At 42.8% G+C, this 111710-nt stretch overlaps 7 protein-coding genes and 1 non-coding gene across 18 annotated transcripts; 5 read left to right on the top strand and 3 right to left on the bottom strand.

The window, feature by feature from the left end:
• The first annotated feature begins 245 nt into the window (after positions 1–245).
• LOC146704832 (cyclin-dependent kinase 17-like) lies at positions 246–36222 on the top strand. Of its 2 annotated transcripts, none has more exons than XM_085462246.1 (17): positions 246–301; positions 13513–13661; positions 20186–20350; positions 21046–21179; positions 25066–25191; positions 28687–28743; positions 28909–29023; positions 30899–30993; positions 31180–31242; positions 31989–32112; positions 32241–32361; positions 32783–32880; positions 33045–33150; positions 33612–33654; positions 33850–33940; positions 34098–34175; positions 34919–36222. In XM_085462246.1, exons 2-17 carry the CDS (start codon positions 13544–13546, stop codon positions 34954–34956), a joined length of 1572 nt encoding a protein of 523 aa, XP_085318372.1. In that variant the 5' UTR covers positions 246–301; positions 13513–13543; the 3' UTR covers positions 34957–36222. The 2 variants fall into 2 exon arrangements, with proteins under 2 accessions (XP_085318372.1, XP_085318371.1); XM_085462245.1 differs by having other exon boundaries at positions 20183–20350.
• A 40-nt stretch (positions 36223–36262) lies between these two features.
• LOC146704829 (ETS domain-containing protein Elk-3-like) lies at positions 36263–62439 on the bottom strand. 3 transcript variants are annotated; one of them, XM_085462248.1, is made up of 7 exons: positions 62374–62439; positions 59511–59636; positions 59094–59140; positions 40502–40710; positions 39404–40186; positions 37829–37951; positions 36263–37058 (listed from the first exon to the last, which is right to left on the bottom strand). In XM_085462248.1, the coding sequence occupies exons 4-7, from the start codon at positions 40706–40708 to the stop codon at positions 36960–36962; spliced, it is 1212 nt and encodes a 403-aa protein (XP_085318374.1). In that variant the 5' UTR covers positions 40709–40710; positions 59094–59140; positions 59511–59636; positions 62374–62439; the 3' UTR covers positions 36263–36959. The 3 variants fall into 3 exon arrangements, with proteins under 3 accessions (XP_085318374.1, XP_085318375.1, XP_085318373.1); XM_085462249.1 differs by lacking the exon at positions 62374–62439 and adding an exon at positions 60248–60277; XM_085462247.1 differs by lacking the exons at positions 59094–59140; positions 59511–59636; positions 62374–62439 and adding an exon at positions 43674–44000.
• Positions 50507–57338, top strand: hal (histidine ammonia-lyase). Of its 2 annotated transcripts, XM_085462243.1 has the most exons (20): positions 50507–50834; positions 51032–51092; positions 51305–51332; positions 51414–51488; positions 51581–51653; positions 51768–51834; positions 51951–51988; positions 52086–52211; positions 52340–52479; positions 52653–52700; positions 53056–53203; positions 53322–53417; positions 53689–53747; positions 53957–54037; positions 54192–54257; positions 54339–54504; positions 54740–54874; positions 56554–56662; positions 56781–56850; positions 56926–57338. In XM_085462243.1, the coding sequence occupies exons 1-20, from the start codon at positions 50588–50590 to the stop codon at positions 57055–57057; spliced, it is 1965 nt and encodes a 654-aa protein (XP_085318369.1). In that variant the 5' UTR covers positions 50507–50587; the 3' UTR covers positions 57058–57338. The 2 variants fall into 2 exon arrangements, with proteins under 2 accessions (XP_085318369.1, XP_085318370.1); XM_085462244.1 differs by lacking the exons at positions 56781–56850; positions 56926–57338 and having other exon boundaries at positions 54945–56621.
• trnay-gua (transfer RNA tyrosine (anticodon GUA)) lies at positions 59741–59827 on the bottom strand. Its single transcript is given in 2 exon segments — positions 59741–59776; positions 59791–59827. It is a non-coding gene; the product is annotated as a tRNA-Tyr (tRNA).
• Positions 62440–68919: 6480 nt separating the features above from the next.
• LOC146704828 (netrin-4-like) lies at positions 68920–77538 on the top strand. 2 transcript variants are annotated; one of them, XM_085462239.1, is made up of 10 exons: positions 68920–69282; positions 69410–69957; positions 71586–71858; positions 72630–72756; positions 72972–73160; positions 73787–73994; positions 74115–74227; positions 74375–74443; positions 75107–75389; positions 75665–75710. In XM_085462239.1, the coding sequence occupies exons 1-9, from the start codon at positions 69171–69173 to the stop codon at positions 75340–75342; spliced, it is 1875 nt and encodes a 624-aa protein (XP_085318365.1). In that variant the 5' UTR covers positions 68920–69170; the 3' UTR covers positions 75343–75389; positions 75665–75710. The 2 variants fall into 2 exon arrangements, with proteins under 2 accessions (XP_085318365.1, XP_085318364.1); XM_085462238.1 differs by having other exon boundaries at positions 68922–69282; positions 75107–75280; positions 75665–77538.
• A 67-nt stretch (positions 77539–77605) lies between these two features.
• Positions 77606–84093, bottom strand: LOC146704827 (methionine aminopeptidase 2-like). 2 transcript variants are annotated; one of them, XM_085462241.1, is made up of 12 exons: positions 83815–84093; positions 83425–83721; positions 82596–82709; positions 82319–82381; positions 81676–81778; positions 81205–81366; positions 80847–81028; positions 80505–80599; positions 79789–79885; positions 79584–79687; positions 78463–78578; positions 77606–78346 (listed from the first exon to the last, which is right to left on the bottom strand). In XM_085462241.1, exons 2-12 carry the CDS (start codon positions 83567–83569, stop codon positions 78094–78096), a joined length of 1434 nt encoding a protein of 477 aa, XP_085318367.1. In that variant the 5' UTR covers positions 83570–83721; positions 83815–84093; the 3' UTR covers positions 77606–78093. The 2 variants fall into 2 exon arrangements, with proteins under 2 accessions (XP_085318367.1, XP_085318368.1); XM_085462242.1 differs by having other exon boundaries at positions 82596–82706.
• Positions 84094–84136: 43 nt separating this feature from the next.
• LOC146704826 (uncharacterized protein C3orf20-like) lies at positions 84137–91558 on the top strand. Of its 4 annotated transcripts, XM_085462235.1 has the most exons (17): positions 84138–84336; positions 84417–84511; positions 84627–85063; positions 85388–85426; positions 85519–85618; positions 86356–86562; positions 86698–86847; positions 86996–87110; positions 87860–87985; positions 88063–88134; positions 88346–88517; positions 88799–89018; positions 89732–89812; positions 89901–90258; positions 90385–90501; positions 91073–91215; positions 91374–91558. In XM_085462235.1, exons 1-17 carry the CDS (start codon positions 84280–84282, stop codon positions 91417–91419), a joined length of 2535 nt encoding a protein of 844 aa, XP_085318361.1. In that variant the 5' UTR covers positions 84138–84279; the 3' UTR covers positions 91420–91558. The 4 variants fall into 4 exon arrangements, with proteins under 4 accessions (XP_085318360.1, XP_085318361.1, XP_085318362.1 ...); XM_085462234.1 differs by having other exon boundaries at positions 84137–84336; positions 91073–91558; XM_085462236.1 differs by lacking the exon at positions 85388–85426.
• A 557-nt stretch (positions 91559–92115) lies between these two features.
• On the top strand, positions 92116–108038 carry LOC146704825 (FYVE, RhoGEF and PH domain-containing protein 6-like). Of its 2 annotated transcripts, XM_085462233.1 has the most exons (20): positions 92116–92571; positions 93202–95056; positions 98054–98192; positions 98456–98523; positions 99802–99832; positions 101372–101523; positions 101982–102138; positions 102247–102334; positions 102866–102916; positions 103046–103104; positions 103196–103267; positions 103988–104056; positions 104349–104432; positions 104534–104613; positions 104789–104891; positions 105015–105161; positions 105255–105443; positions 106733–106861; positions 106954–107093; positions 107192–107293. In XM_085462233.1, the coding sequence occupies exons 1-20, from the start codon at positions 92559–92561 to the stop codon at positions 107226–107228; spliced, it is 3663 nt and encodes a 1220-aa protein (XP_085318359.1). In that variant the 5' UTR covers positions 92116–92558; the 3' UTR covers positions 107229–107293. The 2 variants fall into 2 exon arrangements, with proteins under 2 accessions (XP_085318359.1, XP_085318358.1); XM_085462232.1 differs by having other exon boundaries at positions 106954–108038.
• The last annotated feature ends 3672 nt before the right edge of the window (positions 108039–111710 follow it).

Here is a 111710-nt window from a genome sequence, read left to right as displayed (position 1 = left end):
TCGCCGTCGTCCCCCGCACTGCTTACGCTCTCCTCGACTGAAAACCCAACGACAGCACTTCCTATTTTCTACCGGGAGAGAAACTTTGAAGCCCGTAAACAAGCCATGCCGCTGGACGCGACAGCCCCGCGGATATAAGCGACACTGCGGAGCAGAAAGTATCTACGACCTCACCGAAACCACAAAGAAGAAGAAGCAGTCGGTGCTTTCTTTTTTCACACTCGGAGGGAAAGACGGCATCCGGCCTGAGAAGAAGCTCCGAGGTCGGGGACTCCGGTCGGACCAACGCGAATCGTTTCTGGTGAGAGTCCGCACATTTTCGCTGTGGGACTAGTTTCTGTGAACTAAACCACGCAGTTAGAGCAAGTTAGAGGCGCACACAGCCTGAACAACGTAGCAATGTTTACTTCACAGCCGCAGTTTGAATGCAGCGTTTGTTGTGTGTGAGCACTTCAGCCTGCCCCATTCACCGGCGAATGGCCACCTCTAACTAAGACAAACAGCGAGAGGAGCTCCGAGCTGGACGAATAACGACTAAACTACCTCTAGAGAGGGTTATAATTTATCCTCGCTGCCACAGAGAGCTGCTGGTTAAATATCAAGTGTCAGCTTTGTTGTCAAATACCACCAAGAGCAGTTGCTCGTCAGCGAACTGTGTGAGGCTGGGGTTGTAAAAAACAGGAGGATTGACTGGCTGCTGTGCTTGTATCGTCTTGCACAGTCACTGCCCCACATTTCAGAGATGCCCAGTCTTTCTGCTCCACGCCCCCCACCCTCTCAAACTACCTGAAGCAGGGCACAGACCGTACTAGTCTCTGAGCTCACTGACAGCCATTACTGACAGCTTTAAGCCGTTTCAGCTGTTGTTGTGTGAAGGCCAAGACAGCAGCAGACAGAGAGCCTGCACGGAAAATGGTTGGAGAAACACCACTGCAGTTTGTTTTTTAGGGATCTCACCCTGAAATTGAGCTTCCAGTGGGTTTCTATGGGGAGTTTACCCGATTGTCATTGTGTAGCAGAGAATAATTGTTTTACAGGGAGACAGCATTGTTACAGCAAAACACCCCCTAAGGCACGTTGATTTCTGTGTGAAAGCACCCAAGTTTCACCAACCTTACGGAGAGTGTGCTGACTGAGAGTACATGCTAACTCTGTATAGTCAAAGTTAATGCATCAGTCCTGCAAAACCAACCTCACTGCGGGCTTATTTCTGCTGGAAGTAAGAGAAATCCGGGGGATTGACTCTAATTAAGCTTTTTGCAAATGCAATGGAGTTTAAAGCATTTCAGACGGAACTTAGATAATAATAGTCACTTTACTAACAGACCTATCACGGGTGCTTATGGGAATATACCAACTTTTATGTAAAAAGTCAATCAAACTGATGTCTAACACTCAAGTTTATGTCAGATTGACTCTGGAAAACAAATAATAACTCAATAAAAGGCAGTTATTTTTTAAATCCATGGGTATGCTCAGCACCTAAAATTAGTTTAATTTGTAGAAGTGTATATAGAAATATCTGAAAAATATTCTCGTTATTGTTTTTTAGCACCTTTGCCAGTAAATGTTGTGCATTTCGTGTTTCAGTAGCTGAAACAGCTCACTGTTTCAGTTTTAGATTAACACGAGGAGCCGCTGCTTTCAAAATGGAACTTTATTCAGCACAGTTTTAGAAAAGCAATGCCTGTTTTACTTTCAGGCTTGGCACGCTTCAATATTGAGCAGCCAAAAACATGTGGCCACAAACTTCCGGGACAAAAAAATGATGATTGAGGTCACTTCTGACTGATTTTAGTAATACCCTGCAAAAAACAAACAACACAAAAACAGTGATATTCCACACCGTTTACAGTGTTTACTGATGGCTGCCACTTTCTCAGTTTCCTGTAAGCAGGTTTCACTTTGACAGACTCAAGCTGCTGAGCTTCCTCGAGCCACGGGTGTCCCTGAGGACCTTTCGAAAGTGTGTCTGCTTCGGGTTCGGTGCCCGCAGGAGGTCAGGGAGCTGCTGGAGGACAGTGTGCCCGAGGGTTGGCTTGAAGTGGGGTCGTTCCCTTGGTGAGGGCCGCGGGGATGGTGGCGGCAGGGTAACGTGATCCGCTGTGAAACAGCTGTAGCCACTCGGTGCTGATCCCTTGAGTCCCAGTGCAGATCAGATGATGCTCCAGTATGTGAATGGGTGGGTGTGTGAGAGAGAGCGAGGACTTGAATGCATGGGTTTTCATGCCTTCAGGGCATCAAGTCAATGCTTAAAGTCAATTTAAACCGAAATTCACTGACTTTTTGAGAGAAATTATTTTCGTATCTATTCAGTGTTTTGACTGATGGAAGAAGTCGTTCTTACCGATCTTCTCTGTGTGTGTGTGAGCTCAGGTTGAAGCAGCAGGTCAAGGCAGCTGGCTGAAGGTTAATGTGTCACTGCTCTCTGGGTAGCAGCTGAGGGCACCGCTCCTGTCTATAGATAGCCACGAATACAAACTTTACTTCTTTTCTCCGATGCGTTAACATAAGAGCTGCGGCGCAGGCATGCAGCCCCAGAAGACAAATGCTGATCCTTTCGAGTTTGACCACTTCCACACCCTCATTCTCTGTCTGTGTCTGAATCTGGAAGTGCCTGTCAATGCTAAAGACCCCTCTCCCCTCCTCCTCCTTGTCCAGCTTGGAGCCAGTTGGCTGAGAACCTGTGTGAGCTATATCAGTAATACCTTACAGCACATATCTGGGTCATCATCTGTAGCATTCATGTCTGAAACAGGTGAGGGACAAATATTGCCCCCCCCCCTTTTTTTTTTCTCCCTATCATTCTTGGCAGAACTTCCAGGAGCTGTTTAAACACTTGTTTTCTCTTTATTTGGAAGCACACATGTTCATTCAAAGTACTGCTGCAGAAGCGTTGCATATTTGAGATGCTTGTGTTCACGGAAAGTTGTGACGGCTTTTTAACAGAAATCCAAGTGAAAATGCTGCTGTTGGTTTTTTTCCTTGGGGGGGTTATTAGCCAAATCTACCCCCTGCCTCTCGGGCCAATCCAATCTCAGCTTGGTTGTTCCTTCTAATCAGGGGCAGACTGCCGCTCAACACCTAATAAATAAATAAATGTTCTTCTCCCTTGTAATTACATTATCACTATTCATTATAGATTAAAGCAGTTTTCAATAATGACAACAAAGAATAAGCAAAGAAAAACAGACAGTAGGTAAAATTAACAGTAGGTAAAATTAATATTTTTTCCCCCTACAGACAGTTTTTTAGGCTGATGTGCAAGATGACTTAATTCAGAGGCTGAAGGTTCCGATGGGAGACGGAGAAATATTGTTTTGTTATCCTGCAAAACTACTTAAAATTACTTATAATATAGTTATTTCTTTGTTTCCTGCAAAAGCCTGTCTTGTTATCACCTTATTGCAGTGTGCCTGACTTTAAGTATTTTATGTAAATATACTTATTGTAAGTTGAAACAAAATACATTGAAATTCCATGTAATTACATGGGTATTAGGCTACGTTCACACTGCAGGTCTTAATGCTCAATTCCGATTTTTTGATCAAATCCGATTTTTTTGTCTGCTCGTTCACACTACAAATAAAATGCGACAGCAAACGCGCTCTAGTGTGAACGCTCAAAGCGGCCCGCATGCGCAAACGAAGACGTCACACACAACGCGCTCTGTTTAGACCCAGAACAAACTATATTGTTTGACTGATGGCCTTAATATAAAGACTTCGGACTTCATGTTTCCCGATTTTTGCTTTAAGTTATTTTGTTATTTACATAATAATGTAGATAACCTAATAATGATCCTTATTGCTGTTTTAGAGGAGCGGTGCTTCAAAGGATAGTTGCAGATTTCTGTCAGAACCTGCAGGTTATGCAGTACAAATAAAATGTTAACGTTTCTCCAACGTTGTCTTCCCAGCAGTTTCACCGGATGGCCAGGAAGCGTTCACGATGTCTTATCAGGCGCTTCTCTGGCGCTGATAATTGGCGTCTGTCTTGTGTCAGTGACGTAAAAGACGGATTTAATGCGACTTGACCGTTCACACAGCAGTCGCTTTCTGAGACATCGGATATGTATCGGATTCAGTACCACATACGAAAGTGACCCAGATCGGATTTGAAAATATCGGATTTGTGCCGTTCACACTGTCATACCATGATCGGATATGGGTCGCATAGGGTCAAAAAAATTGGATTTGATGCACTTTCGCCTGCAGTGTGAACGTAGCCTTAGATGTGGGCCGTATTTTAAAGTGTTACCAAAAGTTTACATAATGTCTGGCACTACGGATGACATGCTACTAGATTGGTTATCCTCTGATTCATTTGAGGCAAATTTGTTTCCCTTTAACCTCCTAGGACCAGGCGTCCACTTATGTGGACATCACATTTTGGGTTATTTAGACCAAAATACAGAATTTTGCTCTACAAGGGCCTGATATCCACTTACGAGGACATTATGCTGCTACTGTTCTATCAAAATTTTAAATGAATATGCTCATATGTGGCTCTCATTTTTCTTAAAAACAAAAATAAGGCAAAAAAAAAGAATCTGGTAATTCTTTGTTTTTACATTCATCGGGCCCCAATATGTCCAAATATCAAAGAGAAATTAAAAATGCATGCAGTGGAATAGTTCGGGTCTTAGGAGGTTAATGAGAATTTATCAGTGCTTCGTAATGGTTTGCAAATTATGAAACTACAATACAGCTTCAACACTAGCAGAAAATAATTAGTTGAAAAAGGTATACTGCCTCAAACTACTGCCAAGTTTTGCTCGGCTGCTCTAATACACAACAATTTCTGGTATGTGGGCTGCATGAAATTACTAGAAAGACTTCTAGCTGAGAGTTTGTGTTCGCATTTTGATATGGGTCCTTCCATGAAAAGTCAGTGAGTCTCACAAAATTTTACCTCCATACTGTAAATATTTTTTGTTTGAGGTTTTGGAAGTACATCAGGGTTTCAGGACTGAAAAACACAATTGAACTCTGCTGCATCCAGATCAACTCCAAATGTCACAAGCTAAAGGCAAAAAACACAGTTTTGCACCGTGATCACCCCTGAGAATCGGTACCATGGGATATATCATAGCTTCACTGCACCATTTAATGCCAGGGACAGAAAAATTACATTTTTGCTAAGCTTTCAAAGGTCATATCAGCATGTGGGTTAGGGGTTAGGGGTCTGGTAAAACCAGGTTTAGCATATGGACGCTCTCACCTTCTAGCTGTGATCGTTTCCTTTTCTTTCGTACCTGAGCAGCTTTCTAATGTTGTCACTTTGTCTCACTCTCAAACACCAAGTGTAAAAACGTAATCAAATCACGTTGAGCTTTTTTATCTTCCCAGATAAGACTGATTATATATAAAAACTAATATTGTGATAACCCCATCCTGCTGTCTGGGCTTAATTAGATAGTAGCCAGCTCTCTTTTAATAGCCATGAAAGGCTTTCAGGAGGTGGATGAGTACAGATGGGCAGTGAGGGGGAGGCTGACTGTCACTCTCTCTGATGCTAATGCCTGCCAACAAAAAGACAACAGGTGACTTGAGTCAGCCTCAGATCAGATGAGCCCACTCCATTATGAACAGAAGTGGGTAATAACCACGTACGAACAAAAGGTATTGATGTGTCTAAAGCGTTCAGTAAATTTTTAGTTTCATAATTTGACTCAAGTACAACATGTACTGCGATTACCTGTGCAGTTTTACTGTTTGTGTAAGTAGAAGAAGCTTCTTTCTGCTGCTCCCTTTAGATTAAATTATACTCCGATGCGGACACAGACAGCTGGAGACCCGATGGCCGAGTAGGCGTTCTTAAGTTCGCCGCCTGGGGCGCATTTATAGTTGGTGCATTGTAAAGCGTTGATTATACTTTCCACACAAAATTTATGGGATCCAAGCAGACTTGTGGACAGTGTTAACCGGGACATCATTCACAAGGGGTTGCCACGTGTTTTGATTGTGTACGTACAACCTCAGAAGGGATCTGTGTCTCCTCCAGGGATTTTCCACTTGTTAGGGGAAAAAATATTCTCTTTTTTGTTTTTATTTGGTCATCTTTTATTACAATGGAAATGATGCTAGTCTGCTGCCTGCCAGATAAAATCATAATCTTGTGATCTCAGTGCCCTGCTTTGAACCAAGCTGGGTCCCCAAGGCTTATCTGTCACATTACATGCTGTCTTTTCATCCCATTCACAAACTGTTATCATGTCCGCTGTGAAAGCTGCTTAGTAAGCACCGGTTTTATTCAAATCGCATGCTTAATTTCAGAGTTATTCCCATGATGTACGCGTAATAAGGCCAGTTTTTGTTGTGATTTTATTTAAAATATTTTGTCGTTTTCTTCTTCTTCTTTTTTTTTTACAGCAGCAGGATTGGTGCATGGTTTTTATTCCAAGCGTCTCTGTTCAGCCTTTTAGTCGCTCGTGTGTCTGGATCTGGATGTTGGCTCTTTAGCAAAAGACAAAAAGGTTTTTTGTCTTTTTTTTATTATGGTTTTTTTTGTTGTTGCGTAACTTATGTTGCATTTGCGGGGTAGTTAATACTTTCCTCTGTTTCATCATGGCCCGAATCCAATCTGTCCTCTACACCTGCCCCGTAAACACTTTACTCACTGTTTGTGTATTTGCGTGGAGGGCCCGCCACATTAAGCTGCTCTTCACCAACTAGCATTAAGTGTAGGTGGGTTTTAATCCCTCTAACACAGAATCTGCATTACATCAGGCTCATTAACTGCTTTCTGCGAAGGTGAAGCACCGGTTTTATGTCAAGTATGGGGGCGTTAAAGGATTCCCGGTACTGTGATTGTTTCAGGACTGTCTCAGTAAAGAACAAAGTGGAAAGTGTAGTTAAAAATTGAACAAAATTTAAATGAAATAGATGCTTTTTTCCAATAAGTGATGATCTCCTTCACAGCAATATAAATCCCAGAAGACGGCAGTTACATGTTCTTGTTTCTGTAGGAGAGAGGCAAAGGTGAAAGTATTTCTACACTAACCGCTTAGTTAAGAGACTCTTCAGCAGCTGCAAGTGTGACTCCATATGGAGTAACACTCATCGTGGAGTGGGAGGGTTGTGGTGGAACGGAATTGGGGCCGTGCGTGTCACTCCATTAACCCAGGGAATATCCGAGCAGAGGTGAAACGGAGAGCAGAGCGACAAACAGCAGTTGAACACAATGTTGGGCTCAATTTCATCGGCTTAATGCAGTCATGGCAATTTAATATTTATAGTAATTCTAAAGCGGTTTACACTGGTGGTGTTTGTGGTTGTTTGTTTTATTTTTGCTCATGTACAAAAAAATTTCTTGTTAAATTAAACACAAACGGAGAGGGGTAGCTGCGGTTCACACTCATGTTTATTTTAGTATGCCACGTAAATGACGTTTAAAATCTAAAAGATAATTTTACATGGTTGTTTCTTTTTCCAAAGTAGCTCATCTTGGCTAAATATGCATACTTGCAAGAAGAAGATTGATGGCAAGAATAAAGTGTCATTTCGGCCTCACCTTTATTTGGTTGTCATCTTTGTCTTTTTCAAAACTTTTATAGCACCTACAGTAATTTCATTGAGTTATTATCAGCTTGACTAACAACCGTGACGTCACTTTATTGGACAAGCTTAAACAGAGTCTGAACAGGTGTCTTTAAGAGCAACCTGAAACACACCTGTCTGCACATCTGTTAAAGTGGCGTCGCCCACATCTTTGAGCCGTGACTGTATCGGAAAAGATGAGTAATGAAATAATTCCCGCGCTAGTATCGAAACGTGATGCACCGACATGCAGGATTGAAGTTAGTTATCCAATGCCTGATTTCTGGCAGTGTTGGCTCACAGAAGGAGCTTAAAGAGGAGCACGCCTGTCACTCAGGCTGCTTTAACCACAGCAGCAGCGTTGAATCTTATAAGATCTGTGGCCTGGTCTCTTGTTCCAACCTGACCTGTCCGTCTGTCAGCCCATCTCAGCTCTTTGGACACGTAGGTGACAATGTGGGACAAGTGTGAAAGCAAGGTGAGGGGAGGAGATGATGTGTGTGTGCCTGATGTATGATGTAAAAAAGGCAAATTCGATGACACATTTTGCCAATTTCAAACACATTTTAGCTTTAAAGCTTCACCTGCTGTGTGTGTGTGTGTGTGTGTGTGTGTGGGGGGGGGGGGGGGTAGCACGCCTGCCTGGTTGCCATGCTCAGTGCTCCTCAGCTCGACACCACGCACCACCCCACTACATCCCGCATCACTAGAAAAAGCCCACTTTTTACTGTGTACAATGCAACCTTTATGTAAGACCCACATAATGGAGCCAACTCCTTCACTCATGTCCTCATTGTCTTGGCCAGGTTGAGAAAAGGCTGCTCTTTAGAAAACCAGGGCTGAGCTCACCCGTGAATCATGCCAGCAGTCACGCTTGTTCTCTGTCGTCTTTTGTGAGGAAGGCTGCCAGGGAAGAGAGGTGGGTGTTTTCTCGGGGGCGGCCCCCGAGCTCCTCAAGGCATTGACCTTAGCTGGTTTACTGAACCCCGTAGGGGTCAGGTAGGGTTTGTGACCTGGAGTTTCCTGTTTGTGTCTGTGGCCCAGACAGCCGTCATCGTATGGCAGGGTTGGTGGCTGCATGGTGTGTGTAATGGTTTCGTGTGAAGTGCTTGCCTTGCGTTGCTGATGTAGGGGTTGGTGGGTTATCACAGCAGGAACTCTGGCTCCTACCTTTGTAAGTGGCTCATGATGATCAGCACAGCTACGACCGCAAAGGACTGAATCCATATGCGGCGAATGGTATTGTCGCACCACTGCAGCATCTAATGTCCCACTCTCTCTTCTCCCCCTCTACAAAAACACAGCCTCGCACACATGTGAAGATGTCAAGAGTCTGTAACATCTCAGGCACACTATGGTAGGATATTTGGATGGGGTGGGGGAGTGTGGGGAGAGGGATCGGAAAATCAGCATGCAGCAGTCTCCTGCGGTGCTCTGCATTTTCAACATGGAAAAAGCAGCGGGGGTTGCCGTGGCAACAAATCCCAAATCAGCACAGAGCGCACACCCCTCTGTTTCACACCCCCCTACCACCCTTGCAGCCGCCTCCTCCCCCCCCCCCCCCCCCCCCGTCCCCCTCCTCCTCCCTGGCCACCTCTCAGCAGATCGAGAGCTGCGACCTCAGACCGGCCTACTTAGGGGAGCAGGGATCAGGCTCAGACCAGGGATCATGTCCAAAGCTCCACTCTCGATCCCAAAGCAGGAGCATGTGCCAGCGGATACTGGTGCGCAGCAGACAGTCTTCCCTCTTCTCCTCCCTCTTCGTCTTTATTCTATTGCTGCCATTTACTTTGTACTCAAACCCCTCAGAAGGTGATTTGTATCCATAGTCTGCTAAGTAGCAGGTTTTGTCGTTTAAGAGATGTGCTTCTTCCAATCCCTCTCATATTCAGCACATTCATAAATTAAGAGCGGATTGTGGATATTACCGTGGAACTGAGGACAGATCAACTACAAAAGCCAAAAGTGAGAGGCCTGTCAGTTTATCCCAACTTGGTGCCACATAATCCTGATTTGAGCTTATCGCAGTGATTGTAATCACAACAAAGGATTTTGGCTGTCTAGAGTAATATCAGAATTAGGTCTGAAAAGATTGTGGTTATTGTTGTTATTGAATAATCTGTGAATTATGTTTTTTTCTGCTTGGTGATTGAGAAGTTCAGAGAACCCAAAGTAGTTTTTTTGTTTTTTCTTGTTTTTCAGACAAAGACGGTATTTAAAGGCGAACATATTTTCAGCTCCATAATTTTGTTCTTGGACTCTACCAGAGTAGCTTTTCACATGGCAGAATCATCTTTATTCATCTTATACTGTCTCATCAGTTCATCCATTAACTGAAACAAGCTGATTTAGCGCCTGTTCTTTAAGGCGGACCTCCCTTTAAGACAAACTTGTTCTGATTGGCTGCCCATACCACTCTCCCTGACATCATTGAACCAAGACTACAAAAAAAGCCTTTAGAGCAGTCTGAAGCCTGAGCTGACTTCATTTGTTTATTATCTTCCACTGTAAGACTTGTGTAAGCCCTTTCAACTCCCCTTTTTAATTTGCAGTGATAAAGAAGCTTGAGCAAGAAAATATTTCACATTTCTGCTTGATTAAACAGCTGAATCGTTTCATTACTCGCTAAAGAATCTTGATTGTGTTGATATTATTGTTTGTTGATTAAGTAATTGATTAAAACATGCTGTAAATTTTCTTTGGACTTTCGCCGATGAGTAATTCACTTCTTATCTCATGCTTCAGCTGTGACGGATAAATAGGCCTTTTTATTAGAGTTACGAGTGCAATTTTTTTTGCTTCCCGTCTAGCACGAAGGGTGTGTGTAACTCAGGGTAACGCAGTGAGCTGTTCCGGAGATGACAGACTGCTGGCTGACCGCGTTGGAGCTGATGTGCTATGAGGCTGAACTGAGTGACGTGCAGCTCTTATGACAGCAGATCTGACGTGCTTTCTCTCATCTTGATTCCTGGATTAATTACAATGCTTCTTGCTTAGCATTTTAATTGGGAGTAATCATATATGTACGAGAAAAGCTGCGCAAAATAATTTCATAAAAACATCCACAGTGCGTGTCATATTTGGGTAAAACAGCCAGCTTTCTTTATCCAAGTCTGCACTGATGAGCTCTAAAATATTCAGCTTTTTTGTGGACACTGACATCGAGTTGTTAATTAAATATTGTTGTGAATATGAATATCACACATTAGTGCGATGTAGTCCATTGTGAGTCAAAAGCTCAGGGTTCACACTGTTCTCAATGCTTGGTTTAAGACTGGTACATTTATGTGCCAGCCTTAATTTCATATGATATGCGTTTTTTCACATGCCTCTAATCATTGAACGGACACATCGCCTGCTGTGGGTTTCAAAGGGTTTACACGTCAAATTGTCTGACAGAATGCACCGTGACATGCAACAATTTGTGTTAACCATCGAGTGATCATAATAGACTGTTAAAACAGTTGGGCGGGGCTTTGTGGTTACATTCAGTGACATTAAAGAGAAGCTGTGTCTTTGCAACTTTGCTATTTGCTAAGCTTTTCAGTTTAAATAAAATTGCTCCTGGTAGGATGTTGTTTGCAGTCACGCTGCTTCTGTGCTGGTCTTTAACTTTGAGGTAGGAGAGGTTATGTAATAATGACGTGCATTTCCTCACCTGTTGTGACAGTTTGTTTCAAACGCTCTGTCAGACTCTCCAGAGCTTCACTCTGACATTACGTTTAACCTTGGAGCAAATCAGGCAATTGACTGTATAACCCCGTACCAAATGTAATGTTTATGTTTTGTTTTTCGTTATTTTTAACAACATCCTGACACAAGAGCCAACCACTGTGAACCTATATAAAGGTGCACTTACCAAGAATACTGTTGATATTAATAATAGTAATAGAACCGTGATCTAACATGGAGATACTTTAATCTTAAATTATACTGTAACATGTCAGTGAAAGTGGATATATGCTGGTCATGTCTTCTGCCAATTAGAGGAATGTTGGATAAAAATAAAGCTGCTTATCACTTTAAAACTGATGGCTAGCAGATCTTATGACCTCCGTTTCTAGTTGCTCACCTCAAATTTGAAAAAACTTTAGTTGCTTGAAATTGCTCAGCGTCATTTACTTTCTATGATCTATGGTTTCCTGGACGCTGTGAAATCTTTCCTGTCTAGAGGAAGCTTAAGAAGGCTGATTTAAGGAACTGCAAATCATGTAAACTAAAGCTACTATCTTGCAGAACAAGACCAACAATGTGACGCTAAAAAAAGATAAATGGATCCCCTTTAAGAGCCTGTAACCCTCTGTGTGTAATCACTTTTTAAAACCAGCTGCTGTTTCACTCGACTTGGAGATGTTGAGCTGTTCAGTTTCAGTTTTGTTTATCTAGCTCCAGTTTGCAGAAACTATCTCGAGCTGCTTTTTGAAAGTAAAGACATTGGAGAGAAAACCCCAAACATCTGAAATGAGCACTTGGCAATGTTGAAAAGGAGCAACTCTTTTATAAGAGGAAGACACCTGTAGCAGAACCAAGATAACAGAGGGGCAGCTATTAGCAGATCAGAGGAAAGAACAGAGCAGCAAAAGATGTGCACAGACAGATTTTTGCTCTTTTTATGTGGATAACACACAAACACTGCTGTTGTCACCTGTTGTTGTCTTGTTGATTATTGATTTGCAACCTGATCTGCCAGTTTTTCCAGTTTCTTTCCTCCCCGCATCTCAAATGAAAGGATTTCCTCTTTTCTTCATTTCACATTGTTACAGTTTTTTTTCTTTTCCATTTTCTTTTTTTGCACAAAATGAGCAATTCTTAGGCATCGTCTAGGGCTTTCACATTATAATGTTAGTCATTTTTCACAGTTTTTTCCCGTCTCTGTAGGTGGATTTCCTATTACACTTAGTTTTCAGCTGCATGCCTTCTTTGCAACAACTGTATCCTCTTTTGTTTTGTGCACAAAAACAAAGCAAAAGTCTTCATACGAGTCCGAATCATGGTCCCTCACTGATGAGTCATCATCATTTAAAGGTCAATTATGGTTTTTAGCCATGTTAGTCCACTTTGTCCTCCAAAGACTACTTTCTACTGTTTGGCTCTGGGTAAGTGAGTAAGTTGCGTCCCTGGACAGAATATGGGTTATTAGTTGTATTTCAAGACAAAGGATGTCAATAGGGAGTAGTTGCCAGTCAGGCGAGCCCTCAGGGTTTGCGCTCATGTGTTTTCTTGTCTGGCTCTACTCATCAGCATCACAGACACACACATGTCCTGATCTGCAGACGTAGTGGAGTCATGATATCTGCATTGAAGTCACAGGGAGAGGCTTGTTTGGTATCTCCTCCAGCCAATCGGTCTCAAATATTGCCTGTCTTGATTTGAAATCTTTTTTTCATTTCCTCCCATAAATTGTCTCGCTGCATTTCTCCCTCTCGCTCACACGTACAGGCTCTCACAATCAGTCGCTCTCGCGCACACAATAAATGTGTCTGGAATGTGTGATGTGGACTCGATGCGGCCCAGGCTAGCCCTGTGCCATTCAGCCGCTAATCCCCCCGGTTTAGGATTTGCTTTTACAGTCCTGTGTGCCAGGGCCTGTATTCTAAACTCGGCCGTAAGAATCTCTCACCGACTTGTCATGCTTTCCCAGGAGGAGGAATGCAGTGTGAGCTGAGTCATAATTAACGTCTGTTGATTAGTGCGTTTCATTGTTCGCCCAGTCAGATTCCTGGTGAACTAGTGACGTTTTCTTTCTGAATGTGGGATTGTGAAGCATGATGGCAGCCAGACGTTTTTTTGTTTTGTTTTAATTGTAATTACAGGCAGTTTACATTGCATTTCCACGAAGCTTAGATAAACAGCTCAGCGATATTGATCTTGTTCCTCTGTGGTTGAAACGAGCTGTAGCTCTCCTTATTCTTGCAGTAAGTGGGTAACACCTGTAATGTGTATACATTTTTGTTTGGTTTGTCTTCTTCAGGCCTCCCCTTCCTGAGAGCTCTGTGGAGAAGATGAAAAGGTTCCGGCGACGTCTCTCTCAGACTCTTCGAGGCAGTCACACCATCGACGAGTCCCTGTCAGAGCTGGCCGAGCAGATAACGATCGAGGAGAACGGCCTGAAGGACAGCGGTGAGGCCTAAAACTCTTAAATCGCGTCTATCAAGTATACTGCCACTACCAGCACAGCTTGTCACAACTTTATAAATAAAGCGATTCAAGTGGAGGAACCCAGCTTAAGATTTATGTACAAAATGTCAAAATGTCTGTAAAGTCTGTTTGATGTGATTTATTTCAAACACCAGATTGCCATGCAGAATTTCCAGCACATTTATATAATGAATTCCGTGTCTGAAATGGGATTTAGTGGCTGAATTTTAATGGACTTAATTTGTTTGGCACTTTCATCTAAATCCAAATCCACATTTTTATCTATTGCTGACCCAGAATCTGAAAGTTTAAACTGCTCAAAGTGTAATCTTTAGCTTCAGCTTGGCGTTAGCAAAAAGATGTTACACTGATGATTGAGGTCCTTTTCTTCCTTTTCTTTCTGAATTTGCTCGCTACAACGAACCTGTCGAATAAGTTTTATGTCCATTCAAGACTCTGAATGCCAGTTTTTAAAGGGGCTGGTACTGGTTGGTGGAAGTTGCTCAGATTTGAAATGAATTGTAGGGATGTCTACTCATATAATCATATAAGACCTGTAATTTAATAACTGAATTAAAAACATAAGATAAGAGTCACATGAACAAGAGGAGCCTATATAGAATTTAAATAACTCATCTTGGAAAAGCCAAATGTGTTTGGCACAACACTGCGTTCAGATCATATTTTTGATTACAAAAGCTGTTTAAAAAAAAAAAAAAGGTAGGCATATCTGCCTTCTTGTAAATATAAACTACCTAAACTGCCAAAAAGAGCCCATTTACTCAAAAAAGTCCACAAATCCACAATTCTTGCATATTACAACCACCCCTTATGCAAATTTGATTTTAGGGGGAACTGCTCCTTTAATACTGACTGTTCAGACAATAAATGTGAATTTCACAGGAATGACTTCTTCCACTTCCCAGCTCTGTATTGATTGTTGTGCTCAATCTGTCAGTTTATTTTTTACTGTAAAGACACTCCGTTCTTGCTGGCAGACACTGTATTTATTTATTTACCATTCATCTCCATCCTGCTGAAGGTTGTGGCCTTCTAGACGTCAAATAAAAGCCGTGGCACAGCCGCCTATCTCTTCTGATATTTACAAAATCTGCACGGAGCAAGCAAGCCAGGGAGCACGTCTCGGTGTGCTAGCAAGTTGTTGCCATGGTGCTCATGGTCTGGAAACATTTTAGAGTTTCCATGACATTGCCACGGCGACTTGGATGACTTGGTGAAACCAGCGAAGCATCTTGATCCATTTGCTGCCCCCCACTTTTTTTTTCTTTTTATCTTTTTGCTCCTCTTCTTCTCTTTTCAGCACCCCTCCACCCTTTCTCCCCCCTTTTTCCCTTTTCAATCAATCAGATCGTCTAAGCTCCCACGAAGCCCCTCCCCTCCCCCCATCGCCTTCTGAGAACTAACTAGACTTTGTAAAGAGCTTTTTGTGCAGCGACTAACACCAAGTTTGGCCAGAGTGTTCTGTGCTTGTTGAGTGGGGACAGAGAACTATGATGTGTGTGTGTGTGTGTGTGTGTGTGTGTGTGCGTTCCTGTGTGTGCCTGCTTGCGTGTGGGGGATTTTAGCAGCCTGTGTAACAGCAAGTAGGGTAGAGAGGAGACAGAATGGAGTAGCCAGATGAGATTTGATCTGAACTCTCTGATTGGGGAAAGCGTTGTGGTCCTGATCTGATTATGTAACGCTCATAACTGAGGCCAGCAGCAGCAGCAGCTGCCCAGCGATAAGGGAGAGGTGGTATAAGGGCCGGGATAATACATGCCTGCTAAATCACATATATGATGTCAGTCTGTCATGATGTGCCAAAAAAACCCCAACAACAACAAAAAAGAAAGATAATCATGGTTGTAATACATATGTAACATGCCATTTTCCGAATTTTCAGCGACTGTGTTGGCGTAGTAAAATCTGTTTTTATAGCCCAACGAGACCTGAACACCCACAGCAGTCTGAATCGGTCTCGAAAAGGCAGCTTGAATCTTGTAAGCTTAATTTTGGCAATGGGGATTTACGTCAGAAAAATTCACTGAGAATCTGTTGGATCTGGAAACTGGAAACCAGACAACTGGTGAGCTAATATTGTTGAGGCTGGTGGTGATGATATGCAGGCTGGTAATGACTACGCTGTTATTCCTGGCCAGAGTGGGACTTTAAGAGGGGGTACTTTTAAAAAAGTAGACATGTATAACTCAGAAAGTATGTGGAGGTTGTGACCAGTTAAAAAGTAATTCAGAAACTGTTGAATAGAATCATTAGCAATCTCACTCAGCTGTAATCAGCAAAATCTGTCAAAATGTAAAATACCCCCCACACACACAAATTACAAATTTGTTAGTTTTGACTTCTCCTTATCAGCGCTTATGATGCAATATTATCCTGGTGGCGACACCTTTAGGAGAATACTGCAGCGAGTTCTTGCGCTGTAATGCCGGGTATAAATGGCTGCATATGTGTGATGACGGCGTGGCAGTGAGCGATGTGACCATTGCAGAGGGTATATTGGCAGGTTAAGGAAGAGGCCGATCATCATTTGGGGAGAGCTGATTCCAACACTTGTTTCTGCAGTCGTATTCTTTCCGTCACTTCCCAGAGTTTGTGACCATAGGTGAGACTAGTAACGTAGACTGACGGGTAAATCGACAGCTTTGCTGTTACGTGCACATTTCTCTTTAGTGTTGCGGTTGCTGTACAGACCAGTACAGCATCAACAACACTGAAGAAGATGCTGCACCAGTCCGGCGATCTCCATTTGCCATTCCCTCCTTCCCTCACTCATGAACAAGACCCCAAGTGTTCAGTCCGCCATTTATGACTGAAAACTGTCCTCAGACTTGGAGGTGCTCATGCCAGCTGCTTCAGACTCAGTTATAAACCGACCCAGTGCGAGATGGCAGTCGTCTTTTGGTGAAGCTAACAGAACCACATCAAAAAGCAAGATGAGATCCTCTGACCACAGAACCCTCCACCTATGATTGTGTCTAAAAATTAAATCCATAAAAATTATGAGCACATTTGGTGACAAAGGGATGCTCTGGCAGTCTGACTGGAAACAGGTCTGATTTATGTGAAACGAGCTGCCACTGTGGTTGAACAGTGAGTTCAATACTCCGTCCTCCTCAAGCCCCTTTTGTGGGTCAATAAAACACTTTAACATTGGGGAAACTCCCCCACACCTCAAGAAGGTAAAGATCTGGTTCAATGTCCTGTTGCCAGGATGAAATTCCTCAACTCCTTATTCTCTGCAGTATTCCTAGACCTTCCCAGGTGCTGGAGAGGAGAATCCCTCCTTTGGTCTAACCATGTTTTCAGATGCGTTCTTGTCTATAAACGCTCAACAATTTGTTGTAGGAGAGAGTGCAGCACGGATAGAGCGTGCAGGAGTACATACCCGTAATACAACCATTTGTTTGGTGTGACTTTACTGGACCATTACCCACCTCAAATTAGCAATGAGCGTTTGACTCTAGCTAAAAGCACTTTGGTTAGTTCCCTAAATTTTCTCTATACACGAAAACTTTGCCTACTATTAACTTGCTTTTGTGTGGGTTTTGTTTCTGTTTTTTTTGTTTGTTTGTTTTTTTAAACAAAATTGATCTACTCTTGATAAACCAGGTAATCCACTCTGTGTTCAAAGGCTGATGATGTTAATGGCTTTACCAAACAAGGTCATGACAAACAGCGGTGGACTGTAAAACCCAAGCCCTTGCATTACAGGTCCTAAACACATACAAACACTTTTCTGCCTGACAGTTGTTTTTTGTTTGTTTGTTTGTTTGTTTTTGCAGGGACATAAACCAATCTATCTAATCAATAATCATTATTCTTGGGAAGTAATTATCTCCTCTGTAACTGTTGACTTATGTCTTGTCCTTGTCCTGTCTGCTCTTTTTGCATACATGGGCCTCTGTCTGAGTTTTGACTTCTGCTCATCTTCTCGTGGGTGTTCTTTTCGCCTCATTGTCATATTTGGTGTTTTGCTGGGTGCTAGATCTTCCAGATATTAAATCATTCAACTCTGTCAGCTCTAGTCGTGCTTTTGGACAAAAGCTGTTCATTGTCAGTGGTAGATCCTTTCCACAAGCCAAACTCACACACCTTAGACCAGGGTTAGGGAATCCAGGCCTCAAGGGCCAGTGTCCTGCAGGTTTTAGATCTCACCCTGGGTCAACACACCTGAATAAAATGATCAGTTCATTACCAGGCCTCTGGAGAACTTCAGGACATATTGAGGAGGTTATTTAGCCATTTAAATCAGCTGTGTTGGATCAAGGACACATCTAAAACCTGCAGGACACCGGCCCCCGAATTCCCCACCCCTGCCTTAGACTGTCAGGCATTTGTTTACAGACTTTCATACACTTTTGATTATTTACAGTACAGGGGTTACACTGATTAAGAAAACATTGCTGTTCTCCTGGCTATGTGTACAATTAGGTAACCCGAAGTTCATTGGGAAGATGTGATACTCCATCCATCCATCCATTCGCTTCCGCTTATCCTTTTCAGGGTCGCGGGGGGGCGCTGGAGCCTATCCCAGCTGTCATAGGGCGAGAGGCGGGGTACACCCTGGACAGGTCGCCAGTCTGTCGCAGGGCCAACACACAGGGACAGACAACCATTCGCACTCACATTCATTCGCACATTCACACCTAGTGACAATTTGGATTGTCCAATTAACCTATCCCCACAAGCTGCATGTCTTTGGACGGTGGGAGGAAGCCGGAGTACCCGGAGAGAACCCACGCAAACACGGGGAGAACATGCAAACTCCACACAGAAAGACCCCGGCCTGATGTTGGAATTGAACTCAGGACCTTCTTGCTGTGCGGCAACAGTGCTAACCACCGTGCCACCGTGCTGCCTAGATGTGATACTCAAATATCAAAACAGATTAAGGTTCAATTTAATTCACTGTTTTTTGTTTTGTTTTGTTTTTTTTGTGGGGGGGGGGGGGGGTTGTTTTGTTCTTTTTAGTGAGAAATTTGTTAATTTACAGTGTAGAACCTAATGTATATCAACCCAGCAGTTTCATTTTTATTGGTCACCTTGATACAAAGCCTAACAATACAGTGTGTATATAAAAGATGGAAGGTGACACCAAGTGGTTTGGTAATTATAAGGAAAGTATCAAAGAGGCACATTTTGAGGCCTTAATATAAAAGTTTTGGCTGCAGTCATGTAGAATTTCTTTCTGATTTAGAAGTTACTTTGATGAATCAAAGGGTGGACTACTAATTTATCAACTATTGGTAGCAAGGCTGGTTAACAAGCTGTATGCTTGAATTGTACTGCTGCAGCACAGAGACACAAAATAAGTGCTAAGAACGCACTAATAAAGTAACAGAAGTCACAATAAGCACAAATACCTGGGATGGTCTGCACCACTCAGCAAGCCGTAATATCAGTCAGTCTATTAAAATGCTACAGAAGGCAGGAAACACGCGCACACACACACACACACACACACACACACACACACACACACACACACACACACACACACACTGAAGAGGCCCAGTTTAATAACTGACAGAAGAGGATGCTTACCAGACTCTGAGTGGCTCCAGCTGCCTCAGTCAGTGCAGCCATGCTCAGTTATCCAGGTGGATGAGTTATAAAACCTGGAGTTGTTATGAAAGTTGAAACTATCATTTTTTTTTCTGTAAATGTAATCAAATTGACCAAAACTATGTCCTTTTGGAGGGAGCCTCAAGTGGCACTTAGAGGAACTGCAGTTTTTGTCATTTTGGGGGGTTTCATTTTTAATCTCTGGAGGTTGCCCCTTGGTTAATTCCAAATTTGAAGCCTTGACCTTCCCTCAATAATGCCACTGTCTTCTTTTTGTTAGAACCAGGAGTATGAGAGCGGTAAAGTGCTAAGTTAGTTGGTAATACTAGTGTTATAGCTTAGCGAGGCACATCACCAAAACTAAAGTAGACTTCTTGGATGGTCTGTAGCATCCAGCGTGTTCTGATATTTGTTAGATAATACCACTCAAAAAGACTTAAATGCCACAAAACGCTTTTGGTGGGTAAGATTCAGGGACTTGAATAAGCAGAGGTGCCGTCTAGCAGATGGGTAGTGCCTCCTCTGTGTCAGTATCTAGCTGTTAGTAAGTAGTCGTGATCCCCATAATGCAAATTTTGAGCTTAATAACATTTAGAAAGGGGAAAACAACCCATCCGCCACCCAGTTTTTATAAGAACTGGCTGTTATGTAGTGACGCAATCAGCAAGATAAATCATCCGACACATAAGATTGTCAGAGTACCTCAGGATGAATTTATCATTGGATTGCTTTGAAGTGCATTAATCACATATTGGCCATGATGAGTCTTGTTCACATTAATACCACTTTCTTTCAGCGCCATGACTACAATGTTTTGTTTTGGGGTTTTTGTATTTTGTTCTCATCTGTTGATATGTGCTTGTATACTGTGTGTCCTGTCATCATCAAAAAAACACAACAAACTCTTTCTTCTCCAGCAGAGCCCATTGTGAGGAACGGCCGTCCTCCATCAGCCCACAGTGTCCACTCATTTCTTCACCAGTACACAGGCTCTTTTAAAAAGCCACCGCTCAGACGGCCTCAGAGCGTCATCGGAGGAGGACTAGGCTCTCTCATGGTCATGCCTCGCAATGGTAGTCGCCTTGGTGAGTCACGCCTAACCTGCCTGCTGTCAAATTTAATATTTGACTTTTATATTTCTGGCTTGAAATGAAGAAATAGCCAACGATTTCTTTTGTGACCATACGTGGAAGGTGTTGAGCTGCTGCTGGGCCTAAATTCCTTGTCATACCCATTTCTGTTGAGGGAACTGTATCACGCATGTGCTCAAAGAAATCATTGCTTTATGCAAAGATGCACTTCAATTTATCCGCTTTTGTGGCCGCATTTTTGTCCTTTTTGCAAAGAAATATAACTAAAAATAACGACTCTGAAAACCAAGTTTGCTGTCAACTTGGATTTTCAGCCCAGATACAAATTCAAAATATGAATAAAACCCCTGGAGGGAATGAAAATGCTGCAATAGTGTATGAATGAGAGCAGAGTTTTCTCAGGCGTGGGTAAATTACTCCGTGATGTATGGCTTTGTCTCATAAAGCCTGTGGCACTGAAATAAAATCTAAGTCAAACTCATTAAGAATATTTACCTCTTGTATATCGTCTGTCTGATACAGCCAGTAGCTTGATAAGAAAAGAGGGAGTCATAAAAGTGTCCGAGAGAGTGTTTTTCTTTCCTGTTGAAGTCATTATCTGGTGTTGCACCCTGCCCTGTTTTTACAGACCTGCTCCATTTGTCAACCCCCCGTGCTCTCTGTAAACTTTTCTCTTCGCTCATCTCCAGATATCGTCCACGAGAACCTGAAGATGGGGTCCGACGGAGAGAGCGACCAGGCATCCGGGACTTCCTCTGATGAGGTGCAGTCGCCCACGGGTGTTTGTCTGAGGAACAGAGGGAACAGACGCATCTCTGCGGAGGTGAGATTTGGCTCTGTGTTTTCAGAGCTCCGTCGTTGTCCTCGTGTAGCCTCTCTGCTTTGCAAAGTGTGGATATATTGTAGTGTGAGTCACTGCAGGGCCTACACTTAACTCAGTGGGACGATTGACTGTGTTGCCACACATCTCCTCACCCGGTGTGATGGTTCAAATTCCACTTTGTTAATAAGCGTGCGCTGCGATGACTTCACTGATAAATGACAATAGACCTATCTGTAAGACGCGAATGTGAGCTCCGTGCTGTAACTCGGCGTGGGTGTATTTGTGCAGTGTGTCATATACACACACTGCACAAATACACAAATCCTCGGCTCCTGTTGCAATGTGAGCAGCGCACACATAATGTTCAGACTGATTTCATGTAATGTTCCTCTCAAGTTGGTTTTGAAATCTACTTTAAAGAATCTTTTATTCGTCAGCACATCCACCCACCCAAAACCTCCTCTGATTTACTTCCTCTTTCTCAAACACACAGAGCCAGACATGGGCAGTTCGATTGCGTTTCTCCGGTGGTTACATAATCTCAACACATTACAGAAGACATCTCACTGTAATTGCTTTTATCTAAAAGGCATTCCATTTTCCCACAAGTATTTTTTTGGATCCAGGGCGTTTATTTCTGCACATATTAACAACAGTAATTCTTTTCTATTTCATTGATTTATATTTTTGTTCCTACATGAACATGATTCCAAAATAGTTTCCTTTATTAAAGCTGTATGTTCAAAGCCAACAAGAAGAATCTGTGGCATGAATCTGATTGTTTCACATACTGTAGATTACAGAGATGGACACAGAGTACCTGTGCAACAACAACAAATAATAAACACAAATGTGTGTTTGTGTTTGCACCCCCTGTTTTGTGTTCTCATGGATCATTATGATGTCACATGGAGGTGCCCTACCCACCTGTTGGTCAAACAATCTATTTGCTAGGTGCAGCCAATCAGAAGAAAGTTAGCCTTATCTCTTCCCCACATAGAGACAACATTTGACAACCTCTTCTGTACTTAAGACTTCTGTACTCAATAACCATGAACCATTTGAAAAGGTTCCAAGTTTTTATAGGGTAGCTGGATAGGCCGAGGCCAGCCTCACTACCTTCTGATGCACACCTTTTTGTAATTTTGTTCTAACAGCAGGCCTGAAATATGACGCAAAGAGCTCAGTTCAGAAAAGAGGGTGAAGCGTTAGTCCTGGTAGGCTTTCAATGGGTAAAGAGTCGCCTTGCCTTATTAAACATTCAAAACTGGTCTAGCAGAGGCAAAGAATATAGCTGTGGAGCCAAAGATGGGCGCATTAAGTCTGCTTTAAATAAAAAACAACTTGTTATGTATGTTTTTATTAGTCCAGTTTAACTTATTGTAGATTTACTTTTACTGAGAAACAAATGTTACTTTGACTCAAGCACGCTACTACTACATCAAACTTTGCAAAACTCATTTATTCCAGTGATCCGCAGATATCTGTATTAATTCATATCTGCAAGGAAATGGTGACGGATTGTCATCATCATCATAGAGAAGTTTGTCAAACAGCTGTTTAAAGTTTTATTCTTTACATATAAGCAGAGGTAACATGTCATTTTACTGTTTCAATCAATATCTGACCCGATCCCTCCCAAAACCAATAATTGGTCCCTTTAGCCCAACGTAAGCTCTACCAATAGGACTTCAGGCCGTGCAGCTGACATAAAGTAATGCAACGAGCCGCCCACTTTCCCCCTGAACTGTGGCAGGAGTTACTTCATAACATTGCCATTCTCAACTCAAATTATATTAAAAAAAGCATGACAGGAAAATAGATTCATATCCATCCATAGTTTTCATTTCCTTTTTCTGCATCACTGTTTTAGACACTTTTTCACCTTCTGTCTTTCTCTTTTTCAGAGACTTATTTTTCTTTGTGTTAATACAAAATATAATATAAAATGCAAAGAAAGACTTTCCAGTTTTACATAAAAGGAGTCAAAGGAGAGGAAAAAAAGAAACTGTAAGGAAAAGGGCTTCCTTATAGTCTTGTGTTTGATGCCACTGAACCACATGTTTTCACACTAGCTGCTGGGTGGAAGGAAAAGTTCTGATTGAACAACACACACTTCCCTCCTTCTGTTTATTGGTTGCTTTGATTGCAACCCCTGTGGGAGTTTACAAGCAGATAGCAGCATCTGCACAGACAAACCAAGCATGCAAACCTGCACGAGTAGAGGGGAAAAAAATGCTTGAGGTTTAGTTAAGCTGCATTTGAGGCTGCCCACACAGAGAGATGATACATCACCTCTTGCTGCTTTTTTGAGCGTGTCTGCAAGCAGCACACCTCACACTTCCTGTGACTGTTTCACAGCCAGATAAAGTTTTTAGTTTTTTGGACACGCTCACAGTTCTACTTGCAGCTTCTGTCAGCCCAGCAAATCCAGTGTACTGTTTGAATGAACAGAGTGATTGACTGCAGGCTTGTTGTTGATGAAGTGATCCAACAGTGAAATCAGTGTGCGGCCTTGTTCTTTGTCCCCTCTGTGCCACTGTGACACTTGGAGAAGGGACGGCAGAGCAGAAAAAATAGGAGGAGGAGCGAGGACGTCCCTTTGGGCTGGTCAGGTAGCAGATTGTTCTCCTCGGACTGCAGTGGAAGCAGTGCCATTTTGGGATTACATCACGAGGATTACTGTAATACGGTCCAGATGGGCCCCTGTTGTAACAGATTAGGACGAGTTGATTGGACAAACTGGAGGGGGGTGGAGGGGTTGCAAAGGTCAGGTGATGGACGGCATCACTTACTCTGAGGACAAGCCACCAATCCTGGCCCTGCACAATGAAACCACAGAGCAGCAGAGCGAAATCTAATGTATATTCTTAAACAAATAAAGACAAGCAGAGTTCCTGTTATGTTGATATGTGCAGAGTGCTTTTGTTTTCTCTTTTTGAGAATCCAGAGCTGTGGTGTCTTTACTTAAAAATGTTTTTGTGAACAGTTAAAGCTAAAACAATAAGCAAACCTCTTTATTGCCTTGAAATGAATGTTTTTATGAGTTTGTATTTAGTTTGTACGCACACAAAACAATAGAGATGCCGAATCTGCACCAGGATGTCAACTTGCTCCAAGTTTTAATGAAGACTACACTTCCTGGAAGCTGATCACATGGCTAAATGTGTTTGCTGTTAACAACCACAGAGCAGAAAGCTGACTCACAGTCACCGTTTAACGCAAAGGCTGAAAGTCACCGATCCTTCTAGAAGTCGGTCAATTTCAGTTTACGGGTTTATGAGCTTGTCTCTGAACTTGTGTTGAAATTTGAAAAAGGTTGAGGTTGCGTTTTGCTTCTGTGCGTGTTGGCTAAGATGGAGGGAGGAAGCAGTGGGGTGTCCGGTGTTACCTCAGAGGGAGTGGAAGTAGATTTACAGAGAGAAACGTGGGATTAATAGTAATCTAACAAATAGAGGAAATGCATGATGGGAAGAATCCAGGTGTTAGATTTTAACTGTTTGATTGTATTATGTGTGTTTGAGGGATTTTTATATAAAGAATCATTAGAATCATGCTTTGTGTGCTTGTTTTACTTCTTTAAAAAGACTTACCCTGAACTCTTAAGGGCTCCACATACGGCCTTTACCATGAACACAAGTCTAAAACTGTCACTGTGTGGCTGCACACGCACGTACCACACTGGCTTCTCTGTTAACCGGTGAGGCCTAAAGTACACCCACAGATTCTGCTTGTTTACTTTGGGTTTCTGCCATTTTGTATCCAATCAGAGGTATTTATTCAGAGATTATGTTGTTTGCTAAGGGTTTGTTTGTTTATTCATTCAGGTTGATATACCGACCTTTTTTTTTTTTTTTTTTAATTGAGTTTTCTTGTTTTTGTGTAGGACCTGAACAAACGTTTGTCCCTGCCAGCTGACATCCGGATACCTGACGGTTACCTGGAGAAGTTTCAAATGAGCAGCCCACCCTTCGACCAGCCGCTGAGCCGACGCTCCCGCAGAGCATCACTGGTGAGAAGAACAAGAGGGATTAGAGGGGAAGAAGTAAGAGAGAAGGTGCTGAAAACACACGGGAGACAATTACAAGTTGTCAGAGAGGAGACAAGTGCAGAGTGATACTGTAAACAGGAAGTCGGCCTATTGCACATGTCCTTCACCTTGAAGCTGGACTTGCAGGGGTCACATCATTGGCTAATATAGTCAAAGGAGCTTGCAAAGAGAAGCGTCTGGACTTCTTTAAGTTGCTTGAAGACGTTTCGCCTCTCATCCGAGAAGCTTCTTCAGTTCTAAGGTCAAATGGTGGAGAGTCCCAGATATAAACCTAGTGGGAGTGACCCCCCACAGAGGGACAAAAGGACCCCCTGATGATCCTCTAATCGCCTGAGCCAAGGTGGGAAACTGGGCGTGGGTCCCAATCAGCCAGAGTTTCGGGTGTGTTCATTGTGAAACCTGGCCCCATCTTATCATGCTAATTCCTGAGGTCAGATGGCCCAGGATGTGAGTGGGCGTTAAGGCGTCTGGGAAGGGATCTCAAAACTGGATTATAGATGGCAGAGAGTTGGTGTCGTAAACCCCCGCCTCTGTTCAAAGATGGTCGCTCACAGTGGACATAGATGGCTTCTTTCACTCCTCTTTCAAACCATCTGTCCTCTCTGTGCCAATTTTCACATTTTGGACAGAGAGGACAGAACTGAAGAAGCTTCTCGGATGAGAGGTGAAACGTCTTCAAGCAACTTCAAGAAGTCCAGACGCTTCTCTTTGCAAGCTCCTTAGACTACGATGACCTGGATGACTGAGAACCTTCACAGACACATTGGCTAATATACTCTCCTTATTTTTGGAATTTGGTTGAGAAAAATTACGACAAAATGGTTAAAAGTAAAATGTGCATTTAGTTCATTTATTTAGTCATCAAAGTCATTGCAAGCCTAGGAATCTGGGCCAAGATGGAAACACAGAGAAATTCCCTGTGTGGTTCACTGGAAAGCAGGTTTATTCTTGCTGTAGTCGTCCTTGTGTGTGGTGCAAGCCAGAAGTGATGGCACAACTACTGGCTTGTTGTGCATCTCCCAAGTTTTGTAACCTGTCGGGCACATCGTGGGCGGTGAGGTTGGGCTGGAGGCACAAACCCTGTGAGCTTTTTGAAGCCACATCAATGCAGTGCATTTCCATATGGCACAGAGAGCAACGGCTGCACTTGGAAATGATTACATGCTCTGCAGAATCCATCATTTAGGCGAACAGGAGAAGGTGAGACAAGCACACCTGAAGTGTGAGTATACACTCACCAACCACTTTATTGGGTACATCTAGTACAGGGTTTGGCCCTCTTTTGCCTTCAGAACTACCTTAATTGTTTGTGGCACTGATTAAACAAGGTGCTGGAAACATTCCTCAGAGGCATTGGTCCATATTGACATGATAGCATCACATCATGATAGCATGTCTGCAGATTTGTCAGCTACATCCATGATACGAATCTCCCTTTTCCATTACGTTAAGGTGATCTATTAGATATCCAGTGACTGTGACACAAACTGAACTTTTGACACAAGGTAGAATTGATCCACGCTTTAATGTTTTTGCACCAAATTGTGACACCACCATCCAAACGTCAGAGCAACAGTTGAGACTCATTAGACCAGGCGAGGTTTTTACAACTTTTCTTGGCCATTTAATGAAAATTGTAGTCTCAGTTTTCTGTTCTTAGCTGACAGGAGTGGACCTGGTGCGGTCTTCTGCTGCTGCTGCCGGTCTGCTTCAAGGTTCCACTTGTTGTTTCCTCCCAGAAAACTGCTGCTTACTGAATATTTTCTTTCTTTCAGACTGTTCTCTGTAAGCTCAGAGATGGTTGTGCAGGAAAACCTCAGCTGGCATTTTTCAGCTTTCAGTTTCTGAAATGCCCAGACCCGCCCATCGGGCACCAGCAACCACATTCAGAGTCATTTAAATCACCTTTATTTCCCCTTTTGATGCTTAGTTTGATCTTCAACAAGTCATCCTGTACATGTCTACATGCACTGAATTGCTGATATGTGATTGGCTTAATAGATAACATTCAGTTGACCATGTGTACCTAACAAAAGCAGCTGATGACTGCATATCTGTTGTATAGCGAGTGCATCAACCATAACTGCAGCTTCAGTGGCCATCCTGCCACAGTGATCACACTAGCTCATGACCCCTTGAGGATGGGTCTTGAATAAGTGATCTCTTCATGTCACCCGAATAACCACGACACCATAAACTCAATAAATAATTAATTTCCCCAAAAGTATTCATTAATTAATGTTGTTGGTGTTAGCAGTGTGTCAGTTTTTAAGTACAACATTCTGTGTCACAGATCATTAAAGATCTGCTTATTGATTTTTACATTATTGGGAGTTTTTAGTAGTAAATTCTAAAAGGCAGAGCCATATTTGCTTCAGGGTTCATCATATAGCATTTTGCAGATAAAACTGTAATAACATTAAAAACTAAATTCTTTCTTTTGGCAAAAGCGACAGTGAAGAGTGCTAATTTGAGAATCAGGGGTGGACCAGAATGAGAGAAATGGAAGCAGAGCAAGAGTCAGGAAGTGGCTGCACATGGATAAAGATAGCTCTGAGGGTAATGTTTTATTTAAATGCAGCAAGAAACAGAAGTGAGAGCGTCAGAGTTCACACCTTATCCTCAGCCGATCAGAGCTCATCCTCTCAGCACTCATTTTTGTCACGAGCCTGAACGATTGTCCTGTGCATCTGTCAAAAGCAGAACAGAGGAGTAAGTAACACTCGGCCTCGCCCAGGCCCAACTTTATTTGCATACACACCCCTTTGCAGAGTTTTTTCAAAAGCACTGACTGGATTTGCTCAGATGATTGGCTGTCAGACCTCTCAGCTTTTCTGGCGCTGGTCTTTATCCAGTGCACAGGTCTGTTTAAGCCTTGTGAAGATGCTGGCTGCAGCAGTGACAGTTATAGCTCAGTTATTAAGTAGTTTGTGTGTGTTCTGGTTATAACTGAATAGTTGTGAAGCGTTTAGTGATTTATTATGCGTGGAAGTAATGATTGTTTCAGTTATTATTTATCGTGGAGAATATTGGGTCAATTGATCAACCAATCCTTGGTATATTAAATGATGAGAGTAGGAAAATATGATGTAAAATGACACAACCGTATGGGATTTCTTCACAACCTCAAATATTTTTCTTAGCACACATAAGAAACGGAGAAAAATCCAAATATTAGAGAAACTGAAACTAGCTATTTTTTTATTATATATTTAGCTCAAAAATATAAATGAAAACATGTTGTTTGTTCGACTCGCCCATAGACACGTTGTAAAAAGCCATCGGGTCTTTGTCACAAGCAATTAGTCGGGATGCTGGTTTGGTTGTGTGACCCCCACGCCCCACTCTGTGATGCTGCAAGGCCATCATGAGGATTTGTCCTGGTGTGTGTAAGCCTGTCACTGCTAATAAAGACACTACCCTCATTAATGCTGTTTGTCCTTTTCTTCCCTCCAGTCAGAAATTGGATTTGGGAAGCTGGAGACCTACATCAAACTGGACAAACTGGGGGAGGTATGTGGCACAGTTTACCTTGAAAGCCTTTCCTTATCACCCCAGGTGCAAACGTTCTCATAGTGAGTGATTAAAGTGCACACAGGCACAGTTGTGGAGTTTACTTTTAACCTGAAACACTGAACCCCCCCCCCCCCCTCCCCCCCTTCTTTTCCTGCTGTATAGGGCACGTATGCTACTGTGTACAAGGGGCGGAGTAAGCTGACAGACAACCTCGTGGCGCTGAAAGAGATCAGACTGGAGCATGAAGAAGGAGCACCGTGCACGGCTATCCGAGAAGGTACAAAAGATTTTAGCCACAGAACGCTATTTGGTCACCAAGCAGTCAAATATAAGTGCTTGAACTTTTTTTACTTATATAAGCTGATTTGTTTTACGTTGAACAGTGACGTTTGAACATCTGCAGCAAGATGGAGTGCAAAAAACAACTTAGTTAACTGAAATAGAAAAGCAGATTTTAGAATAAATGCTCCTAGAAAACAACCTCAAATACAAACATACAGGTCGTGCCTGTAGGTGGTCAGGTCTGTAAATATATCCCAGCACGAGCAGACACTGGTAGATTTGGAATTTTGTGGAATTTTTACACAAGCCGAGTCTGCACATAACAGACAACTTAGCAAGGACCGATTTTAAATCGTATCTTTATCCACTTAGTTACACTTAGATATTAGCTAAAGATTACACAGTTTAACATGCTTGAAATAATATTTTTGCACCAACAAGGTGATTCCCAAAGAGCTATTAGCCTAAAACTCTTTATGTGGTGTGCAGTGTGATTAAAACAAATTTGAGGAAACTGCACAAGTGATTGACAAACGAAGTGATAGACCTAAAAAAATGTGTCTACAACAGATGAACTCAATTTTGAAGTCATATCCTTAAGAAATAGGAAAACAGTCCAGCAAAGACCTGTCACATGACCTGAGAGATGCATCTGGCCCTGCTTGTTGTTTGCTGAAGCCTCATCAGACGTGGTCTCAGTGGACGGAGAGCTATCAAGAAGCTATTTGTCAAGAAGAAGAATGGGGAGAAAATGCTGTGGCATGCCACATTACACAAGAAGTGAACTGAAAATCACTGACTTACACGTCGTACGAAGTGATGAAACCAAATTTGACATTTTTGGTTCAAGTCGTTGTCAGTATGTACAGAGAAGGTCAGGAGTGTCTGCATCCATCTGTAAAACACACTGGAGACGCTGCCATGAATCAGGGCTGCGTTTCAGACAGCGATGTTGGAGATCTTGTCAAAATTGGTGAAATTACGAATGCAAATAAAGTCCGATTTTGATCGTGCAGTGCCTGACTGGCAGTGTTTGTTTCTGCCAGTGCAGTGAAAGCATACCTGGACAGAAAATCACACAACGCGACACTTAGTCACAGACTGACCTCGGCTTTATTCAAGCATTGACAAAGAATTGAATACAAGGCAGCCAACATCCAAAGAAGAGCTTTGGATGTCTTTCAGAAAGAACGTTTCCTGAAGATTACTTACAATTCTACAAACTTTCTTTATGCCTTATACGCCTCATTTCCATTTATACTTTTAATAAATCGTTGCACCTATTTCCCAGTTTCCTACCAAATGTAAAGAAATGAGCCGTGGCTTAAGAGTTTTGCAAAACACTGTATTTCAGTGTCATCTTCTGGCAGCTTGAGTAAATTCAGTTTGCGCTCACTGACGGTGCTTTGTGTTTTTTTAGATGGATAAATGTATTTATTTAAGTTTCTTCATCACCAGGTTTAGCACGTTTCACAAAAAAACGTTGAGTTTGTCATCTTTGAGAGTCTATATGGATCCTTCACTGGGGTTGAACTGGAGGCATTTTCTTCTTTTATTTTGCAGTTTTATGCGACCTTATATGGAGAGCGGTGTTGGCAGCACACTCTTGTTTTGAGACTTTGTTGATTAATTTGAGCCAGATAAGCTATCTTTGTAAGTCTCAGACATTTTTGTAAGATTGAAGGATTTATAAATAAACCTCTCTTGGCTTAATCAGCGTGAACACAGAGGCATCAGAGCAAGAAGTAAAGCAAATGTTGGTTAATGTTACTTTGAGAGAATAAAAAATAAGCTGAGTGTAATCACACCCTTGCTGTAACAGCTGTCGTCTTCTTCTTCTTCTTCTTTTTTTCTGCGTGTGTGTTCTTAGTGTCTCTACTGAAGGACCTGAAGCACGGCAACATCGTGACGCTGCACGACATCGTCCACACAGACAAGTCGCTCACACTGGTGTTTGAATACCTGGTGAGACCAGCAAAACCTCTGCAGCCTCCCTCCTGCATGACTCACGATGTTCTCTGCAGGGATGCTTAGATTAAAATATTTGACGTTATTATTATTCATGACTCTGTGCGGAGTATGAAGGCTTACCAACTGTTGCAGTTTGTGTGCCTGTAGCGTCCCCGCTCTAACGCCCTTCCTCTCTTCTAGGACAAAGACCTTAAGCAGTACATGGATGACTGTGGGAACATCCTGAGCATGCAGAATGTCAAGGTGAGACTCCGCAGGCTGCCTGCTGGCCTGAGCACCTTCATCACCTGTCAAGAGTTTGTAGCTGCTGGTGTGGGTGCAAGAAGCATTGTCAGTGTGCCCCCTGGTGGAGAAGTGTAGACCCAAGGGGATAAGTAAAATGGGCTGCTGCAACCTTCTTTAAACATCCCTGTTTTTAGAGTATTTAATTAAAGAATTTCATTCATGATTGTGCATCTGCAATATATTACTTTGCTGAACACCACTGTTTTTTTTAACTCTTTATTTTAGAGTTTTTAGTTCATGGACAGAAAAAAAAACAACCCCAACTAAGCATACATATATATTTGGGTCCATATAATTTTACTTGATGTATTATGAAGTCTCGCACTTTTAAGTAAAGCGAGCTTAGGCTAAAGGTCACCTGTTCCATCGCATAGATAATACTGATGGTGCGGATCCATCGTTTGAGGCCTGGTGATTCTGGTTTTTGTGAATTTTTTTCTAATTGTTTTCTTCCTGGCTAACAGTAATTTCAGTTACCAGTCGCTTTTTTTTGTTAACCACATCCTCATTAAGTAGACAGAAATACAAGACCTCAGTACTGTTGGTGATCTCGTATCAGCGCGTCGTATTTTGGCACATGACCAAAATGTGTGTGAGTGATTAGCCTCCAACTTCCCACACGCAGCAAGGCTCAATCACCACTATTTTATAATAACTTTATCAACACGATCATATGTACTGATCGAGAAAATCTCTTCCTTTAGATTTTCCTCTTCCAGATCCTGCGAGGCTTGGCCTACTGTCACAGGCGGAAAGTTCTCCACAGAGACCTGAAGCCCCAAAATCTGCTCATCAATGACAGAGGAGAACTAAAACTGGCTGACTTTGGTAAAAAATCAGTACATTACATTAAAATGTTTCTACAGAGCAAATTTTTTTTTTGGAGTATTCTAAATAGCTTCCTTTGTATGAATTTCATGACATTTTTCCAATATGTCCATATTTCTGCTCCACAGGCCTGGCGAGGGCGAAGTCTGTGCCCACTAAAACGTACTCTAACGAGGTGGTAACTCTTTGGTATCGGCCCCCTGACGTGCTGCTCGGCTCCTCCGAGTACTCCACACAGATCGACATGTGGTGAGTGGGCCTCGCTCGACGGGGGGGATTGCAACTATTAGGAAACGCTAACGATGCTCGTGGTTACTCTCTTATTTCCGTATGGCTGCACAGCGACGGCGCAGGCCGATGCGATCCTCTCAGATTGGTTTTCTGTCGTGAAATTGCCACTTCAGTGATTTGTGGAACGGGCACAGGTGTCTGGAGCTCATTTCGTTTAGTTTGCGCCCTTATTAGCGCGCGGGTGTAAAGAGACTTTGCTGCTGATGGACACAGCCTCGCTGTTAAGACAATGCAGCTGTAAATGGTTTCTCCGATCTCCAATTGAGAGAAACATCAGGGTTGGTTTAGAGATGGAACACCTGTTGAGTCAGGCTGCTGTTTAAGCTTCAGTCAGACGCATCTTTGTGACCTTTCCCACCTGTTTGTGTCATTCTGTCAGGGGTGTGGGCTGTATATTCTATGAGATGGCTGCAGGCAGGCCGCTGTTCCCAGGCTCCACAGTGGAGGATGAGCTGCACCTCATCTTCAGGCTGCTAGGTGAGTGCTGCCCTCTGCTGACAGAGGAGCGTTCAGACTTTTAACCAGAGCCTTTAATCGCATTAACCCTGGCATGTAGCCCCGTCCCCCCTCCGCGGCGCCATGAAAAAGCCCCATCCAGCTGACGCGGGCTCTAACAAGGTCTATTAAATGTCCCTCCACAGGCACTCCTACAGAAGACAGCTGGCCTGGAATATCCTCCATTGATGAGTTCAAGTCCTACAAGTTCCACAAGTACAAGGCACAGTCCCTCATTAATCATGCCCCCAGGTAAGCCTGATACTTTTTTCTCTCATTTTATCTTAATAACTTTACTTCTACACCAGATGCAACATGTCCCAGCTTAGGCTGTGTTGCTGCTGGTTGTTTCAGGTATTTATGGAGCAGTTATATAAACCTTACCGTTACCCCTCCATTCACCTCTCTTGCCTGGTTGTCTGATGACTGGAGGTGGAAAAGTGTTTCTTGTGACACAAATATAAGAGGAGAGCTTGTAAGCAGAGCTGTTTTAGCTTTTAGTTAGACATGAGTGTTGGAGGTTTGTGTAGTTAGGAGCGTGTGCTCTTTATCATTTCCTGTAAGGAAATCCTGTGGAATAGTTGACTCTGTTTGACTTCCTTAACACTCGCCTCTATCCATGAGTCAGCCCACCTTTACTGACCCCCCCCCCATCCCTCCTGTTCTTTTTTCCACCTCCAAACTCTTGTCCCACCCCTCCCCCACACCTACAGGTTGGACAATGATGGAATCGACCTGCTGATGTCATTCCTAAAGGTAAGTCTCGCAATATCTGCCAGGAATTAAAGAGACGCTAAAAACATGTGACACATTTTGCAGCTATGTCAGGACTGTGTATTTGGAAAGAAGCGCACGAAGGCGTGCCAACACATTCGCATGCGACCGCAGGCTGCTGAGCCAGTTCTTTTGTTGTTCTTTAATGGCTGAAACTTTTGTTGCCCTAAATTTCAGTATGAATCGAAGAAGAGGATCTCTGCTGATGAAGCAATGAGGCAGCCGTACTTCAGGAGCCTGGGGCCACGTGTGCACACGCTGCCAGAGAGTGAGTAATGAAACGGTGATACAGTAATGCAGACTTGGCACCATCCGCTCAGTACAACTTGAAGGGTATTGCAGTGTACAGAGAGGATCACTTACAGCCTTGTAACAGAAACACTGTCTTCTTCTTCTGTTGCACTGACTGACTGTGTCTTTGGCAGCCGTATCCATATTCACACTGAAGGAGGTGCAGCTGCAGAGAGATCCCGGCTATCGGAACTCATCATACCCCGAATCAGGTGAGGAATAAAGAATCGAGAAGAGGGGAAGTGGGAAGCACAGAAACCGAGTGAGCGAAAAGAGACAAGTGCAAGCGTAGGTTTTTGTAGTACGGCCCACTCAATTGGCCAAATAGACACAGCTCATGGAGGAAGCTGAGATACTTTAACATAATTGCCACAATCTGCATAAACTCATTATGAGGATTAACTATATTAAACCGCCATAGTGCCACATGTATAATTAAACATGTGCTCGTAAATTTTGTTACATTCTACTTCCTGAAATTTCATGCTGTCCTTCAAAGACTGATGCTCACATGTAAATTAAAAAAACCAAACCACTGTATTTGTAAAATTTGTACACTGTAAACAACTAGTGCAAAGATCTATGAAGGATCATGAAATGTGAACACATACAGGCTAACAAAGGCTCAAGTTGTAGCCCACATTACACTTCCTGTTTATGACCGCAGAGCACCTGGAACCTGGCGATTTATACAACCAAAGCAGGGATGTCACGATAACGGTGATATTTAAAAATGAAATGTGTATACCATTGTTTATTCCTTCGTGGGCAAACCCACCGAACAGGTTAAATAGCAGTCACTGTGATAAGTAAGTTACTTTTTAACCTTGTTATTTGGATTGATTTACTCCAATTTGCTTATCAAATGGCCCGGAATAGTTGGAAAATGCAGATTTCTGTCATTTAAAATAGCTGAATCGATATTTAAAGACTTTATTTTTCTGTTTCCCATCAGGCAATGGAAAAAGCAGAAGACAAAGCATGCTGTTTTAAAATCTCTGGACTGGATACAGTTATTTGGGAACGATATACTGGCTGTACAGTCTTGCCGCTGGATCAGAACGCGGAGATGAGAGTTGGCGTGGAATGTCGTAGTCACCTTCAGTCCCCCTCCAGAAATTTTTTTTTTTTTTTGGCGAGGTGGGGGGGCTTTCCACGGTCTGACCCCGTCCCAAGTTTAGTCTGAAACTGGCTCCAGAGAGACATTTGTACACTGTACATCTATATTTATTGACAAGTGAATTTGCTGCTAAATCCAACTACTGTCTAGAATTCTAACAGGCTCAGTCACTTTAATGAGAACATGCAATGTGTATAGATTTTTTTGAAGTGGGTGATATATTTTTTTTGTCTTTTTTTTTTTTTTTATTGGTCGTCGTTTCCATTTTCATACATTAAAACTCCACCTCGAAGCTCCTGGACGACGTGTGGGTGTGTGAGGCACACAGACGGAGGGAGGTTTCTGTAGCAGCTCAAAGGGGTTTCATATTCTTGTCTCTGTTGCCATGGTGCTGTACTCAGCTGCACAAATCACATGTGACCATTTACTCTGAAGGTTTTTCCGAGGCCAGCTTTGATATAATAACTAATCATTTTATCCCAGCCGGAGATTAATGTGAAATTTCTTTTTTGTTGTTGTTGTTGTTGACATTATTATGTTTTTGCACACAAAACTTGGTAGATCTGTGCATTTAAAACAAACAACTTGCTGGCATATCATTCCAGGGATGCTCCGGTCTCTGACGTGACCAATGAACAAATGCAGTAGAGAGAGGAGGGAAAGAGCAACACAGATTGTCAACTAGGGCATTACAGGAATAGTTACACCTACGAAATACACTGATCACCCTCCTGTCCTCGTTCTTTCTCCACTCTTACAAAGAGGAGCTGCAAAAATGAGCTCCCACTGTTGGAATCTGCAGTGCCCTGTTTGTGTATTGTCCATGGTTTACCTGTCTGCCATTCCCATCTCCCTCATCTGTAAAAGTAGATCTTTTTTTTTTTCCTCCTCTGTCATTGTGGTGCATGCCTGCTCTTTTCTATGAGGAAGCACACAACAGCCACCGAACCCCTAATTCAGGAAGCGTTAGCTATAGTCCTGCCCTTATTTAACAGTGTTACAAGACATGTTTTGTATGATATTCTTTATTTGTGAATAATTTTTGTTGGTGTGGGATTTCATTGCAGATGCCCTCCCATATTTCAGTTTTTTTTCCAGAGTAAAGAAAAATTAAATCTAAAGGTTTAAAACCAAAAGTGTTTGTTTTTGTTTGTTTCAGCTGCTCTACAAAGTTTCAACTCTGTTTAAGCATTCAATGCTTTGTTTATTGAAAATGACATTCTTCACAATACAAAAAAAAATATACAGAATACATATTGTATTACCAAGTCCAGTATAAAAAAACCCAAAAAAAAACAAGAACGTAAGTGTTACAAGGTTTTCATTCATTTGAAATCTCGTCTTCATTAAAAGATTTTGAAATAAAGTGAAAACAAAAACAGAACAAGGCACAGCCGGTACTATCTGAGAAGCATAGTGCATACGTTACATACAATACCACGTTAAGTGAAACGATCAGTTTCACATTGTTAACAAGTAGACTTGTTTCTTTTTTTATTTTCTTTTTTCTAAAGATTAAAAGAACCAGGCTCTGCGCAGGCTGAGCGGCTGGTTAGCCTTTCGCAGCTGCGCTTCTGTCCGTCGCGGACAGGCTAGTGTAGAAACGTGCTGTTCTTTATCATAAAGAGGCCAGATGTCTCTGAGACATCGTGGCGTATGGCTTTTACCAAGTGCTTTCAACCACTCAGAATCTGAAGCAAGTCAAGTGCAAAAAAAAGAGAAAAAAAAAAAGGTGAGGTCACATAACTGTCTCTGCTTTTCTGAGACAAAATCTGACATCATGAATAAGAGATCGCTGCTGCTGCTGCTGATTATTATGATGAGAAACTTTCAACAAGAGAACGATGAATTTGCGGCATTTTCCACAGATCCTGGATCAGGATTTGTGAGTGGTGGGAGACAGGAGCAGGGAGGAGGGTGTTCCTTCCAGGTTTGGCAGGGGGACAGGCATGTGTCCGTTGATTAGGCTGGGGAACTGCAGAGGAAGAGAAAGGGACAGAGTTAGTGGGGAGGGGATGGAGTCTCTATGAAAACCGCTTTCCGGTAAGGAACTGTTGCATTGTCGCTGCTCTGGTTTCCTGTTTTGTTTTTTGTTTTTTTAATTCATTGTGCCGCTTCCTTCTTGTCTCTCTCCCCTCCAACTCTACAACAGAAGTCGTCTTATTTACGCACAATGAATCCGGTATAATGTGTGTGTGTGTGTTTCATAAATGAGGAGCAGCTCTCAAACCAGTCCACCCTGTTCAGACTGGCTCCCCTGGGCTCAAACAGGAAGTATTCACAGGATTTCCTCTCCCTCTCACAAGCTCTGAAACAGGACACCTCTGCAGGACCTGCTTACTGAGTCTCAACTAGTTTCACAACCCTTTGTGACTGCTGCTTTGCAAATAACACTCACACACACACAAAAAAAGTTTTCTTGCTTCCTGTTAGCTTCCTGGTAAATACTCGCATAACATTTGGGCAGCATTAGAAATCATTTAATAAAAAGTTTGGTTCACCTAGCTCACATAATCACCCTCTCTAAAAGCTTTTCCTGCCCTGGTCTTCTGCTCTCTTTTCTTTTATCAACCGCTGGAAACAATGAGGCTTTTGCAGAAGCACTAATTTGGCCCCAGCAGCCTCTCCAACTTCCTCCTCTGCTTAAAGCGCTACCAGTAAATAATCCTTTGAGTACACCCTCTATTCTCATCTCCTGCTATTTTTGTCCCTCTGTCTTCCGCTACACCTGTATGTGTTTCTTACCTGAAAGAGGGAGCTGTGGCCCTGCAGCCGGGCGGGGCTGAGCGGAGCGACTGGGCTCAGGCTGCTCCAGAAGTGGATGCCTGACAACAGCGGACTGTGAGCCAGCAGCAAACCCGAGGGAGTCTGACGGGTGGGGGGAAAAACACACAGGGAGGGAGGCTTTATATAAATGAGAGAAACTAGTGGGGACAAAATTAAAAACAAAACTCACAACCAGCGGATTGAGAATGTTGCTCTGAGGGTTTTGCTAATGCACAACATGCTGAAAATGGTGAACGGACATGTATCAGCGTTTGGAAAAACAAACTGACGAAGCAGGAAGGAAGTCTGTGGTTTCTACTCCCGAATACAGGGGTGATGTGAGGAGGGGGGGGGGCAGTGGTCGTCAAGCACTTGGAACTAGAGAGAAAACATATGAAATCAATTTCTCCCTCCCTCCCTCCTTCCGTCTCCCCTAGTCTTCTCCCCCCCTCCTCCCCTACTTTCCCCTGTGTCACCTCAGAGAAGTGAGCCAGTGTTGCGAGGGGACCCAGCCCTGCTGCTCGAGTATTAACGGAATTATTGGAGCATATGGCATCGCTTAGGGCCTCTTCCCCTCCTCTCGCAGGTTGGACTCACCGAAGATTTGCGTAAATCGCTCGCTCTCCTCTGATCTCATCGTACGCAGCCCTTGTCAGCGGGCGGTGTGAGCGTAGCTCCGAAGTCTTCCTCGACGCACGGACGAACCCCTCTCTGATGTGGCGCTCGTTTTTTCTCTCTCTTTGTAACAATTCCAGTACAAACACGCGATTAACTAAATTAGATGATGAAACTCAAGTTGGTGCTTGTGCCGGAGCCGTGGGCCGTTTTGATCTTTTGGTATAATCCCAAAATGCTGTAGCTCGATGAATTTGGCTCTAAACTTGTGGCAGAAAATAAAATTTGAAAAAAACAAACAAAAAAAACAATGGCTCCACAGGCAGACGAAAGCAAAACATTACTGCCACACAGAAATGCGGCACTTGGTCTAAACATCACACAAATATTTTAATGATGTTTTAAACTGCGCAAAAACCTGTTTTGAAGGCACGACTAAATATAGAAAGCGCTATAAGGGGCTTTGGGAACGCTGATGTCATACTCTGGTGTTCAATCATCAGCCACAGTACCGCTCAGGGGGGACGGCACTGATGGCATCACGGGCAGAAATATCGTCTTTCTGAGATTGATTATTATCAGACTCTGTATCGTTCAGCTGTGGTCTGGCAGGGAGTGAGATTACTGGGTTTGTGTTAAATCACAAAGAGGGGAAAAAAGGGAGCGACTGAGTGCTCGTGAGAAGGGAAAGTTGTAGCAAGATGAAGAGTGCAATCCTAGGTGTGAGTGAAGTGTTAGATCTTAAATTAGGGATCAAATCGTATTTAATCCAATGTGATGGCAAAATGCTGGAAAGCACCTTGACACTCAATGAATGAGTCACTAGTCCTCAAAGTGCTCACATAATCACAGTTGAGACTCAACATATGACTCATGTCTAGAAATGAGGGAGGAACTAGTGTCATTGTAGCATCTGTAGAGTTCTGCTGCTCAGCTCACCTGTGCAGTGAAGAAGGCCGGAGTGAGTGACCCAGACGGCAGCGCCGGGCTGTTGAGTGCGATGGAGCCGATGTCGCTCCCTGCCAGCAGCAGGGGCGGTGCTGAAATCTCCAGAGCTTTAGGCTTTTTGCTTTTTGGGGGGAGTCCATCTCCGTGGTTAGCGCTACTGTTAAGAGAACTGCTTCTGCCACCGCCGCTGCTGCTCCTCTTTTCAGGAGGCTGCAGGGCTCGCCCTCTGTGCCCGGAGGACAGATTGAGGGGTTGAGCGCTTTGGTCAGAGTCCTCCTGCTCCTCCTCCTCAGCAGCGGGGCTCCGGCCGCGCTGAGTGTGAGGAGAGGACGGGGAGGGGGAATGAGAGGCGAGTTTAGATGGCCCCGGTGAGACATAGGACTCGGGCTTGGCTGAGGGAGGAGAGCTCCTCTCGTTGGCGTTGGTGCCGAAGCGGATGACGGAGCGCTGCTCCTCCTGACGCTCCTGCAGGGCACGGAGGAGTTCGGGCTGCTTCTGCAGGGAGCTGATGCTGAATGACGAGTAGAGACCCGAGTGGAGGTAGTCATTCCGACACTGCTGTGCCCCCAAGGCTGCCAGGGTCCTCCTCTGGGCCTCCTCCTCAGCTTCCTCCTCCTCCTCCTCCACTTCCAGCTCCTGGGCCTCTTGTTCTTGAAGGGGAAGCCTTCCCGAAGCCAGGCCCATCTCCACCGCCTGCGGGTCCATCTTAAGGATCTCAGGGAAGGACACAAACTTATAAACAAACTTCTGGCCAATCACCTTCTTGATGATGTTCTGCAAAACATGCAAACACAATTCACCGCGATAAGATCATTATGAAAAACAAACCAGGTACACACATAGAATATCAGAGGAGTGTTTGGGGCCACACTAAAGTAGTGCTTTGTTACATCACAGTCAGATCTGTGTGTGCGCTTTACAAGAAAGAGGAAGCAGAAGTGTCTATCAGGGGATTTTGTGAGTCTAAAGGGAAGAACAGAGAATGTGTCGTGGCGTCACACTCCTCTCCCGGCTAACCTATCACAGCAGCTGCGGTCACACGATTAGCTGTGCTATTATGGAGAGGCAACTAGAATCACTTTAATTAACCTTGTCGTAGTAGTAGCGCAGGGCTCTGCTCAGCTTGTCGTAGTTCATGTTGGTCTTGTTCTTGCGCAGCCCCCACAGCTTGGCCACTTCCTCCGACTTGAGGAGCTTGAACTCGCCGTCTGTGGACGTCCAGCATATCAAGTGCTTGTGACTCTGATCGAGCAGCAGCTGCAGCAAGAACTGCCACAGAGTGATGGCACTGTCCATTCCTGCAGCGAGACGCACAAATGATTAGGTCAGCGTGTGGAGAGTAGCACCAAACATGCTAACAGATGCGAGCCGTTACTGAAAAAGCACCCAAATTACTGGCGTGTGTAACACCTGCCTGGTGCCACAGTGACAGAATAAGCACACAAATTAAACCTTTGGAGGGGAACAAGGCAAGTCCCTCTTTACACTTTACTTTAGGTCCATTTATAACTTGTTTATAACAAAACAACCCAACATTTCATCTAAATATAATCCCTTTATCCCCCCCGCCCCTTCTCAGTTCTGCCTTGCCACTGTGTTTTATTGCACACAGACTAAATTAAGTTACTGGCTAAAGAGGGGCCGATCTGTTTGAGCTCCAACATGTGGTGCAAGAAAGAGCAGACCGCCAATGAATAGAACAGTGTGTGTCAAGAGTGTAGTGTAATGTAACAGCAGCAGGAGCCACAGGAGAGAAAAAAATAAGGGAGGGGGGGGCTAACAACAGCTCAAGCCAGAAATATGCTGCGGTTCAACCTGGCCCTCTCTCCAGAGGAAGTACGACGGGCCCGGGGTGGGTTATTCCTTTAATAGAGGAATGTGCAGCCTCGGAGCTCCTGTCTGCCTGCCTGCTAGGAACTCATATGCTAGTAACGGCAGTGGGGGTTTCTGTCCCCACAGCTCTGACGAGAGCGGAGCTCGAATGACTGCTTGATTTCAAAATACAAAAATTAAATCACATGACTACTAAGAAACTGACAATAAAGCAGATGATGTGTTAAGTCATAGTTCAAGTAACAAAGGCCAGAATTTTACTGTAAGGTGATGCGCTGCTATTCTCGGTAGTTGTGTCACTCTGAATAGTGCGTTTATCTGATAACATGGTGAGACATCACCTTAGGAGAAACTGGTGGCCATTTTTATTTATTTTTTTATTTTTATGTGATTGATGACGAATGATTTTCAGTACGTTAGTTTTAATCTCACTCATGTTTATATCGCTACTCTCGTTTACATGATTTGGATTTTTTTTTTTTTTTTTGGCCAAAATTTCAAAGAATGAGATTAGCTTCCGTTAAAAAAAAAAAACCCCTCTGAGACGAAAGTGTTGTTGGTTCTTTGTGATGTCATGAAGGTCTAACTATTAAAACAGAACTTTCACCCAACTCAAGTTCAAATCTTTTGTTTGTGCGGAGAAGCCAAGAAAGAAGAAGAAAGTTAAAAAAAAAAACACAAGGAGGTTAAATGGCTTGTTTTAGGTGGAGAATGAACAGAGGAGTCCAGTATGCAACAAATAACTGTGAATGATGTAAAGCTTCTTTTTTGGAGATGATTACAGCAGACCTTTGACATAATACAGTCTGAATACTGATGGAAAGGACTGTGCTCTCATTTCATTATCGTGTCTTCCTCCCATCACCCCCCGACCGGTCACGGGAGATGGCTGTCCTTACCTGAGCCTGGTTGTGCCGGAGGTTTGTTCCTGCTAAAAGGGAGTTTTTCCTCCCCACTGTCGCCAAGCGCTTGTTCAAATGGGGTGGTTTGTTTGTTGGGGGTTTCGCTCTGTACTTTACAATATAAAGCATCTTAAGATGACTGCTGTTGTGATTTGGTGCTATATGAATGAAATTGAAATGACAAGCCACTAAAGAAAACTGAGATTATGGAGAAGATTTTCAACCGCTGCTTATCTTTGTCCAGAAAGGACGGGCAGAGAGAGAGGGCTGAACTAATTTCCGACACAAGCCATCCCCTGAGTTTTCTATCTGCCATGTGAAACTACAAACCTGTCAAAGTCAGGACTTCCTCCTATTCTACTTCCAAGGACAAATGGCGAGGAGAGGGGATCCCACAGCAGGGGAGTGCTTCCCTGATCCTGCCACACTTCCCACAAAATTCCCAGAGGGATAAGGGTCAAAAGAGCACGTCATTGTCCCCTTTTTCACAGCTCCACCCGTTAACCCACTCTACACCCAGCCTTCAATTCGACTTTAGAAAGTAAAGCTTTCCGCTTGCAGCAAGGGGCCACTGAGCAGGCAGATCTGCAATTTAGGACAGTGTGACTTTGAAAATTCCGCTTTGCGAGATGCTCTAAGCATGCTGCTGCTGCAGCAGGTCAGACCTCAGTAGTAGCTTCATAGAGTATAACCTATTAAATATAGTACAACTAACCCACTACAGGAAAAAACAACAGAGAGTTAAACCTAGCAAAACAGAAATTAAAAAGCCCACATCTCAGCTCTGCAGCGAGGCAACAAGTCACTGTGAGAACCGCAAATGAAATAGTGCTAGGAGTCTTTCTAAGAATATCTGGGGGATATTGTGGTGGTTTTGGTCGGGGCACGACGAGCCCTGTTGCGGGATGCTCGCCCCGAGAAGTCTCGCGTGTGCACAAAGCCATCCAGTGTGTTGGCTGAACGGAAACTCCTAATGAGATTAGATGGTGTATGCAGACATTACTTAGCCATGACTAAATCTGCTCTCTTCCTGTTCACTGGCGGTGGAAAATTCAACAGGGGGACCCGCAAGAAAAAAGCATCTGAAAACAGGTTTTAATGACTCTGAGGCTATTTTTCTGTTGTTGTTTTTTTCCACTGCTTTTTCATTTGCCTCTCCCTTTTCTTTTTCTTTGCTCAGTTGCAAAGTTACACTCACTTTTACGCACGGAGGTCTGAATCACTACACTGCCCCACTGACTCATTTTCAAGATGTTGCTCGCACCGGAAGACGATACATTTCTGTCTGACCCCAAATCTGTGCCATTCTTGTGTAGAAACTTAGAAACCAGCTCGACCTTAAGACTTTAAGCTGAAGCAGAAAACAAAAAACCAAACGTGTTTACAGCCAAGACAATTAACTGAAACGCAATTACGGCCGCTCGCCCGACTCGGCATGCGTTATTTCTCTCTCTCTCACACACAAGCCACCAATCAGGCAACAAAGCGCTGTTCACGGAAAGACGCCCGCTTATTTTTGACCTTACCTGCGATCTCCGGCTCGGTCTGGTCCCTCCGAAAAAGTTTACGGCGACGCTTGTGTGATTCCTTGTTTTTCCATGCTTACTTCTGGTCTACAGGAGTTGTGCTGGACTGAAATAGGATCCTGTGCTTTTTCTTTTTCTGAGCAGGAAGTTGGAGCAGGCAGACACAGAGCCGGCTGACTTCCTCTCCCCTACGATTCCCCAGGCAGTTTGCCGTCTGTGTAAACACACTTTTCCTCCCCTCCTCTTTCTCCACTGCTTGCCCGCTGACGGTCAGCAGTAGGCCTATACTGTGTCGGCACACATGGTGATGCAGAGACTCCTACATCTCGTAAACTGACATCATCGGTCTGCAGACTGTGATGCGTTCAGGCACGCCTCGTTAGCAGGCCAGAAGTCCTCCCCCAATCAATACTGCTGAATATGCCTTGCTGATACACCGCATTATAATTGACTATATTTGCATCTGAATAGGGACACACTTTCTTTTTACATCACATCATTTGGAACTCATACATTTTAGACATATTTCTGGTTATTTGATTTCAGAAACAGATGGAAAAGGCAAAATTGGAACCTGTGCAACAAAAAGGAAATGAAGCAGGAATGCATATGTGTATATTTTGGAAGATGCATGGGACATGAGCCTCCTAATTTTAAGAAGAGACTACTGAGTGACACGCATTATAACACTATTCAGCGAGGCGACAATGTCTCAGACAGTGATGAGTGTTTTATCTTCCGTAATAGGTCTTTTTTTAACTTCTAAAATGTGAATTATGTGTTCACCGGACCTCTTAAGGCAAACACAATTAACCATCCATGACCTCAAACACTCAACCTGGGGCTTAGAAGGAGGCTGGAGTCTATCCCAGCTGTCAGAGGACGAGAGGCACCGCACACACACTCACATCCGCACCTACTGCCAGTTTAGAATGACCAGTTCCTGGAGCACTTCGAGAGCACAAAGAAAAGGCATCCTGCATGTTTGTACTAGGAAACTTTGCGCTTTGAGTCATCTGCAAACCCAATTATCCTCACCACAAATAAATATAGCATTGTGATCTCAGTCAGCATTAGCGTGTCTCTGCTGATGCAGTGCACAATGAGGCGGAGGAGGTCTGACAGTGAGACAGGTTTTCTGTCTAAAAGCCAAGCAAGTTGTGAAACACTGTTTTGGGGGTTTATTTATGTTTGACAAATTTAAATACAGTTAAATATCTTTATCACTGAAATGTACTTGTGATGCTTTTACATTTCACATAGCCTCATATCAGTCTGAACTGCTTAAACTCCTTAGAGTGTGGGAAGGTGTGATTTTGTTAAGGCCTAACATTATCTTAAAATGATGAGGTTGTTTAACCTGAGAGTGGAGTGTCGCATGTCTACTCTGCTGACTGTCCTCGGCCTTTGGCGCACTATGTCTCCAGCCACAGACATAAAACACAATTAGGCAGAATGGTGATGTCCATCTCAACCACTGGATTCAAGATGGTGTAGCAACATGGCAGTTTACAAGCCGTCCATGCTCCTGTGGATTTTTAGTGGATTAATTCTAAGTTTAAGATCCCTTTGTTGGAAGATGCAATTACCCATTAATCATGCAATTACCCACTAATCAGTGTATATCTACAACTACAATATTCTTTTTCCTATTAAATAAAAAAAAAAGACTGTCCTTTGTACCTTTAAACCAATTACACTGCACTGATTAAATCTGACTGTGCAATAAATGTTTGTTGGTAATAATGTTTTCCTAAAAGCCTGGATGGTTGTTTATTTGTGTTTGCTTTGTGATGAAAGACAGAAAAAAAATCTGACTGATGTACTGATGTGGCTCCTGTAATCATTTTTAAGTACTTTTACAGGGCTCCTGAGGTTTATCATTGCATGTAGTTGATCCTTGCAAACTTATAGCAACTTTCGGAGCTACTGGATATTGATGGTGTTGCATCAGTTTGAAATTAAATACATTAAGTTAAAATGATTTTGACCTCTCGACATATTGAGCTGCTGCCACTTGAAGCTTGGCCTTGTAGATAAGTGGCCTTTTTGACTCCCATAGAAAAAAGGAGAAATAATTGTTGGTCTAATAACTGTTGAAAAAGTAAAGCAGAGGTTACAGCCTGCATTAGAGTGTCCGTTTTTGCAAGAACTGAATCCAATTACATTAAATTGTGAGGTTTTGTTGTAATGTGAAAGAACTTGTGAAGATATAGCTGGCATTTTATTCAGTAGCTGATTAGCTGTCTGGCTGCTATGGCACTGAACACCTCTTTTAATATCTAACAAGTGAAGGCAGCAGGGTACAAAGGTTCTGCTTTAATTCCTTTAATCTGTGACTGCGCTCTAAGAACTGAGCATGTCATAAAATGAAGCAGCTAAAAACTTGATCTCAGTGTTAAACCATCACTGATTGCACTATTACACTTTAAGTTTTAAAAAAAAGTCTACCTCTCCACTATGGGGCGCCGTTTGTAAAGTGAAACATGCTGAAATTAACGGCAACATTTTTCCACATTTAGCTCAAAACCTTACAAAAACATGTTTGTTCGAGTCATTTTTTTTACAACATTTAGTAAAATATTTGTAACTTTTCATATTTAAAACACAATTTTAAATGTTAAATCTAAATGTTAAATCTAAATATTAAATTTAAATCTAAATCCAAATGTTAAATCTAAATGTTAAATGTTAAATCTAAATACTTATATTTAACTCTAAATGGTAAATGTTAAATCTAAGTATTATATTTAAATCTAAATCCAAATGTTAAATCTAAATGTTAAATGTTAAATCTAAATGTTAAATCTAAATATTAAATTTAAATCTAAATCCAAATGTTAAATCTAAATGTTAAATGTTAAATCTAAATATTATATTTAACTCTAAATGGTAAATGTTAAATCTAAATATTATATTTAAATCTAAATCTAAATGTTAAATCTAAATATTATATTCTACATGTTAAATTTAAATGTTACAGAGAACTGAATATTTAGCTAACATGCAAATTTAATGTACGGCTCAACGGAAATACAAAAAATAAAAGCTTTACGAAAACCTTCGGTGCAAAAGTGTGCCGGTAGTGGTCAGATTGTATCTGCTCTCCCCTGATGGTCACTTCTCACCGCCATGAGCTGCTTCACTTCTTGTCTACCAGCACGTCCAGCGATTTAGCTGAAAACATCGGAAGATCCCTTTTGTCGGCCATCCAAAGGTTCAGCAGTAGTGGACTCTCGGCAGCTGCTGGCTCCACTTCACAATCGCTGCAGCACATGTCCAGCCAAATCGCTGGACATGCTGGTAGGCAAGAAGTGAAGCAGCTCATGGCGGTGAGAAGTGACCATCATGGGAGAGCAGACACAATCTGACCACTACCGGCACACTTTTGCACCGGAGTATGTCTGTGAAGGTTCTCAGTCATCCAGGTCATCGTAGTCTAAGGAGCTTGGAAAGAAAAGCGTCTGGACTTCTTTGAATTGCTTGAAGACGTTTCACCTCTCATCCGAGAAGCTTCTTCAGTTCTAAGGTCAAATGGTGGAGAGTCCCAGATTTAAACCCAGTGGGAGTTTCCCCCCACAGAGGGACAAAGGACCCCCTAATGATCCTCTACTTAATCACATGAGCCAAGGTGTGAAAGCGGGTGTGGGTCACAATCAGCCAGGGTTTCGGGTGAGCTCATTGTGAAACCTGGCCCCACCCTATCATGTGATTTCCTGAGGTCAGGTGGCCCAGGGTGTGAGTGGGCGTTAAGGTGTCTGGGAAGGGATCGCAAAACTGGATTATAGATGGCAGACAGCTGGTGTCGTAAACCACCGCCTCTGTTCAAAGATGGTCGCTCACAGTGGACATAGATGGCTTCTTTCACTCCTCTTTCAAACCATCTGTCCTCTCTGTCCAAAATGTGAATGTTGGCATCCTCGAAAGAGTGACCATTGTCCTTTAGATGCAGATGAACTGCTGAGTCTTGTCCCGTGGAGGTGGCTCTTCTATGTTGTGCCATGCGCTTGTGAAATGGCTGTTTGGTCTCTCCAATGTAGAGGTCTGGGCATTCCTTGCTGCACTGTACAGCATACACCACATTGTTAACTTTGTGTTTAGGAGTTTTGTCTTTCAGGTGAACCAGTTTCTGTCTGAGCGTGTTGCTGGGTCTGAAGTACACCGGGATGCCGTGCTTGGAGAAAACTCTCCTGAGTTTCTCTGATACACCGGCTACATAAGGGATGACAATGTTGTTGCGTCTGTCTTTCTTATCCTCCCTCGCTGGTGTCTGATCTTCTTTTCTTTGCCTCTTTGCTGACTTTATAAACGCCCAATTAGGATAACCAGTTTTCCAGTGCTTCCTTTACATGTTTCTTTTTCCCTTCAGGCTTAGAGGGAACATGTTCTGCCCGGTTGTGTAGGGTCCTAATTACTCCAAGTTTGTGTTCCAGAGGGTGAAGGGAGTCAAACAGGAGGTACTGGTCCGTGTGTGTGGGCTTCCGATAAACTTCAATGTTGAGGTTGCCATTCTCTTCAATGTGCACAGCGCAGTCCAGGAAAGGCAAACAGTCGTGCTTTGTGTCTTCCCTAGTGAACTTGATGTTTTTATCCACAGCGTTAATGTGCGCGGTGAAGGATTCCACTTCTTGTCTTTTGATTTTGACCCATGTGTCGTCTACATATCTGTACCAGTGGCTGGGTACTCTCCCTTTAAAAGAGCCAAGAGCCTTCCTTTCCACTTCCTCCATGTAAAGGTTGGCTACAATAGGTGACAAGGGGGAACCCATGGCACAGCCATGTTTTTGTCTGTAGAAACCCTCGTTGTATTTGAAATATGTAGTGGTGAGGCAGAGCTCTAACAGTGTGCAAATCTGATCGGGTGTGAAGTTGGTCCTGTCCTCCAAGGAGCTGTCTTCTTGTAGTCGTTTTCTGACAGTCTCCACTGCCTCCGTGGTGGGTATGCAAGTGAAGAGGGAGACTACATCAAAGGACACCATGGTTTCATCTGGGTCCAGGGTAGGTTTCTGGACCTTGTCGGTGAAGTCGGTGTTCTTGATGTGATGTGGGGTGTTCCCCACGAGAGGTGCTAGGACGGTAGCAAGGTGTTTCGAGATGTTGTAAGTGGCTGAGTTTATGCTACTGACAATGGGTCTGAGTGGATCTTAGGAAGTCCGTAAATGCAGGGTATGGCATCCCCTGGGTAAAGGTGGTGATATGTAAGGCGGTCAATGATTTTGTCTCTTTCAAGGTCTTGAAGGCAAGCTATAACTTTCTTTTTGTAGCTGCTTGTGGGGTCTCGCTTTAAGGCTTCGTAGGTATTGTTGTCACTGAGGAGAGTAGTGATCTTTGTGTGGTAATCCGTTGTGTTTAGGACCACGGTGCACCTTCCCTTATCAGCTGGTAATATAGTGATGTTGTGGTCTTTGCTCAGGGATTCATCTGCATCTAAAGGACAAAGGTCACTCTTTCGAAGATGCCAACGTTCACATTTTGAACAGAGAGGACAGATGGTTTGAAAGAGGAGTGAAAGAAGCCATTTACGTCCACTGTGCGCGACCATCTTTGAACAGAGGCAGTGGTTTACGACGCCAGCTGTCTGCCATCTACAATCCAGTTTTGAGATCCCTTCCCAGACGCCTTAACGGCCACTCACATCCTGGGCCACCTGACTTCAGGAAATCACATGATAGGGTGGGGCCAGGTTTCACAATGAGCTCACCCGAAATCCTGGCTGATTGTGACCCACACCCGCTTTCACACCTTGGCTCATGTGATTAGGTAGAGGATCATCAGGGGGTCATTTGTCCCTCTTTGGGGGGAAACTCCCACTGGGTTTATATCTGGGACTCTCCACCATTTGACCCTTAGAACTGAAGAAGCTTCTCAGATGAGAGGTGAAACGTCTTCAAGTAAGAAGTCCAGACGCTTTTCTTTCCAAGCTCCTTACACAATTTTGCACCGGAGGTTTTCGTAAAGCTTATATTTTGGTATTTCTGTTGACCCGTACAATAGATTTGCATGTTATGGTAAATGGCCTGTATTTGTATAGTGCTTTACTAGTCCCTAAGGACCCCAAAGCGCTTTACACAACCTGCCATCCACCCATTCACACACACATTCACACACTGGTGATGGCAAGCTACATTGTAGCCACAGCCACCCTGGGGCGCACTGACAGAGGCGAGGCTGCCGGACACTGGCGCCACCGGGCCCTCTGACCACCACCAGTAGGCAACGGGTGAAGTGTCTTGCCCAAGGACACAACGACCGAGACTGTCCAAGCCGGGGCTCGAACCGGCAACCTTCCGATTACAAGGCGAACACCCAACTCTTGAGCCACGATCGTTAGCTAAATATTTACTTTCCTGTAACATTTAGATTGAACATTTAACGTTTAAATTTAACATTTAGATTTAAATATAATATTTAGATTTAACATTTAGATTTAAATTTAATATTTAGATTTAACATTTAGATTTAAATTTAATATTTAGATTTAACATTTAAAATTGTGTTTTAAATATGAAAAGTTACAAATATTTTACTAAATGTTGTAAAAAAAATGACTCGAAAAAACATGTTTTTGTAAGGTTTTGAGCTAAATGTGGAAAAATGTTGATGTTAATTTCAGCATGTTTCACTTTACAAACGGTGCCCCATACTCCTCTGGTGACCTCTAATCTAATTCACTGTGTTTAGCCTCTATAGACACTTGAGCACTTTCAAACATCACGTGAACGCATCGATTGGATTGGAAGCACTTGTGAGACTGAGACCGGTCCGTGTGGGTCAATGATCTCTAGAGGTGTGATGCTGGGGAGGCGTGGCTCCCCCAGCTGCGTGTTATTGGTGGCCGAACTGTAAACGGCCCAGAGTGGTACCTCAGAGAGCGGCGCGCAGGACTCACTGCAGCCAAGTCCCGCTGATGCGCGATGCCTCGTTTTACTGTACACATTCGAGATGAGTGGCTGGCAGTGCCCTGCCGGGACACTTCCAAAACCATCCAGTGGCTCGGACAGGAAGCGCTTAAACGTTACATAAAGAACAAACCGGACAACGGCGGCATCACGGCTGTGAAAGACACTCATTTTGTTGTGCGCAGGTGCCAGGGTTTGGGTCTGCTGGACGCGGATGACACCATCGAAGATGTACTGGAGGATAACGACTTTGTCGAGCTTGGTAATAACTTTCTACACGAAGAATGCATATATTAAAAATGTGTGCAACACATTTAAAAGACGGTGACGATGGTTTACCTTTAACTCTGCTTCAGTGATGCGTAATTGTGTATAATAAGTAATTTACTTTAAATATAACTACTGTGTGAACCAAGGGGGGAATGCACACATTGTGATTTATTTTCCTGTGCATTTCAGCTATTGAAGGAGATACCATGTCTCCTGACTTTATTCCGTGTGAACCGGGAGTTTCTCATCTGTATCCTTAAACTTGTTGGATATTTGTGCCATAGCAGCTGTAGTAGGTGCTGTAGTGTGCACTAAAAACGATTCAATCTTTTTTTAATGCCATTTTTTCTTCACATACTGTTTTAATTTCGGGTTAAAATTGTCCTTGTGGGAAATTATAATTAATCTGAGAGTGACACTACATTTTGCCAAATGTTATCCTTAATTAAGTTTGTCAACTAGCACGGCAGCATACAAAGAGCCTGAAGAGGTAAGTGTATTTTCCGATAAAATTGAAAACATATTCATATCATATTAACTAACTCCGTGAAACGTGAAACTCTCTGTCCAGTATATTTCTTTAGATGGCAACAGCCTGACGTCAACAGATCTCATCAACTTAGGCAGAGGACTCTACAAGATAAAGGTAATGATCAACAAACCTCTTTTGTTGTCCGTAACTGCTCCGTTGTAATCTTTTACTTGATCCAATGTCTCCCTTTATCATTGTTTTTTTAGCTGACTCCTGAGGCAGAAAGAAAGGTTGTGCAATCCAGAGAGCTTTTGGACACCATTGTCAAAGAAAACAAAGGTTAAAATACAGTGATTCAGTGCAAATGAGCTTAATTTAAACTGGCTAAATTACAGTATCTGGAAAAATAGGAGACTTTGTGTGTTCAGTTCCCTATGTGTGTTCTCCCTGCAGTTGTCTATGGGATCACAACGGGTTTTGGCAAATTTGCCCGAACTGTCATTCCTGTCAGCAAACTCAAGTAGAGTTTTTAAGTTGTCCTTAAATACATTTTACGATCTATTTCTGGTCTTTGTAATCACCCACACAGAGCCCTTTTTGTTTGTTGACTGATGCCATGCACTTTTCGTTCCACAGGGAGCTCCAGGAAAACTTGGTGCGCTCACACTCAGCAGGTGATGATACTCTTTGTGACGCAGATATGTTGATTTTGATGTTTTCAGGCCCTCTGTACGTCAATCATCTTAATCAGAGTTATGCTGTGACGCATAGGTGTGGGGAACCCGTTAAGCCCAGAGAGGACCCGCATGTTGCTCGCTTTGAGGATCAATGTTTTGGCCAAAGGGCACAGTGGTGTTTCTCTTGAAACCCTCCAGGCCATGATCCAGGCCTTTAACGGTAAGCTTCAAACCAGTTAGCTGATGTGAGATATCAGCTTCAGTAAACTGTGGATAACTTTATTTAAGGACAGGGGTAGGACAGCTGTCATAGGACTTACTTTTGTCTCCATAACTTTGTCCCCTCAGCCTCCTGCCTCTCCTTTGTCCCTGAAAAGGGAACAGTAGGTGCTAGTGGTGACCTGGCACCCCTCTCTCACCTGGCCCTCGGACTCATGGGAGAGGGAAAAATGTGGTCTCCCACGAGCGGGTGGGCTGATGCCAAATACGTAAGCTCAGAGTGACTTTTCTGGAGTTGTAAAACAAGAGGGCAACTACTATCGTAGGAAAACGTGTCTCTTGTTTACAAGAGTGAAAGGTTTCAGGGTGCAAATGGAAACATTGTTTGCTTTCTGATGACCCTGGACTTTTTACATGTTTTTCATCTTTCATTCCTGACCAGGTCCTGGAGGCACATGGACTAAAGTCAATATCACTAAAACCTAAAGAGGTAATGTTCAAAAAAAAAAGAAAAGCTCATCTATTTGATTTGTCTGCACTGTTGTGATTTGACCCAGAGTTCACTGATAACAGATTTTGAAGTATAAACTGCATTTGCATCATAAATATACAATAAAATACATATTAGGCCAAATATATGGAATTAAAATAATTTTAGCAAAATAAAAGGTAATATGAGGGTTAACTTGTAAAAATAATGACACTGTAAAAAAATCCTTAAAAAAATTATCTTTGCAAAATCCCTGCGTTTTGTTTATATTTACATTTTACACACCTACTCAAATTTTTTCTTCTTTTGCAATTGGGGTTGTACACCCATCTCAATCTCTGGGATTCCCTAACAGGGTCTGGCTCTGATCAATGGGACACAGATGATTACCTCTCTAGGGGCAGAGGCCGTGGAGCGAGCCCAGGCGATTGCCCAGCAGGCAGATATTATTGCTGCTCTCACCCTGGAGGTGCTAAAGGGAACCACCAAGGCCTTTGACAGTGGTGCGCAGAAGCTATAAACCCGAAGAAAACCAGAAACTAGATGAAATTATTTACCTCCAATTGTATAACTGCACTACATGTCATCCATCCTTATTCAATTTCTGGTCTCTTCCCACAGACATCCATGCACTGCGGCCACATCCGGGGCAAATAGAGGTGGCTCAACGCTTCCGCTCACTGTTGGACTCTGATCACCACCCATCCCAGATTGCAGGTTTGATGAACATCAAATAGTATTCATGTAAAGTTCTGATCACTGCATTTTACATTTGTGTGCCTTCCTCCTCCCGAAAACTTGTTTGCATATTAGAAATGCTCTTACCACTGGCAGTGGTTTCAGAGTTGCACCACCTCAAGATGAGATGCATGAGTTACTGGGGGTGCATTTGCCAACAGGCATTAATGGAGTATAGCCTTCTAATATCATGCAGCCTTAAATATGCTGTGTTTAATGAGTGTCATATTGTTCTGGTGTGTTCTTACAGAGAGCCACAGGTTCTGTGACAGAGTCCAGGATGCCTACACCATGCGGTGCTGTCCTCAGGTAACCCCAAGTTTATTTATAAATCCCCAAATCACAGGTTTCTCCCACAGCGTTTTAAAGCTTCTGCAGCTTCTAGATGGGAAAGGGAAAACTTCTCACATGATAGATAGTGGGTCTACCACATAGAAAGCAGATATGGAGCTGCAGCAAAACTATGTTTGAGCATCGTACATCTCTTTCTGAGTGTTGTGTCCTCTCTCTGCTCGCAGGTTCATGGAATTGCCAATGACACAATTGCATTTGTCCAGAATATCATCAACACAGAAATCAACAGTGCCACTGACAACCCTGTATCCTTTTCTGTCTTTCAAACTAGAGGAAAAGACTGATCTATGAAATTTAGCCAGTTTGGTCTCAAGTCTGATAACTGAAGTTGGATCTGCCACAAACTGCACACAGGATTTTACTGGAAATCAGTTAATTTTGTCTTAACGGTCTCACCAGATGGTATTTGCAGAAAGAGGTGAGACCATTTCAGGTGGGAATTTCCATGGGGAATACCCAGCTAAGGTATGTAGTAATAAGATAGTTTGTTTCGGTTCGCTTTAGATTTGATTCTTCTTTCTTAAACAACTGTTTTCTTTCTCATAGGCTCTGGATTTTTTAGCCATTGCAGTCCACGAGCTGGCTTCAATCAGCGAAAGGAGGATCGAGAGGTTGTGTAACCCCTCTCTGAGTGAGCTGCCTGCCTTCCTCGTCAACGAGGGTGGACTCAACTCAGGCTTCATGATTGCCCACTGCACTGCAGCCGCCTTAGGTTTGTGTGAAAAACATGAAGTAACATATAATCTCCTACTAAATTATTCCAATTTCAATGAGATTATGATAACATTATTTACTAAACAGGCTTTGATATTGAATATTACACTTCAGAGTGCATTTTTTAATAAAAGATCTAATGTTATAAATTTGTAGGGTTTTTTTTCTTTTCTTCTTACCCAATATTTGAGCAGGAGCACTGACATTAATCTCAACTCTTTCACGCTGTTCAGTTTCAGAAAACAAAGTTTTGTGTCACCCATCATCTGTGGACTCTTTGTCTACTAGTGCTGCCACGGAGGACCACGTGTCTATGGGAGGATGGGCTGCTAGGAAGGCCCTGAGGGTAATAGAGCATGTGGAGCAAGGTAAGGTATAGCATTGTTAAATTATGTACACCTCACAAGTACTGGGTTGGCTTAATTCTTTGTGCCACAGATTCATCAAGGAGCTGGAAACATTCCTCATACTATCATGACAGGCGCTGCCGGTTTGTCTCCACATCCATCACGTAAATCTCCTGCTCCATCACATCCCAAATGTGCTCTGTTGGATTTAAATCTGGTGACTGTGAAGCAAATTCACTGTCATGTCTAAGAAGCCACTTTGAGATTATCTGAGCTTTGTGTCTATCTTCTGATGTAAGAAGCATTTAAAAGATGAACAATATGTAAGATTTGGTGTTTAAACAATGCTCAGTTGGTATGAAATGGTTCAAAGTGCACCAAAAAACGTTCCCTGCACCACTCCATCACCACAACCCTGAGCTGTTGATAAAAGGCAGGATGGATCCACGGTTTCATGTTGTTTATGCCAAAATCTGACCCTACCAGTCATAAGGATCTAACTTTTGCAGTAGAAATCAAGACTCATCAGACCAGGCAACATTTTTCCAGTTTTATGTGGTCCAATTTTTTTTTCCTTGTGAAAACTGTACCCTTAGTTTCCTGTTGTTAGCTGACATAGATGGCACCTGAGTGGTCTTCTGTTAATGTAGGCCATCTGCTTTAAAGTGTGATTTGTTGTGTTTCTAATGAGTAGCAACAGTATTTGAGTTACAGTTTCCTTCATATCAGCTCAAAGCAGTCTGGTCACTCTACTGTGATCTTTGGCATTAAGAAGGCATTTTCACCCAGAGAACTGCCACTCACTGGATATTTTTTGGAAAATTCTTTCTAAACCCTAGAGATGATTATTTGGGAAAATCCCCAGTAGATTAGCGGTTTCTGAAATACTTGGGACAGTCCATCTGGTGCCAACAACCATGCCACGTTCACTTAAATCATCTTTCTTCCACATTCAGATGCTCAGTTTGAACTTCAGTTGGCTGTCTTGATCATGTCTCATGCCTAAATGCACTGAGTTGCTAACATGTGACTGGGTGATTAGACATTTGTGCTAACGAGCAACTGAGCAGGTGTTCCTAACAACGTGATTCTGTGATTATGTATAATAATTAATAGATTTATGGTGGGGAGTCCTAAAATTCCAATAAAACTCTATACAGACAACAAATAAGTGAGTAAAATGATTAATCTGTTCCATAGTTCTGCTGCATTACCACTATCAGATTTACAAATAACCAACTGTTTTTACTGTAACTCTTTGAAAACAACAAGCGTCCCTGAATCAAAGAGACTAACCGGTCAGTTTCCGCTGCTTCTGTTGCAAAAAGTGCAAAGGTCGCTGCTGAAAACCATGCCAGTGTACACCGACAAGACAAAACCGCAGGTTACTGGGCGGATACAGAGGTTAACCTTAAACCAACAGGTTTTAAAAAACAGATAAATGATTAAACTATCATCAAATATAATTTATCTCTGTGCTTAAAATTATTTTCTCCGTCTTTTGAAAAAAGTTTGAGGAAAAAAATCCACAGTTCTTGTAAGTCATGGAATAAACTAAAGGCTCAAACAGCAGTAAAAACCCATAGATGGCTTTCAATTGGCTGTGATCTATGTTATTTAATGTTTTCAATATTTATCACTAAAATGAGAGATATATTTTTGGGATTTGGCCAAACTGAATTGATACTTCCTGTTACCAGTCCTTGCTATAGAGCTGCTGGCCGCATGTCAGGGCATCGAGTTCCTCCGCCCACTCCGTACCACCACTCCACTGGAGAAGGTCTATGAACTTGTTCGCAGCGTGGTCAAGTAAGTCAAACAGATGCGGCCAAGGTACAAAATTTTGAGCCTGTTGAAACTATATACCTAATAGTTAATATTTACCCGTTGTTCCACTTTCTCCTTTTACTCTCCTGCTGTTAAACAGACCGTGGATTAAAGACAGATTCATGTCGCCTGATATCGAAGCGGTTCACCGCCTGCTACTTGATCAAAAGGCAAGTTCTAAAAAGTTGTTCAGTGCACGTGCTCCACGTGGCATGTCGTTAAATGTGCTTATATTTTCAACCCAGGTGTGGAATGTGGCCAAACCTTACATTGAGAAGTACCAGACAGAGTACATCCCCGAGTCCCGCCCCGTCTCTCCCACTGCCTTTTCCCTGGACTCTCCGGCCTCCCCCAGGAAGCGTGTTCGCCACGAATGAAAGCACACGCCAAACAAGTTTTTTTTTTTTTTTTGGCAATTACTTCAGTCACAAAAAAACAAAGATCCTACACAGTGATCTTGGTCAACACCACAGTTAGTCAAAAGTGTGTGGCCATTATCTGAGACCAACTGGAGCAGAATGGGAGAAACGGATCCTTACGCTTCACTGTGACACTTCACTGATAAGAGCGGTGTGCAGGCTCTTTCTTTCTTGCATCTGTTGGATTTGTGAATTTTCTATTCCCATTAAAGAATTGTTAGAAAGTCACCCAAACCTCAGGAGATGTGATTTCAGGATGCTGTATTCTTATGTCCCTTGAAGACTAAATGTACACACTGACTTCTCTCACGAGCTTATGAACTGGCTATTCTACATACAGAATATTATGCAAGCAACTACTGACCCTGTGCACGAGAAAATGCTAACTTCCTGGTTTGAGACCGGATGTAGGGTTGTACATTTCCGGTAGCTTTACTTTGCGGTCAATCGCTACTGCGAAGATATACAAAATCATGTCCAAAACTCGAAAACGGAAAGATCGCATTAAGTTACAAAGAGCAGAAGGTGGGAACACTCACCGCTGTTGTGTCATAAAAAATCTAATGATCAATTTTGACGTTTAAAGAGTTTAGATCGATCAGTTGTTTACATCACTCAACACAAGCAGAACTGCATTACTGCAGCAGAAAACTCGTCCACATTCAGAAGCACATCTCTGTATAGTGACTGGTCTTATGATTTAAACAGGCAAATGTTCAGCATTCAAACTACAGGTGAAGAATAGTTAAACCAGATGTTTCCCCCGTTATGTCGAGATCAGCTAGTCAAGTACACACCTACACAGCATGTTAACAAACCGTGAAAAAAATGAATGATTGCTGGTAAAGGTTTCTACACATTAGCATTTACGAAGGGTATGTTGTGATTTACCTTCAAAATTACAGCGGTCCCTCACTATAACACGGTTCACCTTCTACCTCACTGTTTCGCAGATTTTTTAGTGCAAGTTTGCATGCTTTTTTACATCACAATGTGTCCTGCGTCCTGATCGCTGCAGACGATCTCCTCCGTGACGTCTCTCCTGTACAGTACAGAATCGCTGCATCGATCGCTAGCAGTGTGACTCTGAAGTGCAGTACTGTATGTCCACCGTCAAAAAATAAAATTGGCTACTTGATTTCACCTATTGCTGGTTATTTTTTAGAACATAACACCCGCGATAAACGAGGGACAGCTGAGAAATATAACATTTGAATCCCTTTTCTCTTTTGCTCTGAGGCACAGGGAAAAAATATCGACAAGTTGATGAACATCATTTACAGATATATTGGGTAAATGCCCAAGACATCTATAGAAATGTAAATCGCCGCTTGATTCATTCATTTGCTTAACTTGTTTTGGACCGTAAACAGGTCGTGAATAGGACACCGGAAACAAAGCTCCCCACAGGAGTTTCCGCACCGGAAGTAGCATATGCTAACGTGCACATAGTCAATCAGGTTTAACTTGTGTATACTGCACCTTACCCTGATGTACATTCCACTTGTTTATATCTAAACTTTTTTGTCCCTTTTTAAACGTGCCTAATTGACTCTTTATTGTCACATGATTTCTTCTTGTACAATTTTCAAGTCATAATTATCTTAGCACAACCTGTGATTTTGCTGATGTATTTTAAATCCTATTTAATTGTCATTAATATATTTCCAGCTTAACATAATTAAAGTTTTTAAGCGTTCCTATTCTCATCCATTTAGGTCATGTTGTGTGACTAATGTTCCTTATACTATTATCAGGGACAGAGAGGCAAATTTGTAGAAATATATCTCAAAAATCAATCAAACCTGACCGTTTTCAGTGAAGTAACACAAAATTAGTAAATGTGCCAGTGATTTCCAGCCTCTCATCAGCATACCCTGAGAATAACATGCTAATTAGTTTGGAGGTGCTACATTTGTCCTGTCTTTGTGTGTGTTGAACTTCAGCAAAGTTAGGTTGGCAGAAGCTTCCTTACCCAGTTAAACAGCACCTACCCGGCTGGACAGCTGCTCCACCACCTTGAGGTGCCAAAAGGAAGAGCCTGTGGAAAATAAAGCAGAAGGTCTGCAGTCAATAAACTCAAAGGTTGCACAAACAGCTCAACAAACAGCTCAGGACAAGATAGCAGCACAGGAGCAGAAATCTAACATGCACAGAGGCGGTTCAACGTTAGAAAAAATGCTATAGCTCTACAATTATAGATTCAGTTTAACATATATGCACTCATTCCATTCCTTACTTTACCAGCCAGAGTGAGGCAGAGCTGGGGCACATTTCAGTAAGAGGTGGGGTATGCCTTACCACAGGGGTGAGACAGATTAGCAGGACAAGAACTGAAAGAAGCTTACAGAATAATAGCATACTAACATTAATTGCATGGACGATTACAAAGGCATTCTCAGCAATCTCACCTTGCAGTTTTAAAGCATTAATGCTTTATTGCTTTTCCAGTGCGCCACCTCTCCACCAAGGTTCATTAAATTTGGCTTAGGAGTTTCACAGTAATCTTGCTGAACAACTGAACTGATCGCATTCCTCTGTCAATGAAAGATGAATGAGCACACGTTTAAATTAAACAGTACAAAAACGACTGGCCGTATGTCAAAACATTTACTGAGAAGTAAAAAAAAAAAAACATGTCTCCTTCGAGCCGGATTCGAACCAGCGACCTAAGGATTTCAGCTTTCGCCTCTACAGTCCTCCGCTCTACCAACTGAGCTATCGAAGGGACGGTGTCCATCGTTCTCATTCCACAGTATTTAATAAAATGTACCATTCCCGGAATATTATATCATAGATTTCAAAAATGTATGAAATTTCATTCTCACAGCTGAGGTACAATCATTGATGAAAACGCGAACACACAACGACTGGTTTTAGATAAATAGCTAGCTAGCTACCACACTGCTTCCATTCAAAGTCTCTCGCAAAAAAACGGAACTGTCCAGCTGTAGCTAATGTTTTAGGCGAAATAACTTAAAATAGTACCAAGTCAACAGCTCCTCCATTACAGCAGAACTATGACAACCGAAACAACAAAAACACTGAATAACGACTTTATTTTTTTGAGATATTTTTGCTAAACGGCGCTCTCTATTTGAAACAAAAGTGACAAACATTTAGCTAAAGATTGGGAAACGAAACGAACCTGCATGTAATCTTCCGCAGGTGAGAGCTCAAGCTAAATACAGTGGACAGTAGTTACATATATTGCACATATAGTGCTAATGGCCATTAGCACTGCTGAGGAGCGTCTCAGCAGGCAGGTATGCTTTAGCTTTTCTGCAATATCCTTTGCGGGAAAGCTAGAAAGATTTGAAAATCTTTCATTTGATTGGGAGTCATTTTTATGGCTAATAAAGTTTGTTTTGTTTTGTTTTTTTTTAAGGAAAGAAAGAAAGAAACGTATTGATATATAGTAAAAAAAAATTATATATGGTAAAAATCCAAACTGCTTATCTTTTTAAGCGCAAAACTTGAAAATTAAACATAAATTAATTTTTATTTTATTTATTTTATTTTAATTCTGAGACTTAGAGACATAGCTTTCTGCTTTGTTATGAAAAAACAAATTAAGTTGAGGATATCCAACATCAACCACTAGGTGGTAATATTTCACCATGTAAGGAAATTAAAAAAAATCTCCTTGAACTTCACATGTTATATGTTAACAAACATTTTCTTTCTTGTAAAAAAAAGAAAAAAGAAATTGTTGCATACAGTCAAAACGTGACTGGTTTCTATGATTCTATTCATAAATATTCATAAACACCATAAATCTATATCTCAGTTTTAGGACCAGGAAAAATTAACATTTTTAACACAACCAGCACATCCCACAGTGGGATATCTATGTGAGTGTTATTTTTCTAAACGTCCTAAATTTTCCATCTGACAAACACAACCCATATTTAAAAAAAAAGGATTTTAATTATAAACAGGGCTTGCTGTCGGGCTGCTCTCTGATGTATTCATTCTTGTCCTGACCTGTCTGACAGTGAGGCAATTCGTTACATTACATGTCTGTACTGTATGTACCACAGGGTCACGCTTGTGAGGCAGCAGACATTCTTCTCATAACACAGGCTCCAATCCCCAGATCTTCCCCAGCCTTTTCCCAGATTATCATCCAGTCTCAACTGGTCTCAACTGGGAGCGACAGATATCCAGCCAAAACCCTACGGCAGGTTTAAAGGGTGGGTCTTCATCAGGAACACGAGAAGTCGCATTCGCTAACAACTTTTTTAACCTGCACATTTCTTATCAGTGAACTTTGTTTAAAAGTAGTAAATAAACAAGAAGATAATAGTGGTGCAATTATATACAAATTATCAGCTGTTTCTAAAGTTTTAGCCTGAAATAACAGTGATGGACACCTGGCTAAGGTCATTAGTTTGCTGTCTGACATCCCATAATTCATAAATCATCACGTGGCTTTTTGAAAGCAGTGTGACCTCAGTCCTTCACATAGACTATATATAATGGAAAAAATGCCTTTGGTTGTGGACTGAAAGGGTATTGCTTTGCGTCTGTAATTAGCACAAAAGCATTCAATGTAAATGATCATATTATTGAATATTATGTTGCTATATTTGTAATAGCACACTGGCAAAGACAATACTGGGATCTGCTCCCCTGTGTCCCACCCATAATTTCCACTCTTAATTTCCACTCTTAATATGACACAGTTTTGGGAGGGAAGAAAAGATGGATGTAGCCTTCTGATCTGGAAAGTAAGGCAGGTGAGGAAGAGCCTTAAATGTGGGCAGTAGACATTGACTTCTCTAGTTGCAAAAGGGCTTTTTCAATTATATAGGACAAATGGTCTTAACCTCACTTGCACTGGGAACCGAGTAAATGCTCCTCTAATTGGTTTACTGTCTCAATCGCCGCAACTTAAATGTAACTTTTTACCCTATTACAGTAAAAAATGCCAATAAAGCAGAGTATGCTTTAGAGCCAGGTAGCTAATAACCAAGTGGTTTTCCTCAGAAAGATTCACCCCACATTTTTGATTCTAGGTTCAAAAAGTAGCAATAGCATTAAATGCTGAATGCAAAATAACTGATGTTGTGTTGTGCTGCTAATATAACATCAGCTCATTGCAAGGATCGACAAAGATGGCATGCTAACACAAAGCTAGCAAAGAACTCAGAGTAACGTTAAAGCTGAGTGTTCACCGACAGCAGTCCAGCAACCCGACCGTGATAGTCAACTGGTAACAAAGGAAGTAATGAACAATCGGGGTTTTAGCATTGTGACCTTAATTTGTACCTGCGCGTTTCTATAGCAGAGTTTAAGTGGAGGTGGCGACCGCTTCAAAGTCTCTTTGACCTGGTTTTCAGCTTTGCGTTCAAACTCTAAAAGAAGCATCGTATGTATTTGCCTGTTACAATAGGGATTTGTGTCATTATGTGGAACTTTAGCCTTAGTTTATATTGCTAACTGATGATGATGCATTTCAGGATGTTACAGAATAACAGAAAAGTTAAGTGATGAGTAGTTTAACAGTTTACTTCCTCTGGGGAGTAATAAAGGAATGTGTAATGCATTCCTTTTTTTGACTAAAGAGCCCAACATTGTTCACTGTCAAATGAGTGATTTCACAATGGCTACATCCATCTTTTATATACAGTTTTGGTGCTCCCCATGCCCCTACCTTTAGCCACAGCATTGGTGCCCTCTCTCTTACTTCACTTACTATGCACTCTCTTTGATATTAGTTTGCAATAAGTTAATGTAGAGTATAAGTGTTTGTACTGAAGATCACTGCAACCAGTGTCATATTCATATTATAAAAGGAAAAGTGAAAACAGATATTTTAGCAAAAAAAAACAAAAAACCTGAACAACTTTTTCTGTCTTGCATAAACAATTTGAGACCTAAAAAAAGTCAATGAAATGTAAATACACAATTAGTTTTATACTAAAGCATGCAAGCACTGCTCATCAGCAGAATCAGTGAGCATGCACGTGATGGCAACAAACAATTTTGAGTGAAAGTTAAAATGAAGCTGCGCTTTATACTTGGTTGCTTCATACTGTTATTGTTCCCTTTGAAAACCTTTAAAATTTTGAATCATGAGACTGTGACAGGTCCGTTCACCCGAAACATCCCGCTTATACACCCAACTAATCACATCATCTGCAAAGTCTTTTCTCTCTAACGTTTCCTTCCTCGGCTATCTCGTTTCAACAAGACAAAACGAGGAACTCACACCTGCTACTTCTGCAAAGTTAAAGCGTTTTACAGCTTCCCTCCTGCTGTAGTTTCTTTTTTCCGTTTTTATTCTTACCACTGTTCATGTCATGGAGCGGATGACATGACATCAGTACACTTTATCTCTCTGTGGGACTCTTCCCCTCTCACAACACTTAAAATAAAAAATGGGACACGTCCGGCTGCTCGGCTTACATGAAGGTGAAAGTTCCACAGCTTCCCTATTTCTGTGTCCACTCTTGTCTTTACATCAAGCTTGCACTCAGCTATCTGCTAATTCTTTCCTAATGTGTCATAAGCTCATTGGTACACAATATAAATTCCTAGAAGTGTTTGAGCAGAAAATAATATGTGTTGGGCTGTTGCTATTGTTACTATATGATATGAATTACTAACAGCATTAAATTCCAAATGAGTTACATCACAAGAAGATTTGCATTTTAGAGCTGGCACTGCAGATTACACTGCCTGATGAAATGTGGGTGGGAGCGATGTTATGGCTAGGATCGAGCAGACAGATAGTAGTGATAAACGTCATAAAAATGCAACGGCAGGAAAAGCAGTGACAGCGGGTGTTCAGAGCCATCTGTTTAATGCTTACCCTGCAGGCAGGGCACCTTCTTTGCTTGCCTGGAGCATGTCTGGCTTTTTGTCTGGCTTTTACAGGAGAGTAGACAGATTACTTGCAAAGGTTGAGATGGTTCAGTGGGCTGAAGGTACTAGGTGACACGGAAGCACGGGAGGGGAGGGAACCATATCCTTTTACAGTCTGGAAATAAAGCTGGCCAGCAGCCCTGTGTCTGTCTTCTTATTGGGCCATAGATGACAGGATCACAGCAGCGCTGGCTGTTGGAGGTCCAGCGCCAGACTGCAGCAGGCAGGGAGGTAATTTGACATGGGAAGCATTATTTCATGTGTTACTGAACTTCCCCAGACTGGCCTTTTACATCTATAACTGCATTTATGTGCACCAAACAACAAATCAGACAGTTGTCTTTGCCTTTGACATGCACTTAAACATTGGTCATTTATGTATATATGTGAGAAATCAAATATAATTCCTGGTTAAGAAAAACTGTCACAGACTTGTAGCTATGAAGCAGCCAGCATAAAGACTGCCAGACGCTCTAAAGCTCCTTTAGTAACATGTTATATGTCACAAAAGTTCAAGTTGTGTTTTTTTTACAGAAGTTTTTGTGCACAGCTATTTCTTCAGTGGACTTCCCGGCATCTCAGAAGGTTGTGGGAGCAACCTTTGGGTGGAAAAGGACTCCTACACATGACCGCATGAAAAGCAGTCTGCCACACCAACAAGCTACGTAATTAATCATGTGCTTTGGGCAGCTTTTACTCAACATTTTTCTCTGACTGCTAACCAGATCAAATTTTGAAGATGGTGTTTGCCTTTTTGATCTAAAAAGCTCAATAAAGTGATTTCCCAACAATGTCAAAGTATCAAATATGACCGAGTGGAAGTTGTGTAACAAAGAAAAACAACAAACAGCTGGAGTTAAAGCGAGCAGAGGAATTCTCTTGCAACGTGCCTCGCTTTCATCCTGCCAGGGGAATACAGCGCAGACTGGCCAAGATTAGACATCCTTCCTGCAGCATTTTTCACGGTGACTCCTGGGATTTTAAGATCGAAAAACATGCAAGCAATGCGCAAAGAGGCTCAAGGTGCATCACCCTGTGCTCCAGTGGATCATGTGGAGAAACCTAAAATAAGCCGTGGTAAATCTAAAAACACACAGACATGAACTCTGTCCCCTTTAAAGACGCTGTCACTGTGACGAGAGTCACAGTATTCCAGGAATGTCCTGATCCATCGGGGCCGGGATGCCTTAGGGAAGAGACTGAGATTGCTCATAACCGCGCCACTTGCTCTCCTTTAACATATACATGCACATGTGTAAGAGGATGAGTCATACAATAGGCATTTATTTTATTTTATTTTACTGTGAGAAAACATTAGTCCTGACAGCATGTTCCTCCTTTCATCACTCATCACTATGTCTCTGGCATTTTTACTCTTATTTTCTTTTATCTATCTGCACTTTAAACCTTTTCCACAGTATCAAATGAGCTCGATAAATCTGCTCCCTGCTTGTCACATTTTTTTTCCCTTCTTCTTTGAAATGACTCTTTTGAATCTCGGGGTTAAGTAACAACAAAAGCTAAAGAAAAAAAAGGCATGCAACCGGATAATTATTTGGGTCAAGGGTTGCGTGACCCCCTCAGGTCTGGGGCTGTTGCCTGTCTGACAACTTCAGACAGATAAAGTGTGGTTAATGAGCTGCAGTTAGAAATAAGTGCTGATATGTAGCAGGAATGTAACACCTGTGTGGATTTTGAATGGAATTCTAAATCCTGCTTTAGGGAGGAAGGCACATTCATGAATGTTGTGTTGAGCGGATGATTCTTTATTTGTTTATTAGAAATAAAAAGAACCAAAAAATGGTTTCCGGCTACAAGTTTTGAGGAAAGCAGATACGAAAATTACTTTTCTTTGTATTGCATGAAAGGACAAAAGTCTAGTGATAAAGTGCAAACTGCAGAAACAATTGTGTTATACAGACACGACATGTTAAGGCAAAGCTAGCAAAGAACCCAGACTGACATTAAATTGAGTGTCTGCCAATACCAGCCCAGCATCCAGACCCTGATCTTCAATGGGTAACAAAGGAAGTGACGAACAATCAGACTTGCAGCACTGAAACCTCAGTTTCCATCTGTACGTGTTTCTACAGCAGAATCACAGTCGGCCACTTCAAAGTGTCTTTTTAGATTTATATTGTCACCTTCCAAACTCTAAAAAGAAGCATTATATATATGTGTATATATATAAAAACACCCAGCACGCCCCTGCGGGCGGTTTATCCTTCAAGCTCGGGTCCTCTACCAGAGGCCTGGGAGCTTGAGGGTCCTGCGCAGTATCTTAGCTGTTCCCAGGACTGCGCTCTTCTGGACAGAGATCTCCGATGTTGTTCCCGGGATCTGCTGGAGCCACTCGCCTAGCTTGGGAGTCACCGCACCTAGTGCTCCGATTACCACGGGGACCACCGTTACCTTCACCCTCCACATCCTCTCGAGCTCTTCTCTGAGCCCTTGGTATTTCTCCAGCTTCTCGTGTTCCTTCTTCCTGATATTGCTGTCATTCGGAACCGCTACATCGATCACTACGGCCGTCTTCTTCTGTTTGTCTACCACCACTATGTCCGGTTGGTTAGCCACCACCATTTTGTCCGTCTGTATCTGGAAGTCCCACAGGATCTTAGCTCGGTCATTCTCCACCACCCTTGGGGGCATCTCCCATTTTGACCTCGGGACTTCCAGGTTATACTCGGCACAGATGTTCCTGTACACTATGCCGGCCACTTGGTTATGGCGTTCCATGTATGCCTTGCCTGCTAGCATCTTGCACCCTGCTGTTATGTGCTGGATTGTCTCTGGGGCATCTTTACACAGCCTGCACCTGGGGTCTTGCCTGGTGTGATAGACCCCAGCCTCTATGGATCTTGTACTCAGAGCTTGTTCTTGTGCTGCCATGATTAGTGCCTCTGTGCTGTCTTTCAGTCCAGCTTTGTCCAGCCACTGGTAGGATTTCTGGATATCAGCCACCTCCTCTATCTGCCGGTGGTACATACCGTGCAGGGGCCTGTCCTTCCATGATGGTTCCTCGTCTCCCTCCTCTTTCTTGGGTTTCTGCTGCCTGAGGTATTCACTGAGCACTCGGTCAGTTGGGGCCATCTTCCCAATGTATTCTTGGATGTTCGTTGTCTCATCCTGGACTGTGGTGCTGACACTCACCAGTCCCCGGCCCCCTTCCTTCCTCTTAGCGTACAGCCTCAGGGTGCTGGACTTGGGGTGAAACCCTCCATGCATGGTAAGGAGCTTTCTTGTCTTTATGTCAGTGGCTTCTATCTCCTCTGGCCAGCCTATTACCCCAGCAGGGTACCTGATCACGGGCAGGGCGTATGTGTTGATGGCCCGGATCTTGTTCTTACCATTCAGCTGACTCCTCAGGACTTGCCTGACCCTCTGCAGGTACTTGGTGGTTGCAGCTTTTCTAGCGGCCTCTTCATGGTTCCCATTCGCCTGCGGGATCCCCAAGTACTTGTAACTGTCCTCTATGTCTGCAATGTGTCCTTCTGGTAGTTCAATCCCCTCAGTTCTGACTACCTTCCCTCTCTTTGTTACCATCCGACTACACTTCTCCAGTCCGAACGACATTCCAATGTCATTGCTGTATAGCCTGGTAGTGTGGATCAGTGAATCGATGTCTCGTTCACTCTTGGCATACAGCTTGATGTCATCCATGTACAGGAGGTGGCTGACAACTGCTCCGTTCCGTAGTCGGTATCCGTAGCCAGTCTTGTTAATGATCTCACTGAGGGGGTTCAGGCCTATGCAGAACAGCAGTGGGGACAGAGCATCTCCTTGGTAGATCCCGCACTTGATGGTGACTTGTGCTATGGGCTTGGAGTTGGCCTCTAGTGTTGTACGCCACATCCCCATTGAGTTCCTGATGAAGGCTCTTAGGGTCCCATTGATCTTGTACAATTCTAGGCATTCCAGTATCCAGCTGTGGGGCATTGAGTCATAGGCCTTCTTGTAATCAATCCAGGCAGTGCACAGGTTGGTCAGTCTGGTCTTGCAGTCTCGGCTGACTGTTCTGTCTACCAGTAGCTGGTGTTTTGCGCCTCTGGTATTCTTGCCAATTCCTTTCTGTGTCCCGCTCATGTATTGACCCATGTGCCTGTTCATCTTAGCCGATATGATGCCTGACAGGAGCTTCCATGTAGTACTGAGGCAGGTTATTGGTCGGTATATATATATATATATATATATATATATATATATATATATATATATATATATATATATATATATATATATGTGTGTGTGTGTGTGTGTGTGTGTGTGTGTGTGTGTGTGTGTGTGTGTGTGTGTGTGTGTGTGTGTGTGTTTATATGTGCTCAGGACGATAGGGACTTTAACCTAAGTTTTATATTGTGAACTGATGAGGCATTTCAGGACATGACAGGGACACGGAAAAGTAAAATGACGAGTAGTGTAACAGTTTATTTCCTCCAGGGCAAAATAAAGGAATGTGCAATGCATTACTTTTTGGGGGGGCTAACTATCCCAACACTGGACTACACTGACCAGTCAGTGATGTCATGATGGCTACTCCCTTCTTTGATTTACAGTTTATAGTGCCACCTCATACCCTTCCCTTTAGCTACAGCCATGGTGCCCTCTGTCTCATTTTACTTGCTGTGTATTCTCTTTATAGGATAAGCTAATGTGTTTGCACTGAGGATCATTACAACCAACTTCATATTATAAAATGAAAAATGAAAACAAATAGAGCACACAAATAAAAAAAGAAAAGATTATTAGAACTGTGTTGGATGATTATTAGAAGTAAAAATAGAAGCCTGTATATTTCAGTATAATCACCTCGCTTCATCATTTTTTCCAACACTATCATCTTTAAAGCGTTTACGTCATAAGGTCTTCCCGGAATACTTTTGGTGTTTTCAGATTTTAGTGGGAGTGGGAGTGGTCTGGAAAAGACCAGAAGAGGGCGGTGCTAATCTCTTCATATTCCCAAATGTCAATGAAAACTCTCCACAGCAAAGTTGAATCCTGAGGGGTGGAGTGGAAATAATTGAAGAATAATGCGTGCCGAGGATTGGGATGAAGTAGTCCAAGCTAAGCCTGCAGAGGATTTAAACACGACAAAAGGCGGAATTAAACTCAGCATTTCTAAATGTCTGTTGTAGCAGTTTTATAACAGGGAAAGAGGACGTTATTAGCAAATGGGCATCCTTAGATAAAGCACTTGAATGCGCCTTCTTGCCTTGTTTTACCTTATGCAGACTTACAGCGCAGTCAGGATGAGGCTGTGGATTCTGCTGCTCATTTTCCCGGTGAGCGCATCCTCTCCTCTGTTAGCCGGTGAGTATGAACCTGCTTGGTGTTTCTTTTCAGTGTCATTTAAGAAAGTTGTTTAACTGTTGGAAAATGCTAGCTGGATCTCCAATTACTAATATCCCAAAAGTAAACACACACTTTCTCTCCCCAGTAACGTCTAAAGCCAGGGATCACCGCTGCTCTGGACGAGCCTGCAACCCCCGCATGGGCAACTTGGCCCTGGGTAGAGTGCTGAGCACTCGGTCGGTGTGCGGCTTCAACTCCTCGGAGCCCTTCTGCTTCTACAGACAGACCTCCGCCCCCCGCAGCAGCAGGGGGTCTTGCTCGGCGGCAACGTGCAGCCGGTGTAACTCTGCCATCCCCAGCCAGGAGCACCCTCCATCTGCCATGAGCGACTCCTCTTTCCGCCACCCTGACACCTGGTGGCAATCTGCGGAGGGGGTAAAGGAGGAGACGCTCCAGCTGGATCTGGAGACGGAGTTCCTCTTCACCCATTTGATCCTGGTGTTCCGCTCCCCACGCCCTGCTGCCATGGTGCTGGAGCGCTCCCAGGACCGTGGACGCACATGGAAGACCCTCAGATATTTTGCCAGAAACTGCGACGAGACGTTTGGCCTGGTGGAGGGGTCACCAGTTGGCGAGGGTGGGGCAACTTGCACCTCCAAGTATTCAGGAGCTTATCCTTGTAGCAGAGGAGAGGTGAGTGTTGTCCTGAAATCTGAGTTATGTGCTTATGGAGTTATGGAACGTTTCGGATTTACATATCTAATCAAACAAGTCATCTGAAGTCGAATCATTTTGAAATAAGCCTTGAAAAGGGGAGAAGAGTGATGTACTGTAGCTCTGACAGAGATCTGGAGGGCAGATCTGGAGTGTCATTTCTGAGATATGGCAGTGATCACATCAGTGCTGCCAGACATCCCAGCACTTCACAGCAACTGCTTCACCTTTGTGATTTATTTATTGGCACTTTATTAGCTGCTATCACACAAACTACCAACCAAACAGTTGACCAAGCTTTGTAAACTAATCTCCCTCTCATGGGCCGTGCCTTCAAGGCCTCAAGCTGCTGTGATATGCACAGCTACAATATCAGAGTTCATTTTGACACTTTTTTTTTTACACACACAAGCCATATGCTGCCTTACCACCAGCTATGTTTCATTCACAGATCGACTCTCGCTGGACAGAGTAAAGATTTGTTTTGCTCTAAATTTGCCTAAGAACATGTTGGGAGGTTCTGGTTGGATAACACAATGAATATATGGCTGATCTCATAATTGCAGTGCATTTGCCTGAAGTGTGTGTGTTGCCAGTATGTGAGCTCTGCTTCTCATCCTTTATAATTAGCGTCCCTTCTTCTGCTAACACTCAAAGAAGCCCTGAAATGTTAATTGTTGAAATGAATATTTAGAGTCAACCTTGTTTTTTGTTGTTGTTTGTTTTTGGTAAAGAGATGAAGTAAAACGTGCTCCTTATAAATCAGCCTTTTCAGATTGCACATCAGATTCTGTATATTTACCAAGTGCGTGGTGCCACAGTGTTGCACAACCATTCTGACACAGCAACAAGTCTCTCTCATGCTCATGACTTGTACAAACCTTAGCAAAGTAATCACTCCCTCATTTTCAGCTTCATATTTCTATTCTTGAGGTTCTCTAGAGTTCTCATTGTCTCATGCTGGGCCTCGGTACGAGCTCTCAGTTTGTTTGCTGTCCTTTAGTTCCACTCCCTCAAATGGTTTCTGCAAGCGTGCCCCTTGCAAACAGACGGTTTAAACAGCAGGTGACTGTGTGGGTTTTGAAGGAAAAGTGACAAAATTCAAGTATGCTTCCAGAAAAACATATAATTCACTTCCAGTTGGCTCAACATGTTTAAAAATAATCTATATGGGCTGGAAAGGAAAGGCCATTTGGAGAGGATATTGTAGTATATAGTGTATTTTATACACAGACTTGGACCATAGATATTAAAAGTGAATGTTTTGAGCCTGTGATAACTTCCTTCTCCTCTGTGTGACTCACAGTTTTCATCCCTGTTCTTAGAATTCAGAGGCGGGCTGAGATTATTCGTCTAAACAATCAACATTTAACAAAATGTAACGAGGGAGAAGAAGAACCATACACTGATGTTCACATTTAAGCTACTCATGTATTGCTGTAACAGCAGCTGTAGCACAAGCGTGTGAGGAAATCCAGGCTGGTGCCTGCTTTTACAAACTTAATTTATGTTTGGTCATGATCCGTCAGTGCATCTAAGATTGTTTTTTTAATACTTGTTAGAGAGGTTTTTGGAGGTTTTCACATGTGCTGCCCTTCATCCTCCAGGTGATCTACCGAGCCTTGTCACCCTGGCACTCAGTGGATCCCTATGGCCCGGCTGCTCAGGACCAGCTCATGGTCACCAACCTGAGAGTCCGTCTGCTGCAGATTCAGCCGTGCCCCTGCCAGGCCAAGCATCCTGGTGCCTCTGCCCTCCCCACGGATCATTACGCCATCTATGATTTTATAGTCAAAGGCAGCTGCCTTTGCAATGGACACGCCGACCACTGCGAACCGGCCCGTGCCCACCTTTCTGGCACACAGAACATCAGCAACATGGTGAGCACTCATTGAGCTTGAGTTTGTGAAACGGTTTGCAGGTACATGACAACCCACTAACAAAAATGCCCCGTTGTGAGAATGTACTCAAATGTTGTGTCACGTTGAAATCTGCTGATGCCCCCAGTTTGTCTCGAGGTTTGTGATGTGGTTTGGGTTTGGGGTTTTGTTCCCACCACTCCCTCGTTACCCAGCTGTGTGCTGGTATGTGCTGCTGAAGTGGAGGGCTGCAGTGAAGACTGAATATTAAGCCACAGCTTTACCTACCATTACAGGGATTTAAGGGGGTGGAAACCTTAATTATGGTATTCGGCCTAATACTTTAACAGCCCATAGTCTCAGTCATGTTATTCTCTTAACTGTAAGTGGAGAATAGAAACAATAGTTTATTGCCAACACAGCCTAAGAGGTGTAGACATGTTGCACAGTGTGTAAACACTGTCAGCGTGCATTTAGATGCCACTATGTTGCGATACTTAAGAAGGAGGTTGGTTATAAGTACATTAGGTGCTTATTACAATGTGCATGGTTGTTTATGTGCAGCATCAATTTTAGAAAATGGATCAACAATGACTCCAAAATACACATTTAGTTAAAATGGCTATTATTGTGTATAATTAACTATAAACAGCTAAATTAACAATTTCAAATTGGTCACATGACACATGAAGTCATAACTGATCTCTAAGCGATGTTCCTTTAGTGCATGCAGATACAATAAAACGCTCAATAACTGTTAAATTCTCACTGTCTGGTGCGTTTGTCCGGCAGGTCCACGGCAAGTGTGCCTGCAGACATAACACGGCCGGCGAGCACTGCGAGCGCTGCGCACCTCTCTACAACGATCAACCCTGGCAGGCCGCCAACGGCATCACGGGGACGGCGCACGAGTGTCAGAGTGAGTGATGGGGCGAGAGAGTGAGATGCATCGTAGGACACGCGGCTCGTTGGCTTATCGGGAAAATTAATTTAGCGTCATAAATCACACGCACACCTTTTAGATGCTGATGCACCGCTTAAAGAGTGTCACTGGGGTTCAAAGTTGAGAGGTGAGCTGATTAAAGCGTCACACTTGAATGTTTCTTTTCTTTTCCCACGCTCGTCTGAACAAAGAGTGCAAGTGTAACAGCCACGCCAGGAGCTGTCACTTCAGTCGAGGGCTGTGGCTCGCAACGGGGCGACGGCGTGGCGGGGTGTGCGACGACTGCCGCCACAACACGGAGGGCCGTCACTGCCAGAGCTGTAAGAAGGGCTTTTACAGAGATCCCAGCCGACCAAAAATGGCACCTGACTCCTGCAAAGGTAAGACCCCACAGTGTGTCTTTGTTTTTTGGCCTTAAACCAAAACTTTTCTATTTGGAGCAACGCCAGCTGAAAAGTCCAACTAAGAGTTGCAGAATTTGCTATTTGGAGGGTTTTGATTTTTCTTTTTTACCCTCTGGATTAAAGCACATTGATCTCCTTGATAAGGGGATTTTGCTCCAGCACCTTCCTAAGTCACTGATGAGACACAAAGCAGACTTCCAGCCCGCTCCTTAACAGGAGTCTCTGTAATTCTTGCTTAAGTTGCATTCGAGGTTTCAGAGTGTGGCTGTAATTGCAAACAGTGGAGGAATGTCTCCACGTTTTTCCCCATTGTTGCCCTTCCATCCTTCCAAGCATTCTGCAACATTCTTTCTTACACAAACTAGAAATGAAAAAAAAATCAATCTGTCATGTCAACGAGCCTTCAGACAGCGAGCCGAGGGAGTCCTTCACTGTTTGTTTTTGCTGCATCTGCTCAAAGCACACTGACTACATAACATACTTCCGACTTGTCGCTTGTAACGAGTGCAATGATAAAATACAGCTGATGTGGAAGTTCAGAAGTGTTTGCTACAGAGATGTTAACACGCAGTTCTCTTGTTCTGTCACTCTCTCCTGCACAGCCTGTTCTTGCCACCCTGTCGGCTCAGTCCACTCAGGTGGCAGCACTCTCTGCAACCCTAACACCGGGGAGTGCACTTGTAAGCCCGGTGTCGGAGGCTCCTACTGTGACAGCTGCATGACGGGATACTGGGGGCTTAATGAATACGGCTGCCGTCCGTGTGACTGCACGGGGGACTGTGACCCCTACACTGGTGACTGCATTTCTGGGTAAGAGCCAAGACTCAACCATATGTATTAATGGAAATAAATCAGGTGATTTATGCTGGGGAGTTTGAGAGCATACTGGGTTATTAACTGGCTCTGACTGGTTTTACCTCTGCGGCACAGCTCAGATGTGGAGGTCTTCTATACAGCCAGTGGCCACATGGGACACAGCAGCAAATATAGTGAGACGGCACTCTTTAGGGTAGAGGAGCTTTTCTCTGCACTGCACCACTCCGGTGAGTCACAGGTCACATCACGCCAAACACTCTGCGTGCTCATCGGCCCACATAGATGCAAATAAGGCTGCTTTCATCTAACAATCTATACTTCACGGTGAAATTATGTGTATTAATCTTGTTATCTGTTTGACTTTCATTTTCCAGAGAAATGTGAATGCATAGAGGTAACCCTTGGCAACCCTAAACTCTTCTGTGCTGCAGAGTTTGACTATGGTAAAAAAAAATGTTTACATTTATTGTAAACCTGTGAGAGTCAATCTTAACAATCTGAATGATTTATAATGAAATGCTTGATGTCTTGAGGCCAGGATAGGGTTAGGGTCTCATATTTTAAATCATTTTTGCACATGACCTGTGGACAGTGTCAAGATAATCAGGTCCTGTCTCACAGGGAGCACACAACAGGACAAAGTCCGCTTCAGACGTGCTCTCCTGACTTGAAGTGATCAGTTTGGGTTAGGTGAGGCTGCTACCTGGAAAGAATGTGCAGAAGGCAGGACATATGACACCCGATGGCTCAGGGGGGAATTCACTAGATAATTACCTTCACCTTTGATGCAAGACACCATGCAAATCAGTAAAATTGGACATCGTGTGGTCTTTGTCTACGGAGCTAGCAGGTTAAACATTTCATGCTTATGTCACATCTGACTGACCACAGGTACCACCCCATATCTTAAATTACATGCCTTAAAAAGAACATATTTTCATAAATGTGAGGAAATGTTCCTTCAGAGCCAAAAAACACATTAGAAAATTCTAATTAGAGTCTTATTAGTACTACTATTAGTCAACACTTATATTCTAAACGATTAGAATGTTTCTCACATGGTTATTATTTGTTTACTTCTTTTGGTTGTTTTCTTGCCTTGGCAGTACTGGTGGCAAAGGTGATGTCAGCCCACGACAAAGGCTCTCACGCAGAGGTGAAGGTCAAGGTCAAGAAGGTGTTGTATCAGAACCCTCAGATGAAGATCCAGAGGGGAAGTGTTACCCTTTACCCAGAGTCCTGGACCACCCACGGCTGTACCTGCCCCATCCTCAACCCAGGTCAGCTGCAGCCGGCTCCAATGAGAAACTTTATTGCTCACGATGCAGAAGTGTATAATTAGTCGACTCTTGAGTGAAAGATCCCTGTCGCCTCTCACAGAGGCTTTGAGTGAGTGCCAACATCCAAGCATTACTCATTTAAATTGGACATTTACAACTAAAAGATTAGACACACTTCTCTGTTATGAGACTATTTCACGTCTAACACTCCACAATAATCGCTTCTGCTAAGCTAGCCAGGGAAGCGCGGTAATTAACTTGTTATAGCTAAATGATGTACATTTCCATAGTCATTTTTTTTCTCTTTTTTCTTCACCCTGCTGTAGTGGCATTCTCAGCAGATCTGAAATACATTATTGCTTTTTTTCCCCTTCTCCAATATAGGATCTGAGTATGTGGTGGCTGGTCATGAAGACTGGAAGAAAGGCCGACTTATTGTTAACACCAAGAGCTTTGTTAAACCTTGGAAGGCAAGCCTCGGACGCAAACTCCTCCACATCCTCAGAAAACACTGCGGCCACTGGTAGGGAACCGCCGAGAAGTGCAGTGGACGCAGCTGGCAGCAGGACTGTCTGAATTAGGCCTCACTTGGACATGAAAGTGAAACCGCTGCCTATTTCTTTTCTTTTTTTTTCCACGGTCCATGGTCTCAGAACAAAAGGGGGAAAAAGCTATAGGACTGAGGTTGTGAACCTGTGATAAAAATAAGCATGTGAGAGCAGATACCTTCCAGACTACAGTCACTGTAGGATCAAAGAGAACAAAGCAGACCGTAAAAACCTTCATCCGCACAAAGCTGTCTGAATTGTATTCCTGTTATGCTGTGCCTCAGCTCATAAAACTTTCAAGATTATTTATAAAGCAGCAAGAAGTGCATATTAAATACTCAATTATACTTCATTTCCTGGCTCGATTTCCTCGCTGTCGGAGCTCACGAGCCAAAAAACAGTCGCATCCTGCTGTATCGACTTTATGGAAGACTGTTTACTTTGAAATTTCGCAAAGGCACAGACTGAATGATCCGTGTCGTCACACAGATATTGCCGATAAATCATGAACGAGTAAACATCAGGCAGCGTGTGTGGAAGAGTACATATGCTAGATGTCCTTGGTGGTGAGTCTGGGACTGTGCAAGTCAGAACAAGTAACTCCGGGATGAAGGGAGAGGATGAAAAAACATTAAAGGAATCAGACGGCTTAAATCTGAGCAGCTCCACTTTACTCTGGGCCACTCGCCCCCCTGCTGACTGATGAGAACAAAACCCTCTCTGCATACAACAGGCTAAAACACTTGGGATTTGTTTGCTCTTATAGCCAGCTCGCTACGAAAGGATTTCACCTTCTTTGGAAGACCTGCTTCCACATGAGGAGGATTCGCTTGACAAGACCTCCCTTAAGTCAGCCCTGCAGGAGGCGGTGCGTGTTTGGGTGTTGCAAATGCTCTCTGAACATATGCTTCTCTTTTTGGCCTGTGACTCCTGCTGCCTCAAAATAAATATGTATTAAAAGCCGGGGTATTAATGGACATCACAGTGTATCAGATCCGGAGTCCACAAGCCACTTTAGAGCCAGCCCCCGGTTAAGAATAGGCCTGGTCTGCTGTCTCCAAGGAGAAAGGACAAACTGTATGAGGGGACACGATGCATTCCTCAGCCATAGCATCACCACCCATGCCCTTGTCTGAAAGACTTTGCCAAAATAAGAGAAATGGGCTGGAAATTTTCTTTTAGAGGACAAGGTGGTGATTTTTTTTTATTTTTTAGGGTGAATGAATGTGCTCTGTCGTCATCGTGATGCTTGCAACGCTGTTTCTGTGTCCTGTCCGTTCTGTTTCATCTAAACTGCATAAACTAAACATCAGTGTGCTCATTCTTAATGCTTCTGGGAAAAATCGGTTTCATTCCTCGGTCACATTATGCAGAAGCACCAGGCTATGAATAAACAGCCTGATGTGCCTTACTGCATCATCTTCACCAGCAGAGGTGGCTGACTGATATTTAACCCATGTTTGAGTACCGCCCTCCGTTGGTTAAAAGAGAGAAATACACATGTACGTGGTTAAAGTTTGACATCATTTGACATTTTTGCTTACTAGCTAAGAAAAGAGGGAGCAATATAAGTGGAAACAATAAACATTCACTGTTGTAATGTTTATTTTTGGTCAAACTCTTTCTTAAGACGGAGGTTTTTCCTCAGGTTTCAGCACTGCAGCACAGCCTGCATTAGGTATTGGAGTAGTCTTCCTAATAAACTGTAAAACTGCTGTGTATCGGTGATGTCTCTAGAGCTGCCAGAGAGCTCCATGAACTTGAATGCAGCATTGGATGCAAGATTTATAACAATTTATTTCTTATAAAACTGCCTCAAATTAAAATAAAGCAAAGAAATGTAGAAGTATAAATATTTGATAGCGGTTCCGTTTTCCTCACATGAGCTTAACAAGGCAATAAAGCACAGCATGTTCAGGCAAGGTGCGAGCACCTAAACCTCCTTTTTTTTGCATGATTCTTTTGCATAAATCTCTTTTGCATATTACCTAAAAGCAGCACATCAAAAAAAAGCTAAAATGACAACGCTGAATCAGTTAAAGATATGCCCTTTTTACTATTGGCTTGATCCTTTGGAGAGAGAGAAAGAAATGAAACAAAACTATCTCAGCTAACTTCATGAGAGTCTTTTTTTTTTTTTTTTGCTAAAACAATTATCTAAAGGTATTCAAGCACTGGAAATTTAGGTCAGAGAAATATTGCATATTTGCTGTCAGTCTGAAGAAGTCTGTCGTCTCCTGGTTCGTTGTGGATTTTGGCGCATGCTTAGTAGTCGTCGCCCCGGCTCACCACCTCTTTGCATGTGGGCCTGAGTAGGATGGTGTGCTCATACTGGGCGGTGTAGCTGCCCTTGATGTCGCAGAGAGGTGGGTACGGGTCTATGATGCCAAGGTCGCACAGATTCTTCAACGCCATGAGGTACTTGCTCTCTCCCAGGCGGTCCAGCCAGCGGCGGCAGAATGCCAGAGTGCCAAAATTCTCATTGATCACGTTCAGCAGATGTTTAGCCCTCGGAAGTCTGCGGTGTTGGTGGCGACACGGAAAGAGAGGTGAGAGAAACGTGACAAACTGGAGATCGAAGAAAGCCACCGTATAAAAACATAAAGCACGAGGCGAAGAGGTGAAAACAGAAACCTTATTGGCACGTGTCCCACGTTGAAGTTTTTCATGTAATGCGAGCACTCCATGTCATCGTGGACAGCACCTCTTCCAGTGCTGCCAAATGTCTCGATGGCATAAGCTTCACCTTCCTGAGAAGCAGCAAAAGAAGCAAAAAGAGACGAGGACTTTAAAGTGCAGAAATGAAAGACTGTTAGAGCAGGGCAGGTGTCATTGAGCACTCATAGGACAAAAGCACTTTAGAGGGAGGAGGGGAGGCTGAGAGCAAATTTAACAAAAACCTCAAGTTGTCAGCCGATGACATATTCGTGTGGAGTCTATTAAAGGGCGGTAGTGCTCTTTTCAGCTGTTGATTGGTCGGATCTCACTGGCACTTTGCTTCTCTATCAGCACGTGACTGCTGTCGGAGTCCCCCGTGGTACGAGCTGATAGCACTGAGACGCCCTTTCTCGCTGCACCGATAATCAGTCAAAGTGCTAGCAGTCCCCGTGGCACACCCAGCTGCCACTCTCTGATCACAAAGAGGGTAATTGCCCTTTTACACCAACACACTTTAGCTAAAAATACAATACACAAAGCTGCCACATCAGCATCAACCCCTCCTCAACTCTCCTGGAACCATCAGGTGAAAGGCTTGACGCAGCAACTTCCCAATTAAAATGCCCACTTCTGTCCAAGATAAAACCCCAGCCATGCACCACAGCTGTGCAGCCAGGCACAGGCTCACTTTAGTTCCCTGCATAATGCGAAGCCGTCTTTCTCCTTGGCCCCGTTAATGAACTCTTGATGCCCACGATTGAAACGAGTGGCTGGTGTGCTAACACGTGTTGCAACTCGATGGGGCCGCTAATTCCATTAAAAAGTGTAATTAGGGTGCTTAGGAGGGTGACCGAGAAGCTGTTAAAGCGGCGAATTGGAACATTTCTCCAGACCCCGTCGTAACCCTAACCAGCCACATGTTCGTCCAGTTGCACTTAAGAATTAAAAAGGGTCCATTTGCATTCACGCAAGGTCAGTCAGGTGGAAAAGGTTTAATTTCAAACGCTTTAGTAAAAAAAAAAAAAGAGGTCTGCAGTTTTTTAATTTGGGCCCCACAGTCTAATCCACGTGTAATCTGTGGTAAATGGTGTACAAACCTCCATCCTTGTGGCTTCTCCACCTTTTACGATAGGGACCGTCTTCCCTGAGTGTATCCTGTATTGTCCAATAGAGTGGCCGTTGAGATTCCTTACCGGCTTCACTGTCAAGAGAGCGGCACACAGAGGGTTTCATAAACAGGAAGCAGCTCTAAGCCTTGTTCGTGATTAAAAAGGATGAAGCATGGCATCATTTTTATTTTACCTTGATATGTTTTCCCATCTATCTCCACTTCATAAGACTCCATCACCTCCTGAATGGTCTCGCCAACATCGCACAGGCGCACATCAATTCCGGCGAACTGGGACAGATCAGAGTTTGCACACACACGTCAGTAAATAACACGCCATCCATCGCACACTGAAGGTCTGGAGAGTAAGAATCACATCCCACTTCTTTTTTTCTGATTTTTGAGGGGGAACTAACTCTGAATAAGTGAATCGTATACTGACAGCCTTTAATATATCCAGTCTGAGCATCATCAGGTAACATCAGGTACCAAAGTAGTCACATTTAAGTGAGACATCATCTTTTTCCAGCCACATGTTTAATAAAAAAATATAAATTATTGTTTTTTTTGCGTTATGCGCTGTTCAGTTGCTGTATATCCATGCATTTCTATTTTACACTTGATTGCTTTTATGCTTTCTCACTATAAGATTACATCAGATTTTAACCGTGTGTCCCCTGCAGCTGGCAGGAATTCAACAGCGTGCACATTTTATGTCACCCTGAATTATTACACGCCACTGTACGTTATGATTTGTGCCGTTATTTCAGAGTTATCGTCACCCGTTATCACAGTTGCATTTCAGACTAGATATGAATTATAACCTAAACTGTGATCTGGTTTGATGATTCTCGTTTTTTTTCATAAGTCTTTGTGTAAGCACGGTGCATGGGAGGACGGGCCCTATTACCCTGATGCCAGTGTTGGTTGCGTCTCTCACAGCCTCCAGCAGTCGGTCGTACTTTGGATTGAAAGTGACGGTGAAGGCACAGTCTATTATTCGACCTGAAAATACCAAACAGTTTGGTTAGTGCCGGCAGCGGCTAATTATTTTCATTTTTTTACACTTTTTTTTTTTTGCAGAAACATTCAGCATGTATTCATCCAGAAAAAGAGGACGTTAATTAACTTATGAGAACAGTTTATTCCAGGCGGCCAGAATCATAAGGCAATCATCACTCCACCGTGCCAAATGGGGAATGGGAGACCGTAACTTGAAAAAGCACTTAAAAAGTTATTAGCGAGCTCTCACCGTTGATGTGCGTTCCAAAGTCAATTTTGCAGACGTCGTCGTAGCGCAGCACAGTCGGGTCTCCGGCGTTTGGGGTGTAGTGGGCTGCGCAGTGGTTGATGGAGCAGCCTGTGGGGAAAGCCAGGCCCGCCTTTAACCCATCTTCTTTGATGAGCCGCCTGGAGCAGTCTTCCAGCTTCTCACTGACAGAAGCAGAAAGAAACACAAAGAGGCAGCAGATGTTAGAGAGAAGCCAGGTAAAACATTCAGAGGAGAAAAGGTGGGAGCAGATCCTCCCTTTCTTTCAAGGTCTTAATCACATTCTCATCTTCTCAGACCATATCAATAACTCTCAAAGACAAATCAGCGTGTTTCTCACCAGATCTCTATCATGGTCATCCCTGGTTTGATCCAGCTCATGACATACGCACGGACCTGCCGGTGTGCCTCGGCCGCCTGCCTGAAATCATTCCACATTTCCTCGTTAGCCCTGTCCAGGGCCCGCTTCTCCTCGCTGGTGGTCCGCCACGCTGCGCTGCGCCTGGGGGTGGGTGCAGGGGAGCACCACGGAGAGGAGGCACTCATTATTTTCTCATTATACAAATGTTTGTAATGAGGCTATGACACATGCTCCCTGAAAAAAACACTGCACAGGTGAAAACAGTGCTGATATTTTTAACTGCAGCAAAACATACTAAAAAAAAAAAGAGAATGGATTTACATCTTTACTGGAAACACGATCAATTAGTATATTATAGCCTGTATGGATAGGCGGAAAGTGGGACCTAAGTTAAATGTAGGAATGCCACACAACGGAAGACGGAAGGAACAACGTAGAGGTCACACACACCCGTCTTTTGATGGGGGATATTCACACTCCTCTCCCTTTGGAAAGTCTCCGTTGGGATACAGCTCACAAATAGGGACTGAGGGAGGGTCAGTCTGTCCCTTCACTGTGGCCCAGATACAGAAAAGGCGGAGCAGAGGAAAAAGCAGCAGGAGAGGGGAAATAAAACACGTTAAGAAGTTATGAGCCCTTGTGCTCATGACATTGATATTTTGACTTTAAGAGAACAATGCCTGGCATTCTGGTACAGAAAGAGAATTACAGTGCTGGGGAAGTCATTCATATCGTCCTGTCTGAACAACATGCAGTTTTGTCCGACTGCATGTTGCAATACTGACGACTAATGACATGGATTTAAAAAAGACAAACTGCTGTTGTGCTCTGTTTGCAATCATCTGGTGTTCCAAAGCGCTTTCAACGCAGTGACGTCTGTTTTCGAATACACGCCGATGCTCATACACAACCGCAAAGATTTTACTGAACGATCTTTCAATGCTATCAACAAATGCTACATATCTACTTAATATCTTAAGTGTGCGTGTGTTTGCTTTTTAAATGAACAAACAATAAGAAAAATCCTCTTGCTGAGTGAAGAATTTAAATTCTTGGTGCATTTTGGTGCGCTACGGGAAAAAAAATAGCTTACATCCTTTCTTCTTCTTCTTCTTCCTCTTCTTTTTTCCAGCTGAGTTCTCTCCCTCGTCCCCATCTGTTGAAAGCATCATTAGTTTCAATACAGTTTGCAAAGTGAGAAATATCGACAGGCGTTTGGGCACAATTCCCAGAGTGCTACTGAAAATCAAATATCACATTGCAGATATGATCAGCTGAATTTCACAGTGCACTTTCTGGGACTTGAAGTCCAGCAGCATGACCGCTGCAGACAATGATGCTGATAGTGGGCGGCTGTAATAAGAAGATACCTTCTTCTCCATCCTCGGCCCTTTCTTTGTCCTCCAGCGTTTGCTGTTCCAACTGTTTTGTCACATCACCAACACCTCCGGCGTCTCTATCCCCCTCAGCCTCGCTTGTCCCTGCTGCAAAGTCACACAATGCCGTGCATGCATGTGCAGGTGAACATGCACGTGCATGCACGCACACACACATACACAGAGGGAGTAAATTATCTGTGGTTCAGAGTCCATTCAAGAAAGTGCATCTACCATGATCTGAACTTGGCAGGATGTGTGAATAATTTCTTGCCTTGAGAAGTCAGTATCCTCAAGGGCATATGCAGCTTGCAGCATTATGACATTTAGCCCTTCATAGACAGAGCTGTGAGGACCACGCTTGACTTAGGGCAGCTTCAGCAACTTAACCTTTTGGGATTTTACTGCTGATGAAGCAGTAATGCTGCAACTGGCAACATGTCATCGTATTGCACTACAACTGTGGGTCTATTACATAATTTCACGCAGATTATGTGGAGAATTATAGGATCAAACATATTTAATCTGGGCAAGTTACATTTATTCCCCTCATATCTTCAAGTGACAGCTTCCAATCCATTTTTGACGTTACATTTCATTTTCGGAGTCTGTCCCGTTTCCAGATGAGCGCCCTCAGCTTCAGCAGCAGCCGCTGAGAGTTGGGACATCTGGACAGGAATACCCTCTGACAGGTTGAAAAAGTCTCATGTCCAGTACACTTAATGCTCTGCACAACACCGAGCAGTAAGGGGAATTTTTTTTTTTTTTTTTTTTGCGCTATTTTCTTTAAAAGGATCCTCTAACCGCAAAATGCGCTCCTTACCTGGCGCTGTGGTTCTGCTCCTCTTCTTCTTTCTTCTTTTTTTCTTTACCGATTCCGAGGCGTCCGCTTCTTCTCTTTCCTCGTTCAAGTCATCCCCATTGAGAAGTTGAGGCTCCACTTCAGCCTGGAACTGTAGCTCCGCCATGATCAGCGGCTAAGAGACGAAGTGACGCATAAGCTGCTGGGAGCCTCCAGTGGTCAAAGCAGAAAAGTGTGCTGGAGGGAGCTTCAGCCAATAACGAGCTATTAGACGATCTCTATGCAACAACTTAACCAGAACAGAAGAAGACGATCCTCCTGTGCGCCAAGCAGCAAAAAAAAAAAAAAGAAAAAAGAAAAAAAAAGTTTCAATCGTCATCAGATTTTTAGAGTTACATTGTTTGGACTCACAGTTCCTGTGATGCTCAGATGTATGTGACAGTCCTGTCCCGGTGTGTGGCCTTTAAAAGCTGCACTGTGCTGGACTCATCACTTTCTCCGATCGTCCAGCGGCTGAGTTTCAGGTTACCTGGCAGCCCAGCGCACACCTGACTGCTGCAGCTCCTCAGTATCAACCTGCGCGCCCTTTCTTTCTCTTTGTGTGTCCACATTGCCAAACGCTCGACACCTTATCTGTTATTGAGAGTAACGTATTGTTGTTTGCACTGTCACAGATTCAATTTGATGCCTAGAGTCGATCATTAACGTGCGTAACGCGAGAAGTGCGTATCCAAGCAACAAGGCGAGAACATGAACGGAGAGGGGGGTATTTGCTGGAGTGAAATGTTGATCTTGAAGCACTTTTTCTCAGCTAGGTTACTTTTGCTTTGCTGCAAAGAGATACAGTGTGGGGGATTTCTCCCTTTGTAACGGGAAATGAGTTCTTCTGGTGGGACAGAAGGCAGACGGGGGCCCTTTTATTTCTTTGATCAGGTGAGGTGAGGATGCGTTTTGCTGACTGTGTAGTTTAAAAGAAAGAGCACAACTTTTACCGTCCACTTGCCTCTCTGCAGCCAGCAGGACGAAATCGAGTTAAAGGAGAGCGAGGAAACATTTTACATTTGAGTGTGATAAATGGAGGAGCACAATTCGAGGGCAGGATACGAAGGTAATTAGAGGCTTGCACATTCTGACAGAGATGATCTGCTGTGGGAGCATCCGAAAAAAGGAGGAGGAGAAGGAAACGTGGTTTACTGTAAATAACCTGTCTTATTTTCTCATAGTAATCTGGAGGAGAACGAGGGAAGGGAGGAAGAAGGCGATAAACCTGGCACATCGTCTGCTTTAACCCTGAACGGTTCGATCGAGGCATACAAGCAAGCAGCGCCTCAGTTATTAAATGAATTGGCTCGCCTGCTTTGGCAGCATAGGTGGGCTGATGAGAGGCGTCTTCCTCACGGGGTTGTAAATATTCTGAACTGCTCCTGGCACGATCTGACTGCAGGGGCGCTGCGTTCAAGTCCCAAACTGACTGACAAGCTACCGAAGTCTGTGGGCTCCCCGAAGCTGCAGCAACCTCCCCGCCAGGTGTCAGCCAGCGGCCGGGAGGAAACGGCAGAGGAGAACCCGTGCGCAGCAAGAAGTGCTGGTTTCACAGGGAGAAAGTCGCGAGCCAAACTAAACCCACATGTGAAAAAGAGCGAGCCAAGATGCAGTAGAGGTAAAAGAAATAATTTCAGGCACATTTCTGTGGCCATAAAAACACTACAAGGGAAGATAACATACCAGGAAGGTATCCATCTAATCCCCCCCCCCCCCCCCCCCCAAATTGGACCTTTCCAACAGCCCATACTTGTTCAGTCTTCTTTTGTGAGGCATGTAGAAACTGAGATGTAGCTCTTGTTTTTTTTTTTGTTTGTTTGTTTTCTTTTTGCAGTTTCTCTGAGCATTGCACTCTGAGTTTGGAGTGCATTTACGTGAAATTCCTTGTAAATTGTATTATAATCCTTCTAAGACTAAGTTTCACATTCTTGCTCTTAAACAGCTCGCAGCTCCACAGCAGCCACTCCCTCCATCTCATCCAGTAAGTGTAAACATGCAGGTATGACATGCAGCTGCAGCACTGCGTAGATGACTCTGTCACTGCCTCCGCTGTGTCGTGTGTTTTGTGTGCAGGTTTGATCGCTCAGGCTAATCAGGCCTCCAGTGATGTGCTGAACAGGATCAGTTTGTATCAGTGGGTGGTGGAGAGACTGCAGGGAGCAAAAGATCCAGAGTGAGTTGTCAGCGTCTGTTTCTGCATTAATAGCATTTGCATTTCCAAATGATCAGATCCTGTTGGTCGGCTGATCTGATGAATCCATTTTGATTGAATTTCAGGCTATTTTACATTTGGTCATCAGTTACTGAAATCCTTATCTGGTTAAAGCAATATAATCCAGTACTTTCACATGCATTGTTTAATATACGTTAAGGTCCATAGGCTTTTGGACAGTGACACATTTATTTGTAATTTTGCCTCTGTACACAACACAGGGGATCTGAAATCAAACAGTCAATATGTGGTTGAAGTGCTGACTTTTAGTTTTATTTCAAAGGGTTTGACAAAGGTTGCACATAAACTGTTTGGAACTGTTTGATGGTCAAATGAGGTCGATTCCCTCTTTATCTCATGACTAATTGGGCAGATAAAAGATCTGGAGTTGATTTCAAATGATGCAATTGCATTTGATAGTTTTTCATTTAAATTCTCAATATGAGGTCCAAAGAAAGGTCAGTAAAAGCAAAGGCCATCTGAAGATGGGGAAAAAACAAACCTATCAGAGACGGAGCAAAAACTTTAGGAGTAGCAAAATCAACAAATAGAACAACACCAAAAGATGACGGCTTATTTCCATGGTTCAAAAAAACCCCTTCACAACATCTAACCCAGTCAAGAACACTCACACGAAAACGACAAAAGTCACATTTGTCCAAAAACGTTTACACTTAACCGTATTTTTTTTAACGTAGAAAACTGCCAACAACTGAGCTGGATCCGAACGAACAGCTTATCCTCCGTCACTATGGGGATACGAAGGCTAACGTGACACGCAGGAGAAGAAAGGACCATCCTTCCTCTTTAGTCAACGGGATGCCACAGATACCAGAAGTGAAACAGCAGGATCCTGCCCGGCAAAAACTGCACTACAGGATCAACGATGGCTCCTCATTCATATAGTATCATCTTTTTCTCATCATGTTTATTCATAAAGATTTCAATTTTAATGAGTGTCCAGAATTAAAGGCGGATTTGGGCATATGGAAAATGTGTCACTGCTGCTGACCTTATGACCTGTAATTGTGGCCCCTCAGTTACCCATCTGGTTGCATGGCAGTGTGCCAGAGTCACTCAGGCCTGCCCTGCGGAGGCTTCTATACCAATGTGTTCACTGACAGCCAATTTCCCACCATCCTCGCGACTATTACAGCATTTGGGCGCGGGGCCGTCACGCATCCTCTCAGGTGAGTGCATGCCAGGTGGCTTCCATTCTTTTCATTTTTTTTTTCTTACTGAAAAATATGAAGTAACATGTAAAAATACACGTATAACAAAATTCTGTTGCACATGCTTCGCCTGTTTGTTTTAAATCTTTTGTAACTGTTAATGCAGCTCGGCCGTCACAGCACTGTGGGACCAGAACGGTGGATTCGTGTGCGATATTTACGGAAACAAAACTAAGGAGTGGAGTTGGAAGCCATATCACAGGGAAAAGATTGCAATACAGGTGGGGTCTACGAATTAATCTCCTCTCGATGTTGTTGTTGCTATTCTCTCATCAATAAACTGAAAAATTCGGAGCAAAAGTAGCCAGAGACACACAGGAGGAACTGGCAGTACAGTGTGTACTTATATTTCTGGGGAGGCAGCTGATTGATTTTTTTTTATTGAATTTCAATGAAATAATAAAAACATTTTATGCAGCACTCCTCATTTTGTTAGGCAAGAATGCTTTTACATCTGAAAAACCTTTAAAAAATTACTAAGTTGAAAATAAATATGAATATTACATTTTTTTTTAGCAAACTATCTAAATGATTTTTGGTCCCTGTGGTTTTTGCCTTTGGAATTACATATGCTAAATCATATGTTATGGTACTATAACCACAAGAGACTTGGAAAAAAATCATAAAAATATGATGGGGGAGTTTTGTTGTCAATGTTATACTTTAGGGTTCAGGATATATAATCCACTCTCATGCACATCAGCTCACTTTGTAGGGTTTCAGTGGGGTTTGCGGTTACGATGTAGCTACGGTGTAGATTTCCTACTCGTGCATAAATCCCAGCAACACTAACTGTCTCTGACAGGACGTAGAGATTCATATTTTATTGTCTGCAGGGTTTCTTTGCTTTAGATTGGATCGTTTCAGGCGACAAAGACAGGAGGACTTGCTAACTCTTTATGCCACTTTGCTGTTCTTTAGGGTTTTCATTTTCTAATAACCGATAAAAGTGTTTGCTTGTCTCCTGCAGATTTCTGATCACGTGTCTGTGAGTCTGTCCAGCGGTACGTCTGCAGTGCTCACCTTCAGGTGTGAAAATGAAACCGCCCAGCTTCCGCTTTCTGCTCGGTCTCACCTTAATCAGCCAAAGGAAACAGTAAGATTACATTGTTTTTCACCTTGATATTGAGGAAGCTAAAATATTTCTCTGTAATATCAGTTCTGCATTTGCAGTCTTATTTGAAGACTCGGGAAACGTTTATCTCTGATGCTGCTCAAGACCTCCTGTATCCCCCACTGACACATGTAAGACACTTTTAATGATCAGATGATTGTGTCTGAGTGGAAAAGTGACACAAACAGTGAATCAAACAGCTGATTAGATAAAGAGGAGCAGTTAGCTTAATAGCCACCAGTGCGTTTGTGCACAAATAGTCGGTGGTTGCTGTGTATAGAGCAGCTAGCTAAATGCTTTACATAACATAATCTACCATGCGCACATAATGTTGTGTGGCAGAAGTCGGTGTGCTCTCGGGATGCTCTCCAGATGGTGAGAGAAGGGAAGAGGCAGGAGGAGTCGTCAGCACACTGGAAAAGAGGAGGTCATCCTAGCGGGACACTGATCAGGCTTCAGCAAAGAGTACACAAAACCGTGGAAGATTGGTTGGACTGTTATCGTGTGGCTGTCGGTACTTACACGCTCACAGCTTCCAAACATAGCCTCTCTAGCTTCTCTGACATTCACCCTGTTCTCCCCACATGTGATAAAACTGCAACAGCTGGTTGTAACATCAAGAAAACCTGACCTGGTCGGAGCTGCTTGGAATAGTTCAATGAAGCAAAAAGTTACAGGATCACTTTATCCTGCAAACTCGACATTATTGAATAGTTCCATGAGGATCTTGTTCACGGTCATCTGTGCAACTCTGTATCTGTGTGCATTTCTGAGTGACCTCTTCCTCTCCTTCAGGTATCAAGTGTCCTGGCTCAAAGCGGATGCCAGATGCCCCACCGAGGACCAGGCCGAGAAAAGAGGCGCAGTCAGCTGCTCTGCCCTCTGTGAAGCTACCTGAACGAGTAAATGCTAACCCTGTCCAGCCGGAGGATAGCAGAGATGAGTTTCGGGAGCTTCACGGACACCTGTCGCAATCAGCCGAAAGAGCGCCGGACTTTCCCGTTGTCCTGCCTAGGTGCACGCTAAAGCCATTTCCACACACAAACTCTGAACAATGTTATGTTAGGAGGATCAGGTCAGGACATTTTCTGACATTTTCAGGAGATTTTGCTCTTCAGTCGATTTCCAAAACTGCTAGAAACAGGACACATGGCACCCGATGGTGCTCTGTAAATTCACTGGGCAAATACCTTCGCTACTCTCACAGAGATGAAATTAAACATTACACAGTCTTCACCCTGAAGATGTAGCAGTTTGAAAAACATTTAATGAGTTGGACATTTTCCTCCCGACATACAGCTCCACTGGGCGACATTTAGAAGGGCTCAGTGCTCCAGTGGATGTGTGAAAATGATGTGACATACAGCGATATCTGGATGTTTCTACTCTGGATAACTTAACCAAGTAAACACACTAAAGAGAATTTATATATATTATTTATTTATCCAGGTAAAAGTCTCATTGAGATTTTAAAATATGTATTTTTCATGATGGACTTAGCCGAGAGGCCAGCGGGGACAAAAACTGCTTTACAGTGTATGGATTACCTGCTCAACCAGCGAGTTATAACGGCACCTGCTTTAGTTATTCTTGAGCTGCAGTAACAGAAACACATTGCGGAGCAGTTTCAGTGCTTCACTTGTGCTACACTTGCACTAGATCTTTGCTGCATTATTGAAAGGCACACTAAAGAACAGTTTAACTTTTTTTTGACCTGTTTGTTGTCAGGACACCTAGAAAGCCTGAAAAGAAGGAACGTGGATTCACGCAGCTAGGACCCCTTCGGATTTACGGGAGCATCAAACCAGAGTAAGACCAGACGCTCTAGTTTGATGAAAAAAGTCAATTGCTACATGTTTTAGTAGCCTTATAAAACATCAGATTCCCTGTCTCCCAGGTCAGTTTTTCTTCCAAATAATCCCGAATTGCAGATGGCCGCCGTCACCCTCCTTCCTGCAGTGGCACCGTTCCCCCCCTCTGTCCCCCTCACAGTGTGCCCGGATCTACTCAGAGCGGCACTGCTGGGGGAAGGGCAGCGGAGGAGCTGCTGCTGCAGCACTAAACTAATGCCGGTAGTGACAGACCTGGAGTATGATGCTCTCATTATGGGCCAGCCTCCACAGAGTCAACAGATCCTTGTTGTGTGTGTGACTTGTCCACGTCAGCCTGTCGACACGCACGCAACGCTTGGCCAGGACTCGCTGGAGTATCTTTACAGGAGGAAGAACAAACACAGAACATCGCCTTGCACTCAGGTGTGAATCTAGGCAAAATAAGAGTTATGTTAGTGATACTGAGGCACATTTTCAAGGGTAAAAACAGTGTTGCTTAGAGCCAGTCAGATTCAGTAACAGGTTGATTTTTTTTTTCTTAAAATCCAGTGTCAGATGGACTCTTTTCGTGTGGTGAGGTATGAAATAGAAATGGAGAATCCCTGCTACGAATCCAAGAACATCCTGCTGCGCCAGCGACACAGAGCTGCTCCCGGCACGGTCCTGGTCAGTAAACCTACTGCAGACTTGTCCAAAAGCTGCATGCTATGCAAAGTGCACGCCTTCATGGTCCCCACTGGGTGGCAGCAACAAGCACCGCTCCACTACTTTCCCCTGATGTCCAAACATTCCTGTAAAAGTATTAAAAGTATTAAAAGTAGGAAATACAAAAGGGAGCTCTAATGACAACTGCTTCAGTGACGTTTGCTAACGTCCTTCACTATCAAACATAAAGGTCTGAGTTATAGTCACATGACACACTGTCAGCACTTAAATAATGTAGGTCAGCAGGCCCTACTCAGAAACTCTGAAAGCACATACATTACAAATAACAGGATGTGGTGTCGCATCAACGCCAATCTGTGTTGAAATCTAAAGCTTAAAAATAACCTCATGATGTATGACCTTTGTTGTGAAACGTTTTTGTAAACCACTTCTCTGCAGAAAAAAAAAAAAGCCCTCCCTGCTTAACATTTTTACATGTGGGGAGGGTAAAAATAACTGCAGTGGGGGACTGCAGAGGCGTTTTCTTCCACTTTCAGACATGTAAAGTACTTTTTATATGCTCATGTGATAGATGTATATCAGAGGGAAGCTGCTGTTCGCGGGCTACATATGCAGCGATCACAGCTTCTCAGCCAGGGTCCTTGAAAAGCAAATCTCCAGAAGCAGAAGAGACTACAGATTAGGTCTGATTCTCCCTTCAGACTACAAGTTCAGGTATTACTCCACAATCCCCTCTGATTTGATGTCCTGTAAGCCAATGAATCAAACTGGTTATTGCATACTGGAACATATCACCACAGAACCACAAATAACAGAAGTTGGCTTTCTAAAGCTGAACACTTTACTGGTGTTCTTCCAATCTTTGCACACAGTGATTCCGTGAACACTCCTGCGGCTGCAGACACAGCACTAACCTGAGGCGACGACATCACGCCGAGCCCTTCACAGAAAAGGGAAACGGCGAAGGCAATGTAAAATTGTCATCAACATTTACGTGAAATTCGGACGGATTTCTCTGTGGAATAAAAAAATGAAACTGAAACATAACATGATGCTTGAGTCCTTATTTATATTATCAATTAAGTCTTCACTTTCCCTTCTTTAAGATATGTAACCCCTCTGCAGGGACGGGAATCACACTGCATCATTCCAGCAACAGACCAAAACGCCCTCCCTTCCCTTGTCTTGTCACACACTCGATATTCCTCCATGAAATAAAACATGGATCAGGGGCAAGAGATCTGCCACAAGTTCCTGGATTCAGTGAGTTTCGACTTGGCCAAATAAACATGGCAAAAAGCAACAACTAATCCATTATTTATATTCAATCCTTCATATTATTCACCAAGTCAAGCTGTCAGTCATCTGACTTTCTTTGTGACTTCCTGTAAATAACTAAATGCAGAATCAACCTGCTGACACAAGGAGGGAACTGATGGGAAATATATATATATTTTTCAAGTATTTCTTCCTCTGCGTAAAATATGTGTTACAAAGGAGCTGCTGGCTTCCTGGCATAATTTTGGCTTCTTAGTCATACCATTAATAATAGAAAAGATGATGTAGGAGGAAAGATATGCGTGCATGGCACCTTGCAAAATTCCTGAGCAGTCATGAGCCAGCGTTAAATCTTACTACAAGTCAGTGTTTATTGTTTCCGCGTGGAGAAGAGATTTTACAGTGTGACAACTCATAATAATGCCAATTTGTGGAAGATTTGGATGCAAAGATTGACTCTGGCCGTCTGTGGCTCCTGGGGGGCCTCTAGTGGATCGTCCTCGGAAACAAAAAGGAAGCGCGCGGCTATTGGCTGGCTACATATCGCAGAACATCAACAGCCGGTGCGCCAGAGAGAAGAACTTGTTTGCGGCGGAATCACGTGTGCCGCTCGGGTTAAAATCAAAGAAAATGTCGATTATTTGACACATTATGAATCGACGATCTGAACTTTATCCGGATATGAAGGACTTTTGTCTTCACTGATTTATTTATTTATTTTTAATATAAGGACCGGAAAACAATAAAGAAAGAAAAACAGAAGCGAAGTGAGTGGAGCGATGATGAACTCAGGTAAGTTCCCCGTTCGATGACTTTTCTGGTTTATACGTGAACACGGTGAGCTTATAATGGCTAATCGGGAAATAGTAAATGCTCAGAGATGTACTTCTATACTGTAGTTCAGCATGTTTTTTCTTTCTATTCCTACACAGTATAAATCTCACCTGTTTAGGTTTAGCCTGCTCGGTAGTCATTTAAACAGCATAGCTCTAAATGAAGTTACATTTGATTATCTCGAGTTTTGTATTGATTTTGTTCGCAGTCAGCAGTTCAAACTGTGTCTTGTTGAACAGGGAAATATTTGAAAACAACGCCTTGAAAACCCTGCTTGTCAACAGGCTTGCCTTTTACTGCTTCTCCCACTCTTCATCTCCCACCTGCTAATCCCCCACTTTTGCGTGTTGACGCGAGCTATTAGTTGGAGTAATGTGCTGCTACATAGAGGGGCAAACATAAATCATGTGATATTTGAACCCTTGGAGAGGTTGTTTATGATGTATACCAAGGTTAGGATCAGCAGTGAAAGAAAACACAGTCATTACATTATAGTCAGGGTTACAGTCATTTAGATGTTGTTTTCCCTCAGAGGAAATAACTTTACCTCAAGTCCCAACTTCATATATTTCATTTCTCTATTCCCAGGCATGCATAAGCCACCTGTGGCCCCTAAACCAAAGCTGCCTTACTACGAAAGTCCACGGCAATCTCCTTTGATCCCTAGAAAAGGTGGCCTCTCGCAACCATCTCCTGGCACGCAGATGAAGGTGAAACCGGCGCTAGCCCCCAAACCCTGCCCCTCTAAATTCAACACTCCTGTGGAAGAGAGGCAACCTGTCTGGACGAGCCCACGTCAGACATCTGCGTCGGATACCCCCCAGACTGTAGGTCGCCTTGCTTCCCAAAATGGACTGCCGCACGAGAGCAAAAGGCCTGACTGGGATTACGTTGTTCCTATTTGTCTGTGCAGCAGTGACAACTGCACGTGCGTCAATTCTCAAGGCACCCGCAATCATAGCAGAGAGAAAATAAACAATGAATACTTCAGAACAACGAACGCCTCTCCCACCCATACTCACTATCAGTCTGTTCAAGACGAACATGCTATTTACCAAAATGTCACTGTAAATACTAATATTTCCCGTCCTAAGGTGGCTTTTCGGCCGACTTCTCCTCACAGAACGCGGGGTGATGAGGCAAATGATGGAATTCTTGACGGTGTACCTGGACAAGTACCAGAGGAAGATGCTCTCAGTGTGCCACGACCCAAACTAATCCCAGCTCCCCCTAGGAAGCCCAGTCCTATCCCTGTACCACAGAAACCCAGGCAAGCTGTTCAGGACCATAAGGAAAAGGGGGAGAAGGGGAAGGAAGAGTCTGTAAGCCAAGATGGCAGAGAAATAAACACCAAAAATGTGGCGGTGTCACCAGACAGGAAGGGCACATCATCACTGTCTGTCAGTGCACCTGAAAGTGAAAAGAAACTGCCAGCTTTTCCGTCAGTGAAAACTTGTCCCCCTCCAGCTGCTCCACCCAAGAAAAAACCTTTTCTGTCTGAGCTCGAAAAAGTACTGAGCTCGGCTCCTCAGGCAATTCCAAAGGACGTGAAAGGGGAACATCTCGATTGGGGCCGTGGCACTTATGAGATGGATTTCTCCGCTAAAAAGAATAATAAAAAGATTCAGAGGAAAGCAAAGGGTGATGAGGAGGAAGCTTGTGGCATTTTGCATAGTCAGCAGGCCCTCAGCCAGCCTGTTGCCACAGTGGAGAAAACTGGGATGGGTAAAGTACCTCCAAAGAAGCCCCAAAGAAAGAAGCTGCTGAATCAGAATAAGGGATCATCTGAGGAGAGAGCAGCAAGGGAGTTTGAAGGACACGGGAAAAAGAAGGAGCCGCCTCTGCCTTCCACTGACAAATCAAGCGGTAACCATCCAGCAGCTGAAGTTAATAGGCATTCTCGCTCCAGTGTGAGCAAAGCCAAGTCCTTCTCCGGCGCTGACATCATTCGCTCTAAAAAAGTACAGAAGACAATTTCTTTCCGGAAACAACCCTTGAAATTATCAAAGAGTAGGTTACCCAGGCAGACGGAAAAAGAAGACCAGTTCCCAGACTACACTCCCGATGATAATGAACTAAGTGTTGACAACGACGAAGGCCTATGGCAGAACTATCCCGAACGTAAATTCTCCGCTCCATTTACTGAGTTTGAGCAAAATGTGGACGGAGAAAATGAAGGAGAAGTTGTCCCATTTGAGGACAGCCCTGTGTATGAGGAGATATCAGACTTCGCCAATGTGGAAAATTCAGGGCCATATCCTCAGGACCCCTACTCACAGCCTAAACCATGGCAGAGCTCAGTTTACACTGACCCACAGGGCTTATACTTACACCCTGACTCCTCGGAGAGCTCGGTGTATGATAATGAGGGCATTTATGAGGAGCAGGATCCATATATGTCCCTGGAGAAAGACCACCAACAGACACCAGCACTCTGTGACAGGTAGACCTGATGTACTCGACTACCTCTAAACCTGATTTATTTTTAACAGCACGTTCTTCATTGTGTCCTGAAATTTCTTTTAAACAACCATTCATCTGCAAAATATGTTTCTGATGACAGAGGGCGAAAAGGAAGAGCGCAGAGGGCCTTCGCATTGTTTGTTTTTCTAATTCCTGTCAGGGTAGTTTGACAGGTATGGTGTGCTTGCATAGCCTTGACACACTGACTTAAACTACACAAATTTAAAGTATAAACATGTTGTTATTATTACAGGCAGAGACAATCTTTAGCCTAGAAGGGAAGAATACATACTAGATCAATGCAATCCACATTTCTGTGGTTTAAGAAGCGCTTTCACAGTGTCTTTGTGTTTGCAGCTCTGCGGTTATCTGGTGTTAGGAAGACGCTAAAACGACACCTGTTTCTCTTCTTAAAGGCTCAGTTCAATAGAGTGGAGGTGATAGAATTAAAAATCTGCTGCTTAAAGAGGAAACCTTTCATCAGAACTCAATATAAGACTTTATTTTTCATTTTACAATGATTATCCGTTATCAGTCCATTATCAGGGACTACAACATCTAGTCCTTTTACTGAATAGTTAGATTTGTTTGTTTTCAAACCAAAAACCTACAATCCCAACTATAACTACCTAATGCTAAAAAGTATATATGTTTATAAAACTGTTAGTGATGTGTGCATTAGGGGAACAAAAGGAGTTTCTGGCCTTTGTTCACAAATGTGCGGGTGGTGACGTGCTTATGCTTCTCACAAAATTCCCGTCAGATTCATGAAGCGTGTCCACTGGCCAGTTTTGTTCTGTAGTGACTTAGAATAATCTGCAATCTGCATGCCATGATCAACACTAAGATGTAATGAAGAAAGTGATGATGGTGATGCATTAAGTTAGTACTAAATAAATAAGGGGTGAAGAAATGGAAACAGTAGTGTCAGAGGAGGAAGCCACAAAAACAGCAACACCTTTCAAAACTGTTTCAGATAATAGAGCTGATGATTAGTATTTTCCTGGAGACTAGGGTTTAAAAATCAGTCAAACAATAAACATAGAAAAGACTTTGCATGAACAGACCAGAACAAAATGAAGGAAGGAACGTGCGATCTATCAGCTCAAGATTAAAAAAATAAAAAAAGGCACTACACTTACTGGAAAAACAAAACGAAAAACATCCTCCAGCATGCACGCGACATTGCCAACCATCATCTTATCATTCATTGAGAAGAAGTACCTGACCAGGATAAGATATACTTAAATAATCATAGTAACTGGAACATTTGTTCCAAATGTGTCATGTGTGAAGGACGAGTTTTGTTTGGTCTTTGTATTGGTTTGTTAAACTACTATATGTTGAGTCACTGTCTACTCTTGCTCCCATTTTCTTAACATTTAATCTAATTATTGTCCTCTGTCATTAATTTAATTCTATTAGTGTTTTATTTTGTTTCTGTCATTTTGGAAAACTGTAAATAATGGCTAATGAAAGTGTTACCGTGGCACGGTGTTGTGCTGGACAGCACTGTCATCTCATAACAAGCAGCTCCTGTGTTTGATCCACGGGCTGGCCGCTCTTTCTGTGTGGAGTTTGCATTTCCTCTCCAGGTACTCCGCCTTCCTGCCAGAGTCCAAAGACATGATCTTAGGCTATTTAGTGATTCTAAACTGGCCATAGATGTGAATGTGACTGTAAATGGCTTTCTTGCAATATTTTAGTGACTTGTCCAAACAATTGCCGTCTCCCCTCCACCTTCAATCCTAAATTGAATCAGTGGAAAACGGATGGGTGAAATATTTTTGATCATCAACATTATTAGTGGTAGTTGTAGTAAAGTTTTAAGATGTGCTTTCTATTATTTGTTCCTGAACATGTTCTAACTTTGTTTGCAGATTATGAACAAATTCAGCTGAGAAAATATCACAGATTTGTGCATTAAATCTGTTTATGTACAGATTTGTGTTTGCACTGTTAGATATTGCGCCGTTTCTGCAGATCTACATACATTCATCATAAGAAGCAGATCAGTGCTAAATAGATCCGTTTTTACTTTTTTGCACTTTTGTTGAACTGACCCTTTTTTATTCTTTTCTGTTTTGTTTTTTTTAAATGTTTCTGAGTTTGCGTCTTCATTGGCTCCAGTTTTTAATTTATTTATTTTTTTCCTGTGTGTATATTCCCTGAAGTAATCTTTGTAGTAATCCTGTTAGTAGGCAAAGAATTTCACATGTCTGGTTTTGAATGAGCAGTTTTGCAGAAGTCAGCTGGATAACAGGATTACAGTTTGTGTAACTGTACACGCTGCCTCCAACAGCTAAGCATGTCGCAGCGCTTTGGTTCAAACACTCACATGTTGGAAACACGTTGGCTCATAGCAGAGACCGCTCACTGCGAAGTACTACAGCGGTTGTAAAGGGGGCACAGACCCTTAGCTTTGTCTGCTTTCTTTCTTTGTAAGTTTTGTTCAGGGAGGTGCCTTCTGAGAATCCTCTGGGAATTGTGGCATTTTAGACATGCGGCGCATCTTTGGCACAATTTCCTGTTAGCTGTTCATGTGAAGTCCTGTTAAAACTGCTGACGATGATGGTGCCTTATTTCTGAGTTCTGTGAGCAGATGTAAAAAGATGCAGTAGGAGTAGGCTTGTGATTGTATTGATAATTAGATTTAACATTTAAAGGTGTCAAGTCCTCCCTTTCCTGTGTGCATTTCTATGACTTTTAATAATAAATGCTCCCATATAAGAAATTCTTGGGATTAAATGCTGAGGAGAGTTTTTTTTTTTTATATCAGAAATCTTCCTCATTCTTCTGAAATTCCCTTCCCCTCGCTCGTTCGCCATGTGTATTTTAAAGGTGTGTCAGCGCCTTTCAAATGCAGAATAAATGCCTTCAGATAGTTGTGTGTCAAGACTACCTGCCCTGTTTGTGTTTGTCGGTCCCTGTTTTGCTCTTTGACTAACACGTGTTTCTGACTTTTTTTTTTTTACAGAAGCTCCTTTGAAAAAGACATTGTTCTTGAGGTGCCGTTTGATGATGACTTTATCCAGACCACCTCAGAAGACGAAGGCGAGAATGACAGCAGCTCTGACTCAAGTAAAGGTGACCCTGAGCAGCCAGAGGAGAAAACGGTGAGGAGCAGAAGCTGTTAGATCCTGACAGGGTTTGCTCATTGCAGGAATTTCAAGGATGCAGGCAAAATAGTCCTGCAGGGGAGAACACGCCTTCCTTTAACAAGAAAAACAAAAACATTTATAGCATCATCCTCATGCTGTTTCTAATAGATTAATATATTATTATTGCATCTTGTACGTCTGCTGCGAGCAGTGTGTGTGCTACATTTACTGTACTGTTTTATTCAAACTGTACTGTTTTTATTGATTGTCTTCATCAGACGGCGAGTGAAAAGAAGAAAAACAAGATATTCAACATTGCACAAGAAATTATGACCTCTGAGAGTGTGTGAGTGTCCTTTTTTTCCCTCATTTGCATTTCTTGAACTCCACGTGTGCACATAGTCTAGGATAATTTTGCCCAGATTTTGGGATGTCTGTCTCTCAGGTTTGTTGTGGGTTTTTGTAGATTAAAAGTTTCTCTTGGTGTTTGCAACATTAACTTACACACTGGGGGGAAAAGACTGGAGAAAAAGCCATTTAACTAAACATTTAATTGTTAAGAAGTGCAAATTCAACAGTACATCTCAGTTTTTCTACATGAAATATTAAAGAAAAAGTTCTAGTAGCTCATCATCCAGATCATCTGGTGTGTGTCTTGTATTGTTTAACTATATTATATGTTGGAATTAGTCGGACCTGCCTTGCAAGACTGCAGTTGGTCCCGAATGCTGCAGCTCGCCTTCTGATGCAAACTAAAAGATGTGAACGTATTTCCCGGTGCTTGCCTCTTTCCACTGGCTCTCTTTTCACTTCAGAACTGATTTTAAAATGTTATTGTTGATTATAAAGCTATGAATGGACAGGCTCCTGGGTATTTGTCTGACCTCTTGCAGCCTTATGTGCCCTCTAGATCTCTTAGAACAAATGATCTTTTGCTTTTAGCCATACCAAGGTCTAGGCTGGTTCACAGAGGCGATCGAGCGTTTGGGTCGTAGCACCTAAACTGTGGAATAATCTACCCCAACACATCAGACAGGCTCCTACTGTCAATCAATTTAAATCTCATCTAAAAATACATTTGTATCCACTGGCTTTTAATACAGTATGAGAGGTACTTGGTGCTAATAATAAAAGTTACTTGGTACTAGTTATTTTGGATTTCTGTACAGCACTTTGGTCAGCGTTGCTGTTGTCATTAAATGTGCTATATAAAAAAAAAAAATAAAAAAAAAACCTACTTTGGTGTAGTATGAATGGCAGTGGGGGAGGTCTTTCTCCATAGGGAAAGCTGTAAAACGTGAAAGTACAGTTAAATGATCAAAATCTATGAACTCCTTCTCATTTTGCAAAGCCTTCCAGCGGGCCTGACTGGAATCTTTGTCAGGCTGATTCTGGCCCCTGGGCCATATGTTTGACACACTGGTCCACTTGCACCCAACAGATGGTAGAGTCTTGCAGAATCTGTGTATAATCGCCTGACTGGAAAAAAACAAAACAATTTCCATTCACCTTCATTGTAATGGGTAGACACACATATATGTCAAAACCTCACAAAACATGATGATGTATTGTTGTATGGAGGCAGCGATTGCGTAACCATTATAACTGTATTTTGTTTTTCCAGGTTTGTTGACGTCCTGAAGCTGCTTCATGTTGTGAGTACTTCCACATGTCACCTTTTAAACAAAAGCAACCACTGTGTTTGCCATGAAAAGAGCTGTGGGTATATATTTGAGCCAGTGCTGGTCTAGTGTCGGAGCCCACATTCTCCATATGTGTTTGATTTGATCCTCATAGAAGGGCAGAATAGACTTTTCTCCGTCCTTCTGGCAATAAAAGGTTCTTATTGTAACACTATACTTGCTCTGAATGATACACAGTCGCGTTGTTTTAACCGCTGCCAAAAAAATGATCTGATTCCTATGCTGTACTTCCCCTGCAGTGTTTGCTGTGCGACAAGAAGGGAAGAACAATATTTTTTATGTGTCGTCCAACCAGTCTAACCAAGTCTTTGCCAACCCACTCTTAGATTGGTGAAGTAAAGCACTCCCTATCTCTACGAGAATCTCCACATCTGCTTCTGTTTGTTTGTTGAGTCGCTTTTTCTTGACAGTTCTTCATATCTGCTCAGGAAGAGGAGATGTGATAAATTCAGGAATTGCAGTGTTAAGTGTGAGGAAATTTGATCAGGGCTGGTACGTAAGATGTAGTAGCCTTGAGTGACGACTCCCATCTATGACTGTATAGCATACACGGGAAGCGCTCGAGTCTCCGTGGATTGCACATTTGTGAAGAACAGATCAGATGAAGTTCAAAGCAATGTTGAAGTGGCTTTCTATTTTACCCAGCTCTGTCAGGTACTCAAACGGACATCAGCACTCACCACAGCATGTGTATTCTATCTGATTTATCTGGTAATGCATATTCTTAGATGCTCTCGTTTTCGGGATCTAAATGCAGACAATAAAAGCTACTTTGATTTAGCTGCTTTGTTTGTCTAACCCATGTGTTATAATGGAAACAAGATAACCAAACTGGCCTTTTTCTCAACAAACGTCACACGTTTGTTACCGCTGACTGTCTGCAGCGTAGTCTCGTGAAACGTATATGCTTTTAATTTTTTTTTCTGCTACATCCTTCACCATGTGAGCCGCCTCCTACACTGTCAGCTGTTTTTTTTTTTTTTTTTTTTTAAGTAGGAGGAAATCGCACGTTAACCACAGGAGCTCTCTGCTGGGTACATGGTCTGTTGGCAGTTTTATTTGCCATGTGTCGCTATAAACCACCAGAAAGCGAACCATAAATGGTACCCTCAGTGTTTGCTGCTCTGTATTTATTATTTCTTTGGTCCTGATTTTATTTTATAAGAATGACAGTGCGTCTTTTGTCCTGTCTTGCCCCTTTAACCCCTAACCGGTCACAGAGGATGGCCGCCTCTCCCTGAGCCTGGTTCTGCCGGAGTTTTCCAGTTAAAAGGGAGTTTTTCTTTCCCACTGCCACCAAGTGCTTCCTCATATGGGGTCATTTTATTTTTGGGGTTTTCTCTGTGTTATTGTAGGGTCTTTACTTTGCAACATAAAGTGCCTTTAGGCAGCTGTTGTGATTTAGCACTATGCAAATAAAACAGAATTTAATTGTCTTTTAAGAATGCACTTAAGCTGTGTCCATCTGACTTTTTATCTGTCTATCAACAGGACTTCCGTGATGCAGTGTCTAAAGCCTCTCGCCAGAGTGGGAAGCCTGTGATTGAGGACCGTCTTCTAAACCAGATACTGTACTCCCTCCCACAGCTCTACGAACTCAACCAAAACCTCCTCTCCGAACTGAGACAAAGAATAGCTAAATGGTATAACAAAGTTTTTTATTTATTTATTTTTTTTACTGAGAGCTTTACATGTGCTCTTGTTGCCGATTGGGAGCTAAACCATGCAGTAATAACTGATAGTCTTCAGAGGAAGAGGGATGTTTTTATGTTTTAACTCCATACTAATGCCCACGGTCTTAAATCAAGTCACGATACCTATGTGGTGCTGTTAGTGCCTGTTGAAAGTGTGGTTAGTCGGGTAAAGAGGAAACTCAGAATATTGGTGATTTTTTTTTCTGTTCATGATCCACAAGGAAGTATTCAAGCTCTGGGTAAGAATATATATTTTCACATGTTTTTGATTATTCATTTACTCTATAGGAGAAAAAATAGATACTATAAAACAAAAGTATGGACCAAAGTATGCCCCCCCCACCTAATCACATAGATGGATCGAGGAACTGACCAGTGTTTTTCTTTTCGCTCTGTTTTGTTTACAGGAACGAGAATCCCCAGGTAGCAGACATTTTCCTGAAACAGGGGCCCTATCTGAAGATGTACTCGACATACATTCGTGAGTTTGACAGGAATGTGGTTCTCCTGGATGAGCAGACTAAGAAGAATCCAGCATTTGGCGCAGTAGTACGGGAATTTGAGGTAATGGTGCTCAACCTGTTCTGCGTGTAAGTGTCTTTGCTCCCTTTTTCAAAAACAAAACAAAAACCATTAAATGTTGATTTGGTTTTGTTCTCTTTTTTTGTTAAGGCTAGTCCACGCTGCGCCAGCTTGGCTCTGAAGCATTACCTGTTAAAACCTGTACAGAGGATTCCTCAGTACCAGCTGCTACTCACAGGTAAACCTGTAAATAAAGAGTCATTGAAATAGATCTTTTATGTTTCTTATTTAATACTTAAAGGTGAGTTTAACTTAAGTACAAACTCAGCTCACTGTTGTAGTTTTGGACTCCTAAACTGTACACGTTGGCGCAGCCTTTGATGTCTCATCTCAGGCATCATGCTGCCCTCTGGTGCTTATTATGAAAATCTTTTGTGCTCCTTCTTGACTCCTTGTATAATAAGGCTTTTGAAGTAGGGTCCGAATCAGATTTGGTGACATAACATAAGCTTCAACAAGAGTGAGCTTGTGGATTCACGAGTCTGGTTAATCGGTCAGTGCCAACATATGATGAATGTTTCCCACGTCACTCTTGTATAGCTGCGTTACGTAAACACCTGAAGACCTTTTCATCCAGGATTTAAGTTCTGAATCATTCCAGGAATTGGATATAGAGACTGAGCCCTTAACACCCATTTGCGTACTTATTGATCACTTGTTGTGGTTACACTGTTGATAGCAAAACTTAAATGTTTTTATTTTGTTTTAGATTATCTAAAAAACCTGCCTGAAGATGCAGACGACTACAAAGACACAGAAGGTAACGACATAACCTTTATTTTTATTAATTTCTTTAAACCTGCAGATCCGTAAATATTCTTGATGGTGTTAGTGGAATGGAAATATTTCATGTCATGTGTGTGACAATTACAAATTTGTGTCCATTCAGCTGCCCTTGCTATAGTGAAAGAGGTGGCCAGTCATGCAAATGACTTCATGAAACAAGGGGTGAGAGCAAAATAGAAATTTCATGATAAGCAATCACATGGTAAATCCCTAATACACGTTACTTACACATTCCACTCGTTTTTTTTCTCAGGATATCTTCCAGAGTTTGATCCGTGTCCAGTGCCGTCTGATTGGCAACCATGAGATTGTCCAGCCTGGCCGGGTGAGGTCATAAAGCTTTTGTAAGATTTTGTACGTACACAGGCAATGTCAATGTAGGACAAGCAAAGGTTGTGCTAACACGGATGATGTCTCTCTGATTCTAATGTCCCAGTGAGCCATCACGCTTTTCCAGCATGAAGGACTCTGGGAAAAACTGAAGCAGCTAAACTGGTTTCCCGTTAGGCGATACATACTGTACTCAAGCAGGTGTAACCACCAGAGTCTGGTTTATTTGACTATGCTTGGGCATATTTAACTGAGTTGTTCCACTTGGTGAGAAAGTGGGAACGCAATGTTTCCTCAGTTGAGATTAACAATATGTTTTGCAAGAGTTTCCTGGGCTGACGTAGGCAGCGTTAACGTAGCATGTTATTTATTGATGGGCGAAACTGAAGCTCCCACACAAGCACTGGGACACCATGAAAACAGCACACGGGAGTGTGCCTGAGTCCAGGATGTTCTTGCTAACCACTGAGCCACCATGCTGCCACGTGATTATTAAGGCGGGCTGCTAATATTGACCTTCTCTAGGCCATCAATTGGAGAAAATAATGAACTTCAAGCTCTGCAAAGTACTTTTCTTCACATGTTGCACGAAGAAGTTCTGGATAAAGAAAAGGCAGTGAGAAGAGTGATAAAGTAAAATATGGGGAGGGATATTTTTTGCCAATTTACACTTTTGTGATTTCTCCCCCCCCCCCTTTTTTTTTTTTTTTTCCAGATATACCTTAAAGAGGGGATCTTGATGAAGCTGTCGAGGAAAGTTATGCAGCCCAGAATGTTCTTCCTGGTACAGTCGATATTTCCTTTTATGCTTTCATAACCAAATCACAATCGAACAGCAGTGTTTCTGTCATGTGCCTCCACTCATGGTTCCCTTCCTAGTAAAACATGTGGTCATACATTCTGTTGAGCTGATATAAGGAACTTGGCTTGATTAATAGATTTAGCTTCCATGGTGCTCAGATGTCTTTCGACATTTGTTTGATATTTTCCCCACATTTTTATGATCTTATTACTGGTGTATTTGAGACTCGATGGTCATGACAGAATGAAAATGTTTCATGTCATTTTCCATTTAGTTTAACGACATGTTGCTGTACACCAAACCCGTTCAGTCAGGCCAGTACATGTTCAAAAACACGCTGCCCCTCAGAGGAATGAAGGTGAGAACTCATTCTTATTCTGTTTGTCAATTTTCACATTTTCTCACATCACGAGATCATCTTTATCCTGGCATCACGGCTCACAGTGAAAATAATTACAGGTTAGCAAACCGAGTCAAGAGGCCTATCAGAACGAGCTGAACATCGTGAGCGTGGAGCGCTCTTTCATTCTCTCCGCGAGGTAATGATCAGAAATGAAAGAGGCCTTTGTAATTTAAGATGGTGTGTTGTTGTTGTTGTTGTTGTTGTTGTTATTACATTTTATTTCATTAGTGTATGTTCTTTTTTGTTTTTCTTGAATCTATTTTGGGGTTTTTTTGTTTTTTTTACATATGCTCTGTTTTCTCTTTCTGTAGCTCGGCCGAGGAACAGGACGAATGGCTTGAAACGATTTCCACAGCGATCAGTGAACACATCAAGAAGACGAGCAGCTTTACCCCTGGCAAGCCTCGAGATGTGGTAAGATCACTTAAAAAAGTACATCTCCGGCTGTTGCAATATGTGAGCAACATTTAACATTGTATGAGCAGCCACTGAAACTCCTGTGTGCCTTCATTTTTTTTTTGTACCACTCATATTCAGCTGGATGGCACTGATGTTGGCGATGGTGCTCCTTTGGGATCCAAAGCCCCCATATGGATCCCTGACAAGCGGGCCTCCATGTGTATGGTCTGCACCTCCAAGTTCACCCAAACGTGGAGGAGACATCACTGCCGTGCGTGCGGAAAGGTGAGGCATCAGTTGTACAACATGCTTACTGTCCAGAATGAGGGAGAGATGGAAGGGCAAAAAAAGTAAAACTTGTGCTTTATTCTTCCACAGGTTGTGTGCCAATCTTGCTCCTCCAATGAATTCCCTCTCGAATATAAAAAGAACAAGTTTACTCGAGTGTGTGACCAGTGTTTCCAAGTTCTTTTGGAGCAGAAAGGCGAACAGACCCATCAACTTGGAAAAAGAACTGCGTTTACTTTCCACAAAAAGCAGAAGTTGATACCCGCAACCCTCAAAGAGGTAGTTCATATGTCGCCCTCATCTGTATACACTTTCCATTACAACCTTATTACTGCAGTAGTTTATTTATTATTCACAATAGAACAATAGAAACAATTTTGGACTGCTGGACTTTCAAGAGAGGGATGTTGTCCCATTTTTGTCTGATATAGGATTCTAACTGCTGAACAGTCCTGGGTCTTCTTTAACGTATTTATTGTTTTATGGTGCTTGAAATGTTTTCAGTAGGGGACTGTTGATGTATGCAGTTTAGCATTTTCTTGCTGAAGTATACAAGGTCTTCACTGAAAAAGATTTCATCTGTATGGGACCATATATTGCTTTTAATACCTCTCAGCATTAATAACGGCTTTTCAGATATGCAAGCTGCAAATTCCATAAGCTCTTGTGCGACCCCCCCCCCCCCCCCCAAACCATCAGAGATCCAGGCTTTTGTACTGAATGCTAATAAGGCAGGGGTGTCCAACTCCAGGCCTCGAGGGTTGGTGTCCTGCAGGTTTTAGATGTGTTCTTGATCCAACTCAGCTGATTTAAAATTACCTCCTCATAAAGTTCATAAAACCTGCAGGACACCGGCACTCGAGGCCTGGAGTTGCCTACCCCTGGACTAAGGGAAAGCAGAAAACTGTTCCGTGGACCCCACCAGAGGACCAGAAGACCCCTTATTGCAGGGGTGCCCAACTCCAGGCCTCAAGGGCCGGTGTCCTGCAGGTTTTAGATATCACCCTGGGTCAACACACCTGAATCAAAAGATTAGTTCATTACCAGGCCTCTGGAGAACTTCAGGACATGTTGAGGAGGTAATTTAGCCATTTGAATCAGCTGTGTTGGATCAAAGACACCTAAAACCTGCAGGACACCGGCACTCGAGGCCTGGAGTTGGACACCCCTGCCTCAGTCCATTTTAAATGAGTTTTGGTCCAGAGAAGATGGCAGTGATTCTAGCTCATGTTCACATATGGCTTCTTCTTTGCATGATATATTTCTCCAGAATCTCTGAATCTTTTGAAGACTTTATGTATCCAGGTTAATTAGTTATAGAAAGTTCTTTCCAGCCTTTATTTCCCCCTGTTCCAACTTTTGGAGAAGTTTTGCTGCCATCAAATTTAAAATGAGTTAATATTTTTCATTAAATAGTAAAATTTCTAAACATTTAATGTTTTCAATTCTTGTTATAAAAATTTGGATTTAGAAGATTTGCATTCTGTTTATATTTACATTTTACAGTGTCCCAACTTGGCTTCATATAATGTTCAGAAAACTCATCAGACTGCTTTTACTTTGTAAAGGTGACGGCCAGCACAGACGACTCCTCTATGAGTGGGTACCTGCAGGTGTCCAAGGTGGCTAAAAAGCACGGGAAGAGGTTATGGTTCGTCATTAAAGACAAGGTCCTGTACAAATACGCAGCAAGTGAGGTAAAGTCTTCTACTTGTATTAATAAAAGCTCAGTATGGCAGTTGGAACAAAGAGAATTATTGCAACGTTTGTTTTTCATTTCTTCATGCAGGACGTGGCAGCTTTGGAGAGTCTGCCCCTGCTGGGATTTGTTGTAAAAGCTGATTCCTCACAGACGTCGCAGTTCAAACTCTACCACAAAAACAAAGTTTACTACATTTTTAAAGCTGACAGCCCAGAGACTGCCCAAAAGTACTGTAGAGAGAGATGCTATTTATTATTGTATATAGTGACAATATTAATAATATTAAAATATTGTAATAATATTTTCTTTTTTCTTTTTTTAACAGATGGATCACGTCTTTTAAAGAGGCTGCTGTGCTTTAATATCTGCTGTGTGAAGCTGCTGGCTGTGCTTGCCTCGGCTGAAACTGTTTTACCTCAGTGCTCCCAGAAATCTGTAAACAGCATCTGGAGTCACCAGTTTTGTGCGTTTTGTTTTTATTGATTTTATTGTAATTACTGTAACTACTTTTTACATTGTTTTTAGAGCTCTCTTGTGGAGATGGGATTTACCCATTTTTATTTTTGCACAGTCACATGAATCTTTTCCACATGCATTTAAAAAGTTTAGGCTTCAATGTCAGAAATCCATTTTTAGACTTTAATTTTGGGTTATGCTTTTAATGCAATTGTCTAATGTCGTGCTTGGATTGCCATAGCACAGATTTGGTGAAAAAGAGAATTATCCATTAGTTACTGTGGACACGGCTGCTGTCATAACATGTGAACACACGTCTATCCAGCAGATTCCTAAATAAATTATGTGGGTATTTCTTGTGGTTTGAGAATGCTTTTTTTTTTTTTTTTCTTTTTTCTTTTCACACTTCATAAGTTACCATAGAGCACGTTCAGAGCAATGTTAAAACAATGTTCACTTCCTGCTTGGGTAAGAAATGTTTACTTTATCTTCTTAGACTGGAGTCTGCAATCTAAAGTCTCAATGATGTATTGGTGGAGAATTCACTGTTCAAACTGTCCCATAATGGGTTCTGCACCTAAGTCAATCAAATGGCTTCATATGATTATACCCTAAATATATATCTATGTAAATAGAAGTGATTGTAATTAGATTGACAAGAAATTAATTTTTACTGCTCAAATTCTGTCATTGTAATAAATCTTTATTTTCATGTGTTTATTGTTGTTGTATGTATGTTTGCTGAAATTATTCTTTTCCAACGTTAACGCTATACTTTACACCCAAATCACTTTTACTTTAAATGCTGCAAATTGACTGTACAGTTTAGTCACTTATATAAGTCCTCATGATGGATCTTAAAGGTTTATACTAGGGGTGCAACGATACTCGTATCGATATTGAACCGTTCGATACAGTGCTTTCGGTTCGGTACGCATATGTATGAACAATACAAAATTTGTAATTTATTTTATCAACTTTCCTTCTGACTATGCTGTCTGTGTTGAGCGCTCAGTGGATCTGCGCTCGACAGTGCAGCCTAGGCGGAGTAGTCGAACGCAGATCCACTGAGCGCTCAACACAGACAGCATCTTCAGAAGGAAGAGCGCAGGGCAAGCTAGCGAGACAGAAGTTAAGCTCTCCTTGCAACATGGCAAATTGAACCTCCCCCACCCTCATTCAGATCTGGTGTTTAGAATTATTTTGGTTTTCATGTGAGGTATGACCCTGAAGGTAAGCGCGTCATGGACTAAAGTAAAACAGTATGTTGGATGTGCCAGCAATGCTCAATTACATGGGTGGGAACTAGTGTGTTAGCGCAGTTAGCTCGTTAACGTGTTGGCCGTCTAGCCCCACGCAAGGGCGATCAGGGGTAGCTCGTTAACGGAGATTTGCCGTGTTGTGGCGTTAACGTCATTTCAACGAGATTAACGCTGACAGCACTAGTGGGAACACAACGAATATGACTGCGCGTTTACGCCGACATCATCCTAGTGCAAAGACAAGTGGAAGCAGACAAAAACAACAAGCATGCATGCTACAAACTTTACTCGAGTCATTTAGACAGCCGTTAGCACATGATTCTCCTTATGGGGACCTGATATGTTTAATATTGTGGCGAGCTCAGACAAGGTGGAGACGGAGGTGTCGTTTGGTCTTGCTTCCCGTGAGCTAGCCAGGGAGCACAGCCATTTATTGACATTTGCAGAAGAACACTGCCGCTAGCTAACTGCTCAGTGCGGCAACCGCACAGCAACAACAACACACAGGGCGCCCTCTGACCCCGGAAGGACACACCGTCGCAGCGAGAGGGCGTCACCCATCACTATGGCAACATAAACAAAACATAACTGTACAAACAGAACCCCGAACAGCCCTGACCCGCTACATAGCCCCCACCTATGGGGTCAGTCGTCCCCGACGACCCCATTACCCCACACAAAGTCCTGCAAATGTCCAGGTGCCGTCTTTTGGCGCACCGGCCGGTCAAGACCCGCGGGGGAAAAGTCACTCGGGTCAGAACATGGGGTGCCACCATCATCCCACTTCTGACACCAATGTGGCGAGCTTAGACAAGGAGGAGACGGAGGTGTCGTTTGGTCTTGCTTCCCGTGAGCTAGCCAGGGAGCACAGCCGTTTATTGATGTTGGATTGTGTGTCCACAGGTGTTTGTACTTTGCGTCGTAATAAAATGACGGTAAAAGGCTCCGCCCACTTCCTATCCATGTCTTACCATGCAACGACTCTGTGAATGGACTGGAGAAGTGTAGTGGTAGAGTCCTCCGTCAGGAATGAGATATGTGTGTCGACTTTTTATTCTCCCTTAAAATTATTATGCCATAACGCTGCACAGAGCAGCTCTGCTAACAATTGACATCTGCAGAAGAACACTGCCGCTAGCTAACTGCTCAGCGCGGCAACAGCACAGCAACAACAACACACAGGGCGCCCTCTGACCCCGGAAGGACACACCGTCGCAGCGAGAGGGCGTCACCCGTCACTATGGCAACATAAACAAAACATAACTGTACAAACAGAACTCTGTAATAAACTCTCTTTTCCAAAGATGAGTGATTCCTCAATCAGATAATTTATTTTTTTTAATTACTTTTGTTTCAGCAACATTCAATTTAAAAACTGTACTTTTGAGTTAAAATATATATTTATAATTTTAATAAATGACAAATTAAAAAGGCATGAACATTTTTTGTATCGAAAAAATATCGAACCGTGACACCAAAGTATCGAACCGAACCGAACCGTGAATTTTGTGTATCGTTGCACCCCTAGTTTATACAGTCTTTTGCAGATATCTTGAGTCACCCCTCATTTCATTACCAGAATTGCTCTTGAGCCATAGCTCTTCAGGCTTTCAGAAGGTCTTTAAAAGTGTCTTCTTTGGACATGTCTGCTTTTTCATTCATTTTCCGTCCAGTCCTTGTACCTAAATTTTATCTTTACACGCTGTGTTACTAGCAGCCTGTTGCAAAAAGATTAACACCGTTTGGCAGGCATAAAAATAGTAGTTTTGCGCCAACAAAGTGATTCTCAAAGAGCTACTAGTAACATTCAATTCAATTTTATTTATATAGCGCCAAATCACAACAACAGTCGCCCCAAGACGCTTCAACATCAGATGGACAGTATCTGAAAGTTATGTCCTTAAGAAATAGGAAAAAAACAAGCAAAGACCTGACACAGGACCTGAGAGATGCATGTGGTCTTTCAACTGATTCATCTACTTTTCATTGAAGCCACATCAGAAATGGTCTCAGTGGAAGGGTGGCAGGCAAAACACCATTCTTAAGGGATGGAAACAAGAAAAGGATGAGATATGCCAAAGTACACAAGAACTGGACTTAAAATCAGTCTTATGAGGTGATGACCCCAGATTTTGTTAATGTGTCCAGAAGAGGCCTGGAAAGAGATACAACAGTGAGTGTCTACAGTCACCTGTAAACATGGTTTGGATTTGGAATTCAGTCAGTGGTGTGGGGGATTTTATCTAAACTGATGGAATGAATACAAAGAAGCACTGGCAGATTTTGATGTGCCATGAAACATCAAAGCAACAGTGTCAGTCATGGATTGGTCTCACCAGAGATCAACACTATTGAAGCAGTGTGGGTTCATCCTTTTTTAAAAATAATGTCATTCAAGAATCCTCGAGAACTGTTCCTGAAAATTTCTTTAAGAAATTACAAGAAAGTTTAACTACGAGAGTTCAAGCTGTGTTGAAGAAACACATGATATGATGTTATTAAAATTGTACACACTCTGTTTCTGCCTTATAGACTCTATTTCTAATTATGTTTACATGTGCCAATAAGTTATTGCACCTATTTCCTACTTTGCTAGCAAAATAGGGGCAGCTCATGACATGTACAGCATTGTGAGACCATCCATTACATAACATAAGTTACCAAAGCATAGTTTTAGGATTATTCATTTATCTTTACAATTAGAATTCTTCAAGTAATGACAGCAGAGCAAATGGCATCACTCATTTTTATGCTACTGTTATATGGAACTAAATATTATTTATTTATGTCACTTTAGTCACTCTCAATTATAATAATATAGAACCAGTAACCAGTCAAGAATATACTGGAAAAGACATGTAATGAGACAATTTAAAATTGTATTTATATAGCACCTTTCTAGATAAAAAGAGCACTTTGTGATCTTTTTAGTGCTTTTAAAAGAGCACTTTGTGATCTTTTTATCTGCACTTTATGTATCGAAAAGCTGGTTATGTAAAATGAATTTATTTGCACTTAAAAGAGGGCGGTTCATTTTTTGTCACTGTGCCCCTTTTTAGTATAAAGGTGCAATATTTTCAACATTTGATTATGAAATTTCAAAAGGCTTACAATGTCTTCATAACA

Source organism: Copadichromis virginalis, linkage group LG7, assembly GCF_057382275.1.
Source record: "Copadichromis virginalis isolate Kocher_CV1m ecotype Utaka linkage group LG7, C_Virginalis_male_GT1.1, whole genome shotgun sequence".
NCBI lineage: Eukaryota > Metazoa > Chordata > Actinopteri > Cichliformes > Cichlidae > Copadichromis > Copadichromis virginalis.
This window is presented reverse-complemented; position numbering and strand designations above follow the sequence as displayed.

Excerpts from the sequence above, each read along its gene's own strand:
- LOC146704825 (XM_085462232.1), top strand. Across the intron at positions 102,335-102,865 it reads GTACCAGCTGCTACTCACAG|ATTATCTAAAAAACCTGCCT; the intron begins GTAAACCTGTAA and ends ATTTTGTTTTAG. Across the intron at positions 104,614-104,788 it reads TCTTTCATTCTCTCCGCGAG|CTCGGCCGAGGAACAGGACG; the intron begins GTAATGATCAGA and ends CTCTTTCTGTAG.
- hal (XM_085462243.1), top strand. The coding sequence starts at position 50,588 with ATGCCTCGTTTTACTGTACACATTCGAGATGAGTGGCTGGCAGTGCCC. Across the intron at positions 51,489-51,580 it reads GAGGACTCTACAAGATAAAG|CTGACTCCTGAGGCAGAAAG; the intron begins GTAATGATCAAC and ends TTGTTTTTTTAG. Across the intron at positions 53,418-53,688 it reads CCACCCATCCCAGATTGCAG|AGAGCCACAGGTTCTGTGAC; the intron begins GTTTGATGAACA and ends GTGTTCTTACAG.
- LOC146704826 (XM_085462234.1), top strand. The coding sequence starts at position 84,280 with ATGAGTTCTTCTGGTGGGACAGAAGGCAGACGGGGGCCCTTTTATTTC. Across the intron at positions 86,848-86,995 it reads GCCGTCACGCATCCTCTCAG|CTCGGCCGTCACAGCACTGT; the intron begins GTGAGTGCATGC and ends CTGTTAATGCAG. Across the intron at positions 89,813-89,900 it reads TACGGGAGCATCAAACCAGA|GTCAGTTTTTCTTCCAAATA; the intron begins GTAAGACCAGAC and ends CCTGTCTCCCAG.
- LOC146704828 (XM_085462238.1), top strand. The coding sequence starts at position 69,171 with ATGCGCCTTCTTGCCTTGTTTTACCTTATGCAGACTTACAGCGCAGTC. Across the intron at positions 69,958-71,585 it reads ATCCTTGTAGCAGAGGAGAG|GTGATCTACCGAGCCTTGTC; the intron begins GTGAGTGTTGTC and ends TTCATCCTCCAG. Across the intron at positions 73,995-74,114 it reads ACTGGTGACTGCATTTCTGG|CTCAGATGTGGAGGTCTTCT; the intron begins GTAAGAGCCAAG and ends TCTGCGGCACAG.
- LOC146704827 (XM_085462241.1), bottom strand. The coding sequence starts at position 83,569 with ATGGCGGAGCTACAGTTCCAGGCTGAAGTGGAGCCTCAACTTCTCAAT. Across the intron at positions 82,710-83,424 it reads GAGCAGAACCACAGCGCCAG|CAGGGACAAGCGAGGCTGAG; the intron begins GTAAGGAGCGCA and ends GTGACTTTGCAG. Across the intron at positions 80,600-80,846 it reads CTTTGGAACGCACATCAACG|GTCGAATAATAGACTGTGCC; the intron begins GTGAGAGCTCGC and ends TGGTATTTTCAG.
- LOC146704829 (XM_085462248.1), bottom strand. The coding sequence starts at position 40,708 with ATGGACAGTGCCATCACTCTGTGGCAGTTCTTGCTGCAGCTGCTGCTC. Across the intron at positions 40,187-40,501 it reads TGCGCTACTACTACGACAAG|AACATCATCAAGAAGGTGAT; the intron begins GTTAATTAAAGT and ends CATGTTTTGCAG. Across the intron at positions 37,059-37,828 it reads GCCACAGCTCCCTCTTTCAG|TTCCCCAGCCTAATCAACGG; the intron begins GTAAGAAACACA and ends CTTCCTCTGCAG.
- LOC146704832 (XM_085462245.1), top strand. The coding sequence starts at position 13,544 with ATGAAAAGGTTCCGGCGACGTCTCTCTCAGACTCTTCGAGGCAGTCAC. Across the intron at positions 29,024-30,898 it reads GTGCACGGCTATCCGAGAAG|TGTCTCTACTGAAGGACCTG; the intron begins GTACAAAAGATT and ends GTGTGTTCTTAG. Across the intron at positions 32,362-32,782 it reads TCCACACAGATCGACATGTG|GGGTGTGGGCTGTATATTCT; the intron begins GTGAGTGGGCCT and ends TCATTCTGTCAG.